The 144179-nt window shown below is 40.8% G+C and overlaps 5 protein-coding genes across 6 annotated transcripts; all 5 read left to right on the plus strand.

Annotated features, from left to right (window-relative positions):
• The first annotated feature begins 21211 nt into the window (after positions 1-21211).
• Mmp3 (matrix metallopeptidase 3) lies at positions 21212-34717 on the plus strand. The gene is given in 10 exon segments (NM_133523.4): positions 21212-21368; positions 22223-22467; positions 22559-22707; positions 22805-22930; positions 24608-24772; positions 24926-25070; positions 30520-30653; positions 31060-31219; positions 33081-33184; positions 34329-34717. Coding segments are annotated over 10 exon segments (1428 nt in total). The 5' UTR covers positions 21212-21269; the 3' UTR covers positions 34430-34717.
• A 4613-nt stretch (positions 34718-39330) lies between these two features.
• On the plus strand, positions 39331-59832 carry Mmp1 (matrix metallopeptidase 1). The gene is given in 10 exon segments (NM_001134530.2): positions 39331-39471; positions 40069-40310; positions 40404-40552; positions 40757-40882; positions 42188-42346; positions 42447-42564; positions 57066-57199; positions 58232-58394; positions 58896-58999; positions 59173-59832. Coding segments are annotated over 10 exon segments (1395 nt in total). The 5' UTR covers positions 39331-39372; the 3' UTR covers positions 59274-59832.
• Positions 59833-70610: 10778 nt separating this feature from the next.
• Mmp10 (matrix metallopeptidase 10) lies at positions 70611-78534 on the plus strand. Its single transcript, NM_133514.2, is given in 10 exon segments — positions 70611-70749; positions 71380-71624; positions 71716-71864; positions 72305-72430; positions 73565-73729; positions 74297-74438; positions 75240-75373; positions 76045-76204; positions 76877-76980; positions 78185-78534. Coding segments are annotated over 10 exon segments (1431 nt in total). The 5' UTR covers positions 70611-70644; the 3' UTR covers positions 78286-78534.
• Positions 78535-104786: 26252 nt separating this feature from the next.
• Mmp8 (matrix metallopeptidase 8) lies at positions 104787-114646 on the plus strand. 2 transcript variants are annotated; one of them, XR_015626943.1, is made up of 10 exons: positions 104787-104976; positions 106731-106969; positions 107638-107786; positions 107867-107992; positions 109385-109546; positions 111092-111209; positions 111746-111879; positions 112374-112534; positions 113397-113500; positions 113635-114646. XR_015626943.1 is itself a non-coding variant. In NM_022221.2 (10 exons), exons 1-10 carry the CDS (start codon positions 104866-104868, stop codon positions 113736-113738), a joined length of 1401 nt encoding a protein of 466 aa, NP_071557.2. In that variant the 5' UTR covers positions 104787-104865; the 3' UTR covers positions 113739-114646. The 2 variants fall into 2 exon arrangements, 1 of the variants encoding a protein (NP_071557.2); NM_022221.2 differs by having other exon boundaries at positions 112374-112527.
• A 12021-nt stretch (positions 114647-126667) lies between these two features.
• On the plus strand, positions 126668-136575 carry Mmp27 (matrix metallopeptidase 27). Its single transcript, NM_001106799.1, is given in 10 exon segments — positions 126668-126807; positions 127329-127567; positions 128721-128869; positions 128955-129086; positions 131658-131819; positions 131994-132114; positions 132989-133119; positions 133783-133942; positions 134698-134801; positions 136317-136575. Coding segments are annotated over 10 exon segments (1536 nt in total). The 5' UTR covers positions 126668-126705; the 3' UTR covers positions 136553-136575.
• Positions 136576-144179: the final 7604 nt, after the last annotated feature.

Consider the following 144179-nt stretch of genomic DNA (forward strand, 5'->3'; position numbering starts at 1 on the left):
GTATTACAGAGCAATAGTGATAAAAACCGTATGGTGTCAGTACAGAGACAGACAGATAGACCAGTGGAATAGAATTGAAGACCCAGAAATGAACCCACATAGGTGTATGGTCACTTGATTTTTGACAAAGGAGCCAAAACCATCCAATGGAAGAAAGATAGCATTTTCAGCAAATGGTGCTGGTTCAACTGGACGTCAGCATATAGAAGAATGCAGATTGATCCATGCTTATAACCCTGTACAAAGTTTACGTTCAAGTGGATTAAGGACCTCCACATCAAACCAGGTACACTCGAACTAATAGAAGAAAAAGTGGGGAAGAATCTCAAACACATGGGTACTGGAGAAAATTTCCTGAAAAAAACACCAATGGCTTTTGCTCTAAGATCAAGAATCGACAAATGAGATCTCATAAAACTGCAAAGCTTCTGTAAGGAAAGAAGACTGTTGTTAGGACAAAACGACAACCAACAGATTGGGAAAAGATCTTTACCAATCCTACAACTGATAGAGGGCTTATATCCAAAATATACAAAGAACTCAAGAAGTTAGACTGCAGGGAGACAAATAACCCTATTAAAAAATGGGGTTCAGAATTAAACAAAGAATTCACAGCTGAGGAATGCTGAATGGCTGAGAAAAACATAAAGAAATGTTCAACATCTTTAGACATAAGGGAAATGCAAATTAAAACAACCCTGAGAATCCACCTCACACCAGTCAGAATGGCTAAGATCAAAAACTCAGGTGACAGCAGATGCTGGCAAGGATGTGGAGAAAGAGGAACACTCCTCCATTGTTGGTGGGGTTGCAGACTGGTACAACCATTCTGAAAATCACTCTGGAGGTTCTTCAGAAAATTGGACATTGAACTACCTGAGGATCCAGCTATACCTCTCTTGGGCATATACCCCAAAGATGCCCCAACATGTAACAAAGACACATGTTCCATTATGTTCATAGCAGCCTTATTTATATTAGCCAGAAGCTAGAAAGAACCCAGATGCCCTTCAACAGAGGAATGAATACAGAAAATGTGGTCATCTCCACAATGGAATACTACTCAGCTATCAAAATAATGACTTCATGAAATTCATAGGCAAATGGATGGAACTGGAAAATATCATCCTGAGTGAGGTAACCCAATCACAGAAAAATACACATGGTATGCACTCATTGATAAGTGGATATTAGCCCAAATGCTCGAATTACCCTAGGTCCACAGAACACATGAAACTCAAGAAGGATGACCAAAATGTGAATGCTTCACTCCTTCTTTAAAAGGGGAACAAGAATACCCTTGGCAGGGAATAGGGAGGCAAAGTTTAGAACAGAGGCTGACACTACCTAAAGACTATACATGGACTGACCCTGGACTCTGTCCCCATAGGTAGCAATGAATATCCTAGTAAGAGCACCAGTGGAAGGGGAAGCCCTGGGTCCTGCTAAGACTGAACCCCCAGTGAACTAGACTATGCGGGGAGGGTGGCAATGGGGGGAGGTTTGGGAGGGGAACACCCACAAGGAAGGGGAGGGGGGAGGGTGATGTTTGTCCGGAAACCGGGAAAGGGAATAACACTTGAAATGTATATAAGAAATACTCAAGTTAATAAAAAAAAATAAAATAAAATAAAAAAAAATAAATAAACTCACCCACCAAAAAAAAAAAAAAAAAAAAAAAAGAACAGAGGCTGAAGGAACCCAGGTTCAGAGCCTGCCCCACATGTGGCCAATACATATACAGCCACCAAACTAGATAAGATGGATAAAGCAAAGAAGTGCAGGCTGACAGGAACTGGATGTAGATCTCTCCTGAGAAACACAGCCAGAATATGGCAAATACATAGGCGAATGCCAGCAGCAAACCGCTGAACTGAGAACAGGACCCCCGGTGAAGGAATCAGAGAAAGGACTGAAAGAGCTTGAAGGGGCTTGAGACCCCATATGAACAATAATGCCAACCAACCAGAGCTTCCAGGGACTAAGCCACTACCCAAAGACTATACATGGACTGACCGTGGACTCTGACCTCATAGGTAGCAATGAATAGCCTAGTTAGAGCACCAGTGGAAGGGGAAGCCCTTGGTCCTGTCAAAAGTGAACCCCCAGTGAACATGATTGTTGCGGGGAGGGCGGTAATGGGGGTAGGATGGGGAGGGGAACACCCATATAGAAGGGCAGGGGTAGAGGTTAGGGGGATGTTGACCTGGAAACCAGGAAAGGGAATAACAATTGAAATGTAAATAAGAAATACCCAAGTTAATAAGGATGGAGGGAAAAAAAAGAAAAGGCACTTAAGTTAGGGATTTAAACATCTACATTCTTCTGATTTTCACTTAGCTATCATCATCTTAATAAGTCACTTTTTGTATTTCACTTGTTGGATGTATAAAATGAGATTTTTTTCTTGATTCACAAAGCAGTGATCAAATTGAATATAATAAATGGATCATCTCTGGAAAATAAAAAAGTAGAAAAAGAAGAAGACTCAGATTCAGCTCTCACCTAAGAATTCACTTTTCCTTTAACTAACAGAAAAGCTTATTCAAAAAAGCACCCAAATTTGTTTTTAATTTTATGGTCATGAACAACAATTAAGTTATTGGATGATGAATGTTCAGGGTCCTGGTCCCTTCTTCACACAGTGTGGGTTAATGAGGAATCTGCTGGCACACAACACCAGCTCCCTGGAGTTTTGAAAGTGAGCTTTGCCTTGGGATACATCCAAGTGTAATTTTGGATGTTCCTACAACTCAAACTTCCATTCTGTCATTCTTATATAATACGATCCATTCAGAGGATGTGTCATAATTAACAAAATCATGACTCAAAAGAAGATGAGTTCCCTCAGAGCAATGATGAAGAAATCTGTAAGATTTGTCAATCAATGAACAGTACTGATTACAGGTATTTGAGAGAAGAAATAAAAAACAGGAAGAAAGCCAGTTCCTACAATAAGACAATTATGAATTACATTTAAAATGTTAACACTCAGCCAAGGGAGTATTCTAGACATTCTTGTAGGGTAGAAGTGAAAAGGGTGTGCAGTTAATACACACCTCTGCCAGTGAGAGACTGGATGTATACATAGACAATGTCCAGGTTGTATGTTGAAATTTGATCTCCAGCCTATAGTAAATTCCCAGGAAAGCAATTTCTTCATCTACAATAAAAGTCAGCAACTATATGTTCAGGCTTGCAGAAGGATGGACTGCTAACTGCCACGCATGTCAGGATTGTATGCCACAGTTACTTCTAACATTTGTCTCCAGGTGGCCAGGATTTTACTGATAGCTGAGAGGCCCCTATGTTTTGACTCACCTTTCAACCTAGGAAAAATAAATGAAAATCACTAAATATACACCCCAAACCACTAGCTAAAGTTTTCAGATGCCTAAGTAAACCACATACAGCTTTCCCTCAAGGCTCCCGTTGGAAGGGCCTCATGTCTACTATTTCTCTGCTACAAAGCCTTCTATTTGTCCAGTCATCTTGGTGTCTGTCAGAACCCGAGTGGCCACAGCTGGCACATCTGTCTGACAGCCTTTCCTCTTCTACCTTGCAGCAGCTTTGCTTATTTCCACACCAGGAAAAGTCTCTCAAGTTATAAAGAAAACAACCCAACATGGCTTTTTTATTCGTTTTTAAAATATTAAGTACATTTTAATTTGTTTTATGTGCATCTGTGTGGGAACATGAAAGATACAGTAAGCATATGGAGGTCAGAGGACAACTTGTAGGAGTCAGTTCTCCTCTTCCACCATGTGGGTCCTGGGGATCAAACTCAGGTTATCAAGTTAAAGAGTAGGTGCCTTTCCTCACTGAGCCATCTCCCTGGCTCCAAGGAGCCCAACCTTTATTGTGGATGGTTGCTTTCCTTCTTCTCCACATACAAGATATCATGCTTTGTCTTACCTGACTCACCTTGCCTTTCTCTCCATATAATTCCTTTTCTCTACCAATTCTTTTAACTTATATCTGCAATCTTTCAGATTGTGTGTATATGCATACTGTGTAGATGTGTATGCCTGCAACTTATGTACACACATAAAATGTATAACTTTTGAGAAGGCACCTTGTTATGTAGCCTGGAATGGCTGAGAACTCAAAATCCTCACTCTTCAGACCCCTCAGTGCTGTGATAAATGTGCATAAGCACCAAACAAGCGCAGGTGATATCTGACCAAAACAACAAACAGGAAACTTTTCAGTCTAAGAGGCAACTAGTTAATAGTTAGGGGAGGGGAAATTCCCCAAACTTGCAATAGAGCTTATAAAAGGAAAAGAGAAAATTACTGTAGAACTAAAAACAAGACTGCTTGCTTTATCAAATAAACTTTCTCACTAGCTAAAGGGAACAATGAAGTTGTATTGCTAAAGGGTTTAGGGGCCTTTTGCCTTAGATAAAAGCTCAGCAACTATTGGTTCCAGCAGATATAGACAATTCACTCCCTACTGGAGTTAAGACTCGATGTTCTCCATCAATTAGAAAACAGCAAATCTCTGACTTCATTGACACATTGCTCATAGAAGAGGAAATGTTGTTGCTCTAGTGTTTCTTACTCTAGCTGTTTTACATAGGAGTGGTCAACAGAAACAGAACACATTGGTCAGGCCACAAGAACTTTCCTAGAGTCTCCTATGTTCGGTGTCCTAGACAGACAGTTTTCTGCTTGAAAGCTTGTCAGGTAAGCTTTGAACCCCAGAGCTGAGTGTGGCCCTGATATTTCTCATGATCACTCCATCTCCTTCCACAGAAATCTGCAGATGAAAAGAAAGTTCTTTCTGCAAGCAATTCTCTCAGTGCATGATCAGACAAGACACACAATTTTTAAACTACTGCTGTAATCATTGATTTATTTTATTCCATTTTTTCCAATTGGAATATTTATGCCATGACTGTTACAAAATGTCCTTTTCCTTTCTCAGGGTCAGGTCCCTAAAACCACATGAAAACTACAGCTGGTGCCAAGGACATTGAATGACGGGATTCAACACTGTTTACCACTGAAAGGAGTCATCTGAATCATTATGCATTTTAAAATCAGAATAGTGATGTATTTTCATCTTCCATTGTCCTAAAATTACTAAAATGTACCTATTTCTCTAGCTTCTCTTCACACTTCCTTCATGAAGTGCAATGGCAGCAATTACTGACTGTTCTAAACAGGCTGCTCCAGTCTTCAAGTTAGATACATAGTTTTATACTCCTCATATTTTTCCATGATCCCAAGCAAGTAGTATCCCAAGACTCCCCACAAATATGGCACAGGACCAAAAGGAAAAGGATGAATCACATCTGCTTCCTAATCAATATCTCAAGTCATTTCAGAAACTAAAAGTTGACCTGCCTTTTTCATCACACAGACATCAGCAAATAAAACTGATTTATGGGTCTGAGACACTGCTGGAACCTGAAGGAAACAGACCAGATAAACAGTTCTCTGCACCCAAATCCCGTGGGAGGGAGAGCTAAACCTTCAGAGAGGCAGACACGCCTGGGAAACCAGAAGAGACTGCACTCTGCACACACATCTCAGACGCCAGAGGAAAACACCAAATGCCATCTGGAACCCTGGTGCACTGAAGCTCCCGGAAACGACGGCGCAGATCTTCCTGGTTGCTGCCGCCACAGAGAGCTAGTGGGCAGCACACCCCGAGCGAACTTGAGCCTCGGGACCACAGGTAAGACCAACTTTTCTGCTGCAAGAGACCTGCCTGGTGATCTCGGGACACACAGAGGCAGAATTCCTCTAGGACCGGGCACCTCCTGTGTTAACCGGGAGTCCCACACCCGCAGATCCCGCCCCACAGCAGCTCTCTGCTCCCAGACCCCGTGGGAGAGAGACCTCACCGCCTGGTCAGGTGGGCACTCCGGAGGCTGCAGAGCGGAAGAGACCACCAACACTGCCAACCCCTGCCCACATCCCTGGCCCAAGAGGAAACTGTATAAGGCCTCTGGGTTCCCGTGGGGGAGGGCCCAGGAGCGGCAGGACCGCTGCGTCTGAGACACCGCCAGAACCTGAAGGACAGTTCTCTGCACCCAAATCCCGTGGGAGGGAGAGATAAACCTTCAGAGAGGCAGACACGCTTGAGAAACCAGAAGAGACTGCACTCTGTACACACATCTCGGACGCCAGAGGAAAACACCAAATGCCATCTGGAACCCTGGTGCACTGAAGCTCCCGGAAACGACGGCTCAGATCTTCCTGGTTGCTGCCGCAGCAGAGAGCTAGTGGGCAGCACACCCTGAGCGAACGTGAGCCTCGGGACCACAGGTAAGACCAACTTTTCTGCTGCAAGAGACCTGCCTGGTGAACTCAAGACACAGGCCCACAGGAACAGCTGAAGACCTGTAGAGAGGAAAAACTACACGCCCGAAAGCAGAACACTCTGTCCCCATAACAGGCTGAAAGAAAACAGGAAAACAGGTCTACAGCACTCCTGACACACAGGCTTATAGGGCAGTCTAGCCACTGTCAGAAATAGCAGAACAAAGTAACACCAGAGATAATCTGATGGCGAGAGGCAAGCGCAGGAACCCAAGCAACAGAAACCAAGACTACATGGCACCATCGGAGCCCAATTCTCCCATCAAAACAAACATGGAATATCCAAACACACCAGAAAAGCAAGATCTAGTTTCAAAATCATATTTGATCATGATGCTGGAGGACTTCAAGAAAGACGTGAAGAACTCCCTTAGAGAAACACAGGAAAACATTAATAAACAAGTAGAAGACTACAGAGAAGAATCACAAAAATGCCTGAAAGAATTCCAGGAAAACATAAATAAACAAGTAGAAGACCATAGAGAGGAGACACAAAAATCCCTGAAAGAATTCCAGGAAAACACAATCAAACAGTTGAAGGAATTAAAAATGGAAATAGAAGCAATCAAGAAAGAACACATGGAAACAACCCTGGATATAGAAAACCAAAAGAAGAGACAAGGAGCCGTAGATACGAGCTTCACCAACAGAATACAAGAGATGGAAGAGAGAATCTCAGGAGCAGAAGATTCCATAGAAATCATTGACTCAACTGTCAAAGATAATGTAAAGCGGAAAAAGCTACTGGTCCAAAACATACAGGAAATCCAGGACACAATGAGAAGATCAAACCTAAGGATAATAGGTATAGAAGAGAGTGAAGACTCCCAGCTCAAAGGACCAGTAAATATCTTCAACAAAATCATAGACGAAAACTTCCCTAACCTAAAAAAAGAGATACCCATAGGCATACAAGAAGCCTACAGAACTCCAAATAGATTGGACCAGAAAAGAAACACCTCCCGTCACATAATAGTCAAAACACCAAACGCACAAAATAAAGAAAGAATATTAAAAGCAGTAAGGGAAAAAGGTCAAGTAACATATAAAGGCAGACCTATCAGAATCACACCAGACTTTTCGCCAGAAACTATGAAGGCCAGAAGATCCTGGACTGATGTCATACAGACCCTAAGAGAACACAAATGCCAGCCCAGGTTACTGTATCCTGCAAAACTCTCAATTAACATAGATGGAGAAACCAAGATATTCCATGACAAAACCAAATTTACACAATATCTTTCTACAAATCCAGCACTACAAAGGATAATAAATGGTAAAGCCCAACATAAGGAGGCAAGTTATACCCTAGAAGAAGCAAGAAACTAATCGTCTTGGCAACAAAACAAAGAGAAGAAAAGCACACAAACATAACCTCACATCCAAATATGAATATAACAGGAAGCAATAATCACTATTCCTTAATATCTCTCAACATCAATGGCCTAAACTCCCCAATAAAAAGACATAGATTAACAAACTGGATATGCAACGAGGACCCTGCATTCTGCTGCCTACAGGAAACACACCTCAGAGACAAAGACAGACACTACCTCAGAGTGAAAGGCTGGAAAACAACTTTCCAAGCAAATGGTCAGAAGAAGCAAGCTGGAGTTGCCATTCTAATATCAAATAAAATAAATTTTCAACTAAAAGTCGTCAAAAAAGATAAGGAAGGACACTTCATATTCATCAAAGGAAAAATCCACCAAGATGAACTCTCAATCCTAAATATCTATGCCCCAAATACATGGGCACCTACATACGTAAAAGAAACCTTACTAAAGCTCAAAACACACATTGCACCTCACACAATAATAGTAGGAGATTTCAATACCCCACTCTCATCAATGGACAGATCATGGAAACAGAAATTAAACAGAGACGTAGACAGATTGAGAGAAGTCATGAGCCAAATGGACTTAACAGATATTTATAGAACATTCTATCCTAAAGAAAAAGGATATACCTTCTTCTCAGCTCCTCATGGTACTTTCTCCAAAATTGACCATATAATTGGTCAAAAAACGGGCCTCAACAGGTACAGAAAGATAGAAATAATCCCATGCATGCTATCGGACCACCACGGCCTAAAACTGGTCTTCAATAACAATAAGGGAAGAATGCCCACATATACGTGGAAATTGAACAATGCTCTACTCAATGATAACCTGGTCACGGAAGAAATAAAGAAAGAAATTAAAAACTTTTTAGAATTTAATGAAAATGAAGATACAACATACCCAAACTTATGGGACACAAAATGAAAGCTGTGCTAAGAGGAAAATTCATAGCGCTGAGTGCCTGCAGAAAGAAACAGGAAAGAGCATATGTCAGCAGCTTGACAGCACACCTAAAAGCTCTAGAACAAAAAGAAGCAAATACACCCAGGAGGAGTAGAAGGCAGGAAATAATCAAACTCAGAGCTGAAATCAACCAAGTAGAAACAAAAAGGACCATAGAAAGAATCAACAGAACCAAAAGTTGGTTCTTTGAGAAAATCAACAAGATAGATAAACCCTTAGCCAGACTAATGAGAGGACACAGAGAGTGTGTCCAAATTAACAAAATCAGAAATGAAAAGGGAGACATAACTACAGATTCAGAAGAAATTCAAAAAATGATCAGATCTTACTATAAAAGCCTATATTCAACAAAACTTGAAAATCTGCAGGAAATGGACAATTTCCTAGACAGATACCAGGTACTGAAGTTAAATCAGGAACAGATAAACCAGTTAAACAACCCCATAACTCCTAAGGAAATAGAAGCAGTCATTAAAGATATCCCAACCAAAAAGAGCCCAGGTCAAGATGGGTTTAGTGCAGAATTCTATCAGACCTTCATAGAAGACCTCATACCAATATTATCCAAACTATTCCACAAAATTGAAACAGATGGATCACTCCCTAGTTCCTTCTATGAAGCCACAATTACTCTTATACCTAAACCACACAAAGACCCAACAAAGAAAGAGAACTTCAGACCAATTTCCCTTATGAATATCGACACAAAAATACTCAATAAAATTCTGGCAAACCGAATCCAAGAGCACATCAAAACAATCATCCACCATGATCAAGTAGGCTTCATCCCAGGCATGCAGGGATGGTTTAATATACGGAAAACCATCAACGTGATCCATTATATAAACCAACTGAAAGAACAAAACCACATGATCATTTCATTAGATGCTGAGAAAGCATTTGACAAAATTCAACACCCCTTCATGATAAAAGTCCTGGAAAGAATAGGAATTCAAGGCCCATACCTAAACATAGTAAAAGCCATATACAGCAAACCAGTTGCTAACATTAAACTAAATGGAAAGAAACTTGAAGCAATCCCACTAAAATCAGGGACTAGACAAGGCTGCCCACTCTCTCCCTACTTATTCAATATAGTTCTTGAAGTTCTAGCCAGAGCAATCAGACAACAAAAGGAGGTCAAGGGGATACAGATCGGAAAAGAAGAAGTCAAAATATCACTATTTGCAGATGATATGATAGTATATTTAAGTGATCCCAAAAGTTCCAACAGAGAACTACTAAAGCTGATAAACAACTCCAGCAAAGTGGCTGGGTATAAAATTAACTCAAATAAATCAGTAGCCTTCCTCTACACAAAAGAGAAACAAGCCGAGAAAGAAATTAGGGAAACGACACCCTTCATAATAGACCCAAATAACATAAAGTACCTCGGTGTGACTTTAACCAAGCAAGTAAAAGATCTGTACAATAAGAACTTCAAGACACTGAAGAAAGAAATTGAAGAAGACCTCAGAAGATGGAAAGATCTCCCATGCTCATGGATTGGCAGGATTAATATAGTAAAAATGGCCATTTTACCAAAAGTGATCTACAGATTCAATGCAATCCCCATCAAAATACCAATCCAATTCTTCAAAGAGTTAGACAGAACAATTTGCAAATTCATCTGGAATAACAAAAAACCCAGGATAGCTAAAACTATCCTCAACAATAAAAGGACTTCAGCGGGAATCACTATCCCTGAACTCAAGCAGTATTACAGAGCAATAGTGATAAAAACTGCCTGGTATTGGTACAGAGACAGACAGATAGACCAATGGAATAGAATTGAAGACCCAGAAATGAACCCACACACCTATGGTCACTTGATTTTTGACAAAGGAGCCAAAACCATCCAATGGAAAAAGATAGCATTTTCAGCAAATGGTGCTGGTTCAACTGGAGGTCAATATGTAGAAAAATGCAGATCGATCCATGCTTATCACCCTGTACAAAGCTTAAGTCCAAGTGGATCTAGGACCTCCACATCAAACCAGATACACTCAAACTAATAGAAGAAAAACTAGGGAAGCATCTGGAACACATGGGCACTGGAAAAAATTTCCTGAACAAAACACCAATGGCTTATGCTCTAAGATCAAGAATCAACAAATGGGATCTCATAAAACTGCAAAGCTTCTGTAAGGCAAAGGACACTGTGGTTAGGACAAAACAGCAACCAACAGATTGGGAAAAGATCTTTACCAATCCTACAACAGATAGAGGCCTTATATCCAAAATATACAAAGAACTCAATAAGTTAGACCCCAGGGAGACAAATAACCCTATTAAAAAATGGGGTTCAGAGCTAAACAAAGAATTCACAGCTGAGGAATGCCGAATGGCTGAGAAACACCTAAAGAAATGTCCAACATCTTTAGTCATAAGGGAAATGCAAATCAACACAACCCTGAGATTTCACCTCACACCAGTGAGAATGGCTAAGATCAAAAACTCAGGTGACAGCAGATGCTGGCGAGGATGTGGAGAAAGAGGAACACTCCTCCATTGTTGGTGGGATTGCAGACTGGTAAAACCATTCTGGAAATCAGTCTGGAGGTTCCTCAGAAAATTGGACATTGAACTGCCTGAGGATCCAGCTATACCTCTCTTGGGCATATACCCAAAAGATACCCCAACATATAAAAAAGACACGTGCTCCACTATGTTCATAGCAGCCTTATTTATAATAGCCAGAAGCTGGAAAGAACCCAGATGCCCTTCAACAGAGGAATGGATACAGAAAATGTGGTACATCTACACAATGGAATATTACTCAGCTATCAAAAACGACTTTATGAAATTCGTAGGCAAATGGTTGGAACTGGAAAATATCATCCTGAGTGAGCTAACCCAATCACAGAAAGACACACATGGTATGCACTCATTGATAAGTGGCTATTAGCCCAAATGCTTGAATTACCCTAGATGCCTAGAACAAATGAAACTCAAGACGGATGATCAAAATGTGAATGCTTCACTCCTTCTTTAAAAGGGGAACAAGAATACCCTTGGCAGGGAAGAGAGAGGCAAAGATTAAAACAGAGACTTAAGTAACACCCATTCAGAGCCTGCCCCACATGTGGCCCATACATATACAGCCACCCAATTAGACAAGATGGATGAAGCAAAGAAGTGCAGACCGACAGGAGCCGGATGTAGATCGCTCCTGAGAGACAAAGCCAGAATACAGCAAATACAGAGGCGAATGCCAGCAGCAAACCACTGAACTGAGAATAGGACCCCCGTTGAAGGAATCAGAGAAAGAACTGGAAGAGCTTGAAGGGGCTTGAGACCCCATATGTACAACAATGCCAAGCAACCAGAGCTTCCAGGGACTAAGCCACTACCTAAATACTATACATGGACTGACCCTGGACTCTGACCTCATAGGTAGTAATGAATATCCTAGTAAGAGCACCAGTGGAAGGGGAAGCCCTGGGTCCTGCTAAGACTGAACCCCCAGTGAACTAGACTGTTGGGGGGAGGGCGGCAATGGGGGGAGGGTGGGGAGGGGAACACCCATAAGGAAGGGGAGGGGGGAGGGGAATGTTTGCCCGGAAACCAGGAAAGGGAATAACACTCCAAATGTATATAAGAAATACTCAAGTTAATAAAAAAAAACTGATTTATGTGATGTGATGTATGTAACACAAACAGAGAAATATTGAAAACTCCCATCCATTAGGAGTAATATGTCTGCTATGAAATAATTCTTAAAATTGTGTTCTGAAGAGGCCTTCAGAGCGGGAATGGGTGAAAGGCACACTTTCATAACTTGAAGACCACTACTTAATGCTAAGGACAGCACACTGACCAGGTCAACTGCAAGTTTCTTTCCAATTCCTGTCTTCTAGATTCTGCTGTTAGATTCAAGGGCATTTCCAATTAGAGCAGTGGCAGTGGGCTTCAGCATCCTCCGAGAATTGTTCAAGAGGAGAAGACAGTGGCCAGGACTGCTGCTTAGCTTGCATGCACACATCCCTGGGCTCAGTTCCCAGTATGGCATCTACTGAGTATATGTCCAAACCTGCCATGTCATCACTGAGGTAGGGGTAATGGTGATCAAGTCAAGATAATTGTTGGTTACACATCAAGTTCAAGGCCAGCCTGTGCTACCTGAGGCGCTTTCTCAAAAGAACTGTTTCACAAGAGTATATTTTCCTGTGCTCTTAGAAATTTATGATCCCTAAATTCAAGTTACTGGGTTGTCATGTTACATTGTTATTGAAGAGACATGACTTTCACGGTGCTTCCTGTGTTTTTGTTTGTTTGTTCACTTGACACAAGATAGAGTCATTAGAGAAAATGAACCTTGATTTACAAAATGCCTCCACTAGGTTGGACTATAGAAAAAGTCTATGGGGAGCATCTTCTTGATTAATGACTGATGTAGAGGGCCTAACCCACTGTAGGCAGTGCCAGCCATGGGCAAATTGCTTAGAAGCTGCATAAGAAATGGCACAGCAAGCTATGGAACACTGTTCCTCCATGGCCTCTGTAACAGCTCCCGCATCTAGGAGCCTACCTTGAGTTCCCACCCTGACTTCTCTCAGTGATGGACTGTGATCCAGGGTCATGTTAGCCAAATTTCCTCCCCAGGTTATTTTTGGTTCTTATGTCTGTCACATCAACAGAAGGGAACTCAAACACCTCCCCACACTATAACTTTTGAAAAGAAATTCTCACATGGGGGAGGGTTATCCTGGTCATGCAGCTGATATTCTTTCAGAAACTGAGGACTCCTATTGGCCAAGAAGTAAAGGAGGCTTCATATGTCAGAGGTCAGGGAACTAAGTGGGGGAGACACAGACTACTTAACCTGAAAAGAATCCTCACAAAAGCTGCTTGCCATAGAAGCCTTCTGTCACATTCACAGCAGAGCCAGTAATAAAGAATTCTTCAGGAGAGGCAGGCTAAGATGGTCAACAGCTGTGGTACGGACAGGGTCAAAATCTCCTTTCTGCATCCAACTATAAATTCATATATGAAGAGAGTATTCCAGAAGAATCTTCTTTAATTTTGTTTGTTGCCATGTCCCAGAAGCAGAGTACTTGAGAAAGCTCACACATGACCAGGGATTTCTTCCATCATGGAATTCAAGTCTGATTTGGAAAGAAGATGCTGGTGCCTTCTTGCAACTGACAACTGTCTGGTAATTCTCCCTTAGAATCTAAGGATGTGATGGCTGGGTAGTGTTGGTAGAAATTCACATTTGCTGTTATCTTCAACTGAACTTTGAAGCCCAAGGCCCCTCACCACTCATGGGTGTTCATTATATTACAGGACAGATTTTTAACAAGAAAAATGCTTCTTTGTGGTTTTGGTTGTTCAACAATCTTCCAGAAAAGTTTCTGTTTTGAAAGGAAATTGTTTTATTCCTTCTATCTGAAGCAGAGCAATTTTGTAAAGATTTATTCTAGAGGCTAAAGAACATAGTGCCAGTATAAGTCAGCTCTGATGGGAGTCCTCTTGGGAGCACTGCATGGCAAATGGCATCACAGTGGAAGGTGAAGATCATGTAACAAAACAGGAAGTTTGAATGCTGCATGTGTGTGTGTGTGTGTGTGTGTGTGTGTGTGTGTGTGTGTGTGTGTGCTCATGTATGTATGCAGGTACACATGCATGTGTGTATATGTTCATACAAGAAAGCCAGAGGCCAATGTCAGGTGTCTTCCTTAATTGATCTCCACTTTATTTTCTGAGATAGTGTCTCTCACTGGACCTGAAGCTCACTGACCTGATAGTATTGGACTAGCTGACCAGAGAGCAAACATGATCAAAATACCTTTCATGAAATTCCCAAAGAAACAATAAAAAGATGAAGAAAAAGTCCCTTTGAATCTTCGTGTTTGTGTAACAAGGCAAACACTTTGACAACTGAACCACCTCATAGCCCCTTCTTAGAAAAATCTTAGAAACTTAAAATCTTAAAACTCCTGTTCTCCCTTAGAAAAACCCAACAAAGTCATCAAGTGCAGAAACTCTTTCCCCCTAAACTGAGGCTGAAATCCAGAGTCTAAAACAAGCTAGGTGATGTCTATCACTGAACCACAACCTAGACCTCATTTCCTCTCATTCTAGTTCATCTGCAAGTTAGAATATCTGAGGGTTTCTGTAATAAAGGCATAAAAGTCAGCATATATAATGCAATTTTAACTGAAAAATATAATCATATATACTAATCACATCTCCTCCAATTGAGATAGAGTTATATAAGTTTATCAAGACTTCTCTGGCTAGCAAGAATCAGAATTTTGAGAACTGATAACTGAATTTCCTAAGTTGCATAGCTAGCATGATGTGCAAACAACAAACAGGTATAAAAATACAAATTCAGGGCTGAAGAGATGGTGCAATGTCGGAGAGCCCTGGATGACTTTCCAGAGAACTCGAGTTCAATTCTCAGCACCCACATAGTAATCCAAAATCATCTGTAACTCCAGTCCCAGGGGAGCCAAAACCCTTTTATGACCTCTATGGGCACCAGGCTCTCACACATGTCTACATGCAAACACTCACCTATCCTCACAAGTAAAAATCTTAAAAAATACAAAGGCACAATTGATAGTCTTAAAAGATTTCTCCTTGTAACAGGACTATGATTTATTTCCTTGTATGTACTGTAAACCTGCCTAATAAATATTTAAACTTCCTTATGTTTTGCAGAAACAAGGCTTCCATCTATCATAGAATGAGTTTTAGACTCCTCACTGAGACTTATGATCTTCCATAGTCAGGCTCAAACTCACCTGCCCAGAATTTTATTATCATATTTCATTACTGTTCTTTACATTTCAATGAAAAGTAACTGCCATCTGGTTTTCAGGAAGAGTCTAAATTTTTTTTGTCTGGCATTAGGAATCATATCTAAGCTGCCTGTATTCTCAGCAAGTTCTCTGCCACTATTATTTCTCTAGATAAATCTTGACACCTGAATTTTCTCTATACCCAAATAAAATTACTCACATGCTAGAAGCTTTTGCTGTTTTATCTATGATTAAACACTTTCCACTTAACTCTTCTTTCTTAACTTATTTCTTACAGAACTGTTGTGTAAGAGCAACTCTTCTGGATTGTAGCCTCCTTTCCACCATTTTCCTTCCTTCCTTCCTTCCTTCCTTCCTTCCTTCCTTCCTTCCTTCCTATTTCCCATTTAAAACATTATTAGAGCTGGCCCTGCCCCTAGCTGAGGCAGTGTTGGAGAGTTAACCCTGATGGCATGGGTGCAAGGCATCTGATCCTGACAGTGAACCAGTTCCACCTCTTGCTGCTGCCATGAGCAGTAGAACTGACCCTGCCCTTCACCTGGACAAAGCAGGAGAGTTGGTTCCATTCTTTGCTTGGGCAAATCAGGAGAACTGGCCTGGTGGCATAGTTGAAGGAAAGCTGGCAGGCTGACCCACACAGCTACCACTCAGACCCAGATTCAGGGCTTTGAATTAGCCCACCCCAACATCTATCCCATCTATGAACTGCTGGAGTACTTAAAGTGGCTAGTCCTGCAGAACCAAAGTTGCAGGATCTCCATGACACAGGGAAATAACAGGATATCCAAAACCAGTCCCAATGAAGATCGAGTATTGATAGTGTATCATAACCCAAAGGCCTCAAACTACAATGGACTTACTGCAATGAACATTTGCAAGTAAAGATGTTAGGGCAAAAGGGTATACTGTGTGACACACAAGATAGGTTTTTTTTTTTTAGTGTTATTCTTTTGCCCATTTTTTGAGGGGTATTGCAAGAGTGAAGGACATATAGGGAGGGATGGGGAGATGAATGGGATTGGGGTTCAAGATGTAAAATTCAGAAAGAATAAATAAAAAGCTTTTCAAAATTAAACTATTATCTTTAATTAATTTTGTTACTCTCTCCCTTTCCTAAATTTCTTTTAAAATTTTATTTACCAATGCGAACTCTTAGTCTGGGTATTTTGAAGCACTTCAGATTCAGATACTTGATAAATTAGTATATAGCTAAGTGATTTTATCTACTGATTAAATCAAGGATTATGCACGCTTATGACTGATTAGTCAGTAAGGATTATGACCAACAGGAAGGGGAAGTGAAGATTTATCAGATCAGGTATTGCTTGGACCAACTGCACCTTCTGCAGAGATGTTTAGATTAGATCGAATTTAGCTTCAAGTCTCTGAGCCCTGAGAGGTCAGATTTATAAAACTAGCCACTACCAGATCCTTGCCTATATTAACCCATGCAATAAGAGATTGTTCTGTGGGGTCATCATTCCCATTTCTATGTGCGCAGTACAGGGTGTACATAAATTTCTCTGCATTTAAAATGGTGATTCTCTTCTTCCTTTCTTCTTCTCCTTCCCCTCACTTTCAATCCTGTTCTTCCTGTTCCTCCCTTCAGGATTTCCTTTCCACTTCCCCCTGTCACTTAGTTTTGTTATTTTATCTATTTCTTTTCTATAATGAAACATATTTTAAAATTCAGTCAACAGAGTACAATCTGACTGTCTCATCATGAGAAAAGTAACTAGTTCTATGATTTTAGTTTGAGAATTCAGAAGACATCCAAGCATATGCATTCAATTTGCTCTTTTAATAGAAGTTCTTGAGGTGATTGCTTAAACTTTTTCTGTGGAAATAAGGCTTTAAAATTTTAGTTGCTGGAAAGTTGGTGAGTGGCTTAGGGTGTAAAGATGGCTTGAGTTTAATCCCTGGGATCAACATGGTAAAAGGAAAGAACCCATGACAGTTGCCCTCTGACCTCTGCACATATGCTATGGTGCAAACTGCAGAAATATCTAAGGGAACACAAGGGAATGCACACAGTAAATAAATTAACTAAGTTTTAGGAAAATTTAAAAATCAGTTCTTTGAGTATTTAAAGGATTCAAGAATTCAGAATTATCTGCATGAATTATAAATGTTTTGCTATGTGACTTTCACTCCTGATTAATATAGTAATACAATATTCTAAGTGTGTACTATATGTCGGGAGTTACACTAAGTATGGGAAACACAGAATCAAGCGAGTAAAGAACCTTGGTATGAGTTACGGGAGATATGTTGCACACAGTTGATCTGAAGATGCAGTAACAGAAGTAGACAAAGGATGCCATTGACAAGTGGGAATGATAGCTGGGACTTAGAAAGATTTCTCAGAGAAGTCTAACATTGTTCATAAAGATAACACTGTTCTGTTAAATATTGCCAGGTTTGTTTTCATTTCAAGAACAACATGGCCATTTTGCCATGTGATTACATCTGAATAATTGGGAACATAAGCACATCTTTTAGGCCTCTCCCTAAACTTTAAATATACTAAAATATATCTTAGTGATAATTTTAGAAAAAAATATGGAGAAAGGATTCTTCACTTAGAAGGAACTGTGGCCACCAAGACTCTCCTGCTTTTTCTCTCTCACTTTCTCTGCTTGGTTCCACCCCTTCCTGAATTCTGTCTCCTAAGGACTGTCACCAACCCCAACCTTAATTTTCACACCAACATGAACAAATATTCCTGCTTTTTTTCAGTCAAGACAAAACACAGGTTTTGTTTCATCTAAGGAATAGACCTCTGGTTTTGAGTGGCCTTTAAAGAGAATTAGGAATGGAAATTGATGCCTTCATGTGATGTGATGTGTGGTCTCTCGCCGATTGACTCAGTCAGGCATCTCCAGAACTGGAGATGTATTCCACAAAACAGTAATCCCATCTGATCTTTCTACATATTCCCAACTGAAAACATAAATGGCACAGAAAGGAAATGTGAAAGAGGAGCAAAGGAAGGAAGAATGCAGATCCTATATGTGCACAGTATTCACCATTATGGAACTCATCTCCTGATTTTAGTTTGAGAATTCAGAAGACATCCAAGCATATGGATTCAACTTGTTCTTTTAATAAATGTTCTTGAGGTGATTGCTTAAACTTTTGCTATGGAAATAAAGCTTTAGTGTGCTCCTTAGGAAGCAAATGGCCGACAAGCAAATGAAAAGCAAGCAGTATGTGGTGATGGGAAGACTCGGAAGGGGGTTGGAAAGGGGCAAGAGTGGTTAAGTTTAGCAAAAACTTCTATAAAATGTTTAAGGATTGCAGTCATGCATTAAACACCAAGAATACAAGTGAGATTCTACTGGGAAGGAAAAGGAGAGAAGGGGAAGGGAAGAGAGGAAGGCGAGGAGAGGGGGAGGAGGAGGGGAGGGGGAAGAGAGGTTAGACAAATGGAGGAAAGGAGAGAATAGGGAAGGAGTGAAGAAGAGAGAAAAGAAGAAGCAAATTAAAGAAAAGTATAAGCAAAAAATCTTGGGTAATATATTTCAACTTCAGATCATCTGCTAATTTGATTCTAAGGATAAAAGAAAAATACTGACAAACTCAATTGAGGAATCTCAAACAGCCGAGAAGCTTCTTTAAAAAAAATGCTCAACATCCATGGTCATCAGGGAAATGCAAATCAAAATGACCCTGGGATTCTACCTCACACCATTCAGAATGGCTAAGATCAAAAACTCAGGTAACAGCAGATGCTGGCAAGGATGTGGAGAAAGAGGAACACTCCTCCATTGTTGGTGGGATTGCAAGCTGGTACAACCACTCTGGAAATCTCTCTGGAGGCTCCTCAGAAAATTGGACATTGAACTACCTAAGGACCCAGCTATACCACTCCTGGGCATATACCTAAAAGATGCTCCAACATGTAACAAAGACACATGCTCTACTATGTTCATAGCAGCCTTATTTATAATAGCCAGAAGCTGGAAAGAACCCAGAAATCCTTCAAAAGAGGAATGGATACAGAAAATGTGGTACATTTACACAATGGAGTACTACATAGCTATCAAAAACAATGACTTCATAAAATTCTTAGGCAAATGGATGGATCTAGAAAATATCATCCTGAGTGAGGTAACCCAGTCACAAAAGAACACACATGGTATGCACTCACTGATAAGTGGATATTAGACAAAAAGCTCGGAATACCCAGGATGCAATTCACAGACCACATGAAGGTTAAAAAGAAGGAAGAACAAAGTGCGGATTTTTCAGTCCTACTTAGAAGGGAGAACAAAATAATCCCAGGTGATAGAGGGAGGAAGGGATTTGGGAGGGAGAGAGAAGGCAGGGGGGTAAAAAGTGGGTGGCAGGATCAGGTATGGGAGGAGACTGGGAGATGTACAGAGGGTCAGGAAATTGAACAGTGCTATGTAGCAACGGAACTGGGGGTAGCCCCCAGAAAGTCCCAGATGCCAGAAAAACAAGAGGCTCCCAGGACCCAACGGGATGACATTAGCTAAAATACCCAACAAAGGGGAGAGAGAACCTATAGAGACCAAATCCAAAGGTTAGGCATGACCCCCAGTTAAACGATGGGGCCAGTCACCCATCTCAAAAATTTAACCCAGAATTGCTCCTGTCTAAAGGAAATACAGGGACAAAGAGTGAAGCAGAGCCTGAAGGAAAGGCCATCCAGACACTGCCCCTCTTGGGGATCCATCCCATATGTGGACACCAAATCCAGACACTGTTACTGATGCCAAGAAGTACTTGGTGACAGGAGCCTGATAGCTGTCTCCTGAGAGAATCTGCCAGAGCCTGACCAATACAGATCCGGATGCTCACAGCCAACCATCAGACTGAGCACAGGGACCCCAAAAGAGGAGTTAGAAGGAAGACTGAAGAGTTAAAGGGGTTTGCAACCCCATAGGAAGAACAACAATATCAACCAACCAGACCCCACTGAGATCCCAGGGACTAAATCACTAACCTAAGAGTACACATGTAGCAGAGGATGGCCTTATCTGGCATCAATGGGAAGGGAGGCCCTTGGTCCTATGAAGGCTCGATGCCCCAGTGTATGAGAATGTTAGGGGCATGAGGTAGGAGTGAGTTGGTGAGTGGGAGAGCATCCTCATAGAACCAGGGGAGGGAGGACTGGATAGGGGGTTTGCAAAGGGAAAACCACAAAAGCGGATAACATTTGAAATGTAAAAAAAAAAAAAAAATAACCAATAAAAAATATCATAAAATAAGAAAGACAAATCTGACAGAAAAGATATAAGATAAAACCAGGCCATTCTACTTCAGTAAATCATATCAATTATATGAGCCTTTATAGAAAAAACTATTATAGACCCATCTCCTTTTAATATATGGGGTACAGAATGTGGGTCGTAGTGACAGACAGCGTGGGCTGTGGCTACAGAGGCACACCTTGTCCTTACCTCATCTCACTGTATTCAGCTTTGACTTCTGGAAGTTCTTTGTACAATTTGGACTTTTTACCAAGTTAGGCCACTACTATCCAAGTCATAAACATTACAGCTTCTGAAGGATAGTTACATTTTCCAAAGTAGAAAAAAATGCCCCAGTTTTCTCTTTTGCTAAGGCAGGAAGCATTTCCTGGAGATTAATCACCATTCGCTTTGCAAAATTAAGAAGGTTTGAAGAACTGAGTAAAGAAGATTATATCACTCTTCTGATTTTTAATTTTTGGAAATGGTCCCATTTGGATGGAAGCAATTATGAGTCAGTTTGCGGGTGACTCTGCAAATACTGCCACTCTATAAAAGTTGGGCTCAGAAAGGTGGACCTCGAAGGAGGCAGCAAAGAACCCGCTGAGAGCAGTGCAGAACTGTGGGAAGCCAGTGGAAATGAAAGGGCTCCCAGTCCTGCTGTGGCTGTGTACGGCTGTGTGCTCATCCTACCCATTGCATGGCAGTGAAGAAGATGCTGGCATGGAGGTTCTGCAGGTAAGTGGTGAAAATGGCCTCGGGGTTTTTGGCAGGGTATAGCTAGCTTTGCATTCCACAGACCGGTTCTGACTGCCTCCGTAAATGTGCTTGGGCAATGGAAGAGAGTTAGAAGTTATTGGATCTCAATATCTCATGATTCTTCCTTTTATAGAAGAAGGAAGGCCATGAATATTGAGTGACTTTTCAAGGTCACACAACATGATGGCATTGGCAACATTGGTGCAGGAGGCACATGAGCTGTGCCTTGCTTTGGTCCACTGCAAGTTAGTGAAATATCTGTACTGTTAGTACAAGAGAAGCATGTCTAGTTTTTCCCCCCAGTAAACTAAATCCTTATAAACAGTGAAAAATTGAGGAAATTAAATAAAATTACCCCAAACAGATAAACATTTTCACAAATGCTTATTTGTTCTTTTGGTTTTCTCTGCACTAAATACTTGGGAATTTCGCTGTTGATATCATTGCTTTATTGGCAAACTAAGTCACAGAGACATCGTGTTCCAAAATAAAACATGGAAAGGGTTATGGCTGACAAATTAAATGAAGAATTATGCTTAGGATTTCAGCAAATTAGAGAAATAGGTCAAAGAGACTGAGAAAAGTAAGTGACTGTCAGGCAGGCTTGGTGGTCCAAGCCTGTAAACCCAGTGTTCAGAAGGCAGACACAGGAGGAGGGTGAATTTAAGATATTTCTTGGCTGGATAATGACATACTGTTTGGATGAATGAAGAAAAGAGAGAAGGAAGGAAAGAAGGAAAGGAGGAATGATGTGTGACTATAAAAGTTTTACTATAAATAACAATAGCTAAAAAAATCAGAATTTAACTTAAAAGTTATATTTATTCCATTAGAAATACCTAGAAAACTACTATGGTCTTGAAAAGGATGTGAAGCAGTTTACTAAGAAAAAGGACAGTAGCCCTGTTGTCAAAAAAATTCAAGAAATGCAGAAGTTCCTTGGGCTGAAGATGACAGGGAAGCTGGACTCGAACACTATGGAGCTGATGCACAAGCCCCGGTGTGGTGTTCCCGACGTCGGTGGCTTCAGTACCTTTCCAGGTTCACCCAAATGGAGGAAAAACCACATCTCCTACAGGTAACGGCTCCAGAATATTCACACAGCATTAAAAAATGTGTCGAAAGCCTCACAGAAACAAAGATTACCTTCTCTGATTTCTCTCATCCAGGATTGTGAATTATACACTGGATTTACCAAGAGAGAGTGTGGATTCTGCCATTGAGAGAGCTTTGAAGGTCTGGGAGGAGGTGACCCCACTCACATTCTCCAGGATCTCTGAAGGAGAGGCTGACATAATGATCTCCTTTGCAGTTGAAGGTAAAAGCCAAGAACTGACTGAAAAACACATGGCCAGGTGGTATTTTACTAAAAGTTACCAGTTATTAATATATATATATTATATATTTTTATTAAGAACATGGAGACTTTATCCCTTTTGATGGGCCTGGAATGGTCTTGGCTCATGCCTATGCCCCTGGACCAGGGATTAATGGAGATGCTCACTTTGATGATGATGAACGATGGACAGATGATGTCACAGGTAAGTGTTTTATTTCTTTTCACATTTAGGGAAGTCTTTGTAGTCAGCAGTACTAATGATAGTGTGTCCTGTATTCCCGTGAAATACTTTATTTAATCATTGCCACACGTGCTTTCAGATGCTTAGAAACCATTTATTTTCTGATACTAACAACATAAAATATCACTAAATTTTTGACCTGTCAAACTTCGATGAGGTGGTTTTTATTTTATTATATTTTTGTCGAGTTTTGTTGTTATCTCTTAGAAGCTTGTTTTTTCCTAGTGGGAGACAGAGATGGATTGGATCTGGATAGGAAGTGAGGTAAGAAGGAACTGGGAGGGATAGAGAGGAGGCAAAATATTCATAATATATTATAAGCAAACAACCTATTTTCAATAAAACAGAAAAAATAGAACAAAAGGGAAAAGTCATTAATTTTTAACATGTGTGAATCTTGTATGGTCTAAGGCCATGATTACTAAAATCTGCAGTGATATCAGATTGTAGATATTCAAGCAATATAGTAGGGAAGTGTTACCCATTGACTCTGGTAATTTTCAAATCAGGAGCCAAAATTACGTTTCCAAAACCAGAGGGGGTTTTTCATTTGGTTAGTTAGTTTTGTTGGTCTGATTGAGCTGATATTTTTGTGACTTCTATGTTAAGACAAATTTTTATCAGCATCTGAAAGAAAAGAACTAGCCCTGAAGTGCAAGGACCAACTATGTAAGTGGGGAGGGTTCTTAGCTCAGAACTTTGGGGATTGACTTTCAAATTTTTCAAAAACGTGACTGAAATAAATTGTATTATTTTGGGGACTGAACAGGGATTCATAAAGAAATAATAAATTGATATCCATACAAAATACAAACCTAACTTCTGCACTGAATAAAAGTTATGGTTTCATAGTATTAGCAATTTGAGGGCCCTTATTGCAGATACTCAAGTGAGAACACCCTCATGTCTACAATACTCACACATAACATTTGCAAAAATTATGTCAATCCTGACCATCTGACACCTCCTAATGTCAGCGCTGAGAGGTTTGTTTCAAGTGTTATCCTGAGGAGAATGTGCATACAGTCCGTGTCCAAGATCTCATTTGTAACACTTAGGCATGCCATGCTTTTACAAAACCTATGACATCTCTCTCATTAGTCATCTTTTTGGACCTGATAATGTAATAGGGTAATGAGGCAGGAAAATAATGTCGCAAGATCCAACAGAAAGCACAGAATTATGGTTACTTATGGTTAATTACGGTTTTTGAATTGAGATGAATACCCTGTGATTAGTTGACTGGTACTGAAATTGTCAAGTGCTAACTACATACTGGAGCAGTGTTAAGTTTTTCATAGACAATGGAAAAGAAAGTGCTCTAACATGCTAAACAATAAGTAATAGTCTTCATTCCATTTCTGACAATAAGCCAGAACAGGTATTCAGACTTTCTTGAAGCCAAAGAGAACTGTTGGCTGTGTCTGCATACTTTAGACTCATCTCAAGCATGAGTTGTTAAATACACTTGCTCCTCTGCTGCGTGTGTGGTCAGTCTACTGCTCAATGAAGCAGCAAACAAGGTGAGTAAGAACCTGTGCATTTCCAGGAAGTAAACAAATGGTATGCTCAGCTGGCCTAGATGATATACATGTAGGCAAGAAATAAGAAACTTATTATGTATGATTTCTTCAACAGGTACCAACCTATTCCTGGTTGCTGCTCATGAACTTGGCCACTCCCTGGGTCTCTTTCACTCAGCCAATGCTGAAGCTTTGATGTACCCAGTCTACAAGTCCTCCACAGACCTGGCCCGTTTCCATCTCTCTCAAGATGATGTAGATGGTATTCAATCCCTCTATGGTGAGAGAAACTGGAAAAAGGAGTCCTTGTGACTTTGCCCATATGAGTATCTGTGGTTGAATTCATAGTACTTGAGGGCTTTTGGGAAGCATGGAGTTGACAGGCAGGTCACGTTTTTTTCTAACGTTGCTTCTTTAAATCTGTTCCCTTTAGGACCTCCCACAGAATCCCCTGATGTCCTCGTGGTACCCACCAAATCTAACTCTCTGGACCCTGAGACCTTACCAATGTGTAGCTCTGCTTTGTCCTTCGATGCAGTCAGCACCCTGCGGGGAGAAGTCTTGTTCTTTAAAGACAGGTCAGACCAAAGAGCCATGCATCACTATCTAGTTTTGATGAAAAAAATTTTAGAAAGTTACAACAATCAGGAAATTGATAAATATATTTCAACCTTTTTTAAAACAAATTCTGGAGCTTGGCATCTTTGGTATCTGGTATTAGCTTCCCAGTGTGTTCCTAAAATGGGCAAGTTCTTTTTTTTTTTTTGAGGACCAGTATCATAATTTAATTCCTCTCTGTACATGAACAGTAAATATTCTGAGAGGCTGGGTCTTTCTAAGAAGCCCAGAATGGCCTAGAAATTGTCAGCTGGTACCTCTTCCCAAAACTTCCCACACCCAACTTCAAGACCTCTTGTGCATTCTTCTAGGTTTTCTTAAGTATACAGGAAAATATTTATTTTTATTGGATATTTTTTTTACATTTCAAATGTTATTCCCTATCCCTGTTTCCTGGCCATAAACCCCTTATCCCATCCCCCTCTCTGTTTTTGTATGAGTGTTCCCCCCTCCCAAACGACCCCCCCTTCCCACCACCCTGCCCTGACATTCCCCTACACTGGGTGGGGGGTCCAGCCTTGGCAGGAGCAAGGGCTTCTCCTCACACTGGTGCCCAACAAGGCCATCCTCTGCTACATATGCAGCTGGAGCCATGGGTATGTCCATGTGTACTCTTTGGGTAGTGGTTTAGTCCCTTGGAGCTCTGGTTAGTTGATATTGTTCCTTTGGGGTTGCAAGCCCCTTCAGCTCCTTCAATCCTTTCTCTACCTCCTGCAATGGGGACCCTGTTCTCAGTTCAATGGTTTGTTGCTAGCATTCACCTCTGTATTTGTCATGCTCTGGCAGAGCCTCTCAGGAGACAGCCATATCAGGCTCATGTCAGCATGTACTTCTTGGATTCATCAATATTGTTTAGTTTTGATGACTGTCTATATATGAGCTGGATCCCCAGGTGGGGCAGGCTCTGAATGGCCATTCCTTCAGTCTCTGCTCCAAACATTGTTTCCATATCTCCTCCTATGAATATTTTTGTTCCCCCTTTTAAGAAGAACTGAAGCATCCGCACTTTGATCATACTTCTTCTTGAGCTTCATGTGGTCTGTGAATTATTTTTTAAGTATTGCAAGTTTTTTGGACTAATATCCACTTATCAGTGAGTGCATACCATGTGTATTCTTTTGTGACTGGGTTACCTAACTCAGGATGGTATTTTTTAGATCCATCCATTTGCCTTAGAATTTCATGTAGTCATTGCTTTTTTAATAGCTGCTTAACAAATTGTGTAGCTGTACCACAATTTCTATATCCATTCCTCTGTTGAGGGACATCTGGGCTCTTTCCAGCTTCTTGTTATTATAAGTAAGGCTGCTATGAACATAGTGGAACATGTATTCTTGCTATAAGTTGGAGCATCTTTTGAGTAGATGCCCAGCAGTGGTATAGCTGGGTCCACAGGTAGTACTATGTCCAATTTTCTGAGGAACCACAAGATTGATTTCCAGAATGGTTGTACCAACTTGCAATCCCACCAAAAATGGAGGAATTTTCCTCTTTCTCCACATCCTTGCCAGGATCTACTGTCACATGAGTTTTGATCTTAGCCATTCTGACTGATGTGAGGTGGTATCTCAGGATTGTTTTGATTTTCAGTTCCTTAATGACTAAAGATGTTGAACATTTCTTTATGTACATCTCAGCCTTTCAATATTCCTCAGCTGAGAATTCTTTGTTTAGCTCTGTACCCCATTTTTAATCAGGTTATTTGGCTCTCTGGAGTCTCACTTCTCAAGTTCTTTGTATATTTTGGATATTAGCCCTCTGTCAGGTGTAAGATTGGTAAAGATCTTTTCCCAAGCTGTTGGTTGCCATTTTGTCCTAATGACAATATCCTTTGCCTTACAGAAGCTTGACAGTTTTATGAGGTCCCATTTGTCGTTTCTTGATCTTAGAACATAAACCATTGTTGTTTTGTTCAGGAACTTTTCCCCACTGCCCATGTGTTCAAGGTTCTTTCCCCCTTTTTCTTCTATTAGTATCAGTGTACATGGTTTTAGCTTGATCCATCCACTTGGACTTAAGCTTTGTACAGGGCAATAAGAATGGATTGATTTGCATTCTTCTACAGGTTGACCTCCAGTTAAACCAACAGCATATGTTGAAAATGCTATCTTTTATCCACTGGATGGTGTTAGCTCTTTTGTCAAAGATCAAGTGACCATAGGTTTTTGGGTTCATTTCTGGGTCTCTAATTCTATTTCATTGATCTATCTGCCTGTCTCTGTAACAAGAACATACAGTTTTTATCACTATTGATCTGTAATACACCTTGAAGTCAGGGATGGTGATTCCCACAGAAGTTCTTTCATTGTTGAGGATAGTTTTCACTATCTTGGGCTTTTGTCATTTCAAATGAATTTGCAAATTGTTCTTTCTAACTCTATGAAAAATTGAATTGGAAATTTGATGGTAATTTCTCTGAATCTGTAGATTGCTTTTGGCAAAATGGCCATTTTTGCTATATTAATTCTGCCAATACATGAGCATGGGAAGTCTTTACATCTTCTGAGATCTTCTTCGATTTCTTTCTTCAGAGACTTGTAGTTCTTGTCATACAGATCTTTCACTTGCTTGGTTAGAGTCACTCCGAGGTATTTTTTGTTATTTGTGACTATTATGAAGGTTGTCATTTCTCTAATTTCTTTCTCAGCCTGTTTATCCTTTGAGTAGAGGAAGTCTACTGATTTGTTTGAGTTACTTTTATATCCAGCCACTTTATTGAAGTTGTTTATCAGGCTTAGTAGTTCTCTGGTGGAACTTTTGGGACCACTTAAGTATACTGTCATATCATCTGCAAATAGTGATATTTTGACTGCTTCCTTTCAATTTGTATCCCTTTGACCTCCCAAAGTCCTGGCTAGGACTTTGAGTACTATATTGAATAAGTGGGGAGAGAGTGTGCAGCCTTGTCTAGTCCCTGACTTTAGTGGGATTGCTTCAAGTTTCTCTCCATTTAGTTTAATGTTAGCGACTGTTTTGCTGTATATGGCTTTTAGTATGTTTAGGTATGGTCCTTGAATTCCTGATCTTTCTAGGACTTTTAACATGAAAGGGTGTTGAATTTTGTCAAATGCTTTCTCAGCATCTAATGAGATGAGAATGTGATTTTTTCTGAGTTTGTTTACATAATGGATTATGTTGATGAATTTCCATATATTGAACAATCTCTGCATCCTTGGAATGAAGCCTACTTGATTGTGATGGATGATCGTTTTTGGATTTGGTTTGCAAGAATTTTATTGAGTATTTTTGCATTCATAAGGGAAATTGATCTGAAGTTCTCTTTCTTTGTTGGGTCTTTGTGTGGTTTAGGAATAAGCATAATTGTGGCTTCATAGAAGGAATTGGGTAGTGTTCCTTCTGTCTTTATTTTGTGGAATAGTTTGGACAATATTGGTATTAGGTCTTCTATGAAGGTCTCATAGAATTCCTCACTAAACTCATTTGGTCCTGTGCTTTTTTGGGCTGGGAGACTCTTAATAATGGCTTCTATTTCTTTAGGAGTTATGGGACTGTTTAGATGGTTTATCTGATCCTGATTTAACTTTGGTACCTGGTATCTGTCTATAAAATTGTCCATTTCATCCAGATTTTCCTGTTTTGTTGAATATAGGGTTTTGTAGCAGGATATGATGATTTTTTGAATTTCACCTGGCTTTGTTGTTATGTCTCCCCTTTCATTTCTGATTTTGTTAATCTAGTTACTGTCTCTGTGCCTTCTGGTTAGTCTGGCTAAGAGTTTATCTATGTTGTTGATTTTCTCAAAGAACCAGCTCCTTGTTTTGCTGATTCTTTGTATAGTTCTTCTTGTTTCTACTTAGTTGATTTTAGCCCTGAGTTTGATTATTTTCTGCCACTAAGAATGGAAAACTCCAACACATGAAGCAAAACTACACCCTAGAAAAAGCAAGAAATTAATCTCCTTGCAAGGAACCCAAAAGAAGAGAGACACACAAATATAATTCCACCTCTAACAACAAAAATAACGGGAAACAACAGTCACTATTACTTAATATCTCTTAACATCAATGGACTCAATTCCCCAATAAGAAAGACATAGACTAACAGACTGGATACATAAACAGGACCCAGCATTTTGCTGCATGCAAGAAATACAATTCAGTGACAAAGACTGACACTACCTCAGATTAAAAGGCTGGGAAAGAATTTTTCCAAGCTAAGAAACAAGCTGAAGAAGCCATTCTAATATAGAATTAAATTGACTTTCAACCAAAAGTTATAAAAAAATATGGAAGGACACTTCATATTCATCAAAGAAAATATTCACCAAGATGAACTCTCAAATCCTGAATATCTATGCTCCAAATGCAAGGGAACCTACATTCATAAAAGAAACCCTACTAAAGCTCAAAGCACACATTTCACCTCACACAATAATGGTGGGAGATTTCAACATCCCACTCTCATCAATGGACAGATCATGGAAACAGAAACTAAACAGAGACATAGAGAAACTAAGAGAAGTTATGAACCAAATGGATTTAACAGATATCTATAGAACATTACTTCCTAAAACAAAAGAATACCTCTTCTCAGCACCTCACGGTACCTTCTCCAAAATTGACCATATAATCGGTCACAAAACAGGCCTCAACAGATAAAAGAAAATAGAAATAATCCCATGTATCCTATCAGATCACCATGGACTAAGGCTGATCATCAATAACAACAAAAATAATAGAAAGCCCACATACACATTGAAGTTGAACAATGCTCTACTCAATGATCACTTGATTGGGGAAGAAATAAAGAAAGAGATTAAAGACTTTTTAGAATTTAATGAAAATGAAGGCACAACATACCCAAACTTATGGAACACAATGAAAGCAGTGCTAAGAGGAAAGCTCACAGCTCTAAGTGCCTCCAAAAAGAAACAGGAGAGAGCATACATTAGCAGCTTGACAGCACACCTAAAAGCTCTAGAACAAAAAGCAGCAAATACACACAAGAGGAGTAGACAGCAGGAAAATATTTATACATCACACTCCCGCATGCATGCACACAGGCGCATACACACACACACACACACACACATACTGTTTCATGTATAGCACATGTAGTTAAATCTTGTGCTGAATTAATTAATTGACACATGGGAAACATTGCTTTCACAGATATTCCTTTATAAATCTATGACAGGAGGTATGCTGCAATCTTCTTTAGGAGAGGGAAAGATTGTGAAGAGGGACGGGGGGCGGGGGGGGAGAGAGAGAGAGAGAGAGAGAGAGAGAGAGAGACTTTCCCAGTAACAACACTCCTATATTTTGCGCATCCAATCTAGAGGATAAGAAAATGAAGGGATTATGGGTAAATTTGGAATTTGGGCAGAAGATATAACATTTAAAGACAACAGTTGTTTTTCAATTGTCATTTTTTTAACATCTATTTTAGGCACTTTTGGCGAAAATCTCTCAGGACCCCTGAGCCTGGCTTTTATTTGATCTCTTCATTTTGGCCGTCTCTTCCATCCAACATGGATGCTGCATATGAAGTTACTAACAGAGACACTGTTTTCATTCTTAAAGGTAATCATTCCATAATATTGCTTTAACTTAGCAAAGCAAGCCTCTGGCATGAAAGTGAACAAGACTTGACTTTTCTCCACTGTGTCAAATTCTGTATAATTTAAAAGTAGCCAAATAGAATAAAGAAATACATAAAGCCAACATGTTTATAATTCCAGATTAAAAAAAAATAGCTTGGGGAGAGTCATTGCCTGAGTTGAAAATTCCTGCATTTGATCTTTGCTCCTTCTTTCCATGCAAACATTTTTGTTGTTTGCACACCACAGACCTAAGGCCTAAATTTAAAACTCAAACTCCCTCTTCACCACAAAAGCGAAGGTGCTAAGAATATATTTCCAGAACCACAAGTCATACTTCCTGGACTTTTTAACATGATTGGTGTTTCTGTTGTTTTGTTTTTGTGTAGGAAATCAGATCTGGGCTATCCGAGGTCATGAAGAGCTAGCAGGTTATCCTAAAAGCATTCACACTCTGGGCCTCCCTGAAACCGTCCAGAAGATCGATGCAGCCATTTCTTTAAAGGACCAAAAGAAGACGTACTTCTTTGTAGAGGACAAATTCTGGAGGTGGGTTACTGTGAGGATGCTTTAATTTAGAGACTGAGTGGAGAATTACTTTCTCCCTCTGAGGAAACACTTCTACCTCACCACGACCCCTACACGCCCACCCCTGGGGGTGGGGCTCATTGCCCTTCTCTCTGGGCAAGACAAGGGCTTTGGACAACTGTAGGAAGGGCTTTGAAACACAGCAGCGGCTTCCAAAAGGCAGTTAAGAGCTCCCGTTTAGAGCCCCACCTCCCCCACCCCTGCCCATCCCACCCCTTATACCCTAGCCCCATGCTGGACAGTAGTACTTACTTCCCCCCACCTGCTGAAAACCCCTCTTCTCTTCTTTACCTGTTCAATCCTGCACATATACTTCAAGCTCAGGCTTCAGTCCCTCTAATTTCAAGTCCAGCTGGCCTTTGCTTCCTCACTGAGAGGCCAAGTCTCAGTTAACTGGTCCTTTCCCAGAATCCCAGAGTTCTCATTGTCTCCCATCTATGGGTCTTACCTTCCTCCCAAGGACTTCAGCTGAGCTCACATTCTGTTTACCTCTGCCTGCATAGAGAGGAGACACTACCACATACCTGTTTCATGGCTCCCACTCAGAACTCCTTCCTTATAGGATTACTGACTCCTAGGCCATTAGTCAAGATGTTGAGACAGACCACCCAGTGAGTCAAAACCACACTTACAGTACTTTGCTTCTTGTTCAGTCTCTTTTGTTATGGGAACTTTTGTTTAAAAAAAATCAATGCACAGAATAGGGAAAGGAGATCTAGACAGTCACTTATGATGGTGAAGTGGAAAGTTTGTTTTTTAAATTTGTTTTTTATTATTTATGTATGAGTTGTGTGTGTGTGTGTGTGTGTGTGTGTGTGTGTGTGTGTGTGTGTGTGTGTGTGTGACATGCTCACAATGCCCTTAAGGTCAGAAATGTGCACAGAATTCCTCAGGAATAGGAGTTACAGATGGTTGGGAGCCACCATGTGGGTTCTGGAGACCTAACCTGGAAATTTCATAAAAGCAGCTAGTGCTCTTAACATCTGAGCCATTACTGCAGCCCCAAATATTCCATTCCTATTTATGGGGATATTTCTGTGTGAGAGTATCTTCATGCACATGCTGTGCCTACAGAAGCTAGAAGAGGGATCTATCAGTTCCTCTGACACTGGAGTTACAGGTAGCTATAAGCTACCTGAATTTATATGGAGAGATGAACTCCAGTTATGGGAAAACAACAGCAAGAGTGTTCTTAACCACTAAGACACCTCTAGCCATAGAAATTGTATTTCTGATCAGTAACTCAGTCCACACATATGTGTGCACTGATATGCATACGTAAAAGAATACTTATGGTTATATATTTATGTGATCATGCCCTTGTGGTTGAAAAAAGATGACAATTCCAGGCTTAAGAAAAAAGGAACAAGCAGCATTCCTGTGCTAAGCTGTTGTCCCTGTTCCTTCTGAAGCTCTTTTTTAAAAGATTCTATTAAAAGCAGGTTTATTTGGAAGCTGCTCTGGGGCTGGCCAGTTCACTGACTCCAAGGACAGAGGCCAGAGAAGTTGCCAAGGGGAAAGGCGGGGGGAGGGGAGAGAGAGAGAGAGAGAGAGAGAGAGAGAGAGAGAGAGAGAGAGAGAGAGAGAGAATGGGTGGACATGCAGGAAAAGTAGAAGTGCAGCTATGGTTTCAAGAGCTAAACTTTAACTTATTAAAAACACATGATGGCAAGTAAGCTTGACATTTGTGTACAGAACTTGGAAAGGCTACTAGAGGTGCACAGCCCATGCACACACACACACACACACACACACACACACACACACACACACACACCGCCCGCCATGGGCTGCTGAACTGGACTTCTTTCATTTTGTGCAGATTTGATGAGAAGAAACAATCCATGGATCCAGAATTTCCCAGGAAAATAGCTGAGAACTTTCCAGGCATTGGCACAAAGGTGGATGCTGTCTTTGAAGCATTTGGTAAGAGGACACTTACTCTGTTGGCAATGGGGCCCTTGTAATGCTCTGTGGTATGAGAGGACAGAAGAGAATCACATAATTTCTAATAACATAGTTTAAAACAAAAAAACCTCAGTATTGTCCTCCATTCCAAGAATTTCAACTTCTTCGTCTTTGTGGCAACTGCGGTTCTACTCCAGTGAGCTGCCTTGACTCATGAAACTGATAAACAAAACTCTTCTATTTTATGGACAAGTGGAAGAACAAAGTGCTGGCAAGTCACTGCCTCACTTTGTGAGACTTTCTTGATCCATGCTCTTCCAATGCTCCCATCAGTGATGGGACCATGGTAAGGCTGACGAGCCTTCTCTACCCAACCTGCTTTTATCATGCAGTCTCAGACTTCATCTTTCTTGATTCCATTAATTTCAGACAACATTGGTTCCTTGTAAACAGTCACATCTTCATTCACTAAAGCTTAAAAGAGGTGTTTCTTACAAAAGAGTAAGCGAATAAAAGTTGGTGATCTTTACTGACAGTGCAGGCTTCAAGTGCAGATCCGGAAAGGGTGTGGTGACTACATTTCCCTACGTCCAGGAATATCCCTGGGCTAGAACAAGACACAGGAAGGAGGAGGGGTTAGAAAGGAAGGAAATAGATCATAGCTTCAAACAAGAAGGATTTTTCTTCCTGAACAGAAAGCAGAAAGGCAGGATAAAAACCTTAAAGGCAATGAGGCCTCCCCTCCAGCCCTGCACAGCACAATGGGACAAGTATTTCCTCCTACCTAAACTTCAACTCCTTTATCAGAAAGATGTGGTTAGATTTATTTAACAGAGCTCTTGCCCAAACCAAATTGTTAAAATAGTAGTTTAGTTAAATGCTTGACGTTGTTCCTGGCACATAGCAAAACTACAGAGATACTCTACTGTTTGTTGCTGCTGCTGACTTCTTGGATGAGCAAGGGTTTGAACCCAGGATGTGGAGCACTCTAGTCAAGTGTCACTCCACTGACTCACACTTCTGATTCATTCTGCTTTCCACTTACCTTTCACTGACTTTTGTTGTTGTTGTTGTTGTTTTGTTTTGTTTTGTTTTGTTTTTACCTTCCCAAATTTCTACTTTGAAGAAAGTGACTCACGATCTCTCTCACCTTTTCACACAGGGTTTCTTTACTTCTTCAGCGGATCTTCACAGTTGGAGTTTGATCCAAATGCAGGGAAAGTGACCCACATATTGAAGAGCAACAGCTGGTTTAATTGTTAAGAAGATCCATGGAAGGCGTCGTGTGTTTCAGCTGACCCTGATAGCTCTTCCTCTGAAACTTGGCGCACTGAAGTGGTTTCCTTACTCTAGCATGTGCTATGGCAGAGCAAAATGGGAGCTACATATGGCACCAGTCAACCTCAAGTTGTCGAAGGACATTCAGAAGCACTGCTTGGCTTATACTGTGTCAAAGGGAGAGGAGAAAACACACTCCTGGGCTACAGACAAGTAACTGTCTCTGTGTAGATGGTTTGTTTTATTTAATAAAATGGTGTGTCATTTATTTAATCATGGTAGTTTGCTTTTTTATTTCCAGAACAAGTGCTCAGCACCTTGGGCACCGATAGGCTGAGCAATGCATCACTTGAGATGCTGCATATTAGAGGTAACACATTTGCTGTGTCCATGGTGAGTTTATTCATAAAGAAAATGGACCACCTGCTCACCTAATACACCACTAGAGGAAAATACAAAATGTGTATTCTCCCCACCTAGACTTCTTATGTCTTCTGTCATACCCAATAGAAAAAGCTAAGGGTGAGTCTGATATTATAGGGCTGGCTTTTAATAGCTACAATGAATCATATAGTCACAGCAAACTAATTTGAATGTCTGCAGTGTTTTAAATAGGGTACAGCCCCATGGAATCATGTGTTTAAATGTTTGGCCCACTCTGAATAGCACTATTAGGAGATGTGGTGCTTCTTGGAGAAAATGCAACACCCTGGGGCTAGGCTTTGAGGTCTCAATCTAGCTTAAGCTCTACCCAGTATTGAAAAGTCAACTGCCTATCTTGGCTGCCTTCAGATCAAGATGTAGAACTCTTGGTTCCTCCAGCACCATGTCTGGCTGCATGTTATCATGCTTCCCACAATGGTGATAATGGACTAAACCTCTGAAACTATAATCCAACCCCAATTAAATGTTTGCCTTTATAAGAATTGCCTTGGCCATGAAGTTCCTTCACAGCAATGAAACACTAACTACGACAGGGCCCAGTAGAAGTTCCAAAACAACTCAGGGTATGACCAATGTTATTGGTTGCTATCTAAAAACTGAGGTGAAGACCCTGTTGCTGAAGACAACATCTAAATAATTCACTGACCACAGAACAGTTCAACTGATTCTTTCCTAAGGCCTTGACTCCTATTGACTAGTGTTCATGGTACTAGAAGGTACTGAGCACACAATCAAAGTATAAAGTTAAACACTAACTCAGCTCCAAACCCTTTGATCTACAATGGTGACCTGTCTGCATGACATGCTGGTGTAATAGTGACACAAGTATCATGGGAGTAACCAACCACAATCTGATTGGATTTAATGTTCACTCCATGAGAGGAAACTCATGCCTGATACTTCAATTGGCCAAGCACTTGAGATTAGACAGACAATGGACATAGGGTTGAACCAAACACTACTATTCTGCTAAAGGAACATGGTAATAAAATGACACCTAATGACATTCTGCTATATCCATAGATCAGTGTCTCAGTCATCAACAGAGTAGTTCTTGTTCAGGAGATGGGAACTAATACAGAATACCATGGAGGAACAATGTGCAGAGAGTGAGGACTTTGAGACACTTAGATCTAACTGAGAGGTCTCCATCAAATCCCTCCCCTTAGGGATCAAGGAACTACGCATGTGGAAGAGGATGCAGAAGAGGACTGTGAACCAGAGAGGATGGATGACATCAAGGAAACAATGCCTTCTGGACACACAGAACAGACGCAGTAGGAACTCATCAAGACTGTAATAGAATACACAGTGCCTGCACAGGTCCAAATCAGATGGGGTCCCAGTGCTGAGATGGAAAAGTAGACACAAGACATATTACTCACTAAGAAAAGACCCACAAGGGAAATTAGTTGCTAATTGCTCACAAGGGAAAAGTAGTTTTTCCAAGGGAGCCACACTAGATATACGAATCACACTTAAAGGTGGGCCCAATGCTCATCTGTAGACAACCATTACAAGACGAATTTAATGATATTTTTAGAAATTTTTTGAGGGTCTCATATTACTTTGGCCCCTTTTTATAATATTATTGGTCTTTTGGTTTCTGATTTTATGTTTTTGTAATGTGATGTGATATGTGTGTGTGTGTGTGTGTGTGTGTGGTGTGTGTGATGCTTGTTTTTTTTCTGTTTGTTCATTTTCTCTTCTCATTGTTTGTCTTTTTGCTTGTCTGTTTTCTTAAGAGACATAAAGAAAGTGTGGAGTTAGAAGGAAGGGTGGTAAGGTGGGGAGAGTATGAGGGGAAACAACCTACATTCAGAATATATTCTATGAAAATAACATTATTTTAAATACAAAATAAAGTAACAAAAGCATTCTAGGTGCTATCCACCTTTAACTGACCCTGCCTGCTCCAGTGGCAATGTTTTCACTGTGTTCCTTGCCTAAGCTGAGGTTGAAAGACCCTCAGATTGAGGAGACTCTCGCTCCAATCCTGAGGACACCCACCACCCCACAAACAGGTAGGACTCAGTCTTGATGTAAAAACAAGAGGTTTACTTTGGGAAACCAATGCATTGGTGCTCAACATGGTTCTCATGCAGGAGGGATGTGAAGAGCCTCAAACACAGAAAAGTACAGCTTAAATAGTCATTTAAGATTACACAGTTTCATTAGCTCAGCTATGTCAGTGCCAAGGAAAACTAACTAGACAGACGTTTCTCATCCTGGAGTTCCTGGGACAAGGCCACAACCATATCAATGCAGCCATTTCAGTACCAAGGACGTTTGACTTGATATATGTTTTCTCGTCCTGGGGCACAATCTACAGTGGTCAGTCAGCTTCCCGGAGATGTTTCCTGCCTTGTAATTGCCCTGCAGTAAGTATGATCTATACCATCCATTCTTATGGTCGGGCAGCTTCCTAGAAAGTGGGTAGGAATGTGCTTTCTGTACTTTCTGGTCTATTGTCTAATGTCTAGGGGCTAAGCAAGGGCTAGCTTAAAAGATTCTCATTCTTAAGAAATGGCTGCACTAATACCAAATGGGGATCTTTCAAAGTCACCCCACTGAAGCCTTCACATGCCTACCTACCCTCCACCATGAAGAGAGGGTTTGTTTTTGGGAGCTCTTCTCCCAGTTTCCTCCTATGCTGATTGACTCGTGTATTACTCCTCTTACATGAGAAAGATGTGGTTAGATGAAGAGAGGAAATGAGAGCTTTAAAATCAATCCAACAGTCCAAATCTATCAAAGCATTGTTTATGAATAAGTTATTGTTGGCTTCTCCATGACAACAGACATCCACAAATGGAAATAGCCCTGGGAACACAGACCTCAGTACCATGGCAGAGATGGGAGTGACACCATGGGGAAATGACCTCGGGGAGGAGTCCAGTGCTGCTCAGTGCAGTATAGTGTTGAGCCCCTTTCAGGAGAGAAGGGGTAGAAGTAGACCAGCCTAGAGACAGACTGTCTTGTCTTACTAATAGGGATGCAGATGCATGCCATGAGTCAGCACCAGTGTGAAACATGAGTGCTCGAATGCACGTTTCAGTACAAAGTAATCCATGTAATTGCTATACAAGAGAGGCTCTGAGAGACCTACTGAATAAATGAACATATAAGCGCATTCATGAATGTGTGTGGATATCTGCCTGTGTGTATGTGAGTGTGTGTGTGCGCGTGCGTGCGTGCGTGCGTGCGTGTGTGTGTGTGTGTGTGTGTGTGTGTGTGGTATTAACACATGTAGCCTACTTCTAGTGAGCAATGATCCTAGAATCACACTTGGTCTCTTGCGAGCCTGTTTTACCTGCTACATTAGACAGATTTCAGAGATGGAGCCTTTTTGTCCTGGATGCTAATAAGGAGGGTCTAAGTATATCTTCATATTTCCTCTCCCAACTTGGATGAGAATTCTTCTTGGCCAGGTTCTCATAGTCTAAGCCTAGATAAAGATAAAGAAAGGCCATGGTACTGTTAAAATCTTGTGACCATAGTTCTTGAAAGGCAGAAGGAGACCTTGGAAACCCGGTAATACTGCATCACCTAGATTTCCAGAAGTGTGGGCAGTGAACATTGGCTGTCCCTTGGGGTCAGTGATCCCATCCTCTGTCCTGGGAGCAAGGTGTATACAGATAGCTGGAAAACTGCGTAGTAAAACCTGCTTAGAATAAGGGCCACAGAGAACTGTAGCGATGGTGCAACTGGAGAAGGGCTGGCTGTGCAAGGGAAGAGGAGGTTGAGTTTGATCCCAGAACTCATGTGAAACAGTGAGATGTGATAGTATGTGCTTGTAATCCCAGCCCTGTGGATGTGTGACCTGCTGGGTGAACTCAGAACAATGGGAGACCCTTTCCAAAGCTAAAACGGGTAACTACTGAAGAAGACTAACCAAAACTACTGTCTTCTGTCTTCAGGTACGAACACAGACACATGCTTTACTTGTGAACATACATTAGATCAAATATACACACACACACACACACCAATACACACATTCAAACACACCGCACTCACACACACACACACACACACACCAATACACACATTCAAACACACCGCACACTCACACACACACAAACATACACACACTACATACATACCACAAACACAGACAAATATAGATAACACACACCCTTGAACTATGCTGCATCTATGGATTTAATAGGCCAGAACCTTTTTCAAATAAAATGGACATGAATCAGAGAAAACAAGTTTAGTTTCTGAAGGCCATGCGTTTCACACATGTGCTGCGGATATTAACCTGGGATTGCTGCACCAAACCAACCTAAATCATGTGCTAGGGTCAAAGTGTCTGATTTCTTCCCCGCTACTGAAGAGGATGTTGTCATCCATGAGTCACGTAGCCTCTGGTTTTGTAGAAGTAGAAATCTCTATATAAAGGTGGAGGTTCTTGGACAGGATGTTGGAGCAGGCAGGAAGAAGGCCACTGGTGATCTTGCGCAGAGAGAAGCTTCAGCATGCTTAGCCTTCCTTTGCTGTTGCTTCTCTTGGCTACCAGCTCATACAGTTTCCCCGTGTTTCAGGACGGAGCCCGGCAGAATGTGGAAACAGTCTGGGTAAATGAATACTACATGACACATGTGGTCTTCAGTTTGCATCCTTCTACTATAGCATGATGGCATGTATGGATGGATTGGTGGCTAAGAGAAATGGTGTTTGCCAGAAATGTAACCTTCTCAAAAATGTATATAGCCACATCTAGATACCTCTTTCTGGATGGGGGAGTGGGGACCCAAACGAGGAGGGGCAACAACTCCCTCTATAAATGTGGATTTGCAACAGAGTGCGAACCTCTCCTACAAATCTTGTTCTAGCACAAACTTCACACTTTTCAGTAGTTAATGCTGGGAGAACTCTGCTCTAAAATAATTAGGGTAGCGAGGGAGGGAAAGCCTAATCAAAGCTTGAAAAGTAATTCTCTATTTTGGCTAAAATGTCAGGAAGTCATTTTTTAAACCGTGAAAACCATTTCTCCTTTGAGTGTTTCAGTAACTTTGAATATTTTTCTATTCCTATGTTTATGAATGTGTGTGCCACATGTACATCCACCCCAGGATCTTCAGATCACCTGAGTCTGTGATCTCTGCCAGCTGCTTAACTGCTGAACCATCTCTCCAGCCCCATAGTGGTTCATTCATGTTATATTTTCTCAGAAATACCTGGAAAACTACTACAACTTGGGTGAAGACGTCCAAGCTAAAAACGTGGATGCCAAGGAGGTGATGGCTGAAAAGCTGAGGCAAATGCAGCAGTTATTTGGGCTGAAAGTGACAGGAAATTCAAATTCTGAAACCCTGAGTGCTATGAGGAAACCTAGGTGTGGGGTGCCTGATGTGGCCCCATATGCCATTACTCACAACAATCCTCGTTGGACCAAAACACATCTGACTTACAGGTAACTAGATGGGTCATCAAAATTGGGGCAAATCTAACTCACTGGAACAGAAGAAAACAAGGTCCACTCTATCTACATCTTATTTTTTCTTAGCATTTTAAACTACACACCATATTTGCCAAAAGAAGTTATAGAAAACGCCATCGAGAGAGCCTTTAAAGTCTGGAGTGATGTGACACCACTAACATTCGAAAGGGTCTTTGAGGAGGAAGGTGATATTGTGTTCGCCTTCTACAGAGGAGGTAAACTCTTCAACCTCCCCTTGCCTTTCAATCTCCTCTGATTTGCAGGAAGACTTCCTTGTTGAAGAACATTATTGATTTTTCTGGAGCTGAGGAGGAATATAATATCACACTGGGGGGAAGTACCTTGACTGCTCAACAAAACTCTGAGCTAACTAACGTGAAAACTAAATGAGCTTTTTGTGGAATTTTCGTTTCTTGCAGACCATAGTGACAATAACCCATTTGATGGACCTGAATATGGACTTGCTCACACATTCCCACCAGGCCCACGTTTGGGGGGCGATGTTCATTATGATCTGGATGAGACGTGGACCGACAACAGTGACAGTAAGTTCACTGATTTCACTTCCTGCAGTTCACCTGGCCCTTCCTAGTTCATGGCAGTGCTGGTTTATTGAATGGACAAAATGCATTTATGGAAGCAGACAGTCTATCACCACTCAGAGAATCAGGAGTACATTGAAAAACATGTGTCAGGAGTGTTTTCTGATGGTATATCATCTTCCTGGTGGCAAACGGGTCACTCTAAAACTTCTCTTATCTGCGCTAGGCCCTCGGCATAAGCGACAAGGTTCTTTAGCTTGAGATGTTCATGGGGCTCCTACCAGTGGGACTGTGGGTGTCTCTGACTTCTGCCTGTGCTCAGGAACCTTTTGATTCTACTGGGTTTCCTCATCAAGCCATGACCTGGGTTTGTGCCTAGTCTTAGGGCATCTTGTTGTGCTGTGATATCAATGGGAAGCCTGCTCTTTTCTAAAGGGAAACAGAAAAGGTATGGGAGAGACAGGAAGTCAAGCAATGGGTGGAAGGAGTGAAGGGCAGAAAGGCTGCCATACAGTCAAGATACATTATATGAGAGAAGAATAAAAAATAAATAAGAAAGAAAGATTCAGAGGGATGGTGAGATACCACATCTGAAATCCTCATTTTGGTTCTCAGAACCCATTTGGTGGAAGGAAATGGAGTCCTTTAAGCTGTTGTCTGCCTTCTTCTACACAGTCACCCCATGTACACGTTGTGCTTACATGCATACATGTGGCCATACATACATGCTTATATGTGCATTGTGCACATGCTCACATGAACAAACACAGATACAGTAAATAAAAACATACAACAACTTTTATTTTCAGAAGAAAGAAAATGCTGAATGTCAATGTCCTACTTACGGACCCAGAATTTTCCTTACAGGAATGATACAATGAAACTTAACAAATTTGTATTTAAACTTGGAAAACTGAATGAAAAAGTGTTTTTTGGAACACGTTGTTGTACTTTGCAAATTTCACAGCACTGTATATTCATCAGCTCTGTAAATGAGAAGTATGAAGTGTTAGCAGAGTTCATTGCTCCTCTGAGAAGGAACTTGTCCCAGCTCAGGGTTAGCACGGATCATCTGAGCTGGAGCTTAAGTCAGTGAGAGTTCTATTGTACAATGTAATCCTAGAGTGTAGGTGTGGCTGTGCTTCTTTATTATAAATGCAGACTTCCACCATCAGGAAAACACTGTATATGCATATGTGTAGTTCGAAAGGTGACTAAGAAGATGTGAACATTCACCCTGGAAGATTATTTCCTTAAAATGCCTCAAAACCATTTTTAATACTTAGTTGGCTCTCTTTGTCTTTCCAGATTTCAATTTGTTCTATGTTACGGCTCATGAACTGGGCCACTCCCTTGGACTCACTCATTCTAGAGATGTAGGAGCACTAATGTTCCCCAGCTACACATGGTACACTGAAGACTTTGTGCTAAACCAGGAGGATATTAATCGCATCCAGGCTTTATATGGTACGTGAACCAGGCTTAGCTGCATAGTGAAGGCATTTTCATCCTCCAGGTGGCCTTTCAGAACCATGAAATCTAACTCTAGCTCTCTACTCTTCTTCAGGGCCTTCCCCAAATCCCATCCAGCCAACAGGTGCAACAACACCACATCCATGTGATGGTGATCTAACCTTCGACGCTATAACTACGTTTAGGGGAGAGGTGATGTTCTTTAAAGGCAGGTAAGACCTTTGTTGTTTCATGGGCTCTTCATTCAGTATTGTAGGCCACCAATATGGCTCCTGTGTTAGCCTTACACTACAAGGTACAATGTAGCAATTGCTTACATTTCTCTCTCTCTCTCTCTCTCTCTCTCTCTCTCTCTCTCACACACACACACACACACACACACACACACACACACACCTCTTTTTCTTCATTTTTAAACTTATAATCACTGGTTTTCTGCATGCATTAGGTCAACTGGTTCAGAGATACCCTCATTATAGGGAAAACCTGAAAAGATAATATCACTTTATGGATCTGTAAATTGGGGCAGGGGAAAAAAGAGAGTTCTTCTGGGCACATAGAGCTCATGGGTGACATATATATATTAGTCTCCTGGCCCCCAATGTGGACTTCTTTTAGGTGTGTTAACCTGTGAATTGATGGTACTTTACAAGGAGAAGTCCTTTCAAGATTCACTTTCCCATATTACAAAGCTTAAGTTCGGAATTTAGTTTGTTTTCAGACTACTGGAGCATGGTATAACTGCTTTGGGGACTATCTGCCTTTAGACTTGCGAGTTCAGGGACATTTGTTTTCCACACTTTAGCTTTGTAGTATGGGGACAGTGTAAAGCTCGTGCAGGAGAGACCTGGTTTCTTTTCCTCCTCCTTGGAGAGAGCCTGAACAGTGATGAACAGCCCCTCACATAGCTTCTCTGCCATCAGAAGAGTCTGTTTGCCTTCCTAATCTGTTGGACTATTCATTCACTAAGAGTCATTACTTGGGAAAAAATGGCAGGGCATCAGTCAGCAAGTACCAGTGACCAAGGCAGGGTGGGGACTGAATTGAGGGAGCTTTAATGGCCAAAACTTCACAAAGCTTCCCTACAAAAACAGCTGGAGTCTAGGCATCCCGATTTTCATTTGTAGCAACTAGGGGGTGCGTTGGGGTAGGGGGAGTTAAGCCTGAGTCAGCTTTATGTCCCAAGTTCTGCATGGAGAAATGAGTAGTTAGCATTGGGAATTTAAGTGCTCAGAGAGTGTTCACATTTGTAAAATGCTGTGCCCTTGTTCATTTGAGTCAGAATTAAAATTTCAGTGGCTTCCACAAGATCCTGTACACCTGGCTGCAGAACTCTGTGAATGTCTTATTCTACTTATTCTGAAGCCCCTTCCAGGAACCTCAATACTCTCCTTGGCTCAACCCCATTTCTGTTTTTCAAATGTCCTTTTCTTATCACCTTGACCTCTTGCCTGTTTAGCATAGTCTTCCCAGATCTGCGGCACACACACCCCAACCAGCTGTGCATAGCTTGGGTTGTTCCCTCCTTACAAAGAAAATTGAAAATTGTGGCAGAATCTAGAAAAGATGTACAGTCTATCTAAAAGTTGTGGGATAAAGCAGATGATTTTTTTTTCCATCTAAGCAACAGGCCAAAGCTCTAAAAAAAAAAAAAAAAAAAAAAAGCGACTAATACCCTTTGGAGATAGGGCAGTTGAAATGGATGTGATGCCACAGCGGGGGACTACGTGGAGAATGCCTGGAGCTTCTTGTCTTCTGTTCTCGGTGTTCCCCCTTTCCTTTCCCACACCCTTGCAAGACAAAGAAAGCACACCTGCTTCCCTGAAGCCAACTTTTTCTAGCCAGCCCACGGGGGAGAGAACATGGTTTCCTCTGCTTTGCATATCTGTAAGGATTACAAGAAATGAAACGAAAAGCCTTGGGGTAGCTCAGCAAACTCTGCACTGCCAGCTTGGTGGAGCTGAGAGGACTGGGGAGTGGTTTCAGGTCCAGGGCCACGCCTTTGGCCACACCCACTCACCTCTGTAAGCATCAGGAAGCTTCACAGATTAGAGGGTGAGGATTTAGATAGTCTAAAGAAACCGGGCCTCAATGACTCCAATGGCCAGACATTAGGAAGGTTTGCTTTTATTTTTTCTTTTAATTTAACTTTATATTATTTCCCTCCTCGCATTTTGAAGCTGTCAAAGTTGGATGAAAATCATCTTTCTTGGTGCTTTATTGTTTTATTCTCGCGATCCTTTTGTCATAATTTCCTGTGATTGTTACCAGTGACCAAGGCCTGTGTGTGTGTGTGTGTGTGTGTGTGTGTGTGTGTGTGTGTGTGTCTGTCTGTCTGTCTGTCTGTCTGTCTGTCTGTGTACATGCCTTGTGTGTACTTCATTTGTGCACATGTACAAGCTTAAATAATGTGCTGATGGCACTGGTTCTAAGTTGGTATTTATTAGGCTGCTCCCTCCTGGGCCAGGGCAGCACTAATCTTGATACCGGCTGCCAGGAGAAAACATCATGGATCATACACTGAACCTTAACAACAGCATCCATGACCTGCACCGGAGAGCATAGAATGGGAACCCCAGAGTTAGGAAGCACAGTTGTATATTTTAATGAACTGCTACCCCTGCTAAGGAAGCTGTACAGAAAGACCAAGGAGCGATGTGTGTGTGTGTGGGGGGGGAGCTTTGAGTGAGTGCTTTCTAACACTGGCAAACAAGACTAAGCACATCGTGAATCTAGGCAGGTGTGCGGTACAGTGGCTAAGAATTGCCTGCTGCCTCTCTGTGCCCTTTCTTGTCTCCAAAGTCCGATCAGGTGATCCCAGGAAAGAAACAGCCTGGCTTGGGGAGGAAAGCTCAGAGAGAAAACCTAATGAGACATTAAAGAAGGGTGAAGGGCTGGGACAATGTCACTAACCTGTTTCAGACTCTCAGAGCCTTCTGATAGCCTGGTGACAAGTGCAGGATTTATTTCATCCAGGATAATGCCTGTCTGTGGTAAATCATTTTTAGAGAATATTAATTCAAGCTATGTATAGTATGTATGTCTTGTGGTGTTTTGAGAGAGAGGATTTAGTGACTTTTGGTATGGGTTGGTGCAGGTGAATTTATTACTCAGCCAGTTGAGGCCCATGTGGAGTCTGTAGCTGGAGTCCAGGGCATTCGGTGCTGTGCATGGCTTGCATACTTGTGTAGTGCCCAGTAAGGATCATCGCTGTCATGCCAGATCCAGCACTCACAACTCAGAGGCACAATAGTTTATTTGTGGACAATCAGCTTGAATCTATAGATTGTGACTGGCAAAAGGGAACCCAAAGTATCTTGAAGAGACATTTGGTTTGGTTTGGTTTTGTGCCTGGGAGTCAGGTACAACAGCAATTTTATGTGGTTATGTTAGTCCCAAAATCCTTAACTTTTTGACATTATTTTGGAATTTTTTTGTATTATATTTGTGGGAAGGCAAAATAATGGTTTAATATTTTTATCAAGTATGGAAATTAGTTATTTATGAAAAACTAATGTCTATTTTTGTTTCTTTGTTTTCAATTAGTACAGATAAGTTTTTAAAATTTCATTAAAGCAATGGTGAAAAAAAGATACATTTTCCCAACAATATGTGTGTATGTATGTATGTATGTATGTATGTATGTATATATGTATATATGTATGTATTATGTATATGTTCCTCTAAGTGCTTTATCAGCTTGGCTCTGCTCCTGAAGGTTCTCTCAGTCTTTAGAGTCTCAGGGAAGAGCAGGGAAGAAGCCATTCCTGGAAGCGTTCTGAGTCCATAGCTCCTTCCCCCAGGCAGAGAAGGGCAGCCAGGATGCTGTGCATCCCTCCTCAGAGGAGGGCAGTAAAATTCCCTCAGTGTATGGACCTGAAAGCCTGCTGGTCCCCTTCCACAGAAGGACCACACTTGCGTCCACAGCACAGTAATTTCCTAATGGACAGGAAACATAATAACATAACTGATGCTCCCACGGAAAAGGGAGCATGGCATAGGAAATCCACAGCCCCGGGTCCCTCCAGCTTCTATTCTCAGCTATGTTGTGGCCGCATCCACATCAACGTTCAGATGTTGGTCCAAGTGCTTTCTAGGATCTTCTTTACTACCAATGAGAATGGAAGATAAGGTTGGATCCTGTGTGACAGGAAGTTTGGAAACATAGCCTTAAAGGAAATCTCAAGAGCTGGGAATGCAGTTTAGTAGTTAGGCAATGCACAAAGGACTGGGTTGGATCTGAAGCATCAAATAAAGTTTCATGATAGGAACCAGCTGTAAACACAGCACATGAAAGGTAGAGCAAGGAGCTGGAGAGACAGCTAAGCAGTTAAAAGCACTTATTGCTCCCACAGAGGACCTGGATTTGGACTCCAGAACGAGCTTCATGGCTCATAACCTCTGTGGCTGTTGGATAAGCAAATGGTGCACAAACATTCATGTAGACAAAACACTCATACACATAAAATAAAATGAATACATAAAATCTTTTAAGATATTCAAGGTTGATATTCTGGCAGCTAGCCTGGGTTACTGCCTTGAGAATTCCTTTTCTTTCTTTTTTTTTTAATCTTTATTAACTTGAGTATTTCTTATTTACATTTCTCCATCTATGTTAATTGAGTTTTGCAGGATACAGTAACCTGGGCTGGCATTTGTGTTCTCTTAGGGTCTGTATGACATCTGTCCAGGATCTTCTGGCTTTCATAGTCTCTGACGAAAAGTCTGGTGTGATTCTGATAGGTCTGCCTTTATATGTTACTTGACCCTTTTCCCTTACTGCTTTTAATATTCTTTCTTTATTTTGTGCATTTGGTGTTTTGACTATTATGTGACAGGAGGAGTTTCTTTTCTGGTCCAATCTATTTGGAGTTCTGTAGGCTTCTTGTATGCTTATGGATATCTCTTTCTTTAGGTTAGGGAAGTTTTCTTCTATGATTTTGTTGAAGATATTTACTGGTCCTTTGAGCTGGGGGTCTTCACTCTCTTCTATACCTATTATCCTTAGGTTTGATCTTCTCATTGAGTCCTGGATTTCCTGTATGTTTTGGACCAGTAGCTTTTTCTGCTTTACATTATCTTTGACAGTTGAGTCAATGATTTCTATGGAATCTTCTGCTCCTGAGATTCTCTCTTCCATCTCTTGTATTCTGTTGGTGATGCTTGTATCTACGGCTCCTTGTCTCTTCCTTTGGTTTTCTATATCCAGGGTTGTTTCCATGTGTTCTTTCTTGATTGCTTCTATTTCCATTTTTAATTCCTTCAACTGTTTGATTGTGTTTTCCTGGAATTCTTTCAGGGATTTTTGTGATTCCTCTCTGTAGGCTTCTACTTGTTTATTTATGTTTTCCTGGAATTCTTTCAGGGATTTTTGTGATTCCTCTCTATAGGCTTCTACTTGTTAATTTCTGTTTTCCTGCGTTTCTCTAAGGGAGTTCTTCATGTCTTTCTTGAAGTCCTCCAGCATCATGATCAAATATGATTTTAAATCTAGATCTTGCTTTTCTGGTGTGTTTGGATATTCAGTGTTTGCTTTGGTGGGAGAATTGGGCTCCGATGATGCCATGTAGTCTTGGTTTCTGTTGCTTGGGTTCCTGTGCTTGTCCCTCGCCATCAGATTATCTCTAGTGTTACTTTGTTCTGCTATTTCTGATAGTGGCTAGACTGTCCGATAAGCCTGTGTGACAGGAGTGTTGTAGACCTGTTTTCCTGTTTTCTTTCAGCCAGTTATGGGAACAGAGTGTTCTGCTTTCAGGCGTGTAGTTTTTCCTGTCTACAGGTCTTCAGCTGTTCCTGTGGGCCTGAAGAGTTCCTATGTGTTCCTGTGAGTCAGAAATGTGGGCCAAGTGTAGTCTCTTCTGGCTTCCCAGGCTTGTCTGCCTCTCTAAAGGTTTAGCTCTCCCTCCCAAGGGATTTGGGTGCAGAGAGCTGTTAATCCAGTCCTTTTAGGTTCTGGGGGTGTCTCAGGCGCAGGGGGTCTGCAGCTCCAGTGCACCTATCTACCGTTTCCCAGAGGCCGTATACAGTTTCCTCTTGGGCCAGGGATGTGGGCAGGGTTGGGCAGTGTTGGTGGTCTCTCCAGCTCTGCAGTCTCAGGAGTGCCCACCTGTCCGGGAGGTGAGCTCTCTCTCCCATGGGGTTCAGGAGCAGTGAGCTGCAGGCAGGGCTCAGCGAAGTTTGGAATCCAGCTAGAAACCGGAAGTGTCTGGTCTTAGAGGAATTTTGCCTTTGTGTGTCCTGAGACCACCAGTCAGGTCGTTTGGAGCAGAAAAGTTGGTCTTACCTGTGGTCTCGAGTTTCAAGTTTGCTCGTGGGGTGTTGCTTATGAGCTCTCCACTAGGGCAGCAGCCAGGAAGATCTGCGCCGCCCTTTCCGTGAGCCCCCCGTGCACCGAGGTCCCAGATGGCGTTTGGTGTTTTCCTCTGGCGTCAGAGATGTGTGCAGAGTGCAGTCTCTTCTGGTTTCCCAGGCGTGTCTGCCCCTCTGAAGGTTTAGCTCTCCCTCCCACGGGATTTGGGTGCAGAGAACTGTTGATCCAGTCCCTTCAGGTTCTGGCGGTGTCTGGAGCACAGGGGACCTGCTGCTTAAGTGCCCCAAAATAATATTTTATGATAACAAAATAAACAGCATTATAAATGCCCATAGATGATTTGAAGTAGAGCAATATGTTCATAGATTATACAGACATGTTATTTATAATATTTGGGATTATAATGTCACTACATCATAGATTATACAGACATATTATCTATAATATTTGGGATTATAATGTCACTACATCATTTCTCCAATCCTTTCCTCTCTCCAACCCCTTCCGTACACCCCTCCTTGCTCTCTTTCAAATGCATGGATTTTTATCATTGTTTTTATATGCATCTATGCATATGCACATGCAAATCCCTAAATATAAGCTCACTCTACCCTGTTATTTGTATGTACATTTTTAGGGCTGACCATTTGATATTAGTTAACCAATTGGTGTGCTTTTCCCTGGAAAAGGCTATCTCACATGCTCACAGAATCTCTTAGTTGCCTTTAGTTTATGTGTAGGGCTGACCTTGTGGGCCTCACCAGTGTACTGTGGCAATCTGTCATTGCTCTTGTTCAGCTATGTTTATGTAGTCATGTTGGTGAGGCTTTACAGGTGTAGCAGCTGGCATTTCAAGGACACACAATCTCCCAGCAAACTTCCTGGTCTTCTAGCCCTTATACTCTCTCCAGTGCCTCAGTGATCCCTAGGCCTTGAATATGGGAGTGCTTTTTAGATATCTACTGAGACTGAGCTCTACAACCCTACATTTGGATCTGTTGTGGTTTTCTGTAGAGTTTTATGCCTGCTGTAGAGAGAAGTTTCCTTGTTGAGGAGTGAAGACTACATTTATTTGTGGATATAACAACAAATATTTTGAATGTACTTAAGGACAATGCTAGTTTAGTCCAGTGGTCAAGATCCACCACACCACAGGCTCTGGTTATCTCTTATTAGCATGTCTGAAGTACAATTAGAGAGTTGTTGGTTACCTTCAAGGAATGCATGCCACCACTGCAGCCTTAGGGTACCAGCCTTAGGGTACCAGGCTGGTGGTTGGGGAAGTTCATAGTTGCCATACATGGGTAGGAGTGTTGCTTGCCTCACTTCTTTGGAAGCTTGCATGCCACCTTCTAATATCGCGATAGCTAATCCTTAGGAAGAAGGCTTTCAGGTTAATTTCAGCTCAAGAATCTCTTGGCCTTGTGCCTGAGGTCTATGATGTCTTTAACAATGGGGCAGTTATCTTCCATCTCTAGAGAGCAACCAAGGACATCAGCTATAGTCCATAATGTTTTAGGAGTCTCTTGGACAACTCTGAGCAAGAACTCTGAAGAGGGCTTCTCATGCACAATGTTGGGGTTTTGTTGGGTGGTCTTTGGCTCTTGGAGAGATTATTGTTAGCCCAGATGGAAAAATCTTACTTAAAACTATACATGCCTATTTATATTTATTTATTTATGTATATTTATTTATATTTATTTTGTGTACTATAGGATTTTTCTTAGGAAGATAGCTAGTAGTATGACTTCTTTTTCAGATATCTCCTCCCTCCTTCTGTTTTTATCTCGATCCCCCTTCCTAGTTAGAGCTACCCCTTTCCCTTTTTTCTGAATAAATCACTTGTGCCATACCATTCTCCTCTCTATTGCTTCCAACCTTCCTACTCTGGTGACGGCCCCTTTTACTTTCCTAATTACTGTAGTTACTCCAGGGTATGTCTTCAATCTAACTATTTTGGGCTAGGAGCCTCCAACAACTTAGAACATGTGCTGTTTGTCTTTCTGGGTTACATCACTCAATATGATCTTTTCTAGTTCCATCCATTTCTCTGCATTGTTCGTAATTTCCTTCTTCTCTTTGCAGCTGAATAATATTTCATAGTGTATGTCAGCCACACTTTCATTTCCCATTCATCTGTTGAAGGACATTTAGGTTACTTCCGTTTTCTAGCTATTGTGACGAGAGCAGCAATGAACATGGATGAGCAAGAATCTAGGTGCCTATGCCAAAGAGTGATATGTCTGGGTCCGCACTGGTTTTCATAGTGACTGAACTGGTTTGTAGTTCTACCAACAGTGAATGAGGTTCCTTTTCTTCCCTTTCCCAGCCCCCATGCAGCATTCATTGTACTTTGTTTGCTTGATTATTGCCATTTTGATTGGGTTGTGATAAACTCTTAAAGGTATTTTGACTTGAATTTGCCTAATTGCTAGAAACAATGGATGTTTTTGATACATTTCTTAGTCATCTCTTTTCTTCTTTTTCTTCTTCTGTTCAGGTCCCAAGCCCAGTTTTTAATATGTCATTTGGGTTTTGTAGGTGTTTTGAATTTTTGTTTGTTTTGGTTATTAATCCTGTGACATATATAGAAGTGACATAGATTCTCTCCCATCTACATCCACTCCCTTTCCAGCTCTTATTAGAAAGCAATGGGCTTTTAAGGAACAGTAATAAAATACAGTAACATCAGAGTTGGACCACATAAGCAAACAAGAGCCTAAGAGAAAACACAATAGTCAGAGACTCTGTCATGTGAGACACTCAGAAAACACAAATTAACACTAAACTGGGAGCTAGAGTATATTCATAGAAAACTTCATACCAATCTACACAGCCCTCGTGTATGTTGCTCAGTCTCTGAGAATTCTTACGATTAATCATATGATCATAAATCACAAATTAATCATAAATACTGACTTAGAGGGCCTTGTTTTCTTGGAGTTCTCCATCCTCTCTGGCTCCTGTACTCTTTCTGCCTCCTCTTCCACAGGGTTCCCTGAGCCCTGAAGAGAGGGATTTGATGGCAACATCCATTTACAGCTGAGTTTTCTAAGGTCTCTCACTCTTAGCATATTGTCTGGCTATGAGTCTCTGCATTTGTTTCCATTTGCTGCAGGAGGAAGCTTCATTTTATTGATTGCTACACACACACACACACACACACACACAGAGAGAGACAGACAGACAGACAGACAGACAGACACAGAGAAAGAAACAGAGAGACAGAGAGACTTTTGTTTTACTTTAGATCTTTGTGTTATCTAGTCTTTGGTTCTTGATCAACCATGCAGCACTGGGTATGGGTATAATCTGGTAGAGTAGGCCTTAAGTCAGATACTGTTGGGTTGCTCTCACACCTTTGTGTCATCATTGCACCTGCATATCTTGCAAGCAGGAGTACACCATTGTAGTTCAAAGGATTTGTAGCTAGGTTGGCATTACATTTCTCTCTGGGTAGCATACAGATTCCTTCCTGTACCAAAGATACTGTGGATGAAGGCTTCAGAGTAGTCACCATCTTGATTTTTTCATGTTCAATGAGCTGGATAGGGATTAACTTCAGCAATGAGGACTTGCATCTAGTTTGTGGAAGCTAAAGAGGTTTGAAGTTTTCATTTTATAGGTCCTTCACTTCCTTGGTTAGGTTTATTCCTAGACATTTTATTTTCTTTGAGACTATTGTGAATGGGAGTGTATCCTTCTCTGTATGTTTGCTTTTGATATAAAGCTAAGCTATTGATATGTGTGAGCTGATTCAGTATCCTGCAATGTTCTGAATTTGTTTAACGTTTCTATAAGTTTTCTGGTTGAATTTTAAGGGATCTCTAAGGTATAATATCAACTCATCAACAAATAGGGAGAGTTTGACTTCTTCCCTCTCTGCATCCTTTTAATTTCCTTCTCGTGATTTATTGCTCAACTGAGTACTATAAGCATGATGTTGAAAAAGAGTAGGTGGGATGGTGGACCTTCCTGGTTTTGGTCCCAACTTCAGTGAGACCACTTCAAACTTTCATCTATATATAATGATGTATAGGCTTTGTTATATATACATTTTGTTGTATTTAGGTGTATTCCCTGTTGTCCTACATACTCTAGGACATTTATCATGAGGGAATGTTGAATTTTGTCAAACATTTTTGTGTGGCCATTCAGATGATCATGTGATTTTTGTTAAGTCCACTTATGTGCTTTATTGAATTTATTGACTTACATGTATTGAACCACTCTCCATTTCAGAGACAAAGTCAAATTGATTAGGGTGTATAACTTTTTTATGTATGTCTGTATTCGGTTTTCTGCATTCTGAAGCATATATTCATCAGGAGTATTGGTGTGTAATCTCTCTCTCTCTCTCTCTCTGTGTCTGTGTGTGCATGTGTATGTATGTGTGTGTGAACTGTGGTCATGCTGTGTGTGGTTGTTTCTGTTCTCAACGATATAATGTATTTTAATAATTATGGCTTCATATTTTTCTAACATCTCTTTTCAGCTCTTCAGCTTTAAATATTATTTCCTGTAGATTTGGGTTTTTGATAGAATTTTTTTAGGTTAATAAGGAATATTTTCCTTTTTTCTGCTTCTTCTTTGCTTTTATTGAAAACTAATTTTTTCTTCCAATGTATTCTGATCACAATCTCCCCTCTGCCAATTCCTCTGAGATTCTGTCCTCTTCCCTCCCATTAGAATCCATCCCCATCAGTCTCTCCAAAGAAAACCAAAAGACATCTAAAGAATTATAATAAAATAAAATAAAAGGATAATACAAACAATTTGAAATAGGATAAAACAAACAAATAGATGAAAAAGAGCCAAAGAAAAATTGCAAGATATTCATGTAGATGCAGACACACACACATACCTACACATAAGAATCCCCTAACCACACAAAACCAAGAAATTATAATGTATATGCTAAGGACCTATAAGATTAAAAGATAAAACTCCCTGTCAAACACTGTAAACCACAGAATGTCAGAGTTGCCATTGAGTTCATTTTGTGTTGGCCTTTTATTGCTCAGCTTGCTTTGTATCCCCAAAGGGACTCCTTTGGAAATAACTCATTTTTCATTTGCAAATGCTCATCAATTGGACAGACCTGCTGTGTTAGGGATGGAGGATGGTTCAATATACTGAAATCCATCAACGTAATCCACTATATAAACAAACTCAAAGAACAAAACCACATGATTGTTTCATTAGATGATGAGAAAGCATTTGACAAAATTCAACACCCCTTCATGGTAAAAGTCCTGGTAAGAACAGGAATTCAAGGCCCATACCTAAACATAATAAAAGCCATATACAGTAAACCAGTAGCTAACATTAAACTAAATGGAGAGAGGCTTAAAACAATCTCACTAAAAATCAGGAACTAGACAAGGCTACCAACTTTCTCCTTACCTACTCAATATAGTACTTGAGGTCAGTCCTAACCACAGCAATTAGACAACAAAAGGAGGTCAAAGGGATCCAAATTAAAAAAGAAGAAGTCAAAATATCACTATTTGCAGATGATATGATAGTGACCCCAAAAAATCCACCAGAGAACTCCTAAACCTGATAAACAACTTCAGCAAAGTGGCTGGATATAAAATTAACACAAACAAATCACTAGCCTTTCTCTACTCAAAGAGGCTGGGAGGCTGAGAAAGAAATTAGGGAAACAACATCCTTCAAAATAATCACAAAAAATATTAATACCTTGGAGTGACTTTAACCAAGAAAGTGAAAGATCTGAATGACAAGAACTTCAAATCTCTGAAGAAAGAAATCGAAGAAGACTTCAGAAGATGGGAAGATCTCCCATGCTCATGGATTGGCAGAATTAATATAGTGAAAATAACAAAAATCTGTAGAAAGCAATCTACATATTCAAGGCAATCCCCAACAAAATTCCAACTCAATCATTCAAAGAGTTAGAAAGAACAATTTGCAAATTCATTTGGAATAACAGAAAAAGCAGGATAGCAAAAACTATTCTTAACAATAAAAGAACCTCTGGGGGACTCATCATCCCTGACCTCAAGCTGTATTACAAAGCAATTGTGATTAAAAACTGCATGGTATTGGTACAGAGACAGGCAGAAAGATCAATGAAATAGAATTGAAGACTCAGAAGTGAACCCACACACCTATGCTCAGTTGATCTTTGACAAAGGAGCTAATACCAGCCAGTAGAAAAAAGACAGCATTTTCAACAAATGGTGCTAGTTCAACTTGAGGTCAGCATGTAGAAGAATGCAAATCGATCCATTCTTATCTCCTTTTACAAAGCTCAAGTGGATCAAGGACCTCCACATAAAACCAGACACACTGAAACTAATAGAAGAGAAAGTGGGGAAAAGCTTCGAACACATGGGCACAGGAGAAAATTTCCTGAATAGAACACCAATAGCTTATGCTCTAAGATCAAGAATTGACAAATTGGACCTCATAAAATTGCAAAGATTCTGTAAGGCAAAGGACACTGTCAATAGGACAAAATGGCAACCAACATATTGGGAAAAGATCTTTACCAATCTTACATCTGATAGAGGGCTAATATCCAATATATACAAAGAACTCAAGAAGTTAGACTCCAGAGACCCAAATAACCCTATTAAAAATGGGGGACAGAGCTAAACAAAGAATTCTCAGCTGAGAAATACCAAATGGCTGAGAAGCATCTAAAGAAATGTTCAACATCCTTAGTCACAGGGAACTGCAAATCAAAACAACCCTGAGATTCTACCTCATACCAGTCAGAAAGGCTAAGATCAAAACTCAGGTGACAGCAGATGCTGGCAAGGATGTGGAGAAAGAGGAACAGTTTGTGGGATTGCAAGCTGGTACAACCACTCTGGAAATTAGTCAGGAGGTTTCTCAGAAAATTGCACCTGAGGACCCAGCTATATTATTCATGGGCATGCATCCAACATATAACAAGGACACATGCTCCACTGTGTTCATAGCATCCTTATTTATAGTAGCCAGAAGTGGGAGATAACCCAGATGTCCTTCAACAGTGGAATGGATAAAGAAAATGTAGTACATCTATATAATAGAATACTACTCAGCTATTAGAAACAATGACTACATGAAATTCTTAGGCAAATGGATGGAACTAGAAAATATCATCTTGAGTGAGGCAACTCAGTCACAAAAGAATACACATGGTATGCACTCACTGATAAGTGGATATTAGCCCAAAAGCTCAGAATACCCAAGGAACCTTTCTCCTTTAAGTGGATAGTTTTGCTTGCTGTATTAACCTAGACTATCTACAATAGTTTATTTAGAACTTAAAATACATTGGTGTGGGCTATTATGGCTTTTAAAGTTTCCACTAGGAGATATATTATTAATGTGTATTCCTTCATAATTACCTTATGCTTTTGCTCTTGCATGTTTCGGTACACTTTCTTTGATATGTATATTTAGCAATTTAACTGTAATGTCCTATGCCTCTTGCTCTAAGCCTGGATGGAGTATAAAACATGTCTGGTTTGGTGGAAAAGTTGGATGTAGTGTTGATGGGGCCTGTGGGCTGTGGGAACAAAGTAGAATTGTAGCAAAAGTCTAAATTTTTGGTTCAGGTAGACTAATCTGGGGTGCTGGGTGTGAGACCCAGGCTAGATCTGAGAGGTTGGAGAGGTTCAAGGGAGACTTACTGGCTAGCCTCTTGTGAGGATGTGGAAGATATGACTGGGTGCAGAGGTTTGATGTGGCATAGACGGGCCTGTTGTGGTAGTCTCATAAATTACATCTTGAAAATTATACCCCCTATAATGAGTTTAATCTTCCCTGGGTTTGGATGCCCACAGGAGTATCCATGCATGCTCACAGATGCAGAGATAATGACATTCTCTAAATACAGGATACTAAATACAGGATGTTGGTCACATGCTACAGCCTGCTCCTCATGGCTCACTAAAGCTGACCATATATTTGGAAGGTTTGTGAAAATTGGTTGTGAATCATGGCCAATACAACAGTTAAATTAAATTATCCTAGAATCACCAGTAACAGAAATAAAGCATTGCTTTATGATCACCTTCACTGAAGGCTGTCGATAGGACTGAGGCTTAAATGCAGAGTTTCACGTGTGCCAGGCCACCACTCCACCACTCTGCTCCAGGCCTCTCCTATTCACAATACATATTACTCCTTATATTCTTGAGTTTGGTTATGCCATTTATGTGTCCAAATGGTGGGGATCCCATGTGATGTGTTACTGTCAGTCTCAAAATTTGCCACAGAATGAGTATTTCCATCAAGAAACAAGCAGGTCAAGCAGAAATCATGCCTGACCTGTCTTCAGGGAGACAGTAGACATTTGCTCACAGGAGCACTGCAGTGAGAAGAGACTGGAGATTGCTGGGAGACCCACTGACCCACTTTCTTTTCTTTTTGAATCAGGTTCTACATTCGTGTAAATAAGTTCATGCCAGAAGCTGAGCTCAATTTGATAGGTATTATCTGGCCAAATCTGCCAGGTAAACTTGATGCTGCTTATGAAGTTAGTATGATAGATCAAGTCCGCTATTTCAAAGGTAATGTTTCTAATTCTTTCTCTTTGTTTTTATAAACTAATTTTTCATTCAGTTTTAGAATGAGGTAAAAGGGTATTTCAAGCTTCTCCAAGTAAGTTCATGGGAGCCCATCAGCTTAGTTAAAAGTTATATTGTTTATTCAGCATTATTTTTCTTAAGACGTAAATGACTAGAGTTCTAATTCTTTAGACGTGTTCAAGACCTTGCAAGAATACTGTGCTTTAAACTTCCTCCATATGCTTGGGAGTGCTCAGAAATGAAATTGAGAGTCATGACCAAACTCTACAAAATATGATATCAAAAGATTTTGTGTACGCAATTTCTTCGACCCCCTTTGTGAGGTGAAGCACCCTCTTGAGAAGGGAAAGCCATCAGCAGGTGGGCAAACCAGGCACTGCTGACTGATTTCTCCTAGTAAAGCGGTAACATGTTCCTGTGGTAACATGTTCCCCTGCCTGTCATTCCAGAACTTTTTCATTGATATCATTATGTATGACAGTCTTGAATCTGCATAAATTTACACATCTACCTTGTAGGATGCTGTTGAAATTTGAAACTACAGAAATGGACTAGAAATCATAGTTGTTTGAGGGTCTGGCTTTGGAAAGGAACTTCAACTGCAATGACAGAGGGGAACAGGGCATAATTTTCAAGGCATGTTACAGATTAGAATGGCCTGGAAAGAAAAGGAAAATCACATATAAACCAGGCTTTAATGCCTTTAATCCTAATAGTGAAGAGGTTAAAGCAGGAGGATTGCTGCAAATCGGAGGCCAGGCCTGGTTATGCAGAGGATTCTAGAACCAACTAGGTTGCAGTGTTTCTTGTCTCAAAAACACAGCAATCAAACAAACAAAAGTCAAACTCATTCAATTGCTTTTAGTTTGGATCTTGATATCAACATTCAGCAGAGAATTAGACACCAAGCCCTTCCTGGCACGGTTGCAGTCTGTGGCTAGGACACTGTTCTAGCTTGTGAGGCTTAGATGGAAATGTAGACAAGGAGGTTCATCTGTGCCTTTTGATTGGCAGGCAATAAAGTCTGGGTTGTTCGAGAGCATACTGTACTGAGAGGATTCCCCACAGACATCCATAGCTTCTTTGGCTTCCCTAGCAGTGTGACACACATTGACGCTGCCGTTTGTGAGGAAGAGACTGGAAAAACATACTTCTTCGTTGACAACATGTACTGGAGGTAAAGACTAAAATATGAGGAATGTTAGGGCTCCAGTTCTCTCTATACGGAAAGATCCTTAAACACATTTCAAATGACATTGTCAAACTGGCTTTTAACCATGAGAATGTCTGTAACCATTGAGAATCCATTAGTCGGTGGACCAACAGGCATTGCAAGGTGCTCCTACAGGGAATCCAATGAGCGTGTTGTGTTGTTCTGTGCTATGAAACAGTGGGGGAGTAAGGGCAATCAACTTCTTGAGCTTTTTTGGCCTAAATCTCCCATTCACAAAACATTTTACCTTAAGAGAATATCTGTGTAGTTCATTGGATTTTTAGAAGGACCTGATGCATATTTTGATATATCCAACATTCTATATTTCCTCACCCAATTCATTCTTTTCTACTTTCAAGAACTAAAAATTTTATGCCATCCATGCTCTTGTGTTTTCTGTAAATATCTTGAGCAATCTTCATGTTTAGTCAAAGGTCCTGATACGTTTAACTACTTTTTGACCAGGTATGATGAAAATACACAGTCCATGGATCCAGGTTATCCTAGATTAACAGCAGAAGATTTCCCTGGAATTGACGATAAAGTTGATGATGTTTTCCAAAAAGGCGGTAAGAGTATAAATATATTTTTCCATTTTGTTATTTATTAAAAGTAATAGCATTGCTATTTAGACAACAGATGTAAAAAAAACATGCATACTGATGACAGCATGCAGCACTCAGGAGTGAGTCAAAATCTGGAAATCTCCCGTATTACATAATAATTTTTTTTTTATTTCCAGAAAATTTCTACTTCTTTCACCAATCAGTTCAACGCAGATTTAGCCTCCGAATAAGAAGAGTTGATGACTCCCGTGATTCTAGTACCTGGTTCAACTGCTAAAAATATTGGCAACCCATTACCAAGTCAATGGAAATACATATTCTGAGATCTTAAAGAAGATATTTTTCTGAAGATCTAGATCTTGTGTTTTATTTACCTTCCAGAAGTGCTGATACACAGAGCTACTAAGTACAAATTAATTTTATTTCATAGACTTTCACAATTTATAGTACAATATTTTATGAACTGAAACAGTTTAGTACCACAGTTATTAGGCTAAGAGTCCATGTTCATGGTGGATGAGTCACTGAAGAAAGGCATCTGTACACTGGATGACTCTCACTGTGGTCCTGGGCATCTCCTTTTGAGAGAGGAGGGTCAACAGAGGAGCTCTTCCCAAAGTAAAAGTGACTCTGAACTCAGGAACAGATACGAAGAGGAAACACATTGCTGCTTTGGTTTTGGGGTTTACAACAAGATCTTACAGTTCGGTAGATTCTGATCTCTTCTACCTCTGATTCCCACATGCTGGTATTCTATAATGTCTAGCATACCCAACTAAGAGATATTCCTTGTACAAAAGTATTTGATACCTAAATAAAGACATTCTTGTCTCTAAAGTTTTATAAGTTCTATATTTCATTATGTTATTTCCTGATTGTAATTCTAATTTATAAGTGTTTTTCTTGTTTATAATGGAAAACAAACATTATGAAAATTCTCATGAGAAAATGAGTCTATCCAAAATTTTGAATTTTCTTCAATTCTTTAGAGTTTGTTCTATGTAGAGATGAGTGGGTTCTCGATTTCCCTTGTCCCAGACAAGAAATCTAAACATAGCTTAAAGGCAAAGTAAGCAAAAACACAAAAGATTTTTCTAAGTTGATTCTGCTTCATCACTTAGGCAAATGGGAGACTGAGGTTTTCCCAAAGTTGTACTTCTGGACACTGCTGGGGTTGGGGGTGATGGGCAGCCAGAGGGTTCTGTGCAGAAGTGAGAAATCCCAAGTCTCCAGGTCAAGACCCAAGTGAGAGCTGAGAGATGGTAACTGTCAGAATCGATTCAGGAGACAGCTGCAAGGCTGCACACTGCCCAGCCGAATAGTGAGTAGACAAACCTGAGAAGCTCAAAGTCCACCAAGTCAGTGAGAGGAACACAGCCTGCTCTGACCCCAAGAGAACTTGTCCGTGATCGCACCTCCCAGAAAGTGCTGACTACTTCTGAGTTCAGAAAATAAACACGTCACTTCTGGTATAGGCTAAATTATGTCTACAGCAACATATGTCTCCCAAAGCAAAGGCATCACAGCATTTGATCCTTGTTAACTATCATCAATTGCCAAGGCAACATGCTCTGAGTGCATCTTTAGAGCACTGGACAATGATATGTGTGGCCAGGATTCAAGGCTGGACAGTAAAGAAAGGACTGGATTAGGTACCTGTACATTGGGATTGGTATTTCAAAAAGAAATCCAGGAGTTTTTCCAATGTCTTGTTTCCCTGGCAGTTCACACCGTGGACACAACAGTAATTGATAGTATATGACCGAGATCAAAACTGCTGTCTCACAGTATAGAGTGAGCAGCCAGAAGGCGCAACGAAACTCGACTTATTACATGGAACTGAAGCACCCTGCACTAGACTGCCATCTTGGGAAGGCCCTAAGGACAGTTTTCACTAAGAGTATAAAATATATGTTAAAAAGGATGTGTACTGGTGTCTGAGGTACATAGGCCTGTGGTCCCAAGTACACAGGGCTATGGGGATCAGACAGCAAATCAGTTCTCATCTTCGTGTGCCTTCTTGCTTTCCTGTCTGTCTGTCTTTTTTTTTTAATTTATTTAATACTTAATAATAATTCTTTGGTTTCCGGGCAAACATCCCCCTCCCCTTCCTTATGGGTGTTCCCCTCCCAACCCTCCCCCATTGCCGCCCTCCCCCCAATAGTCTAGTTCACTGGGGGTTCAGTCTTAGCAGGACCCAGGGCTTCCCCTTCCACTGGTGCTCTTACTAGGATATTCATTGCTACCTATGAGGTCAGAGTCCAGGGTCAGTCCATGTATAGTCTTTAGGTAGTGGCTTAGTCCCTGGAAGCTCTGGTTGCTTGGCATTGTTGTACATATGGGGTCTCGAGCCCCTTCAAGCTCTTCCAGTTCTTTCTCTGATTCCTTCAACGGGGGTCCTATTCTCAGTTCAGTGGTTTGCTACTGGCATTCGCCTCTGTATTTGCTGTATTCTGGCTGTGTCTCTCAGGAGCGATCTACATCCGGCTCCTGTCGGTCTGCACTTCTTTGCTTCATCCATCTTGTCTAATTGGGTGGCTGTATATGTATGGGCCACATGTGGGGCAGGCTCTGAATGGGTGTTCCTTCAGTCTCTGTTTTAATCTTTGCCTCTCTCTTCCCTGCCAAGGGTATTCTTGTTCCCCTTTTAGAGAAGGAGTGAAGCATTCACATTTTGATCATCCGTCTTCAAGTTTCATTTGTTCTAGGCATCTAGGGTAATTCAAGCATTTAGGCTAAAAGCCACTTATCAGTGAGTGCATACCATGTATGTCTTTCTGTGATTGGGTTAGCTCACTCAGGATGATATTTTCCAGTTCCAACCATTTGCCTACGAATTTCATAAAGCCGTTGTTTTTGATAGCTGAGTAATATTCCATTGTGTAGATGTACCACATTTTCTGTATCCATTCCTCTGTTGAAGGGCATCTGGGTTCTTTCCAGCTTCTGGCTATTATAAATAAGGCTGCTATGAACATAGTGGAGCACGTGTCTTTTTTATATGTTGGGGCATCTTTTGGGTATATGCCCAAGAGAGGTATAGCAGGATCCTCAGGCAGTTCAATGTCCAATTTTCTGAGGATCCTCCAGACTGATTTCCAGAATGGTTGTACCAGTTTGCAATCCCACCAACAATGGAGGAGTGTTCCTCTTTCTCCACATCCTCGCCAGCATCTGTTGTCCCCTGAGTTTTTGATCATAGCCATTCTCACTGGTGTGAGGTGAAATCTCAGGGTTGTTTTGATTTGCATTTCCCTTATGACTAAAGATGTTGAACATTTCTTTAGGTGTTTCTCAGCCATTCGGCATTCCTCAGCTGTGAATTCTTTGTTTAGCTCTGAACCCCATTTTTTAATAGGGTTATTTGTTTCCCTGCGGTCTAACTTCTTGAGTTCTTTGTATATTTTGGATATAAGGCCTCTATCTGTTGTAGGATTGGTAAAGATCTTTTCCCAATCTGTTGGTTGCCGTTTTGTCCTAACCACAGTGTCCTTTGCCTTACAGAAGCTTTGCAGTTTTATGAGATCCCATTTGTCGATTCTTGATCTTAGAGCATAAGCCATTGGTGTTTTGTTCAGGAAATTTTTTCCAGTGCCCATGTGTTCCAGATGCTTCCCTAGTTTTTCTTCTATTAGTTTGAGTGTGTCTGGTTTGATGTGGAGGTCCTTGATCCACTTGGACTTAAGCTTTGTGCAGGGTGATAAGCATGGATCAATCTGCATTCTTCTACATGTTGACATCCAGTTGAACCAGCACCATTTGCTGAAAATGCTATCTTTTTTCCATTGGATGGTTTTGGCACCTTTGTCAAAAATCAAGTGACCATAGGTTGTGGGTTCATTTCTGGGTCTTCAATTCTATTCCATTGGTCTATCTGTCTGTCTCTGTACCAATACCATGCAGTTTTTATCACTATTGCTCTGTAATACTGCTTGAGTTCAGGGATAGTGATTCCCCCTGAAGTCCTTTTATTGTTGAGGATAGTTTTAGCTATCCTGGGTTTTTTGTTATTCCAGATGAATTTGCAAATTGTTCTGTCTAACTCTTTGAAGAATTGGATTAGTATTTTGATGGGGATTGCATTGAATCTGTAGATCGCTTTGGTAAAATGGCCATTTTTACTATATTAATCCTGCCAATCCATGAGCATGGGAGATCTTTCCATCTTCTGAGGTCTTCTTCAATTTCTTTCTTCAGTGTCTTGAAGTTCTTATTGTACAGATCTTTTACTTGCTTGGTTAAAGTCACACCGAGGTACTTTATATTATTTGGTTCTATTATGAAGGGTGTCTTTTCCCTAATTTCTTTCTCGGCTTGTTTCTCTTTTGTGTAGAGGAAGGCTACTGATTTATTTGAGTTAATTTTATACCCAGCCACTTTGCTGAAGTTGTTTATCAGCTTTAGTAGTTCTCTGGTGGAACTTTTGGGATTACTTAAATATACTATCATATCATCTGCAAATATTGATATTTTGACTTCTTCTTTTCCGATCTGTATCCCCTTGACCTCCTTTTGTTGTCTGATTGCTCTGGCTAGAACTTCAAGAACTATATTGAATAAGTAGGGAGAGAGTGGGTAGCCTTGTCTAGTCCCTGATTTTAGTGGGATTGCTTCAAGTTTCTCTCCATTTAGTTTAATGTTAGCTACTGGTTTGCTGTATATGGCTTTTACTATGTTTAGGTATGGGCCTTGAATTCCTATTCTTTCCAGGACTTTTATCATGAAGGGGTGTTGAATTTTGTCAAATGCTTTCTCAGCATCTAATGAAATGATCATGTGGTTTTGTTCTTTCAGTTTGTTTATATAATGGATCACGTTGATGGTTTTCCGTATATTAAACCATCCCTGCATGCCTGGGATGAAGCCTACTTGATCATGGTGGATGATTGTTTTGATGTGCTCTTGGATTCGGTTTGCCAGAATTTTATTGAGTATTTTTGCGTCGATATTCATAAGGGAAATTGGTCTGAAGTTCTCTTTCTTTGTTGGGTCTTTGTGTGGTTTAGGTATAAGAGTAATTGTGGCTTCATAGAAGGAATTCGGGATGATCCATCTGTTTCAATTTTGTGGAATAGTTTGGATAATATTGGTATGAGGTCTTCTATGAAGGTTTGATAGAATTCTGCACTAAACCCGTCTGGACCTGGGCTCTTTTTGGTTGGGAGACCTTTAATGACTGCTTCTATTTCCTTAGGAGTTATGGGGTTGTTTAACTGGTTTATCTGTTCCTGATTTAACTTCAGTACCTGGTATTTGTCTAGGAAATTGTCCATTTCCTGTAGATTTTCAAGTTTTGTTGAATATAGGCTTTTATAGTAAGATCTGATGATTTTTTGAATTTCTTCTGAATCTGTAGTTATGTCTCCCTTTTCATTTCTGATTTTGTTAATTTGGACACACTCTCTGTGTCCTCTCGTTAGTCTGGCTAAGGGTTTATCTATCTTGTTGATTTTCTCAAAGAACCAACTTTTGGTTCTGTTGATTCTTTCTATGGTCCTTTTTGTTTCTACTTGGTTGATTTCAGCTCTGAGTTTGATTATTTCCTGCCTTCTACTCCTCCTGGGTGTATTTGCTTCTTTTTGTTCTAGAGCTTTTAGGTGTGCTGTCAAGCTGCTGACATATGCTCTTTCCTGTTTCTTTCTGCAGGCACTCAGCGCTTTGAGTTTTCCTCTTAGCACAGCTTTCATTGTGTCCCATAAGTTTGGGTATGTTGTACCTTCATTTTCATTAAATTCTAAAAAGTTTTTAATTTCTTTCTTTATTTCTTCTTTGACTAGGTTATCATTAAGTAGAGCATTGTTCAATTTCCACGTATATGTGGGCATTCTTCCCTTATTGCTATTGAAGACCAGTTTTAGGCCGTGGTGGTCCGATAGCACGCATGGGATTATTTCTATCTTTCTGCACCTGTTGAGGCCCATATTTTGACCAACTATATGGTCAATTTTGGAGAAAGTACCATGAGGAGCTGAGAAGAAGGTATATCCTTTTGCTTTAGGATAGAATGTTCTATAAATATCTCTTAAGTCCATTTGGCTCATGACTTCTCTTAGTCTGTCTACGTCTCTGTTTAATTTCTGTTTCCATGATCTGTCCATTGATGAGAGCGGGGTGTTGAAATCTCCCACTATTATTGTGTGAGGTGCAATGTGTGTTTTGAGCTTTAGTAAGGTTTCTTTCACGTATGTAGGTGCCCTTGTATTTGGGGCATAGATATTTAGGATTGAGAGTTCTTCTTGGTGGATTTTTCCTTTGATGAATATGAAGTGTCCTTCCTTATCTTTTTTGATGACTTTTAGTTGAAAATTGATTTTATTTGATATTAGAATGGCTACTCCAGCTTGCTTCTTCTGACCATTTACTTGGAAAGTTGTTTTCCAGCCTTTCACTCTGAGGTAGTGTCTGTCTTTGTCTCTGAGGTGTGTTTCCTGTAGGCAGCAGAATGCAGGGTCCTCGTTGCATATCCAGTTTGTTAATCTATGTCTTTTTATTGGGGAGTTGAGGCCATTGATGTTGAGAGATATTAAGGAATAGTGATTATTGCTTCCTGTTATATTCATATTTGGATGTGAGGTTATGTTTGTGTGCTTTTCTTCTCTTTGTTTTGTTGCCAAGACGATTAGTTTCTTGCTTCTTCTGGGGTATAGCTTGCCTCCTTATGTTGGGCTTTACGCTTTATTATCTTTTGTAGTGCTGGATTTGTAGAAAGATATTGTGTAAATTTGTTTTTGTCATGGAATATCTTGGTTTCTCCATCTATGTTAATTGAGAGTTTTGCAGGATACAGTAACCTGGGCTGGCATTTGTGTTCTCTTAGGGTCTGTATGACATCTGTCCAGGATCTTCTGGCCTTCATAGTTTCTGGCGAAAAGCCTGGTGTGATTCTGATAGGTCTGCCTTTATATGTTACTTGACCTTTTTCCCTTACTGTTTTTAATATTCTTCCTTTATTTTGTGTGTTTGGTGTTTTGACTATTATGTGATGGGAGGTGTTTCTTTTCTGGTCCAATCTATTTGGAGTTCTGTAGGCTTCTTGTATGCCTATGGGTATCTCTTTTTTTAGGTTAGGGAAGTTTTCTTCTATGATTTTGTTGAAGATATTTACTGGTCCTTTGAGCTGGGAGTCTTCACTCTCTTCTATACCTATTATCCTTAGGTTTGATCTTCTCATTGAGTCCTGGATTTCCTGTATGTTTTGGACCAGTAGCTTTTTCTGCTTTACATTATCTTTGACAGTTGGATCAATGATTTCTATGGCATCTTCTGCTCCCGAGATTCTCTCTTCCATCTCTTGTATTCTGTTGGTGAAGCTTGTATCTACAGCTCCTTGTCTCTTCTTTTGATTTTCTATATCCAGGGTTGTTTCCATGTGTTCTTTCTTGATTGCTTCTATTTCCATTTTTAATTCCTTCAACTGTTCGATTGTGTTTTCCTGGAATTCTTTCAGGGATTTTTGTGTCTCCTCTCTATGGGTTTCTACTTGTTTATTTATGTTTTCCTGGAATTCTTTCAGGCATTTTTGTGATTCCTCTCTGTAGGCTTCTACTTGTTCTCTAAGGGAGTTCTTTACGTCTTTCTTGAAGTCCTCCAGCATCATGATCAAATATGATTTTGAAACTAGATCTTGCTTTTCTGGTGTGTTTGGATATTCCATGTTTATTTTGGTGGAGAATTGGGCTCCGATGATGCCATGTAGTCTTGGTTTCTGTTGCTTGGGTTCCTGCGCTTGCCTCTCGCCATCAGATTATCTCTAGTGTTACTTTGTTCTGCTATTTCTGACAGTGGCAAGACTGTCCTATAAGCCTGTGTGTCAGGAGTGCTGTAGACCTGTTTTCCTGTTTTCTTTCAGCCAGTTATGGGGACAGAGTGTTCTGCTTTCGGGCGTGTAGTTTTTCCTCTCTACAGGTCTTCAGCTGTTCCTGTGGGCCTGTGTCTTGAGTTCACCAGGCAGGTCACTTGCAGCAGAAAAGTTGGTCTTACCTGTGGTCCCGAGGCTCAAGTTTGGTCGTGGGGTGCTGCCCACGAGCTCTCTGCGGCAGCGGCAACCAGGAAGATCTGCGCCGCCCTTTTCGGGAGCTTCCGTGCACTAGGGTTCCAGATGGCCTTTGGTGTTTTCCTCTGGCGTCCGAGATGTGTGTGCAGAGTGCAGTCTCTTCTGGTTTCCCAGGCGTGTCTGCCTCTCTGAAGGTTTAGCTCTCCCTCCCACGGGATTTGGGTGCAGAGAACTGTTTATCCGGTCTGTTTCCTTCAGGTTCTGGCAGTGTCTCCCTGTCTGTCTTTTTATCTCTCATTCTTTCGACAGTATCTTTCAGTGGCCTGGAACTCATGTGATTGTCTGGACCAACTGGCCAATGAACCTCCAAGATTCTCCCCTACTTTCCCACTGCTGTAGTTACAGTCACTGTGTTTTACATAGCAACTGAAGATTGCAAGAAAACTGGGCTACCTCCCCCGCCACCACCACTCCCAAGTCGCCTTAAGGTTTTTATTTTTATTCCTTTCATTCATTACATCCTAACTAAAGATTCCCCTCCCTGACCTCTTCCTGTCTCTCCCTCACCTCTATTCTCCCTCAGATCCACCCCTTATCCTGCCTCCCCTCAGACAAAACAGTCCTCCCAGGGACATCAACCAAACTCTGCTACAATAAAACCAGGCATATACCATCATCACATCAAGACTCAGTACAAGGAAAAGGGTCCCACAAGTAGGCAAAAGAGTCAGGGACACCTCCACCCTTTCCCATTGTTAGGATTCCCACAAGAACACCAAGTTCCACCCATAACATATATTCAAAGGACCCAGGTCAGACCCTCACAGGCTCCCTGGTTTCTGCATGCCACCCTGAGTCCCAGTCAGTTGATTTTGTGGACCATGTTCTCCTGGTGTGTCCCTGACCCCTCTGGTTCCTCTGATTCTTCCTACTCCTCCTCAGCAGGACTCCCAGAGCTCCACCTAATGTCTGTCTGTATACCTCTGCGTCTGCTCCCATCAGTTGTTCGATGAACTCTCTGTGGTGCTAGGCTCTGGTTCCAGAACATTCTGCAGGCAGGACAAACTGTAAGTGGAAGTTCTGTGACTGGATTGGTGCCCCAGTCCCTCTTTGACGCCTTGCCTGGTTACAAAAGATGGCTGATTCAGGCTCCATGTCTCTGTCACTGGCGGTCTTTGTTAGGGTTACTCTTGGAGTTTCCACTGCGCTAGGTTTCTACGTTGCCCCCAAAACGCCTCCCAAATCCAGTCTTTTCTTCCAGTATTTTCCCCTCCCTCACTACTCGAACCCTTTGTTCCCACCCATCCAGTTCATCAGCTGAATCTATTCTCTTTACCCTTCCCAGGGAGGTCCTTGTGTCCCTCCTTAACCCACTGAGCATGTAAGTGTGATTAGCTAGCCTTCTGTGAGATCATTCTCTAGTTTTTATGATTCTAATCTCAACCTTCTCGGGTTGCTCCTCAGTTTACAAACAACACATAGTTAAAAATCTCACATAATAGGAACTCTGTTCTAGAATTGCACCTTGCCTTAATGAACTGCATATGCCTGCTTGCTTTACACTATAAATATTCAGTACCTTTTATAAATAATAACTTACTTAAAAATAAACAGGACTCCTTAGCCCCAAGCTATTAATCTCCTGCAGGTGTGGTGGCCTAAAGTAGAGTTCATTTATCCACCAAAAACAATCCTGGGAGGCACACCCTTTCATGGTTAGTCAACCATAGTCACAACCATGGCCTCTGATCCACAAGAACCATCAGCAGGATGTGCCATCACCAATAAAGGAATGACTCAAACAAACATGAGGCATCTCGTAACAAGTTGACTCAGCACCTCAGGCACAGTTAGGAATCTGCCCGGCTAACAAGCTCTATCAGTTAACAACTCGGGAATAAAATAAAAAGAAGCTTACTGCCCGCATGAAGTACACATAAAAACTGAGACCTGGTACAGGGTTATCCACATCACACGGAAAGCAATCATGGGGTGAAATTACACACTTGCTCAGGTCTATCTAGCTGACTTGGTCTCAGTCTGTCGACCTCTTTGTCTCTCGAATTTTCAGGTTGGCATATTCTCTGTGTAGTACCTACACTAAGCCACAAATTGATTTAGCTGGCCAAGGGCACACATCCCTCACCCAAGCTGTGGCTCAAAGGCCTCAGAGCCTCCCAGTTAAAGAGGTTTCTTTTGCCATGCTTACCTCCCCAGTAGGGTGTAGATGGTACTGAAAAAGTCACCACTACATTTTTTGACTTAACTACAGGCTTTCTGTATTTGAAGAACACTCTGCTTGGTCAAGGGAGGAAACTGCTTATTAGCAATGATATGTGAAGAGAAAGGGCTTGAAATGCACTATAAACCTCAGTCTAGCTCATTTGTATTTTGGGAGAAAGGAAAAGAATAAAAATTAAAAAGCAAAAAGGAAGACAGAGGTAGAAGGAGTATTTTCATTTAATATGCAATTAACTGATTTCCGTTTGACAAGTCTTTACTACAGAGCCAGTATATGCTGATAGTGATCATTCTGAAATGGAGAGTGTCTGTGTTGACTGCTTTCTCAGTACCCAAGGACTCGAGCAATGAAGACTCTGCCATTACAGCTTCCTAGGCAGCAGTCCTCAGTCACATTGGAATCTCTTTCCATTAAACTGTTCACTCCTTGCCTGCCAAAGGCACATTTTAAAAAATTACGCTGCTTTCAAAATATCTAATTTTGTTGTTGTTGTTGTTGTTGTTGTTCTTGTTGTTGTTGTTGTTGTTCTTGTTCTTGTTCTTGTTGTTCTTGTTGTTGTTGTAGCTGTTGACGGGAGGAATTTCTTTTCTGATCCAGTTTACTTGGAGTTCTGTAGGCTTCTTGTCTGTTTATGGGCATCTCTTTCTTTAGTTTAGGGAAGCTTTCTTCCATAATTTTGTTGAAAACATTTACTAGCCCTTCAGGTTAGGAGTCTTCATTCTCTTCTATACCTAATATCCTTAGGTTTGATCTTTTCATTGTGTCCTGGATTTCCAGATGTTTTGGGATAGCAGCTTTTTGGATTTTACATTCTCTTTGATGGTTGTGTCAATGTTTTCTATGGTACCTTCTGCCCCTGAGATCCTCTCTTCTATCTCTTGTGTTCTGTTGGTGATGCTTGCATCTATGACTCCTGATCTCTTCCCTAGGTTTTCTATCTCCAGGGTTCTCTCCCTTTGTGCTTTCTTTATTGTTTCTGTTTTCATTTTTAAATCCTGGACATTCATTTTTAAATTGTTCAATTCCTTCACCCGTTTGGTTATGTTTTCCTATAATTCTTTAAGGGATTTTTTTGTTTCCTCTTTAAGAGCTTCTACTTGTTTACTTGTGTTGTCCTGCTTTTTTTTCCAAATATCTAAATATTTTACAAACATTAATTACCCACTCAGTTCCTTTTCCTCTTTATAAACACAGAAGCCACATCCTTGAGATTAGGCATTCTTTCAAGTTTAGTAGGTTGAGAGATTCACTGATGTAAGATATCCTCTTCATCCTATGAATGCACTTGCAGTCATTCAGATTAAAATTAGCACCCACATGAGTCATGCTTAGTGACCTAAACACCCTATAAAAGAGTAGCCGCTAAAGGGAAGATATGGAAGTTAGGTGCTACAGAAGGTAAAGGCTGTCTCTATGGAGCCACTGGCCATCCTGGTGCTGCTGTGCTTTCCGATCTGCTCAGCATATCCTCTGCATGGGGCAGTGAGACAAGACCACTCAACCATGGATCTTGCTCAGGTAATCAGTCAGTGGCGGGGATCCACTTTAGCCAAATGGAGGCACACCCAAACCCCTTAGTCTTCCTACAGGAGCAGTTAAGTCAATTAGAAGTTGTGTTGGAAAATATCAAAGTGTAAGAGGTAGAAACTCCATCTTAACAGAAAAGAGGCAATAAGGAAGCATAGTTACTCAGGGTAAATAACAGCAGCATATGTGAGGACACTAGGAAATGGATGAGGTCGCTCCTGTGTTAGAATTATGTAACTTAAAATACTTTAGGAGAGAGGACATGATATTATTTATCTCCTACAATTTCAAGAAACAAAGTATACTCTAATTTTTCATTTGTGAAAAAATGAATTTATCCAACATACTCAACATTGACAGGTTTGTGTTAATGATGGAAATAAAAAACTTAGATATATATAGATTACTATTTAATGCACTCATATACTCATGCCAACATATTTACTTTGGTAGCAAATTAAATTGCAATGAAATAATAAAATGAGGCATCTTAGCAGGAAGAAATCAAATGAAGAACTATGTCTTCTTTCACTAAACTGGGGAAATCGATCTTGAGATTTGTTGTATAAGTGTTTATATTTCATAGCAATCATTCTAAAACTATGGTTGTTTTTCCACTAGCAATACCTAGAAAAATACTACAACTTTAGAAAAAATGAGAAACAATTTTTCAAAAGAAAGGACAGTAGTCCTGTTGTCAAAAAAATTGAAGAAATGCAGAAGTTCCTTGGGCTGGAGATGACAGGGAAGCTGGACTCGAACACTGTGGAGATGATGCACAAGCCCCGGTGTGGTGTTCCCGACGTTGGTGGCTTCAGTACCTTTCCAGGTTCACCCAAATGGAGGAAAAACCACATCTCCTACAGGTAACGGCTCCAGAATATTCACACAGCATTAAAAAATGTGTTGGAAGCCTCACAGAAACAAAGATTACCTTCTCTGATTTCTCTCATCCAGGATTGTGAATTATACACTGGATTTACCAAGAGAGAGTGTGGATTCTGCCATTGAGAGAGCTTTGAAGGTCTGGGAGGAGGTGACCCCACTCACATTCTCCAGGATCTCTGAAGGAGAGGCTGACATAATGATCTCCTTTGCAGTTGGAGGTAATGCAGATGTATAGTCATTCATCTGATATTTGGGTTGTTCAGGCCACTCAAACAAAATACCTCACATTGGGAAATCTGTAAACAACACAAATGTATCGTTCAGACTTCCAGAACCTGAGAAAATAAAATAACGGGGTGGTCAGACTCCGGCTGGTGTGTTCTTAGGTGGCACCTATATTACCTCCTGTGGCAAAAGCAGACGAGGGCCCCCCTCCAACTTCTTTCCCCTAGGCACTGAGCATCCACAGAGACTCACACCCTGGCCATCTTCTAAAGACCATGGTTGCCTAGCATTCCTGTCATACAGAAGATTACATTTAGACATCTGGAGTTTGAGAGAAATCAATAGTCAAGCCACACAGCCCCTCTGCTCTCTTTCTGAAAAGGGGCTAGAGGAAATTCTAATACTTACATTTCTGTACATTTTTTTCCATCAGAACATGGAGACTTTTACCCTTTTGATGGAGTGGGACAGAGCTTGGCTCATGCCTACCCACCTGGCCCTGGATTTTATGGAGATGCTCACTTCGATGATGATGAGAAATGGTCACTGGGACCCTCAGGTAGGATGGGGTCATATATGAGTTTTCTAAAAATAGCTTGATTGTCTAGAGCAAGTCTCAAATGGAATGTTCTGCTAGCTGCACTTTCTGATTAGCTGTGTGGCAAACTGACGCACTATTCATCTAACCATCACTAATGAACCATGTAAGCTGACTCTTTCCTTGCCCCCAAGTACAATATAGTGGGTGCCATCCGACAGGGTTTAAGTAGAAGCTATTCACCACTGTTGACCACCCCTATAATAGAGCAGTAGTGATTAATGAATGAATGCCATTGAGTAAGTTGAGACCCTCCATGTTGCCCTGAGCTCTCAGAGAAGCAAACATTAACTGAAGTTTGTCCTTACTAACTGGGCAGCCCTGCAGCATGTGCCATGTGATATGATCTGCTTTTGTTTGAACAACATTTCTTCTCTTTAACTGCATGAACCCCTGCTTGATACTGAGTGCCAACAGAGCCCTTTCAGGTCTGAGTCCAGCTGTGCTCATGGCAGAAACCAGTAATAGATGTTTCTGTTCATACTGAGTTGTGGGGTCTTCCAATGGCACTTCCAATTACCACACAGCTAATTTTCTCTAAAATTTAGTTTTGGGAAGTTTCATAAATGTGATGCACTGTGAATTTATCTGTTCCATTAACTTAGGGAGATTTTTATAATAATCAGATGTTCATGATGGTGATGAAATTCTCCATGGTTTTGTTACTTCAGAAGTTGAAGAATATATAAACAACTTGTGATTGATTTAAACTGTGGTTAAACGCAGCTCATTACTAAATCTTAACAATAGCTTCTGGTTTCTAGACAGTAAAGATTGCTTTTTCTTGCATGTGAATCATTTTGGTCCAGCCAAAGAAATCTCTTTGCAAACAAGGCTTAACACTGTAGATACAGGAAGAGCTATCTTAAGCGAGAGGACAACTACAGAGCAGTTAGTGAAACACTGTCTTATACACTGACTTCAAGTCAACTGTGAACATCTGACTAGTAGGCAGCATGCCATCGAGTGAGCCCACAAAGAAGGAAAAATCAGTGTGGAATCCCAAGGACGCCCTGTATGGTTGGCATGAGCAATAAGTGCTTGTTTGTGGAATAGTAACTGCTAAACTCTGAACATTTGTGGTTTCTCAAACAGGGACCAATTTATTCCTGGTTGCTGCGCATGAACTTGGTCACTCCCTGGGTCTCTTTCACTCAAACAACAAAGAATCTCTGATGTACCCAGTCTACAGGTTCTCCACGAGCCAAGCCAACATTCGCCTTTCTCAGGATGATATAGAGGGCATTCAATCCCTGTATGGTGAGCATGAAGAAAAAGAGGCCTGGGGTGGGCTTGCTTTAGTCAGTGCTCTTTAAGAATGTGATTCAGTAAGTCTCAGGAAAGCTTTGTTTTTGTGTGTGTGTGTGTGTGTGTGTGTGTGTGTGTGTGTGTGTGTGTGTGTGTGTGTGTGTGGTGTGTGTGTGTGTGTGTGTGGTGTGTGTGTGTGTGTGTGTGTGTGTGTGTGAGAGAGAGAGAGAGAGAGAGAGAAAGAGAAAGAGAAAGAGAAAGAGAAAGAGGGAGAGAGAGCTAGCGCTATGCATGCCTGTGTGTGTATACTATGGCATACATGTGAAGGTCAACCTGTGGGAGTGGGTTATCTCCTTTGATCATATGTGTCTTGTGTGGTGATGACATGAGACATCCCAAGTTGTCAGGCCTCCAGCAGGTTCCTTTACTACCAGCTGAGCCTTCTCTCTGGCCCCAGGATCAAATATCTACACACTGCTTCATCTCAAAACACCATGAAGAAGTTTGGATAGTTTGTAAATTGTTTCATGCTTCCCTGACCTACTAATACTTGCTTTTTCTAAACTTCTCTCCCTTCAGGAGCCCGCCCCTCCTCTGATGCCACAGTGGTTCCTGTGCCCTCTGTCTCTCCAAAACCTGAGACCCCAGTCAAATGTGATCCTGCTTTGTCCTTTGATGCAGTCACCATGCTGAGAGGGGAATTCCTATTCTTTAAAGACAGGTTAGACAAAAACATTTTCCTAGCTACTCTCCTGGTATTCAATGCTCAAAAAGAAAAATAAACTTGAAATTAGATATAATGAATGTATAGAATAAATGTAATATAATAAACAATACATTTCAGGCATGTTTCAAAATCATTCAGCTCTGGTTTAAAGAGTATTTTTAAAGACCCCCTTGGCATTGTCCAGAATATTTTTTTTAGACTCCCAGAAGATGATTATTTTTGGAAAGTAGAATGTAAGATCCATACAATCAGGGAAGTCTGTCCCTTATTTTTATTTTTCATTTCTTATATATCATAACTCATAGAACTTCTAAAAGCACCAGCCATCTTTAGAACCAGACAAGTATCTTTATTCTTGTTAGGAAGTGCTATTATTTCAATTAATTCATTTTAGAAAATATGATTCATGTGCATGCAGAATTCTCAAGTAGTATCAAAAGATGTAAGAACAATCCCTTCCATTTATGCTGTCCCTGAGCCCTACCTATGTGTACCTCCTGCCACCAATTTTTTTGTACTGACTTCCAAGGTCCTCACATTTTAAAAGATAAATGTCATTTTAAAAATTCTTAAAATATATAATATTTTACATACTCTTGAGTGGAATCGAGCTGAGGAATTTTATTGGAACAGGGTGAATGTTCCTGTTAACCTGGGCTGTATCCACTGCCTGGAATCTCATGTAGAACTCCAGCGCACACTGCTGCTGCAGATGAAGCAGCATCAAGCAGAAGGCTGTTCCCCAGGCTTAGTGTTTTTAAAGAGAAAGACTATTGTGGTTTTCATATATTACAGGCACTTCTGGCGTAGAACCCAGTGGAATCCCGAGCCTGAATTCCATTTGATTTCAGCATTTTGGCCCTCTCTTCCTTCAGGCTTAGATGCTGCCTATGAGGCAAATAACAAGGACAGAGTTCTGATTTTTAAAGGTAAGAACTGTACAAAAGTTTGTTGAAAGAAATCTTATTACAACGCCTTTGCACTATGAAGTCTCTTCATTGTATTAAATTTGAGATGTTTTATTGGAATGAGAACAGATCAAAATTGGTGATTGTGAACGAGCATTTTAAACAAATCTGAGCTTCAACAAGTTTGCCTTATAAGGTGAATCTTTTAAGGGAAGTCTTAGAAGTGTAGACTAAGTGGTCATTATAAGAAATGGTTATGATAACTCATAGGGAATAAGTAATTGATATAAATACAGAGTAAATACATAAAAATGAACTCAGAAAAGACAGTGAACATGTTCATCTATTTTTTCATTTACTATTTACTCATTCAGAAAGTATCATTTTTAAGGCAAGGTCTTAATATGTACCCCCAGATGATCTCAAACTCACTACTGTGTAGGTAAGGCTGGCCTCAAACCCCTAGAAATCCACCTGCCTCTGACTCCCCAGTGTCAGGCTTAAAGGTCTGTGCCAACATACTCAACCAGGAACTATTGTTTTAAATACCTGCGATGTCCTAAGCACAGAGTTGGCAGTTATGAAAAAACAAGACTTTGGCTTTCATCTTTATCGCAACAATTCACTATTCTCATTTCTAAAACCAATTAGCTTCATTCGAACAAATTTTCTTGGGTGTGGTTATTCAACAGGAAGTCAGTTCTGGGCAGTCCGAGGAAATGAAGTCCAAGCAGGTTACCCAAAGAGGATCCACACTCTTGGCTTTCCTCCCACCGTGAAGAAGATTGATGCAGCTGTTTTTGAAAAGGAGAAGAAGAAGACGTATTTCTTTGTAGGTGACAAATACTGGAGGTGAGTTACATTGGGCAACTCTGCTTAGAGCACAATTCCGGAGGTTAGTTCTCTCTTTTGAAGGATTCCTGCATGCCCTCTAATGTTCCCAAAATTCAAATTTTCTGATTAAGTAAAAGACAATGATTCAACTTGACAAACAGGGCTTTTCCAGTGTGCATCACTGGCCATGAGGAATAGTGAACTGGAGGGCCACAGGCATACTGCCTTCCCCTGCCACTGTCCCTCATCTTAAGGCTGCTCTCAAAGCTTGGTGCAGCAGACTGGAGGCTCTACCAGGATGATCCTAGTGTGGTACAAACCAAGAGTCTATTTTTAGCCAAGTGTCATAACTTAGCTTTCATCTTCTGTTTATATAGATTGTATGCATTATGACAGGTAGATCCATGAGGTCTGTGTCCAGCCTTAGAAAATTGACCTTAGGTACATACGTGGAATCTGTATAAACTTTAGCATGATGTCCCTGTTTCAGGAGCTCATTCATTACTCTATGAGAGATGCTTGCAAGCCCAGGAAGTGTGAATGTTACCATACCCTCCTACACAAAAACTATTTAGCACTGCACAATTAGAAAAGTTATCATAGGATCCCATGCAGGATTGTTAGCACCACATCACACTGAGTCAATGGGACTTGTCACAGTATGGATCTGTATTTTTTCATTTGCTGTAGATTTGATGAGACAAGACAGCTTATGGATAAAGGCTTCCCGAGACTGATAACAGATGACTTCCCAGGAATTGAGCCACAAGTTGATGCTGTGTTACATGCATTTGGTAAGAAGCACTTCATATCATTGACAACAAGGGTATTTTGGGTATTTTATGGTATCACAGTTAAATATATGCTGGGCTGTTTGAAATATTCTTAGACTTTTATATAAAACTGTTACAATAAATATTTGCCCACAAAATTTTAATATTTCCTAAAACTTACCAAAGTATACATAAAATTGACTGATCAAAACTTGATGCGGTTATTAATGTCAATAATTAAGTGAGAAATTGAAAAGCTTTCAAATCATTTGCTTTGTATCTTTTTATCTCAAATCCTTAAAATTGTTAACTTTGTAATTGATGCAAATTTCGTCTAAAGTTTTCATTTCTTTTTAACAATTTCCAAGATTCTGTTCTATAACACTAAGACATTCTCAAAGTGAAGTCATTGTCTTTCTGACCACTATGTCAATATGAGATACAACCAACTGTGAGACAGGGTCCTACTGTCCTGGCTGGTGGCTGGTAGCATTCTCCACCAAGTTTTCTTGCCTTTTCCTCAACTGTGTCTGGGATTCTGCTGCAATCTAAAATTATTCACATTCTTCACTAGGAAATAGATAATAGGTTCATTTCATGTGCTCAAAGGAAAAAATTTGATTGCTGGTAATGATTTATGGGAAAACAAAACATTCACTCAATCCCTCTGAGGGTATACCTGGAGGGGTCTGTTAAGCTTCAGTTATGACACTGACAGTAATATTAAAGTAACTTTCATAATATATATAAAAAGGAAATGAACCTTGGATAAATTTCATCATTGTCTCGTTCTCTTAGGTCCATTGCCTCCCACACTGTGATTTAAGAACTACTTGGTGCAAGGGAGGCTGGAAAGAAAGGAGGAAACTCTTCACTATTAAAATCCCTTGGATTCTATCTGTTTAGAAATAGTATATTCTGGTGTTTTAGCACACTGTCTTCATAGGCAGAGAAATGAAATGAAATCCTCACTCGGCCATTTATTGGGGCTACTGGCTTGGGGAAATGTTTAAAGTTTCCTAATTTTCAGTTTGTCCTCATTCACTTTGGGCAAACATTTTGGATAAGAAACCGTCAGTGGGTTAAGTCATGCAAATCATGCTGCTCAGTGTCAGGCAGAGTCACTGGTACACACCCTCCTGCCTCAGCCCATATCCTTTCTTAGTCATGTCATAACCATGATTGATTAAGAAAGTGTCATCATCGTTCTCATGTGTGTTTACAGGGTTTTTTTATTTCTTCTGTGGATCATCACAGTTCGAGTTTGACCCCAATGCCAGGACGGTGACACACACACTGAAGAGCAACAGCTGGCTGTTGTGCTGATTATCATGATGACAAGACATATACAACACTGTAAAATAGTATTTCTCGCCTAATTTATTATGTGTCATAATGATGAATTGTTCCTGCATGTGCTGTGGCTCGAGATGAGCCCAGCAGATAGATGTCTTTCTTAATGAACCACAGAGCATCACCTGAGCACAGAAGTGAAAGCTTCTCGGTACACTAGGTGAGAGGATGCATCCCCATGGGTACTTTATTGTTTAATAAAGAACTTTATTTTTGAACCATTCCTTGCTTCCTAGAGTAATTACTGCTGAGAACATTAATCACACTGTGTGCTGAACATCTGAAAGGTGATCTGTTAGTAGGTATAATGGAGTCAGGTTCTCCATGAATGGGACCGTGCAGCTGTCACATACCTCCCTAATCCTCTGTACTAACAAGGACTTTACTTTTTCTTTTATATATTGTGTTCTTTATGTATCTGAAGAAGAATGAGATATATCAGGAGTTGTCCTGTAAGACTGGAATAGGAGCATTCTAGCACACTGAAACCAGTAAACTGAGGATATGAGCTAGTCTACTTCATGGCTTTACATGCAGAAAAACAAAGTTAATTTGGGGGTTTAGCCATCTCTTCATTTCTTCATTGGTTTTTCTGCTGGTTACAAAGACTGGATTTCTCATAACAACTTCATTCCTTCATCAGAACTTCTCGATCTTCTGTACCCAGAAGTGTGTGCGTCAGATGGCTTTACATGCATGTTTCAGTTGTATGGCAGCTTTGTCAACACTAACATGTATTATTTCCCATACCACCTACATTAATATTGATTCACATAAATGCATGTTGCTGTCATAGAAGCAGAGCACAGAACTGAGTTGAGAATACATTTAACCCAACCTCCGTAATTTTCGTTTGGGGCAGCTGGGCATAAATCAAGCAAACACATACAAATTGCTATATAACCACAAACACTGGATGTTATTAAAGAACTGGCATATTGGAGGAAGAATAACATTGAGAAGCACCTTCTCTTTTAGTTTAGTTGTTTAAAAATCTTTCTCTAGTACTACAGTGGAAAACCTCGCCTAACCACGGAAAGGTACTGACAAGCTGTTTAACAAAGAAACAGCTCAAAGAGGGTGAAACGGAGATTTAGGGGCATCAGCTCAGCCCACTGACTAGTCAGTTACATTGATTGATTGGAGAGAAAAAGGTGATGATTCAGGATGAAACCTCGTCATGTGAAATGGCCAGAGGTCAGGACACACTTGGTACTGAGCAGACCTTGAATTTCAGTAGCCCATCACCAAAGGTGCATCAAAACATCCCACTGCGCTGTCTGCTCTGAGTATCCTAATGTAAGACCTCATCATTTTGGCCTTGCCCTTCCCTATGGAAGTGTTAGACTGCCTCCCAAAGCTCCTTCCTGGTGTAACAATAATTACTCACATGTTATGGACCAAAAGTTTCATATCTTCTATGAAGCCACAATTACTCTTATACCAAAACCACACAAAGACCCAACAAAGAAAGAGAACTTCAGACCAATTTCCCTTATGAATATTGACGCAAAAATACTCAATAAAATTCTTGGAAACCGAATCCAAGAACATATCAAAGAGATCATCCATGATCAAGTAGGCTTCATCCCAGGGATGCAGGGATGGTTTAATATACGGAAATCCATCAATGTAATCCACTATATAAACAAACTCAAAGATAAGAACCACACGGTCATTCCATTAGATGCTAAGAAAGCATTTGACAAAATTCAACACCCCTTCATGATAAAAGTGCTGGAAGGATCAGAAATTCAAGGCCCATATCTAAACATAGTAAAAGCCATATACAGCAAACCAGTTGCTAACATTAAACTAAATGGAGAGAAACTTGAAGCAATCCCACTAAAATCAGGGACTAGACAAGGGCCCTTCAACTAAACAAGGTTGCTTTGGGGTTGCTTATGTATACTATCATATCATATCAGATATCAGCTCTGTGGATTGTACCCTGGGTATTCTATACTTTTTTTGGCTAATATCCACTTATTCGTGAATATATACCTAGTATGTTCCTTTGGGCCTGAGTTACCTCACTCAGGATGATATTTTCTAGTTCCACCATTTGCCTGCAAAGCTCAGGATGTCCTCATTATTAATACGGGAGTAGCACTCCATTGTGTAAATGAACTACATTTTCCATATCCATTCTTCCCTGGTGAGGCATCAGGGTTATTTTCAGCTTCCGGCTATCACATATAAGGCTGATATGAACACAATGGAACACATGCCCCTGTGACACACTGAACCATCGTTTGGGTATATGCCCAAGAGTGTTATAGCTGGGTCTTCAGGTAGATCTATTTCCAATTTCATGAGGAACTACCAGATTGATTTCCAGAGTGGTTGTATCAGTTTGCAATCCCACCAACAGTGGAGGAGTGTTCCTCTTTCTCCACATCCTCATCGACATGTGCTGTCCCCTGCGTTTTAATCTCAGCCACTCTGATTTGGGTAAGATGGCATCTAAGGGTCATTTTGAGTTGCATGCACCTGGTCACTAAGGACTGTAAACATTCTTTTAAATGTTTCTCAGTCATTCCAGAGTCCTCTGTTGTGAATTCTCGGTTTAGTTCTCTACCCCATTTTTTTTTTATTGAATTGTTTGGGGTTTTGGTGGTAAGTTTCTGAGTTCTTTATATATTCTGGATATTAACCCTCTATTGGATATGGGGTTAGTGAGATTTTTTTTATCCCAATCTGTAGGTTGCCAATTTGCCCTATTGACTATCTCCCTTGCCTTACAGAAACTTGCCAGTTTCATGAGGTCCCATTTATCAATTCTTGACCTTAGAGCATGGGCCATTGGAGTTCTGTTTAGTAAATGTTTCCCTGTGCCAATGGGTTCAAGGCTCTTTCCCACTTTCTCTTCTATTAGATTCAGTGTATCTGGTTTTATGCTGAGGTCCTGGATCCACTTGGATTTGAGCTTTGTGCAAGCTGACAAATATGGATCTATTTTCAGTTTTCTACATACAGTCAGTTAGACCAGCGCCATTGATTGAAGATGCTTTCTTTTTTCCATTGTATATTTTTGGCTTCTTTGTCAAAGATAAAGTGTCCATAAGTGTGTGTGTGTGTGTGTGTGTGTGTGTGTGTATGTATGTATGTAAGTATGTATATGTGTGTGTGTTTATTTCTGGGTCTTCAATTCTATTCCACTGATCTACCTGCCTGTCTCTGTACCAATGCTCTGTATTATAGCTTGAGGTCATGGATGGGGATTCCCTCAGAAGTACTTATATTGGTAAAAATTGTTTTCCCTATTCTGTTTTTTTTGTTTATTTTGGGGGGGTTGTTTTTGTTTTCCACATGAATGTGAGAATGGCTCTTTCTGTGTTTTTGATTGTGTTGGGATTTTGATGGGGATTGCTTGAGAGACTTGAAGTTCCTACTATACAGCTCTTTCACTTATTTGTTTTGAATTACCCCAAGATATTTCATATTATTGTGACTATTTTGAAGGGAGTTGTTTCTCTAATTTCTTTCTCAGCACATTTATCATTTGTATAAAGGAAGGCTACTGATTTCTTTGAGTTAATTTTATATCCAGACACTTTGCTGAAGTTGTTTATCAACTGTAGAAGTTCTCTGGTAGAATTTTTGGGGTTGCTTATGTATACTATTATATCATCTCCAAACAGTGATACCTTGACTTCTGCTTTGCCAATTTGTATCCCTTTGATCTCCTTTTGCTGTCTTATTGCTCTAGAACTTCTAGTACTGTATTGAATAGATATGGAGAGAGTGGGTATCCTTGTCTTGTCCTTGATTTAGTGGGATTACTTCAAGTATCTCTCCATTTAATTTGATATTAGCTGTTTACTGTAATCGTTTTTATTGGGTTTAGGTATGGATCATGAACTCCTGATCTCTCCAAAATGTTTCTGAATATTTTATTTATTTACATTTCAAATGTTATCACCTTTCTTGGTTTCCCATCTGCAAACCCCCTATCCTATCCACCTTACACTGCTTCTATAGGGGTGCTCCCTCACTAGCCCACCCACTTTCACCTCACCCCCCTAGCATTCCTCTACACTGCAGCATCAAGCCTTCACAGGACCAAGGGCTCCCATGACATTGACACCAGATAAGGTCCCTTCAGCTCCAAGAACCAAATAACCCTACTAAAAAGTGGGGGACAGAGCTAAACAAAGAATTCTCAACTGAGGAATACAAATTGACTGAGAAGCACTTTAAGAAATGTTCAACATCCTTAGACATTAGGGAAATGCAAATAAAAACAACCCTGAGATTGACCTCATACCAGTCAGAATGGCTAAGATCAAAAACTCAGGTGACAGTAGATCCTGACAAGAATTTGGGGAAAGAGGCACACTCCTCCATTACTAGTGGGATAGAAAGCTGGTACAACCACTGTGGAAATCAGTCTGGCAGCTCCTCAGAAAATTGGACATAGTGCTACCTCAGGACCCACCTATACCACTCCTGGGCATAAACCCAAATTATGCTGCAACATGTAATAAGTGCACATACTCTACTAGGTTCATAGTAGCTATATTTTTAATTGCCAGAAATTGGAAACAACCCAGATGTCCCTCAACAGAGGAATGGATACAGAAAACGTGGTACATTTACACAGTGGAATACTACTCAGCTATTAAAAGCTATGACTTTATGAAATTACCAGGCAAATGGATGGATCTAGAAAATATCATCCTGAGTGAGGTAACCGAATCACAAAAGAACACACATGATATGCACTCACTGATAAGTGAATATTAGCCCAAAAGCTTGCAATACCCAAGATACAATTTATAGACCCTATGAAGCTCAAGAAGAAAGACCAAAGCATGGATGCTTCAGTACTTCTTAGAAGCAGGAACAAAATACTCACAGGAGGAAATACAGAGACAAGTGTAGAGCAGAAACTGAAAGAAAGGCCATCCAGAGACTGCCATACACAGGGATCCATCCTACATGCAGTCACCAAACCCAGTCACTACTGGGGATGCCAAACGGTGCATGCTGACAGAAGCCTGATATAGCTGTCTCTTGAGTGGCTCTGCCAAAGCATGGCAAATACAGAGTTGGGTGCTCACAGCCAACCATTGGACTGAGAATGGGGACCCAAAGGAGGACTTAGACAAAGGACTGGGGTAACCAATGGGGTTTGCAATCCTATAGGAAGAACCAAAATGTCACCAACCAGACTCCCTAGATTTCCCAGGGAGTAAGCCACCAACCAAAGAGTAGACCTGGAGCAACCCATGGCTTCAGCTGCATATGTAGCAGAGGATGGGCTTTGTCGGGTACCAATAGGAGGTCTTGGTCTTGAGTCCTTGGTCCTGGGAAGACTCAATGCCCCAGTGTAGGGGAATGCCAGGGCAGGGAGGTGGGAGAGAGTAGGTGGGTGGGGGAACACCCTGATGGAGGCAGAGGATGGGGAGATGGGATGGGGGTTTCTGGAGGAGAAACCAGGAAAGGGGATAACATTTGAAATGTAAATTAAAAAATATCCAATAACAGGAAAAAAAAGAAGAAATTCTTTGCCCTAATTTAAAAGGAAGCAATTATAAGAAGACGCTTAAGTTGGGGTGGATGGTTTTGGTCACTATATGAGTTATAGATATTTTTTCATATGAGGGGGTGGTTACAAATAACTATGGTTTTAGATGGGGAAAAACAAAATAGAGAGGCTAGATTCAGGGATTTCTTTCCTTTCTTTTCTTTCTTCCTTAGGTAAATGAAATGGGGTAGAAAAGAAAAAAGGAATATACAAATATTATAAGAAATTAAACAGATTATTGAATCTGCTCTTAAATATTTAATTACCCTAATCTTACAGTGGTAGAGATCTCTTTATTTTGGTGGAAATTTGAAGTTTTGTTACATTGATACAGAATTTTGTATATTGATGCAGGTTTAAGGTTTTCATTGGTATAAATCTTTGAGTACTGATACAAATTTTAAGATTATTTTTTGTTGCAACATAATAGATATATGTTTCAATTCTAGTATAGGTATTATACAACTCATTTAAAATACAAGGTTTAGTTCAGTTCTTTTAATATCTATTACTGCAAATTGTTTAGGATAATTGAGTAATGCAAATTAACATTCAGTTAACTTGGTCATGCTAGATACTCATCTGAAGTATACATTCTAGAATGTACAGATAATAGGTAGCTGGAGACAGAAGACATTCGCTTGTTCAGATATGCTATGAATAGATAGATGGTCTTCAAAAGAACCTCAGAAATTCACAGAATATGGCACTTAATGATGTTTTTATTAAATCAAAACATTTTTGACATTGAGACTTATCAGTTCCTGGCTGACTTGGAAGAAGATGATGAGCATTGAAGGACCTCCATTTGGAGATGGCTTCATTTGCAGCAAGCTAGTAGCTGAAGAAAGAAAACGCCCTAACTTCATCTGCAGGCAGAATGCTGTCCAGAAAGGACAAATGAACACATGGAAGAAACTCTGCCAAGACAGAGTAAGTAAGTACTTTACAAAAGGCCTGTCAGATACTTTGTCCCAAGAGGCTAAGAATAGATGCTCCAGTGTTATATAAAATAGTGGGGACTGTCCAGGTGATCATTTGTATAATTTCCTTCATTCCTTCATTTCCTTCATACTCAGGTAATATTTATTCCTTCTCAGGTATCTAACAGGTTTTAAAACTAAATCATCATAGTCTTACTATAAGCTTAAGTTGTTCAGGATTTAAGAAGCATTCTAGGTCTAAGAAGATGTTTTTAGGTGATAATGCAAATTGAGTTAAGTACACACCAAAATACGATAGATAATAGAATATTTTCTAAGATTGTCAAATACTATGTCCTGGACATTGTAAATATATATATCATACCTTGTAGTTTTCATAATTGTTATATTGTATTGAATTTATCTTTGAAGGAAAAGGACTTTTATTAGACTAAAAATGGGGATTGCAGAGAGAATATCTTACTGTATGGATGCATCGCCTGTCAATTAAAAAGCCTATGGCCTATGGCTTAGGCAGAAAATAGAAGGTGGAACATCTGGAAGGAGAAAGAATTCTGGGATAGAGTCAGGCATGGGAAAGTCTACCCAGAAAGATATGAGGAGATAGTCACATGGTGCCTGAACACAGGTAACCAGGCATGTAGCAAAATAAATGGCTTATCTTAAGTTATTGTTTTAGTCAGAGAAGAACGGGGCTGTATAGCCAAAGTATTTGTACTATAGTGCAATACCATAGTACTAGGAAGAAGAACTGCCCTTTAACTTCAACAAATGCTCATCAGTTTGTCATGAATACTAGTCTAGTCCTGTTATGAGGTTCCATGAAATAGTAAGAAATACACACACCATGCTATGGCCATATTGGGGATTCTCACAGAGCCATGGACCCACACAGTAAGGACTTCATCCTCATATCGCACATGGACAAGCCACCGGAGTTCTCCAAGGAAAGCAGACACAAAAGTGGAAAAGCAAAAGACAACAGCTTAGTGAATGTAAATGAGGTCATAACAACTCCTCTGTTTGATTGAGGAGAGGGGTTTACTGTAGACATGCAGGAGAGTACAGCCAGAAGAATTTGAAAAAGTCCAGACTGAACATTGCTAGTAGAATAGAATGGGTCACGAGAGGAAGGGAGCTCAAGAGAGGAAGAAAAGGGAGGTGAGAGTCAAAAGGACCAAGAGACAAAGAGACCAAGAGCTGAGGGCAGAGAGACCAAAAGAAATGAGAGAGAGAGGGGGGGGGGGGAGAGAGAGAGAGAGAGAGAGAGAGAGAGAGAGAGAATATGAGAATGAGAACCAAAATGGATGAGGTAATATAGGACTCAGAAGCTAGAAGAAGGGGAGGGGAAGGGAAAGGAGGGGCAAGGAAGGGAGGGGAGGGGAGAGGAAGGACAGGAAAGGGGAGGGGAAGGGAGGGAAATCCATCCAGCCTTGGGCTGGAGTGGTTTGCAGAAGGCAAAGAGGTACTGGAACCTGACACTTTGGAGGGAAGAGGAAGGACAGAAGGAAGTGAGAGCAATGGGGAAAGTCCAGGTCTTTTGTCTCTTTTGTCTACCAGCACTTTTCAAACCATCTTTGGTGAAATACTAAAATCTTTACATTTCCAATAAGTCTCAGAATAACAAAGATGCTATACTGAAAAATAATAAAGATGAGAAAATCATAATAAAATGAAAATATAATGATATTAAGAATCCTACCGAGATTTTGTTTTGCACTGATTTTCATGTACCCCAAGCTGGCCTTGAACTCACTATGTAGCTGAGGATGACTTTGAAGTTATGATTTTTCTACTTCCATTCCCTGAGTACTGGGATTACAGGTGTATACCATGACAATTGGCTTATGTCTCACTGGAGAGAGGCCCTGGGACTTTGTGCATGCTAGACAAGTACTCTACCACCTGAGCTAGGGCCCTCAGCCCTGCTTTTAAATAATTATATTTAGTAGAAATACATCACACTGCCAGACTACTATAAGTACTTATTTTTAAGTACTTGTTCTCTAGTTTTGTATAAATCCCATTATAGGATAGTAGCAAGTAATTCCTGTTCCAGCAAAGACTATATGTTGTTTAATATTAATCTATAGTCCATAAAGATTTGCATTTCAAAAAGGAAAGGCATTAGAGCCCTCCACTGTAGAAACTTGTTCTATATGCATTTGCTACTTAGGCTACTGAAAGCCAGGTCTAGAAGCCAATTATGTTCCTGGGTGATTGGTACAGCAGAATCTACACCATGTCTTCTACTAGAAAAAGAAATAGTTCTAACAGGGACATGGGATTTCAGCAACTGGAGCCAGGACGGTTGGGAGTACTGGGTGAGGAATTGTGATAAGATGCTGACCTTTCCTCACAACACTGGAAATCTTTATTACTGGAAATCTTCAACTCAATACAAGAGCCCCTCTTCCTTCAATTGTAACAACTCCATAATCACTAAGATTTCTTCTTTATACTCCTGGCTTTGAAGAAACTTTTGCCCAAATATTGACCATGTTCCACTATAATCATTGTTTAAATGTATTTATCCATCCAAGGGCTACTTCTTTAAGTTGCTTGCTATGATCTGTCAAGAGGTCCATGATGTATGTGCACAATTGGTGGTTGTTGTATGGGTGGGTGGATTGTATGTGATCCTAGGGAGGAAGTGATATTTAACATGAAGAATGAATGGGGGTTGTCAGGCCATAGTCCGGAGAGGAAGAATGTCCCTGTATGAGCCATGGCTTGGAAATTCTGGATGACAGACTATATCTGGGAAATTCCAAAGAGATGTTCAGTAGTGTCTAGAAAGGGGGGGGGTCGTTTCTAACATACATTTTTGAAAAAAAAATGATGCAGTCAACTTTTCAATTAATAGCTAAGAGTATGAAATTTTTATCTAATACACAAAACAAATGCACTGAAGGTCTCTAAGTGCTTAATGATTTACTTAGCATATTCAATCAGTGATCATTAGATCTCAACACCAAATCTGTTTTGAAGCTATCAGGTTATAAGTTGAAAATAAAGGACCAGATCTGGCAGAACATGCCGGTTATCCCAGCACTCACAGTGGGCAGGAGGATTGAAGAGTTCAAGGTCAGCCTGAGGTACAGTACAGAGCAAGACTCACACTCAGAGCAACAAATAATGTCTGGGGAAGTGACTGGCAGCAGACTGCTTCCTACCTTAGAGGGAGGACCTGAGCTCAGATCTCAAGAATCCATGTAAAACTGGACACAATTGTGTGAGTTCACAATCTAGAGCTTCTAGGACAAGGCAGGAGGCACACAGGGGAATCCTTGGAAGCTTGAGGACCAGACACCCTGATGAGAATCAGACATGGCTGAACAAGAGACCTTGTCTCAAAGTAGATAGAAAATGGGGCCCAAGACCTGAAGTTGTCCTCCGACTTCCAAATGCATGCCCCACACACATGTACACACATACATCATACACTCAAAGATTACAAAAGAGTTGCGATATTCAAAAAATGAAAATAAGAGCATAACTCACAGGCTAGCAAGTGCCCCAAAGCTCCTCTACTCTTAGCCCACTGCATCCCCTCCACAGCTCAATAGGTAAACAGAGCTGCACTAGGTACAGAGAAGGACTAACCCAGCTTACCAATGCTCAAGTCAGGCTCTTACTACATAACAATGAAATAGTAACAATGAGATGCCTCTCCAAACCCATAGCCGCAAACTCATCACTTCTGTTTATGTGGCTTATGCTTTCCAGCTGTGGGTTCTGGCTCACGTGATCACAGTCATACGGTTAGCACAAACACACTCATCTCTGGCTTCTTCGCTCACATGTCTGACAACCTAGCAGGAAAGGCTGCCTCATTCCTCACAGCTTGATTTCTTCACGGTGTGTGATTTCAATAAAGTCTGCCTTCTCCCAAGGACAGGGAGCACTTCAAAACTAACTACTCAAAGGCTACTGACCTTGGGCACTACTTTGCTTTTGCTTATTCTTGTAGTCAAAATTTTACAGATTCCACCCAAATTTAAGAGGAAAGGATATAGACCTAATCTCTCAAACAGAATATAAAATAGAATGCCCAGGATTTTTAATCCATTATAAATTATTTTTACTACAGCTATCTAAGAACAAATGCAAACTCAACCCTGGGAAAATCAGTAGAAAGCTGATCTGTATGGAGCATCCTGTCACAGCCATACACACACACTGAGTACCCAGAAGTTCACTTGTAGGTGAATGGTGTGGCTTTCACAATAAGATTTGGATGGAGGAGAATCACGCCAGGCTTGCCAAAAGCTCAGCTGTAGATGTCTAGGATGGGGGATGGGTGGTGGAAAGTATTTGTCTTGAAACCATGACATTTTGCCACTTATTCTTAACTTACTCAATACTCAGCTCATGGCAATGATGATGGTGTGGGAATTTCTGATCATGTGGCTCTCTCTGTAAACAAGGCTCCAAATTTACACAGGACATGATGTACTATGTGGTTCATAATGTGGATTCAGCTAAAAGATATTTCTATTTAAATTCTCAAGAAACTGTTTCCTCAGGAAATTTACTTTATGAGGTTGAAACCCATTTCCAATGACTTCATCCAGCTCTTCAGATCACTTCTTTCTGTCTACTTGTCTAAGAAATGGACATTTCTGAATTTCGTTTCTACCATCTCATACATGAGGGAATTCAGCTGATTTTTTTAAAGATAGTTTTCTGGTGGAAAAAGAGATTTGTCCACTTTAAGATAAATCCATATTCATTGAATATTGTTCCTTAATATGGCAATGTAATTCACTCTCCTTCATCTAGCCCTCCAAAAAAATCATTTTGAAAGTTTCGTTTTATTTTCTAGACAGGAAAACAAACCATATACAGGTAGGGAGATTTAACTCTAACTTAAACTTCACAATTCTCTCTGCCTCTCACAGAGCTAAGATGACTTCAGCTTTCTGTTGCTAACCCACTAGCCTGTGGCTGGGAAGTTATCTAGCAATTGATGTCAACCACGTGGACCTTGCACACTCTTGTCCTGTGCATCTGCTGATGTAGCTCTTCTTTTATCATGCAGAAAGAGAATGTATGAGCTAGATTTTGTGGTGGTTTAAATAAAAACAGTCCCCACAGGTCCATGGGAAGTGGCACTATTAGGAAGTTGAAGTATGCATGGGTTTTTTTTAAGGAAATACATTACTCAGAGTGGGCTTTGATGTCTCAGAAGCACAAGCCATGTCCAGTGTGACATTCTTTTCAAGTCACCTACAGATGAAGAAGTAGTACTCTCAGCTCCTTCTCCATCACCATATCTGCCTGTGGACCACCATACTTTCCACCATGATGATAATGGACTGAACCTCTGAACTGTATGCCAGCCCCAATTAAATGTTTTCCTTTATAAGAATGGCAGTCATGGTGCCTCTTCAGAGCAATGGAACCCTAACTAAGACATTGGTGCCGGAAGGAAACCATGTGCGCTAGACTTTATATGGTTTAATAACATGAAAATATTTAACATCAGCAGATAATTGCTAAAATTTTAATAGTGCAATTCACAAAGGACTTACTATACACTTACACTTTTAATAACAAGTAGATAAAGCTTTATTTCCCTTTATGATATTAAGAAATAATTTCACTTTGCAGAGTTTGTAGGCAGTGAAGCTTGGGCTCAGATATTCATTCTAGAGTCATCATGGTCATCAGTGCTGTGTATGCTGGGTTTAAGGACCAAGCAAACAAGTGGGCTAGGTCACTAACAGTCACAGTGGCAGTCAGAAATGAAGGGGATACATTGTGCATTCCAGTTTCATCCTGTTGCTGCAGAAAAAAACTTCATGACCAAGACATCTTTGGGAAGAAGGCGTTTATTTGGATTATATTCCTAGGTAACAGCCCATCACTGAGGGATATAGGAAAAAAAAACTCAAGGTAGGAACCATGGAGAAATGCTGCTTTCTGGCTGTCTCTTGCTTACTAAAACCCCCTTTTCAAGTGATTCTAAGCTGTATTGTATTGATAGTTAATGCTAACTGAGACAGAATGATTTCAAGTAACTAATGTCAGTCCTGAAATTGATATAAATGCAGAAATCACATTAAACAAAATTATTACATCATATAATCTGGCCTCTTTTTTTATTTTTTCTTGAGTTAAGTGCCCAAAGAGCATCTTTCTTTCTTTTTAACTTTTGGTGTCCTTGAATCACCTAAACCATTTTTTCTAATGTTGGGTAGCATATGTATTCCTGAGATTGCTGGGTATGTGTATAGTCACTGGCATATTCACTTGTCCTTTTATTTAGGCATCTGTTTCATATGTTCTCATTTAATCATATAGTTTTATATGACCACATATCTGAGCTGGGAGTTAGACAAGTGGATTGTCTTTAAATATGCATGTTGTCACCCTTCTACACTGAGTAAATTCCTCACCAAAATTCTAACTTTGTGGTGAATTATGTGCTCCAAATGAGATTTGGTCTGTCAAGTGGAGTAAAACAAAAATAAAGATGGTTAGTTCTCAATACTGGCACTATACCACAAGGCTCCCTTCTAAGTCTGTACCAGGACTTGTTTGTACCAGTTCCTTAACTTGTTTGGACCATCTTCAAATCAATGTTTAATGAAGGCTCATCTACCTTCTCTCAGAAATGCAGTTAAAATCCTAGATGATCTGTGTTCACTGTTCTAGGATTAGCTAATTGGTTTGTGACTTGAGGGGGCTGAGTCAAGAGTTCATGTACTTGTGTGGCATGAAAAGTTTGAAAAGTCATTTATCTTTTGTGAGGGGCTCAATATCTCAATGGGGACTGATAGTCTGCCCCAATTTCTCTATAAGACTGCTACAAAATCTTTCTGCCCAGTCCTTTCTACTGGGACAGACTGCTAGTTAGTCTGCTTCTCAGAAGACACCATACCCAGAGACATGGCAGATCTGCTGCACTCAGAGCATTGATACCACATCCTGAGGCATCACAGGAGATGCACAGCACTCAGGACACCACAGCTTGAGAGCATCCCCAAAGTTCCCCTGTACGCAGGGCAACTGGGCAACTGACACCACAATCTGAAGACCTCCCCGGGGCTCTGTGGCATGCAGGGCAACTGATCCAAAAGACTGAAAGCCTCCCTGGAGTTCTGCTGCACACAGGGGAACAGAAACCACAGTCAATGAATAGGCTCCCATGGAGAACAGCTTCACAAAGAACAATAGCTTGACTGCTCCTCTGAAGACCTCCCAGAAAATCTACTGCAGCTAGCCCAACAGATCTGCAGCTCCTCTGAATACCCTCCAGTTGGAAGACCCCACAGGTGGTCTGCTACAGCCAGGGCTGCAGGCCTACCAGGAGACTTGCAGCAACCCAGGGACATAAAAGGCAGGGTACAGGCAGAGTTACCCAGACTTGCAAACAGCAGGAGATGGAGAGAGGCAAGTGCAAGACCATAAGCAACAGAAGCCAATGTACTTTGGCAGCATAAGAACTCAGTTCTCCCACCACAGCCCTGAATACACCAACATACCTAAAAATCAGGAAGCTAGCCTAAAATCCTATCTCCTGAAGATAATAAAATCCTTTAAGGAGGATTATAAATAACTCACTGAAAGAAATACAGGAAAAGACAGGTAAACAGGTAGAAGCCCTTAAAGAGGAAACAAATAAATCCCTAAAAGAAATAGAAGAAAACATAATCAAACAGATGAAGGAATAGAACAAAGAGGTCCAAAACACAAGTGGAGGCAACCCTTGAAATGGAGAACCTACAAAAGAGGTCAAGAATTACAGATGTATCATCAACAGAATATAAGAGATAGAAGAGAGAATCTCAGGTATAGAAGATACTATAGAAGATATTGATGCAACTGCCAAAGAAAATTCAAAACATAAGAAACTCCTAACCCAAAACATCCAGGAAATTCAGGACACAGTGAAAAGACCAAAATTAAGAATAATTGGAATAGAGGAGAAGGAAGATTCCCAGCTCAAAGGACCTGAAAATGTCAACAAAATCATAGAAAAACTTCCCCAATCTAAAGAAAGAGATGGCCATAAAAGTACAAAAAGCCTATAGAACCAGATTGGACCAGAAAAGAAAATCCTCTTGATACACAATAATCAAAACACTAAACCAACAGAAAAAAGAAAGAATATTAAAAGCTGCAAGGGCAAAAGGCCAAGTAACATGTAAAAGCAGACCTATCAGAATTATACCAGACTTCTCAACGGAGACCCTAAAAGCCAGAAAAGTCTGGACAGAGGTCAAGCAGACCCTAAGAGAACACAAATGCCAGTCAGGCTACTATAACCTGCAAAACTCTCAATCAACATAGATGAAGATATCAAAATATTCCAGAACAAAACCAAATTCAAACTATATCTATCCACCAATCCAGCCCTACAGAGGATCCTAGAAGGAAAACTCCACCACAAGGAAGGTACCTACACCAAAGAAAAGACAAGATATTAAGCATTTCACTACAAAGCCAAAAGGCGAGGACCACAAGAACATAAAACTACCTACAAAAGCAAATATTACAGGAACCAACAGTCATCTGTCTTTAATACCTCTCAATATTAATGGAATCAACTCACCTATAAAAAGATATAAGCTGATTGGATACACAAATAAGATCCAGCATTTTGCTGCATATATGAAACATACTTCAATAACAAAGATAGACACTATCTCAGAGTAAAAGGATGGAAAAAGGACTTCCAAGCAAATGGTCCCAAGAAACAAGCAACAAACCAAGAAACAAGAAACAAGCTGGAGAAACAAACATCCTAACATGCAATAAAATAGACTTTCAACCAAAAGTTATCAAGTGTGATGAGGAAGGACACTTCATATTCATCAAAGGGAAAATCCACCAAGTGTCAATTCTGAACATCTATGCCCCAAATAAAAGGGCACCCACATTCATAAAAGAAACTTTACTAAAGCTCAAACCCCACACAATGATAGTGGGAGACTTCAACACTCCACTCTCACCAGTGGACAGGTCTTGAAACAGAAACTAAACAGAGACACAGTGAAACTAATAGAGGTTATGAAGCAAATGGGTTTAACAGATATCTACAGAATATTTCACCCCAAAACAAAAGAATACAACGTCTTCTCACCTCCTGGTACCTTCTTCAAAACTGACCATGTAAATGGTCACAAAACAACGCTCAACTGATACAAGAAGATTAAAATAATCCCATGCATCCGATCAGACTTCCATGGCTTCAATAACACCAAAAACAACAGAAAGTCCACATACATGTGGAAACTGAGCAACTCTCTACTTGATGATAATTTGGTCAGGGAAGAAAGAAAGAAAGAAATTAAAGACTTTCTGGAATTTAATGAGAATGTTGACATATCATACCCAAACATATGAGACACAATGAAAACAGTGCTAAGAGGAAAATTCATAGCACTAAGTGCCCTGGTAAAGAAACAGGAGAGATCTTACAATAGCAACTTAACACAAATGTGAGAACTCTAGAACAAAAAGAAGCAAACTTACCCAAGAGGAGTAGACAGCAGGAAATAATCAAACTCAGGACTGAAATCAACCAAATAGAAACAAACAGTACAATACAAAGAATCAACAAAACCAAAAGATGGTACTTTGAAAGAATCAACAAGGTAGATAAACCCCTAGCCAAACTAACTAAAGGGCTCAGAGGCAGTATCCAAATTAACAAAATCAGACATGAAAAGGGAGACATAACAACATAAATGGAGGAAACAAAAAAAATCATCCAATCCTACTACAAAAGACTATACTCAACAAAACTGAAAAATCTAGATGAAATGGATGGTTTTCTAGACTATACCACATACCAAAGTTAATCAAGAGCAGGCAAACTATCTAAGCAGGACCATATCCCATAAAAAATTGAAGAAGTCATTAAAAACCTCCCAACCAAAAATAGCCCAGTGGCAGATGGATTTAGTGCAGAATTCTACCAGACCTTCAAAGAAGACCTGATACCAGTATTCCTCAAACAATATTGTAAAATAAAAACAGAAGGAACAGTAACTAATTCATTCTAAGAAGCCACAATTTCTCTGATACCTAAACCACACAAGGACCCAACCAAAATAGTAAACTTCAGACCAATCTTGTTTATGAATACCGATGCAAAAATACTCAATAAAATTCTTGCAAACTGAATCAAAACACACATCAAAACCATCATTCACCAAGAATAAATAGGCCTCATCCCAGGGATGCAAGGTTGTCTTAGTATATGAAAATCTCTTAATGTAGTACACTATATAAACAATCTCAAAGAAAAAAATCACCTGATCATCTCTTTAGGTGCAGAAAAGTATTTGACAGATTACAACACCCCTTCATGATAAAAGTATTGGAGAAATCAGGAACTCAAGGTCCGTACCTAAACACAATAAAAGCAATTTACTGCAAACCAACAGCCAATATCAAGTTAAATGGAGAGACACTTGAAGCAATCCCACTAAAATTGGGGGCAAGAAAGGATGCCCACTCTCCTCATATCTATTCAATATAGCACTAAAAGAGCTAGCTAGAACAATAAGACAACAAGAAGAGATCAAGGTATACAAATTGGCAAAGAAGAATTAAAGGTATCATTATTTGCAGATGATAAGATAGCATACATAAGCAACCCCAAAAATTCTACCAGAGAACTTTTCCAGCTGATAAATAACTTCAACAAAGTGGTTGGATATAAAATTAACTCAAATAAATCAGTGGTCTTGTTTATACAAATAATAAACAGGCTGAGAAAGAAATTAGGGAAACAACTCCCTTCATAATAGCCACAAATAATATAAAATATCCTGGGGTAACTGTAAACAAACAAGGGAAAGATCTATACACCAAGAACTTCAAGTCTCTCAAGAAAGAAATCAAAGAAGATCCCAGAAAATGGAGAGATCTCCCATGCTCATGGATTGACAAAATTAACATAGTAAAAATGGCCATTCTACCAAATGCAACCTAGATTCAATGCAATCCCCATCAAAATTCCAACACAATTCTTCAAAGACATGTAAAAAAGCAATTCTCAAATTCATCTGGCAAGGCAAAAAATCTGCATGGTATTGGTACAGAGACAGACAGGTTGATCAATGGAATAGAATTGAAGACCCAGAAATAAAACCATACATTTATGCACATTTGATCTTTGACATAGAAGCCAAAAAATATACAATGAAAAAAAGAAAGCATCTTCAATCAATGGCGCTGGTCTAACTGACTGTCTGTAGAAAAGTGAAAATAGATCCATATCTGTCATCTTGCATAAAGTTCAAGTCCAAGTGGATCCAGGACCTCAACATAAAACAAGATACATGGAATCTAATAGAAGAGAAAGTGGGAAAAAGGCTTGAACTCATTGGCACAGGGAAAAAATTTCTAAACGGAACTCCAATGTCCCATACTCTAAGGTCAAGAATTGATAAATGGGACCTCATGAAACTGGTAAGTTTCTGTAAGGCAAAGTGCCACAGACCACCGCAGCTGGGTGTGGGGGTCTCTGGAATGAGGGTCTTCGAAAACTAGGTGGATAAGGATTTGGTGGTGACAAACAGAAACAAACACAGAGGCAGTTTGAATCTGAGAGTATTCTACAGCTCTCAAGCAATGATTTTAATGCTTAAAGAAACAAGTATTACAGCTCTGAAAAGATGTGTTCAGTGAAGCAGTCCAATAGAACAATTATCATATTCATTTGCCATGAGAAAATGCAAAATCATTCAAGTATTACAAGTTCTATAAAGTATGCTCAATGAAGCAATCATGGATGGAACAGGTAACATCATTATTACTTGGCACAATTAAGCACAAAAATTATTTGATATTGATGGCATCCATCCAAGGACAGGTTCATAAGCTCTTCTTGGGCACTTGTTAGTAACATCTAATTCCTAAACAAGCTAATAAATTTTTATGGGCAATTATTGTCTAACATCTAGTTCCTACCTTTTATAAATCTTCAAAGTATAATTTAAAACTATTTTTAATTCTTCTCTTAAAATAATGCTTTCTTTACCAAAATGCCAAAGCCAACAACACACACATAGCCATACAAAGTCATTTATTGTTGGAAAAGTTTTTATTTGTCTTACCACTATTATGTGATTTTGTAAATGATCTGTGAAGTAAAACACCTACTTCTCTGGAAATAAGGTTATAAAGTTCCAGTCTAGGCTGTCAGGAACATCATGTGAATAAGAAAGAAAAATAGAAAAAGATAGAACAGACAAATTGCCATGAAAACTATGGATCAATATTTTTCTCTGGCCAAGAGTTCCACAACTGGTTCCAGGAGGCCTCCTTCTTTTGAAGTTTTCACCTGAGTCTGTGGAACTTGTCACACAGAATCTACTGAGTTTGGTGTGGCAGCAAAGGACATAGTCAATAAGACAAATCAGCAACCTACAGATTGAGAAAAAAACTTCACTAATCCCACATCCAATAGAGAACTAATATCCAAAATATATAAAGAACTCAAAAAGCTAACCACCAAAATACCAAACAACCCAACCAAAGTATGGGATATAGAACTAAACTGAAAATTTACAACAGACGAGTCTCGAATGACTGAGAAACACCTAAAAAAAAAATGTTCAAAGTTCTTAATGGTCAGAAAAATGCACATCAAAATGACCCTGAGATTAGAATGGCTAGGATCAAAAACTCAGGTGACAACACATGTTGTCGAAGATGTGGAGAAAGAAGAACATTCCTTCATTGCTGGCAGGATTGCAAACTGGTACAACCACTCTGGAAATCAATTTGGAGGTTCCTCAGAAAATTGAAAATAGATCTACCTAAAGACCCAGAAATACCACTCTTGGGAATATACCCAAAAGATGCCCCATCATGCCACAGGGGCACATGTTCCACTATGTTCTTAGTGGCCTTATTTGTGATAGCCAGAAACTGAAAACAACCCAGATGTCTCACAAGGGAAGAATGGATATAGAAAATGTGGTCCATTTACACAATGGAGTACTACTCAGTTATTAAGAACGAGGAAATCCTGGGTTTTGCAGGCAAATGCTTGGAACTAGAAAATATCATCCTGAGTGACATAACTCAGACCTAAAATGACATCCACAGTATGTATTCACTAATAGGTAGATATCCCCACCCCTTAAAAACAGTACATAATGCTCAAGATACAGCCCACAGAACTCAGAGAGTTCAACAAGCTCAAGGGCCCAAGTAAGGATGCCTCAGTCTCACTTGGGAGAGAGAAGAAAGCAACCACAAGAGGGAGAGAGGGAGGAACCTGGGAGGGAAAGAAGACCAGGGCTGGGGGCGGGGCTGGGGGGGAAAGGGGAACATGATCTGGTATTGAGTGGGGGAACTGGACTGAAGGAGGGAGCATAAAGAATGGAAACAGGCGATCTCTGGAGGCAGGAGGTTGGGAGGACCCTCCAGAATATACCAGAGACCTGAAAGGTAAGAGTCCCTCGTGACTCAAAGTGGGGGACCCTATGTGAACTGCCCTACAGTGGGAGAGGGAACTTGTTGAGCCCACCTCCAGCAGAAACATGGCATCGAGTGAGGGATGGGGTTGCTATCCCACAGTCAAAACTCTGACCATAATTCTTCCTGTCTAAAAGAAGTGCATGGATGGAAATAGAGAAGATCCTGGGGAATAGAAGGTCCAGCGACAGGCCCAAAGGAGCATCCAGCTCAAGGGGAGGCCCCAAGGCCTGACACCATTACTAAGGCCATTGGAGCGCTCACAAAAAGGGACCTATCATGACTGCCCTCTGAAAGTCCCAACAAGCAGCTGAAAGAGTCAGATGCAGATATTTGCACGGGAACAGAAGCTGCTGACCCCTGTGGTTGAATTAGGGGAAAGCTGGAAAGGGCTGAGGAGGAAGGCAGCCCTGTAAGAGGACCAGCAGTCTCAATTAACCTGACCTCTGAGACCTCTCAGACACTGGATCACCAACCAGGCAGCACACACCAGCTGATATGTGGTCCCAACACATATACAGCAGGGACTGATGGCTGTGGGTTCAGTCAGAGGAGATGCACCCAACCCTCCAGAGACTGGAGGCCCCGGGAGTGGGGAGGTCTGCTGGGCTGTGTGGGGTGGAGACATCCTCATGGAGACAGGGGGCTGGGGAGGAGGTATGGGATGTGGAACAGTTGGAGGGTGGACTGGGAGGGGAATAAAATCTGGAGTGTAAAAAAAGAAAATAATAATAATAATAATAATAATAATAATAATAATAATAATAATGACTGACAAAAAGACTGCTACAGACAAAATATAATCACTGTGAAAAGTGTCACTTGCTGAACATTTTGAATGTCACTTTGGGGGGGTGTCAGATCCCCTGGAACAGGAGTTACAGACGTTGTGAAACTGATCCCAGGTCCTCTGAAGGAGCGGCCAGTGCTCTTAACCACTGTGCCAGCCATCTCACTGGCCCCTCTGAATGTTCTTTTTTATTCGGCATAAATTTTAGGGAGAGCTGAGTAATAAGGTACAAACAACAGATCAGAACAGTTGGTGTGACAATAGCTTAGAGGTGGAGGCATGAGTAGCCTAGGAACAGACATAGGATGTTTAAAAAGATGACAGACTTTGTGTCATGTATATTTCCTTTGTTAAGAACAGAGTCAAATTCATCCAACTGAACATAATGTGATTTGTAAGGTGAGCCTGATTCCCATCAACAGGTTCTCAAGTCAAAAGTTTACATGAGAAACACAGGAATTATGCACAAAATCTTGTCGAGACCTGGACAACTCGGGCAAATCAAATCTTTCTGCACAGAGTTGGAGGCTGGAAAGGCAGGACCTGACTAACTTCATCTGCAGGATATTACAAGTTCCTTTGGGTTGGACTTCTCAGAAAGAGAATGTAATAGTTGAGGGGCTGGAGAGATGGCTCAGCAGTTAAGAGTACCAGCTGCTTTTTCAGAGAACCTGGGTTCAATTCCCAGTACCCACATGGCAACTGCAACTGTGTGTAATTACAGTTTGAGGAGATTTAACACCCTCACACAGACATGGATGCAGACGAAACACTAATGCTCACAAAATAAATTTCTAAAAAAGAGAACATAGTAGTTTGAACCAGAATGGCCATCATAGGCTCATATGTTTTAATACTTCCCAAATTGAACAAATACATCACCAATTGATGGGACTGTTTGGGAAAGACTGGGAGGTATGGCCTTGTTGGGGAGGTTTATCTCTGGAGAGAGGCTTGAAAGTTTCAAAAGACCACATTGTCCCAGTTAGTTCTCTGTGTATGTGTGTCTCTGTCTCTATTACTCTGTTTCTCTCTGTCTCTCTGTCTCTGTCTCTCTCCCCACCACCCCTGTCTCTCTCTGACACAACTGTTGTCCCAAGATGTGAGCTCTCAGCTACTGTCCCAGCACCAGCCTGCCTGCTGCCTGCTGCCATGCTCCCCAGAGGGTGCCAAGGACTCACCCTCTGGGACTCTAAGCCCCCAATAAACTCTTTCTTCTATAAATTGTTTTGGTCATGGTATCTCTCCAGAACAATAGAAAAGTAACTACACAAAGAGACACACTGACCTGTGAAGGTCATGTCCCCTGTGTCAGCATGTGCTGTGAACTGCTTCATCAATTAAGAAAGGACATGCTAGTGGTATGTGAACAGAACAAAGCTAAGATGTTTAACAAGCAGACCTAAATTATCCCCAATTACAAATCTTTCCCTTAAAATGTCCACTCACTTTTTACCTGCATCCTCAACTATCGTAATTTAAAACTGATCATGCCACATTAGATCTGAACATCATATGCTCATCTCTTTGTCTGCCCCTTCACTCTGTCAGCAGTTAAGACTTATCTCCTAAGTGCCATGTGGGAGAAAGGAAGGGCTAATATAAATCCTTCCTAAAACACACACACTAGAAATGAAGGCCTGTGGTCCTGTAAAGTGTCTTTCAGAGATCATCGGGGTTGGACAGAGAGCGACACCCCACTGAAAACAGACTAACACGTAGTGAAGAATAAAATTACCAGATAGGCGGTCAGTCTTCACTGTCAATTATACGGTGTTTAGAATCACCTTGGAAACAAAGCTCGATGAGGAATTATTAGGTCGGGTGATATGAAGTGGGAAAATTCACTCTTAGTGTGGACAATATTAACGCGCTGGCTGGAATCTGGGACTGAATACAGAGACTGGGCACACCAGCTTCTAGCTCTCTCTTCCTGGCTGCGGAGGCAGTGCGGCCAGCCACCTGCTGCTCCTACTGTCATAATGAATATACTCCTGGAACTGACTGTCAAAATAAACACTTCCTCCCTGCACGGCCTTTGTCTGGTATTTCATCACAACTTAGCACACAACTGGAGAACAGCACCCAAGCCAGAGAAACAACAATAAGGCCATCTGTCACGTGACCTATTTTAGCCAATGCCAAGCATCGCAACTCCTAGCTGTCATATGAGCAGCCTAAGCCGGAACACAAATGCGAAGGACAAAGGTTCTATTCTAGATGAATTCTCAAGGAAAATCCCCTGGCAATAGAAAGAGAGAGAAGAATGGAGGTTCCACTATGGCTTGAAAGTGGGGGTGACACAGAGGAAGGCAGTCCTTTGGGTCTATCTAGTCTGGTTGTGACACTTTACACCAGTGGGAACTCTTCAGCATGAACAGTCATAGGATTCTGGGATTCTAGAAGCAAACAGCCTACCATCTCCACCACCCTATGGATTACCGGGCTTTGGCAGGAACCACCTTGAGGGCCACCATCATGTGGTAGCACTCCTTTGTTAAAGAGAACCAGAGGAGGACCAGGGACAAGGATATAAAATCATAATGAAACCCAACATGTGTATCAACTAAAAATGAGAGAGGGGGGAGAGGGGAGGAGATGGAGAGGGAGAGAGAGGGAGGGAAGGAGGGAAGGAGGGAAGGAGGGAGGGAGGGAGGGAGGGAGGGAGGGAGGGAGAGAGAGAGAGAGAGAGAGAGAGAGAGAGAGAGAGAGAGAGAGAGAATGAATCACAGTTCCTGGCTCATTTCTGCCAGGCAGTTTATGGAAACTAGAATGTCTCTTCCCAAACATATGTTATAGAAACTGTGCATCTCCCACTTTCCCCTTGGAGCTGGCCATAGAGAAATTCTCTGGTAAGACCTTCTTATTCCAAGGAAGTCCTGCCCCATAGCCCACAGACAGGTAGTGCACAGCAGGACAAGAGGAGCCTGGACTGAGCTTGATCTGTTAGCATTCCTGCCTATGCAAAAAGTACCCATTAGATTTTTAGAATATCTCATTTTATAAACATTAAAAAATATGTGAGATATATATATATTTTTTAAAGACACAAAGCGGGGGGAAGAAGACGGGTGCCTGTGCGAGTATAGAGTCGCGTGCCTTGCTCCACTCCCCTCTCTGTCTGTCCCTTCACCTGGTAATATCCTTCATGACAACTCAGTAAAGGAGAGAGGGAGAGGAGGAGAGGAGAGGACAGCAGGTAAAGAGAAGAGAGCACCAGAGAAGGGAAGGAATGAGGGGAAATGGGAAGGGTAGTGATAACCCCTGTGGCCAGCAGGGGTCAGCACCCAATAGCCAGAAAACAAGATGCTTGCAAGGACTCCTCATAGAAATAAAACTGCATTTGCCCCCAGTGTAGGGGATTGTTGGGGGTGGGAGTGGTAATGGGGGGTAGATGGGGAGAGGAACACCCATATAGAAGGGGAAGGGGAGGGGTGAGGTGGCTAATGGACAGGAAACCAGGAAAGGGAATAACATTTTAAATGTAAATAAATACCCAATTTAATAAAAATAGGGGAAAAAGAAATAAAAACGCATTTTCCTTCATCTCCCATCAAATAATACTAGTGTCTGTGCCTGCTCTCAGCCACTTCTCTGTGCAAGCCTCCACCTCTGACACCTTTATCATCATGCCTTAGCTTTTCCATTCAACCTACAATCATGTCTCCTTAATTCGACAATTTAAAAAAACTGAAGCTTCTCTTCCCTGACATCCACCCAATGGATGCCTTACTGTAAGCTTTCACTCCTGTTTCTTTCCATTCTGCACCCTGTGGATTTAGTCCAAATAGTTGTGATCCCCCAGGTTGTTCTTTAACTGAGGTATTTGCTGATCTTCCTGGATTTGCTATTTATTTGTTACAGCTAGATCATAAAATTTTTGTAAATAACTACTGTGCATACATGGTTTTCCAGAAGTAATTTGCAAATTCTACTGCTCCAGAGTCAATGTGGCATAAATGATTGACCACAATAGTGTTGGTTTCAGAAAGAGCTGAAGTTCTCTCATTTCCATGTACAACTTTGTTAATTTCTACAAAAGAAGGAAGGAAGGAAGGAAGGAAGGAAGGAAGGAAGGAAGGAAGGAAGGAAGGAAGGTTCTCCTGGAGACACCTGGGAACCCTGTGGAGACACTCAGATAATGAACTTTGACCTCAGGCCCAACTCTAGAATTCTGCCATGTCTCGAGGAGTAAGGCAAACAGTGGAGTCCATTTGGAATGGGATGGAAGACGGTAGAAGGAACGCATGGTCAGGTGCTTCCTTTTAAGCTCAGACCTCCAAATGCAGCCTCTGCTTCTCCTTTGCTGTGTTCATCACAAATTGAAAATATTCTTGACCTCATATGTTCTAAACACTTTTGTAAAATACAGTTTTTAAAAAATCCCTTTTTTAAAGTTGATTTTAGGGGCTGAGAGTAAAACATAGTCTGTGAACTACTTCATGTCATTCAAGGATGAAGACAGGAGTTAGATCCTCAGAGCCCGTGTGAAGACAGGCAGGCAGGAAGAGAGATGGTGCCCTGTGTCACCACATTGTCTGGAAGTCCTCACATATCCACTAGCACTCTGGGAATGTGTGAGACATCTATATCGTTCTCTCCCTTGTCCTCTTGTCCCTGAATCTAGGACGTTTTCCACTTGCTGTGAGCCTACAGCTACTGATGGTCCTGTCTGGATTCAAATAGCAGGTTGATGAACTAGACCCTGGTATAGGATGGGCTCTGTCGCTCTCACCATACCCATAGGCTCAAGTCCTCTACAAAGTGAGCATGTGCCTCTCTCTCCTGGGTCTTCCAGCTTCTGTTTTTCCTGCAAAATGATAGCAATAGCATGTTGCTCCAAAGGCTGTGTGAGAATGAGGGATTTAGTTGACAATAAAATGTTTGAAACATTGTAAATACAACAGTTTTTGTCTTAAATATTCCTATCATTGTCCTTTCTCTGGAAAAATACACCTTACAGATAGTGAATGTTTTAATACATCTATGGCAAAGTCATGTCCTACAGAAGCTGCTGTTTATGTACGTATATGCACATATGCAGTTAAAAGTGAATGTTCATGGTTTTGTGGGGGGGGTAGGTCAAAGGACAATCTTGGGCACCATTCCTTAAGTGCTATAATGTGGGATTTGTTTGTTTGTTTTGTGACAGGGTCTCTAACCAGCCTGGAACTTACCAAATAGACTAGGCTGTCTGGTCAACAAGCCACAGATATCTCCTGTCTGTCTCAGACCAGTACTGAGATTACACTTATGTACCAACCACTAAGTTCAGTTTTTTACCTGCATGCTGAGAGTCAAATGCAGGCCTCATGCTGGTGTGGTAAGCACTTTTCTGACCAAGTCACCATCTACAGATGCTCCTTTTGGTGCCTGCTTTGTGACAAGACACTTTGGAACACACGGTCAGGCAGCAGTAGTGGATTAGAAGCAGAGGTCTTACAGGTGTGCAATTTGTCCCCAAGGTGATCAATGACTAGTCTTAAAATATTTCCCTGGTTAACTAGTACAACTTCCTTATTCCAAACACACAGAAATTGGAAGCCTGTAACCCCAGCACCAGGCACCTCACCCTGTAGGTTTGCAAGAGTAGCGACCCATTCTCTTGTTTCGCTGAATGACTCCCCCACTCCTAGGTTCCAAATCACATTCTAACATTGCAGAAGTGTCCAGTGCGGTTAACTACGTTGCTTCACACCGCTGAGGCAGCAGTTGCTCAAGATGCAGCTTTATAAGGGACCAGATAAGAGCAGTGATTGGCAGGGAATTCGGTGAGCTTCAGGGCACTCGACAGAGGAGCAAAGGAAGGCACGAGAGGTTGTCTTGGAAGATAGATCATGCTTCACCTGAAGACACTTCCATTTCTGTTCTTCTTCCACACACAGCTTGCCACAGCCCTCCCAGTGCCTCCAGAACACCTGGAAGAGAAAAATATGAAAACTGCTGAGGTAAATGAGCTGTCAATCGCAGGTGACTTTCTGATGGCTACAGAATTCAGAGGGTGGCTTTCCCTTTTAAGTCTGGAAGGCCAGAAAGAGATTCTCTGGATGGCTTTGCTGAGCTCAGCATTACCTTCTGGGACTTGGAAGACTGCGTGTGGGCAAGGCCTGTCTCTGGAAAATGTAGACATGAATACAGCTGGGTGCTTTAAAGCCTGAGGGACACTATAGTCAGGCCGGCTGTAGCTAGGGCCCTTTCAGGGAGAATATTTTAATTATAAAGTGAACTGAGTTTCTTAGCTAATGTTTTTCTCTTTCAGTAACCCTGTAACCCAGTTGTTCCATGCTCTACGGGTCAGTGCTAGACTGATAGAATGCTTGCTGGTATCCCAACACTAAAAAAGGGGAGGTCCAATTATGACCTGCCAACTGCTTTCTGTATGGAAATTTTCTGCAGTCAAAAATACTACTATATATAGAAATAGAATGGAAATGGGGATTATAATTAATTAAAATTAATGCATTGTATAATCAGATTTTCCCAGAACTGTTTATTAAATTTTGGAAGCATCATAAAGGCAGAGCTGATCGCAACTCTCTTGTTTTATTGTATTAAAAAAGGCCAGGCTTTTTATGCAGGAGAATGGGATCACCAACTCTTTGTTCATAATTTTCTTAGTACTGAAATTTCCAGAAGCATCATTCTTGCTCTTTTTTCTCATGGTCATTTTTGTGACAGGCACAGAAGCCCCTAAATTCACACTGAGGGTAGGCTGGGTTTACTCTGCAGACATCACTCTTCCAAGCATCACAGTATCTATGAGGCAAAGCTCGGTTTCTCCATGTTGGAGACAAAGGGCTGTGCTGGGATTTGCCCTAAGCTGTAGCATCCAAAAGTGCAAGCTTTGCTCCCTGTCACCTCCAAAGAACTGGGAAGTCACATCCGGTGCACAGTATGCACACATAGGCTACATATGGCAAGGTAAAGAGAACTTACCCTTGATTAGCAAGTCAACACTTGTGAATGGCAGTGGCTTCCAAGATCTTATCTTGGTGAGTGAGATGCTGCTGTTGCCCCAAGCATTTTTAAGTGACCAGCTCTCATTTGAGACCCATTGCAATAAGCCAGGACCTGAGCTGTCACTTTCCCTTGCTTCTTGGTCCCTCCATTTCCCTGTGAGGGTGATTAAACCCTCTCTCCATTTAGTGAATGAGGATTTTTAAGCAAAGAAGTCCTCATTTTTACACCTTAGCAGATGCAAAAACAATAATAACCCAAAGTCAATGCTAATTAAAAAATAATAATAAGTCATAGATGGTGCTGACTGTATAGTAGTGGATTCTATAGTATATAGAATCCACATGACTTGGATTCATTCTTCCCCTTTTGTAAGACTTCTGCTTTTTATGCAAAAGTCATTAGATCTCACTGAATGCAGAGAACATTCTATAAGCATTGCTCTTTCAAAGTCAATCTGCAAGTTATTTAATTAAATGCATTTATTTTCATGAGTGTGGGAGGGTATTGCATGCCACAGTGCACATGTGGTGGTCAGAAAACAACTTGTACGAGTCATCTCTCACCTCTACCATGTGGGTGGTGAGGATCAATCTTGGCTTGTCAGGTTTGACCCACTGAGCCATCACACTGTCCCAAACCACAATTTCTGTTATTGTCCCTTGTCTGTCAGGTCGTGGTTTATACTCTATGGCATCTTAGAAAGAATGCACAGCAAGTACTCTGATGTGTTTGTTTTTATCAGAATTACCTACGAAAATTCTACCACTTACCAAGCAATCAGTTCCGGTCTGCAAGGAATGCCACTATGATTGCCGAGAAGCTTAAGGAGATGCAGCGCTTCTTCGGCTTGCCCGAGACAGGGAAGCCAGATGCAGCTACAATAGAGATAATGGAAAAGCCTCGCTGTGGAGTGCCCGACTCTGGTGATTTCTTGCTAACTCCGGGAAGCCCCAAGTGGACACACACTAACCTGACCTACAGGTGACATTCCTAGAGTCTGAGGATTCATCCACCCAGCTAGTGACTGACAGTCTGTGAGACCTCAGACATTGTTGCAGAACTTGAAAGTCCCTAGAGGCAATGGACAAATAAACACCCTGCCCTCACTGAATGTGACTAAGTAGAATGTGAGCTGGAAGTTAGCTCAAGACTGAGAAAGCAGAGAGCCCCAGGTTCTTTCAACCCTAAAACTTACCACATTGTTTCTGTTCAGCAATCTAAAAAGACTATGGCACCATGAGACTGTCTCTTCTGGTCAGTCACCTTTAAGTCCAAGAGGCTTAACCATTGCTGAAGAGAATCTAGCTCTCTTCTGTATATCTTGGTAACAGCAGTAATATCATTCAGTTTCTCTGTTGTCTAATGTCTAACCCACTAACTACCTGCCTCCAGTGTATTTAATTTCCTCAGCCACTTATGAGGGAGATCGTACTGCGTCATCATCTTATGAACAGAGACACTGAGGCTTAAAGACAAGTAGTTATTTGTACAGACTCCAGTCTGTCTTCAGCCCTGAGATGTTCGCTCCTCTGATGCTCTGTCCTAGTGGTAGTGCATTGCATAAGTGACTTACTCCAAAATGGAGAGACTGAGTAGTTCAAAAAGGTTGATAATAAGCAAACTGTTCTTGCTCCTTCTCACCTCCAAAGGATTATAAACCATACCCCACAGATGTCAAAGGCTGAAGTGAAAACAGAAATCGAGAAAGCTTTTAAAATCTGGAGTGTGCCATCAACCCTGACCTTCACTGAGACCTTAGAGGGAGAAGCAGACATCAACATTGCTTTCGTCTCAAGAGGTGGGCTCAAAGCAATTTGGCTTTCTCTAGCTAACCTGAGGTCTTAGACAAAGACCTAACCACAAACCATCTCGTTTCAGACCATGGTGACAATTCTCCATTTGATGGACCCAATGGAATCCTTGCCCATGCCTTTCAACCAGGCCGGGGTATTGGAGGAGATGCACATTTTGATTCAGAAGAAACGTGGACTCAAGACTCCAACAGTAAGTGGGTCACTGTTAGAGTCACATGAAGTTTCTAAATTCGTCTTCTCCGTCTTAGAGTCAGCATGTGTATTTATGAATTCACATCCACTCACATGACTGTGGAATTTAAACTCACAAATCAATCATTTATACTTTTTGCGACTTAAAGATAAATCACCTTAAGAGTTTGTTGCTGTTGTTGTTGCTGCTGTTGTCGCTGCTGTTGCTGTTATTGTTGTTGTTTGTTGTTGTTGTTGTTGTTGTTGTTTTAATCAGAAGCTAATGTTGGCCTTATTTCCCACCACAGTGCCTAAATCCATGTGCACTACTGTCATGGAAGAAATGAAACAAAATAGCTGGTGAACTAAAGAAACCCACTTCCTTAGCTGTTTAAGGGGCTGGAAAGACAGAAGCTAAAGTTCTTAATGCATCTTCACATGGCAGAAGGATGACGGAAACCAAAATAAATGACACTGAAACCCCTTGACCTTCTCACCTCAGTGTCTACCCAGACCATTCACCTCCCAGTATTTTTTCACTCAAGATTAACTTTCTAACACATGATTTCTAAGAGAAGCATTTAAATTTTAGCAGATAAGGAGGTGAACATTGAAGACCACAGCCAAACCCTGCCTGGGTCCTGGTTGTTCAGACAAGGCTGGGTTGAGGAGGACCACACTCATTTAGTAACATATGTTCTTTGACAGCTTGCACTCCCAATGGCTATCCTTTAGTTCCTCCACCCCTGAGTTTAATGTTTGACATGGTCTGATCTTCATATCTTTCACAAAAGTTGAAGTACTAGGGTTCATTAGAAAAGGTAGACTGTTCAAAGAGCAGCCTCGTTCTTGCTTCTAGCAGCCTAACTTCCCTGGCCTCCTTCTCAGCAGTGTGTGTCTGTGCAACAAGACATCCTTGCAGGAGTCTCCTGACAAGAAGGACTGGGCTGCCTGAGGAGAAGAGAGGAGGCAAGGGCAGTGTATTTAGATCCATGCTCAGTCAGCCTTTTGTCTGAGCCGCTGCACTGAGAGTCAGGCTCTTCTCTGACTCTTCCATTGAGACTCTGCCAATGAGCCAAAGGGCCAGTCAGGATGTGAGCACAAGAGAAACAGAATTCTTCCGTCCTGAGATCCACAGCTCTGCCACCATTTCACTAACCCATCACATTCTTAAAATAGAGTTGGAATAAAGACAGATTTTATTAGTCTCTGAGATTTGAGAAGCTTGTATCTCCTACCTTGATGCCTCCTAATTGCTGTCCTTTAGGTGCCTGAAGAGAAAAGGAAAAAGATGAATATATGAATGTTTTCTTCCTGGTCAGTTTTGGCCTCAAGGTCACATCCTTTGAGATCATATTTTTACCACCTGTGAAGCCAGATAGAGCATCCATCATCTATTCTTTCCTTTCAGATTACAACCTGTTTCTCGTGGCTGCTCATGAATTTGGACATTCCTTGGGACTCTCTCACTCCACTGATCCTGGTGCCTTGATGTACCCAAACTATGCTTACAGAGAACCCAGCACCTATTCACTACCTCAAGATGATATCAATGGAATTCAGACAATCTATGGTAAGGGAGGTCATGTGGACAACATGGTAGAGCATAATAGGACTTGAGAATTGGCCACAAGCATCTCTCCTTTGGAGTCTCTGTGTTTTATCCTCAAAGGAAGCTCAAATTAATTTCTTAAAGTTGCCAGTAATGCCTACAGTGTTGGCAAGAGAGAGCCTGAGCTGCTAATGTGATTTTGCTACATCTTGGTTTTTAGTTATTAGATATCTATTTCTGCCCTAAAGTAAACATTAGAGGACAGGCCTGTGGACTCATATCTGTAATATTAGCATTCAGGAGTCTGAGGCAGGAGAACCAGAAATCTGAGTGAAGCTTAAACTACATGGTGAGATTTGGTCTCAAGAAAAGAAAGAGGAAAAGGAAAAAGAGATGGAGAGAAGGATAGGAGAGAGAAAGGAGGGAAGGAAGGAAGGAAGGAAGGAAGGAAGGAAGGAAGGAGAGAGAAAGAGGAAGAAAAAGGAGAGAGAGAGAGAGAGAGAAAGAAAGAAAGAAAGAAAGAAAGAAAGAAAGAAAGAAAGAAAGAAAGAAAGGAAGAAAGGAAGGAAGGAAGGAAAAGAAAGAGGAAGGGGAAGAAGGGATGGAGGAAAGGAAGGAGAGAGGAAGGGAGGAAGGAGAGAAGACAAGAGGCAAGAGGTAAGACTTAGGAAAATGGATATAGGTACTTCCCCACCATTGTCTCTAAATGATGGGGACATTTTCCTCCTCCATTTTTAAGCTTTCCAATTTTGTGTATTCTGAAAAGACATGATTATCCATTTTCATAGAGCAACTCTCCTTCCAGAATTGTTTGTGAAAGAATTCTTCACATAGATCCCTAAGCAGGCATGTGTAAGGCCTGTCAAGAATGTCCACTGAAGTATAAGAATAAGGAACCTCACTCAAATCCCCAACTCCCCAACACATGCCAGCAACCATTTCCTTTGTTGTCCAATGTTCCCGTTCCATTGATGCTCCAGCATTCCTAAGTGACAAGTACAATCCTTAATTCCATGATAAGAAAATGCATAAAAATGTAAATTATTGTGTATTTATTTAATATTTTGAAACATTTTCTCACTCTGTGTCCAGACTAGTCTCAAACCTACAATCCTCCTGTCTTACTATCCAGTGCTGAGATTACAAAGCCTGTGCTGCCATGTCCAGCTAAAAATGTAAATTTTTATAGAAAAGAAACTGAGGTAGATTTATGCTATTGGGTAAAAGACTAATGTGAGCTCTATCATTGCATTTGGATGTTAGTGAGGAACAAGGAAGTGGATTCTCAATGACCAAAAGGCAGAAAGAAGAAACAAGAAATAGAAGAGTGACTTAGAAGTTAAAGGAAGCATCAGATTCAAATGATTTTTCAGCTTAAGTAAAAGCCATCACTACTCTCGTGAACAGGCCAAGCCTTTAAAAGCATCATATGCACAGAGTCTGCTGTGTCTTGTGGAATCAGCTAGTCACTTTTTCTTCATGAAAAGACCCTCTGCCTTCCTACGTATTTGAAGCACATCAAAAGCATCATAGTAATTCTACTTATTAAATAATTTCATTTCCCAGGACCTTCAGACAACCCTGTCCAACCTACTGGACCCAGCACGCCCACAGCCTGTGACCCCCACCTGAGATTTGATGCTGCCACCACACTCCGTGGGGAGATTTACTTCTTTAAAGACAAGTATAAAAATGAGCTGTCCTTCCTTTGTACATGTCTGTGTGTCGGACCTTAAAACTGGCTTCTAATGAAACACATCACATCACTGGCTTTTCTTTGACCCAATACATAGGCATCTCCTTGGAATTCTTAGTGTTCTCTGGATGTCATGAACTATCCAGAGTGTGGGGGACTAAAGCATCAAACATCCACCAGCATCTCTGTTGTGGTCAGAGTCTTTCAGCATTGGTCCTATTAATTGTTGAAAGACCTAACCTTCTTAGGTTTGTCAGGGTAAAGAGAGGGCAAGATGCCAACTGGGATCTAAACCGTCAAGGGCTCACCAAATGGACACCACTACCAGAAACTAGGGTCCTACAAGAATCCTGCATGTTACACATTTATAGACTGCAGGAATCATGCAAGGGTCATTTCTAGCCAAGAATCACAAAAACATAACAGCTCTCTGTCTCTACCTATCCCTGTCCCTGTCCCTGTCCTTCTCCATCTCCCCACTCCCCTCTGTCTGTCTCTGCATGTGTGTTCTTGTGTCCCTTTAGGTACTTCTGGAGACGGCATCCCCAGCTGAGAACAGTTGACCTCAATTTCATATCTCTGTTCTGGCCCTTCCTACCTAATGGTCTTCAGGCTGCTTATGAAGACTTTGATAGAGACCTAGTTTTCTTATTTAAAGGTAACACCCTACTATCTCCTCCTCCTCCTTCTGTTCTTCCTGAAGGGCGGGGCAGGACTTCTCTTTGTCCCACAGCACTTTCAGAAGGGACAAGTCAGGAAGAGCATGGTGCTAGTGAGGCTTGGGCCCCACCATGGTCACCAACAACTGAGTGAAATTTGCACAGTCTGAACCCTCATTTAGGTCTTAATATTGTCCTCAACAAATGAACTGCATGAGACAATCTTCAACATTTCTCTGCCCTCATCCTAGATATGATCTTCTAAAATACCTCAAGGCTGTGATTTAATTTTTGTACAGAAGTCACATCAGGCAAGACCTCTAGTTTGGGATCTAGTTTTGAATATCAAGCTGTAACATTTGACGTTTTCAGGTTCAGGGAGGAACTATTAGTACTATTATCACTGCACTCAGAACTCCACTGTGACACCTTTGTCTTTCTCAGATTAACAAAGGAAGAGCTTTGTTAAGGATTTTCTCTTAATTGTTGGCAGGCAGACAGTACTGGGCTCTAAGTGCCTATGACTTGCAGCAAGGTTACCCCAGAGATATATCCAACTATGGATTCCCAAGGAGTGTCCAAGCCATTGATGCAGCTGTTTCCTATAACGGGAAGACATACTTCTTCGTAAACAACCAATGCTGGAGGTGATATGTATGAATGAGTTTTTTTCCATTAAAATTGAAATGTGTATTTCTCTGCTCTATGTACAAAACATCAATGTAGATATCTGAAGGCTTAAATCTACACAATCTTTTGACCTCTTAGTAAGAATGTAGTCTTTATCATAGAGTGTTGTTGCCATGAGTTTTAAATTTTTGTTTTTATCACATAAGACACCAACACAAATGTGCTGAGGATTCCACATTATGAGCTCTTTCACACCCTCATAACGCTCTAGGGTGAGATATGGGAAAGAAGTAAGTTGATTCTTACTATGAGTTGAAATCTGATATCCCCCAAATGAATGTTTCCCACATCGTTTACAGAATTTGGTGCACAAGAGAAATTTATTAAAACATGAAAACAAGAGAGGAATTAATTATCTGTAGGGAGGAAGAGGACAGGTGGGTGGACTAAAAGGGAGGACAATGGAGACATGAATATAAATAAACAATGTATCTATGTGGGAAAGTGTAATAATGAAGCCCATTACTTTATATGCTAAGAAAAATATTAATAAATGCATTTTTTCATTATATACACATGCACATAAACATAATTATGCTCATTTTACCAGTTAAGTAAACTATTTAGAAAATATAGGCTCTAGTTTTGGGAAATAACTCCTTCATCAGCAATCAGAACGCTGTTTTAAAATCAATGGCATTTCTCTGTTTTCTAAACAAAATACCCTTAGGTAGAGAGGTTAAGAGCTCCAAATCTCAGCCAATTGGACACAGTGAAGATTTAATGTGAACATGTGTAAGAAAGTACTTCATGACTTATACAAATTAAAAGAAAATTATCATAGTGTATATTGTTTTTAAATCATGTGATATTTTGTTCCCCTTAGATACGACAATCAAAGAAGATCCATGGATCCAGGTTACCCCACTAGCATAGCAAGCGTGTTCCCAGGAATAAACTGTAGAATTGATGCAGTTTTCCAGCAGGATTGTAAGTTGGTGGGGGGGAGTTTACAAAATTCTTTAAAACTTTAAAATAATACACTTGCTTTTCTATATCCCATTTGGTTTATTTGGTAAGAGCTGAGATCCATAAGCTAACTTGTATATTTCTCTTTCTTACAGCCTTCTTCCTCTTCTTCAGTGGACCACAATATTTTGCATTTAATCTTGTCAGTCGCAGAGTCACTAGAGTTGCAAGAAGCAATTTATGGCTTAACTGTCCATAGAGTGGAGCAAAGTCAAATGTCCTTATATCGACCCTATGAATACAAAAGGGAAGCTCCGTCTATATATTCATCCAATGTGTCCTGTTCAGACTTCCCTCAGTTGTAACTAATGCTGCAGCCCTCCTCGAAGAACCAGCGTTTGTAATCTTTCATTCCCAGCTGTGGCTGACTCCTCCTGCACATTCCATCCCTGGTTAGTGAACGCATCACAAAGAGAACAAGCCATTCATCACTTTAATCTTTGCTATTTCATTATCTGCTCTTATGCCTTCTAAACCTCCTGTTTTATTACTTGCTTGTTTAGCTTCAAATGTTCCTACATCTCTTCAAACATGGAACCTAGCCTTGGATTTTCATTATGCATGAGGATTATAAACACACAAAGATTATCCCCTCATCTGTACAGAAAAATGTGCTGTTACTTCCTCCCTTGGAAATATATGAAAAATATTTATTGTGGATTGAATCATGCCCTTCCACATGCCAGGAGAAAAAATGTATTAACTCCAGCTATTTATCTAGAACCAGAGTCATGAAGATATAATAAATTAGGTATAAATGACAAGATAGCTTTAAACAGGATTAGGATGAACCTTAAGCCCATACATCTGTTCTTATAAAATGGGGCGAGAGATGTGGATGTCACTCAGAGATAAATCATTTGATTAACATATTTTATTCTGAGGCGATTGGGGAGAGTCAGCAGAGGCATAGGCACATGGTAGAGAGACAAAGCAAAGAGAACCAGAGTGTAGTGATGCATCTCTTAGGCTATTTGCCTATAATTTCCCAGCCAGAAGCAGGTAGGAAGGGGTTAAAAAAATCTGCAAGCAGATTCCAGAACTGAGACACTTGCTGATGTGGGTTTTCTGGCTTTTGTGAAAAAATAAAGTTGTTACTCTACTCTATTGAAGATGTGTTGTTTGTTAGAGAAGCAATAGAAAGCTGTCTCGGGAGAGCCCTTAAGACCACTGAGTGGTGTTGCTGCGAAGAAGAGTACTTAACTACCATGTGTGAGGTCCTGGGTTCAATTCCTGGTAGTGGGATTTAAAAGAAAACACACAAAACTCAACAGTAACCAAAATTAAAAAAAATGCCACCATCAAGTTCAGGATGCATTGATACCTCGCCCAGGTAATTATGTAACAGAGGGCTGCCTTGTCTGGCCTCAGAGGGAAAAGATGAGCCTAATTCTCTAAAGACTTGATGCTCAGGGTAGAGGGATAATACCTGGGTGGTAGGAACCCTCTCAGGGTGAAGGGAAGGGAGACAAGAAGGGAGCAACATTTGAGATGTAAATAAGTAAAATAATTAATAATTAAAAAGAATAAAAGAGGAAAAAGCCAGCCCCAAGGAGAGACTTCAGGCCCAAGACCAGAGGTAAGACCAACTATTCTGCTCCAAGTGATCTGCCTGGTAGACTCAGGGCACACAAAGGCAAAATTCCCCTGGGACAAGACACTTTTTTTTTTTTGGATGTAATAAGCAAAGGCGAGGTTTATTACGGAGATCTATTACGGGGATCTCCGGGTCGACACGTATCCTGCGTAGGAGACAGAGGTGTCGACCCCGAAGCTCAAAAGTCAGGGGTTTATATAGGGAAGGCTAGGGGGTTTGGCGCGGTTACACACAATTGGCTAATTTCTGGCGCGGCTATAGGTGATTGGCTCATTTAAACATGGCACAGTGAGATTATAGCACAGCAGGGGAGTACGTATTGACTGGAGCATACAGGATCTTAGGAGCTAGGGGCGTATCAGGGTTTGAAGGACATCTGGTTAAGGTGTGACTCTGAGTAAGCTGGGGGAGGTGCCTTTCTGCCAGATGGTTTGGGTCAGTCCTGATAACTCGGGCTGGTTCCTGAATTCCTTTTCTTTATCTTTATGGTCTGTTAGTCCTAGTGGCAGGGCAGGGCTGCCTGGACTTGCTTTTCACAGTGTTTAGCCCTGAGTTTGTGAATTTTGAAACTTACTCTTTTAACTTCATATTTTTAAATCTTAAATCTGTATAATTTTCCTTTCATTCCCCTCTTCTTCTACTAAGTAATTCTAATATTAGAATTTTGATATCAAGTCTCGTATTTGGTCTCACCAGTTGTCCTAACGGACTGGTACTGTTGTCTCAGAACCATCAACTGCACAGCACCCACTCGATTTTTAACAAAAGCAATTAACCTGTTTGTCACACAGGGTCCAAAAACTAAAACCAAGAAAATTATTAGTAATGGCCCAGCCATATAGCAGAGAGTAGGGTAGTCATCCAGGGAGACCGAGTGAACCAAGACTCAAACCAACCTTGTTGAGCGTCTCTACCTTTTTGTAGGAGTCAAACCTATTAAAACTAGTTTCTTTAACACACATGGACCTATAATCAGAAGCAGAAGCAAAACTAAGAAGGGTCCCATAAGGGAAGATATCAGAGTAGTCATCCAAGGAGATCTACTAAACCAGCTCTCGAACCATCCCTGATGCGCTTCTCTGTCTGTCTTTTGTCTAACCTTTCTCTAAGTTTATTCATGGAGTCTTTAATTACTCCTGAATGGTCTGCATAGAAGCAACATTCTTCTTTCAGTGTAGCACTCAGACTCCTTCTTTAAGGAATATCAAGTCTAATCTTCTTCTATTCTGAAGGACTACCTCTGAGAGGGAGGTTAGGTATTCTTGGAGGTCAGCTAAAAAGTCTTTCACTCTTTTTATATCTGAGTCAATGGCAGTTCTGAATTCTCTATAAGGCTTGCATTGCAGGGCAACGGCAGATGTCCTTGTGCTGCCCTTGCAGCACCTAGATAGCCTTAAGTAATTCTCAACTCTTTTTTTTTTTTTGTCTTACTAAGTCTTTAGCATCAGGATTCCAATCTGGACACTATCTAAACCTACACACCAAGGTCATGACTAGCTTTTAGAACTTCTAAACTTATACAGATTGTGATCCCTGAGGCACAGTCCCAAGAAATGTTAGGAGTACTAACATATGCAATGTTACATCATTTGTAATAGAAATCAAGCCTATCTCTATACCTATCTTGATGGAACCCAGGGCAAACATGCTGAGTGTCCCTCTAGGTCCCAGCTCTCAGCCCCAACAGCTAGTACACGGCCGGTGAGGGCTGAGAATTGATGGCTGTCAGGGTGGTCAGCAGCACCAGGTACAGTCCTTTCCAGTGAGGCTCGAGTATCTGGGTTGGGTGCCATCGTATGTAGCCGAGTCTCTGACCTGGAACTGATGAGATGTCTTGGGGGTCCCCGGGGCATAGGCTGCTGCCAGCTGTGACCAGACTTCCTTCTGTATCACCTCTAGGTCTGTTAACCTGGCATACAAATCATTATTACTATGACATGTTGGTTTAGTAACATCATCTAATACAGTCAGAGGAGCTGAGGCCCCGTATAAGATCTCAAAGGGGGTAAGGCTGTATCTGGAAGGGGTATTTCTTGCTCTAAAGAGAGCAAGAGGGAAGGAGTGCCACCCAGTCTGTGCCAGTCTCCATGGTCAATTTGGTCAGGGTCTCTTTTAGAGCTTTATTTATTTATTCTATCTGTCCTGAACTTTGAGGTCTGTAAATACAACGTAATTTTTAATTGACCTCTAAATATTTGGCCACACCCTGGCTTACCTTGGCAACGAAAGTAGGGCCATTGTCTGACCAGATTACCTTGGGCACTCCAGACCAGGGAAGATTTCTTCCAGTATCAGTATCTTCTTGATGACTACGGAGGCGTCTCTTGCTTGGTGAGGAAAGCTTTTATCTATTCTTGAAAAGGTATCTATAAGCACTAGGAGATACTTGTAACCATATTTTTTTAGTGAAGTTTACTTCGACTTCTCATTAAACTCTCTAGGTCTCTTTGTCCTGTTTGTTTATTAAGCATTTACTTAGTGACATATCTTATACTTTTTTTATTGTCTCTCTGGCTAGAATCTTAAAGTCTATTATATATACCTTAACTGCTTGGACAAACTTTTTATCTCTTAAATGAATCCATTTCTTTATTTGGCAAAGTGAGTCTTTTGTTTGTTCTCTGGGGAGTATAGCTTTCTCCCCAAGTGTGTCATTGTTCTTTTATCTTTTAAGCAACTTGGGCCTTTTCTAAGTGAGGCCATCCCTTAGTCCAATCCTAGTTCTCAGTGGCTGTCTCTTGTAGGCCTGTAACCAGGATAGGCTCTTGTATAGCCATTTCTCGAGCCACTTTATCTGCTTTGTTACTGCCCCATGTCACTGAATCTCTTCCCTCCTGTTTTCTTGGGCAATGAATAGTACTCACAGTTGCTGGCTTCATCAGGGCATCCAAGAGATGGCAAAGACATCTGTGGCGCTGATGTGTTGGGGGGTTGGGGTTCAGCTATCCAGATGATATGTCCACCACGGCAGCACCCACTTATCTCTGACCTTCATGAAGAGAACTATTCCCATCTGTGGACAAGGTAGCCTCCACTTTCAGCAGGGGTCAATCAGTCAGTCGCAGAGGTCTTTCTTCCACCCATGGGCTTCTGTCAGTGCTTGACACTCATGTTGTGGTGGCTCCAGGGGACCAGAAACTTCTTGTTTCTACCTGGTGCTCAGACCTCGCTGATCCCGGCCCACAGTTCCCTGCTCCCAAACCCCGTGGGAGAGAGAGCTCATCACCCAGAAGTGTGGGCAATCCAGAGACTGCAGGGCAGGAGAGACTGCTACTTCTGCCCACCTTTGCCCACATCCTTGGCCCAAGAGGAAACTGTATAGGGCCTCTGGGCAGGAGAAGATTGTAGCAGTCAAGCTGCAAGAGCCCTGCGGTCCAGACACTGCCCAGATCTGAAAGGACCCGGTCAAACAACTCCCTGCACCCAAATCCCGTGGGAGGGAGAGTTAGAACTTCAGACATGCCTAGGAAACCAGGGAGACTACTCTCTGCCCACATTTCTGACTCTAGAGGAAAACACCTAGTGCCATATAGGCTCCCTACGTACAGGGACCTAGCAGAAGTAGGGGCAGGCCCTCCTGGTTCCCGCACACAGGGACAGCTGAAAGCCAGTGGACAGGAATGACTACACGTCTGAGAGCAAAACACTCTGTTCCCATAACTGGCTGAAAGAAAATGGAAAGACAGGTCTACAGCACTCCTGACACACAGGCCTATAGGAAGGTTAAGCCACTGTCAGAAATAGCAAAACAAGTAACACCAGAGACAACCTGATTGTGAGAGACAAATGCAGGAACCCAAGCAACAGAAACCAGAACTATATGGCCCAATTCTCCCACCAAAGCAAGCACTGAATATCCAAACACACCAGAAAAGCTAGATCTAGATTTAATATCACATTTGATCATGATGATGGAGGACTTTAAGAAAGACATAAAGAACTACCTCAGAGAAATGCAGGAAAACACAAGTAAAAAACTAGAAGCCCTTAGAAAGGAAACACAAAAATCCCTGAAAGAATTACAGGAAAACACAATCAAACAGGGGAAGGAATTGAAAATGGAAATTTAAACAATTAAGAAAGCACAAAAGGAGACAACTCTGGATATAGAAAACCAAAGGAAGAGACAAGGAGTCATAGATACAAGTATCACCAACAGAATACAAGACATAGAAGAGAGAATCTCAGGAGCAGAAGATTCCACAGAAATCATCGACATAACTGTCAAAGATAACGTGAAACAGAAAAAGCTACTGGCCCAAAACATACAGGAAATCCAGGACACAATGAGAAGATCAAACCTAAGGATAATAGGTATAGAAGAAAGTGAAGACTCCCAACTCAAAGGACCAGTAACTATCTTCAACAAAATCATAGAAGAAAACTTCCCTAACCTAAAGAAAGAGATGCCCATAAACATACAAGAAGTCTACAGGACTCCAAATAGATTGGACCAGAAAAGAAACCCCTTCCGTCACATAATAGTCAAAACACCAAATTCACAAAATAAAGAAAGAATATTAAAAACAGTAAGGGAAAAAGGTCAAGTAACATATAAAGGTAGACCTATCAGAATTACACCAGACTTCTCACCAGAGACTATGAAAACCAAAAGATCCTGAACAGATATCATACAGACCCTAAGAGAACACAAATGCCAGCCCAGGTTACTGTATCCAGCAAAACTCTCAAGTAACATAGATGGAAAAACCAAGATATTCAATGACAAAACCAAATTTACACAATATCTTTCTCCGAATCCAGTCCTACAAAGGATAATAAATGGTAAAGCCCAACACAAGGAGGCAAGCTATACCCTAGAAAAAGCAAGAAACTAATTGTTTTGCAAGAAAACAAAGAGAAGATAAGCACACAAACATAATCTAACCTCCAAATACCAAGATAACATGAAGCAACAATCACTATTCCTTAATCTCTCTAAACATCAATAAAAGACACAGACTAACAAACTGGATATGTAATGAGGACCCAGCATTTTGCTGCCTACAGGAAACACACCTCACAGACAAAGACAGACACTATCTCAGAGTAAAAGGCTGAAAAATAACTTTCCAAGCAAATGGAGTAGCCATTCTAATATCGAATAAAATCGATTTTCAACAAAAAGTCATCAAAAAAGATAAGGAAGGGCACTTCATATTCATCAAAGGAAAAATCCATCAAGATGAACTCTCAATCCTAAATATCTGTGCTCTAAATACAAGGGCACCTACATACATAAAAGAAACCTTACTAAAGCTCAAAGCACACATTGCACCACACACAATAATAGTAGGAGATTTCAACACCCCACTCTCATCAATGGACAGATCATGGAAACAGAAATTAAACAGAGACATAGAAAGACTAAGAGAAGTCATGAACCAAATGGATTTAACAGATATTTATAGAACATTCTATCCTAAAACAAAAGGATATACCTTCTTCTCACCACCTCATGATACTTTCTCCAAAATTGACCATATAATAGGTCATAAAACAGGCCTCAACAGATACAGAAAGATAGAAATAATACCATGGGTCCTATCAGACCACGACAGTCTAAAATTGATCTTCAATAACAATAAGGGAAGAACGCCCACATATACATGGAAGTTGAACAATGCTCTACTCACTGATAACCTGGTCAAGGAAGAAATAAAGAAAGAAATTAAAGACTTCTTAGAATTTAATGAAAATGAAGGTACAACATACCCAAACTTATGGGATACAGTGAAAGCTGTGCTAAGAGGAAAACTCATAGCTCTGAGTGCCTGCAGAAAGAAACAGGAGAGAGCATATATCAGCATCTTGACAGCACACCTAAAAGCTCTAGAATAAAAAGAAGCAAATACATCCAGGAGGAGTAGAAGGAAGGAAATAATCAAACCCAGAGCTGAAATCAACCAAGTAGAAACAAAAAGGACCATAGAAAGAATCAACAGAACCAAAAGTTGGTTCTTTGAGAAAATCAACAAGATAGATAAACCCTTAGCCAGACTAATGAGAGAACACAGAGAGTGTCCAAATTAACAAAATCAAAAATGAAAAAGGAGACATAACTACAGAATCAGAGGAATTAAAAAAACATCAGATCCTACTACAAAAGCCTATATGCAACAAAACTTGAAAATCTGCAGGAAATGGACAATTTCCTAGACAGATACCAGGTACCGAAGTTAAATCAGGAACAGATAAACCATTTAAACAACCCCATAACTCCTAAGGAAATAGAAGCAGTCATTAAAGGTCTCCCAACCAAAGAGAGCCCAGGTCCAGATGGGTTCAGTGCAGAATTCTATCAGACCTTCATAGAAGAACTCATACCAATACTATCCAAACTATTCCACAAAATTGAAACAGATGGAGCACTACCGAACTCCGTCTATGAAGCCACAATTACTCTTATACCTAAACCATACAAAGACCCAACAAAGAAAGAGAACTTCAGACCAATTTCCCTTATGAATATCAATGCAAAAATACTCAATAAAATTCTGGCAAACCGAATCCAAGAGCACATCAAAACAATCATCCACCATGATCAAGTAGGCTTCATCCCAGGCATGCAGGTATGGTTTAATATACAGAAAACCATCAACGTGATCCATTATATAAACAAACTGAAAGAACAAAACCACATGATCATTTCATTAGATGCTGAGAAAGCATTTGACAAAATTCAACACCCCTTCATGATAAAAGTCCTGGAAAGAATAGGAATTCAAGGTCCATATCTAAACATAGTAAAAGCCATATACAGCAAACCAGTAGCTAACATTAAACTAAATTGAGAGGAACTTGAAGCAATCCCACTAAAATCAGGGACTAGACAAGGCTGCCCACTCTCTCCTTACTTATTCAATCAGAGCAATCAGACAACAAAAGGGGATACAGATTGGAAAGGAAGAAGTCAAAATATCACTATTTGCAGATGATATGATAGTATATTTAAGTGATCCCAAAAGTTCTACCAGAGAACTACTAAACCTGATAAACACCTTCAGAGAAGTGGCTGGGTATCAAATAAATCAGTAGCCTTCCTCTACACAAAAGAGAAACAAGCTGAGAAAGAAATTAGGGAAATGACACCCTTCATAATAGACCCAAACAATATAAAGTACCTCGGTGTGACTTTAACCAAGCAAGTAAAAGATCTGTACAATAAGAACTTCAAGACTCTGAAGAAAGAAATTGAAGAAGACCTCAGAAGATGGAAAGATCTCCCATGCTCATGGATTGGCAGGATTAATATAGTAAAAATGGCCATTTTACCAAAAGCGATCTACAGATTCAATGCAATCCCCATCAAAATACCAATCCAATTCTTCAGAGAGTTAGACAAAACAATTTACAAATTCATATGGAATAACAAAAAACCCAGGATAGCTAAAACTATCCTCAACAACAAAAGGACTTCCAGGGGAATCACTATCCCTGAACTCAAGCAGTATTACAGAACAATAGTGATAAAACACTGTAGATGTTGGTACAGAGACAGGCAGATAGACCAGTGGAAGAAAATTGAAGACTCAGAAATGAACCCACACACTTATAGCCACAAAGGAGCTAAAACTATCCAATGGGGAAAAAATAGCATTTTCAGCAAATGGTGCTGGTTCAACTGGAGGTCAGCATGTAGAAGATTGAAGATGGATCCATTTTTATCACCCTCTACATAGCTTAAGTCCAAGTGGATCAAGGACCTCCACATCAAACCAGATACACTCAAACTAATAGAAGAAAAAGTGGGGAAGAATCTCAAACACATGGGCATTGGAGAAAATTTCCTGAACAAAAACCCCAATGGCTCATTCTCTAAGATCAAGAATCGACAAATGGGATCTCACAAAGCTACAAAGCTTCTGTAAGGCGAAGGACACTGTCATCAGGATAAAACGGCAACCAACAGATTGGGAAAAGATCTTTACCAATCCTACAACAGATAGAGGCCTTATATCCAAAATACACAAAGATCTCAAGAAGTTAGACCCCAGGGAGACAAATAACCCTATTTAAAAATGGGGTTCAGAGCTAAACAAAGAATTCACAGCTGAGGAATATCAAATGGCTGAGAAGCACCTAAAGAAATGTTCAACATCTTTAGTCATAAGGGAAATGCAAATCAAAACAACCCTAAGATTCCACCTCACACCAGTCAGAATGGCTGAAATCAAAAACTCTGGCTACAGCAGTTGCTGACAAGGATGTGGAGAAAGAGGAACACTCCTCCATTGTTGGTGGGATTGCAGACTGGTACAACTATTCTGGAAATCAGTCTAGAGGTTCCTCAGAAAATTGGACATTGCACTACTTGAGGACCCAGCTAGTCCTCTCTTGGGCATATACCCAAAAGATGTCCCAACATATAACAAAAACACATGCTCCACTATGTTCATAGCAGCCTTATTTATAATAGCCAGAAGCTAGAAAGAACCCAGATGCCCTTCAACAGAGGAATGGATACAGAAAATGTGGTACATCTACACAATCGAGTACTAGTCAGCTATCAAAAACAATGACTTTATGAAATTCATAGGCAAATGGATGGAACTGGAAAATACCATCCCGAGTGAGGTACCCCAATCACAGAAAAACACACATGGTATGCACTCATGATAAGTGGATACATGAAACGCAAGAAGGATGACCAAAGTGCGAATGCTTCACTCCTTCTTTAAAAGGGGAACAAGAATAACCTTAGGAGGGGATGGGGAGGCAAAGTTTAGAACAGAGACTGAAGGAACGCCCATTCAGAGCCTGCCCCACATGTGGCCCATACATATACAGCCACCAAACTAGATAAGATGGATGAAGCAAAAAGGTGCAGGCTGACAGGAATCAGATGTAGATCTTTCCTGAGAGACACAGCCAGAATACACCAAATACATAGGCGAATGCCATCATTAAACCACTGAACTGAGAACTGGACCCCCATTGAGGGAATTAGAGAAAGGACTGAAAGAGCTTGAAGGGGCCCGAGACTCCATAGGAACAACAATGCCAACCAACCAGAGCTTTCAGGGACTAAGCCACTACCCAAAGACTATACATGGACTGACCCTGGGCTCCAACTGCATACGTAGCAATGAATAGACTAACTAGTAAGAGCACCAGTGGAAGGGGAAGCCCTTGGCCCTGCCAAGGCTGGACCCCCAGTGAACGGGATTGTTGGGGGGAGGGTGGTAATGGGGGGAGGATGGAGAAGGGAACACCCACATAGAAGGGGAAGGGGGTTTAGGGGGATGTTGGCCTGGAAACCAGGAAAGGGAATAACATTTGAAATGTAAATAAGAAATACCCAATTTAATAAAGATGGGGAAAAGAAGAAGAAGAAGAAGAAAAGAAACCAAAACAAAGCCAAATCAAAGGCCTTCTGGGGACTATGAGGCACTTCCTAGCACAGTAACAGGAGAGGCCACGTCCTCACTGCCCTCCCTGATCTCTCCTTTGAGATGCCATACCAGTAAGTGCAGGAAACATGAACTACCTATTTCACTGTCAGTCACAATCAACTTCTAAAACTTCCTGGTATGACAGTTTTTAACGATATAAATGCAAGATTCTTCTGTGAGCTGCTCATGTGAGATTGCTGACCCAAACATCATCTTTACAGTTTGAGGTGAGAGCTTAGTTCCTACTGTTTTCTTAGCCATACTTCGGAGTCACAGGTATTTTCTAGCTATCATATGTATGTGAGCATAGAGATACAAGATGCTAAGCTTATATTTTAAAGGACAAGATTTCTCTGCACTTATTTTGAGTTTATTTGAAAGTAAACCCTAAATAAAGACCCTGATGAAATTATTCAAGAGGGAAGCATGATTCCAGGTGCTTTCTACGCAGGGAGAAGGAAAAGGAGGGAGATCTGCTATAGTTCAGTGGGTGTCACCAAGGTTTCTGCTATGGGTACCTGGCCTGTGATTCTACCTCCTGAGAATTGACAAGGTACTTTGTACTGGAGGTGGGAAAATTCTTCACCATTTCACAGGCCCTAATGGGAGATAATTATTTCTGGGGTCTTTAATTCCTAAACTTCTAAGCTATAACTACATGCAATTCCAAGTGCAGAAACATTCATAATTTCTCAAAAGAAGGCAAGGTGCACAAATCAGAGGGGTTGAGGGAAGTAGCTTGAGGCATCAAAAATGTCTTCTACCAGACTTGCATCTAGGAGGAGGCATATAGGAACCTGGGGTCTCTGCTCTGGAGAAACGTAGCCAGCTGGGACAGCAGGTCTATACACGGTGACCCTGCAGAAGCCTCTGTGTAGCTGCCCTGACATTCTCTGCTTCTTTTGCAATCCAGTTTCAGTGTTATCATTGTGCACAACCAAGACTTTACAGCCTTCCTACAGACAGGTCTTGCATGTAGCTAATTCTCACCCAATATTTATAAGTTAACTATTGGGTGGGGTTCCTCAAAAGATATTAGGAATTGTATTTCTCTTCCTTCCTTGTTTTGTGCTGCCTGCAATGTAGGTGCAATGGCCATCTCTTGAGAAACCACACAGCCTCTGATGATGTGAGGTGATTCATTCTAGAAGCCACAGACCAAACCCCAGCCACTCTTACATAATGAGAACATCAGTGTTCGTTTTATTAACTATCTGCTATTGTGCATCTTCTTATTGTGTTCATTAAATCTCATCGCAGCCCACAGAACACTGGGACACACCCTGCCTCCTGTAACGAAGGTCTCCAATCCCCAGACCCATCTTGGGATTAACAGCTTCCAGACACTTTTCTTTCCCAGAAGTTCCAAACAGATTGCACAACACAGAGTCACCAAACATTTGAAAGTTGGCAATGTGATAAACAGAGACCAAACAATAAAGTCTGAGAAACCAGAGACAATTCTGATAGGAAAACAAAGGCAGTCAGTATACGTTTCACATTATGGGAGAGAGAGAAGTAGAAGAAGGATTGAAGGAGAGAAGGGAAGGGAAACTGGTCAAGACATAAAAAACAAACAAATAAATATTTTTTTAAAAGAATGTTTAACCTCACCACCATAGAAAAGGCATTACAAAAAACATTCAAATAAATAAAGCTATAATAAATAATAATAACCAACAACTACTCCGATTTAATTAGACAGTACTCCTAACAGTTAAAGATACACATGCTGGGAGGTGACTCAGAGAGTAGAACGCTCACCATGCAAGGATGGGACTTGAGTTAGGATCTCCAGAACTCATATAGAAGCCAGGCAATGAGCACAGTGCAGTACTTAACTGGCACACCCAAGATATGCCAGTGTTTCCTGCCAGAGAAAATTATATCAAAATTCATAACACCATATGTTAAAAACTACCAGTTTGGAGAAGAGAAGAGTAACTTGGGGCCTTGCTATCGTGAGCACTGGAAAGCGAGCAATATGCTAGATAAATAATCACAGACTCTGGTTGCAAAATTCAAGTTTATCTAAGGGGAAAAAGAAGTCATGAGACACTTCATGGCAAGTGTGCTTTGCTGTTATTAATTAAATGATTACTTCATGCCACGTCTCACTGTCAGCTTTCTAAAGGCCATGCAAACAGGGACAGGCTCTAACTGAAGAGACAGGAATGAAGTGCCTTCTGCCTCTGATGGTTAATTTTATAACACTTTCCTCTGCATTTCTTCCAGACAGAAAGGACAAAAATGAGGAGAACAATCAACTGGCCCAGGTAGGCTCTCAATGCATGCTAACAGCAACAAGCAATAAAATGCGCCTTTTATAGCCTCTTTCGGGACCTTCCAAGACAGCACATTCCTGCAAAGTCCCAGAGCTTCTCAGAGGAATCAGACCCTTTCCATGTGTCTAACTTGCATAAGGGTTAAATTGCTTAAGTCTGCAAAATAGATAATCATCTCTGATGTCTCCTAGAATTTCAAGAACATATCAAGATGAAAGGAACAGTAAGAATATATAGACCTTGTGTGCACCTGACAAGCCAAGCGGCTGCCCTTAGTTGTTATATGGATGTGTAGTTTGGCTGATTCTAGTCATTCATAAATCAACTGATTCCTGGCATCAAAGAACAGATGAGGGGACTCCTTCCTTGCCCTTGGCATCTTGCCTTTCTCATCCCCTTGCAATTCATTTCCTTCTTATCCTTCCTGCTGCCAAAGAGACTTCAGGCCACTTTGCTTAATTTGAGGGAATTTGCTCTCCTGTAGCCTGTGTCCTTCTTGTCTTTCCTGTCAGGCATATCTCAACCAGTTCTACTCGCTTGAAATAGAAGGGAGTCATCTTGTCCAAAGCAAGAACAGGAGTCTCTTAGATGGAAAACTTCAGGAAATGCAGGCCTTTTTTGGATTGACAGTGACGGGAAAGCTGGATTCAGACACTCTGGAGATCATGAAGGTGCCCAGGTGTGGGGTGCCGGACGTGGGGCAATATGGTTACACCCTCCCTGGGTGGAGAAAATACAACCTTACATACAGGTAATGTTTCTACCAATGTACACGAACAAATCCAAGTAACTAATCTCCAAGAAACAACCACAATGATGGCTTTATCTAACCTGTACATTCAAGGCATGTGCCGCTTTGTGGGTTCTATGTAACCCGTCCCCACATTAGACCTATGCTGTGGGCACTATTACAGCTGCCATCTCAACCCCAGGGGAACTAAATTAAAAGGCTGCTACTTGCGGCTGGGGCTGCAGAGGACACTGGCTCCAGCAAAGAGGTTCCAAACTCTAGGCTGTCTTCTCCCATGTGAGCTCAGAACAGGAAGCACTGGCATCTGCTACAATGCTCTGGAGGCATGATGAGGTGTGCAGACAGATGGGAAGAGTATGAGTGTGCGGGATGAGGAATGTGTGTGTGTGTGCATGTGTGCATGTGTAGGGGAGTGTTTGAGGTGTGGTGGGGTGTGTGTGTGTGTGTGTGTGCATGTGTGCATGTGTAGGGAAGTGTTTGAGGTGTAGTGGTGTGTGTGTGTGCGTGCGTGCGTGTGTGTGTGTGTGTGTGTGTGTGTGTGTGTGTTTTAGACCTATCAAATCTCATATCTTAGTTGGGTCCCAGTATAACGATGTATACTCAGTTATTTAAGGATAAGGAGCTACAAGAAATGTAATGAAAAAGTAAAAAGCTAGCTAGGGGGTTAAGGAAATGACTCATCAGTTAAGAACGTGTACACTCTTGCTGAGGACCCAGGTTTGATTCCCAGTACTCACATGACAGCTTGCAACCACATGGCACTCCTGTTCAAAGGGATTGCGTGCCCTCTTCTGACTTCTGCAGGTCCCTACACAGTTAGTACACATACAAACACTCAGGGGCACAGACATGGGTGTGTCTTAGCTAGGCATAAGCCTGAGAATGAGACAACCAGTAGTGTTCTTCCACCATGCTTCAGGCTCCTGCCCAAGCCCCTCAGTAATGAACTGTGACCCGGAAGTGTAAACCAAACAAACCCTTTCCTCCTGTAAGTTACATTGTGTTATTGCAGCACAAGAAACTCTGAGTTGGGTTACATAAAACTGTGTCATTTAAACAAAGCTGGAGAACCACACAATGCTACAAGTCACTGCAGCCCATGACTAGTAAACTACCACTTCCACAGTTCCTGCAATGTTGCCCATTTTTTCAGGATAATGAATTACACTCCTGATATGACACACGCTGATGTGGATGAGGCTATTCAGAAAGCTCTACAAGTTTGGAGCAAGGTCACTCCACTGATGTTCACCAGGATATCCAAGGGGGTTGCAGATATAATGATAGCATTCAGGACAAGAGGTAAGGCTTAGAGTGGGGAAGTGGGGGAGTGACTTCTTCTAAGATCACAGGGAACTGACCTCTCTCCCCTTCAACTGTCTCTCAGTCCATGGCTGGTGTCCTCGTCACTTTGATGGTCCTCTGGGAGTCCTTGGCCATGCCTTTCCTCCTGGTCTGGGTCTTGGTGGTGATACCCACTTTGACGAAGATGAAACATGGACAACCGGGGATGGGGAAGGTGAGGCTAATTTTCACTGTGAGAAAATTGCATTAATCTAAAAAATATATATCATCTAGAAAGAATCACTGTATAGTTATCCAAATTCCCAAATTTCTCACATTATATTCTCAGATCACACTACTGGGGTGATGAACAAACATTAGCCATGGCTACACTCCAGTAGTCTTCACACAGAGCTCTCACGTGTTAGTAGTCCTGGTCTGAGAATGGTGTTTGCCATTTGCCCATGAGCTCATTAACATAGGGCCGTGAATTTCCACAGTGCCTGCCAGTCCACTATGTATACAAAGCTATGCAAGCCCTGTTGTGTGAACCCCAGTGGTGTGCTCAAAAGTTCTAGCCTTGCAGCATCTGCAATCCTGTGTGGTGCTTAACTCCTATATTCAGCACAAGGCTGCACACTGAATCAATGGCTGTAGTCATCCGTAGCTTGAAGCCTGAAAGACTTAAGAGGGCTGGTGGTTCTAAGCCTGGGAGTTAAGGAATACTTTGTAGGTTTGTGGCCCATAAGGATCAATTTGAAAGCATAGACTTTCTCTACTAACCACCTCCTCCCATCTGCAAATTATTAGACCCTAGTTCTTATATTTGATTTAGTTCTTTAAGGGAACTAAATTGATGTTCTATCTTTGATGGCCTGAACAGCACCAAACATGTTTTGTTTGAGTTTATATAAAGATGGGTATTTTGCTTGCATGTTTGCCTTTGTACCACATGTATGCTTGATTTCAGAGGCAATCAGATACCCTGGAATAAGAATTTGCGAGTCCTGGGAAATTAATTCAAATCCTCTGGAACAGAAGCAGGTGCTCTTAAGTGCTAACCAATCTCTTCAGCTTCAGTGTACTGTTACTTTTTCAACAAAACACCCCAACTTCACTGTAGTGATGCTGTGTTTATTAAGCAAAGGAGAAGGTTCAGTAACCTTTACCTCTCACTATCCTTTGCCCCTGTCAGTAACTCAACAATTTGGGGTGGAAATCTGGCCTCCAAGATCCCAGGGAAGTAAAGGTCATGGCCTTCCTGATGGGCAGCACGCAAGGCTGCAGATCATTCCTGACTCCAGAGTCCAAATACTCTGCTTGCATCACTTTTAGTTTCTATAGACACACCCTCATCTCTCTATCCACAAGAGCACAAGAAGTTCTTTTTCTCCCAAGTGCTACTGAGACAGATCAAGAGGTCAGTATTGGCTGAGTCTCAGGCAAGCAGTGAGAATCTGGGATGAGCTGTGGCCAGTGCCACATGACTTAGCATTACAGACAGGGGCGAAGGAGGAGCATTGCCCTCAGAAAACTGAGAAGTGGGGTGAACGATTCTCTATGTGTATCTTCTACTGAAGAATAACCACGATTTCCATGGTTTCCATCTTGGTCCAAAGCCAGCATATGTGTGCTCAACCAGTTGTAAGGAGCAGCCTAAGCACTGCCAAACTCAGGAGTGCCAAGCTTTCTTCAAGAGGCTCCACTTTCATATCCAGAAGCAGAAGTGGAAGATGTCTCCATCTGACTATCCTTAGTCAATCAATGTTAATGCTCCTCCATGCATTGCTTCAGGCCTTCTCCTGAAGAGAAGTGTGTACATTGAAATCTTAAAGATGCCAGAGTTGTAATCCAAGTTTATCAAGGCTGACTTTTCCAAGGAATAAGTTCAATATAGCCTTCGACTAAGCTCTGCACAAGCCAGCAGTTCAAAAGGAGTTGCCGTCTGTCCCTGTTGTTATCTGTCCGTTGTATTATATCGCTTTGGTGTGGTAAGAGCTGTAGAGAGCATACCATGACTGAGCAAGAAAAATTAATCCACTGAGCTGGAGATGAGCTCAGTTGAGTTTTTCCTGGTGTGTACAAGGCTCTGGGTTCAATCTCCAATATGGAATAAACTGGGTGTGGTAGTGACCCCTGAATCCCACTACCTTGGAGGTCAAAGCTGAAGGATCAGGAGGTAAAGATCATCCTCACTATACAGGGGATTTGAGGCCAACCAGAGATACATGAGACCCTGTCTCAAAGGGAAAAATAAAAGGAAAGGAAGTCTAAAGACAGGTATAGAAAGAACTTAGTACAGATAAGAAATGAACGTGTTATGGAGTGACTGTCTCAGGGCACATGAGAGAAAGCACAAGGCTTGGAAGAAAGGCCAGAGGGCTGTACAAAGGTATCTATGGCTGAAAAAAGGTAAGATTGCTTAGGGCTGGGGGAAGAAACTAGGGCTTTATTGTCCAGTTGGTGAAGGACCACAGAAGAGCATAAGGATCATCGTATATGGTCAAGCATCCCCCAAACAGGTGGCTCCATTTCTTAAAAGAATACTATCCATTTCTTTTGTTTGTCTATTTGTTTTGTTTCTAAGACAGGGTCACACCATGTAAACTTGGCTGGCCTGGAACACATGTAGACCAGGCTGGCCTTGAATTCAAAGAGCTCTGCCTCCTCTGCCTGGGAATAAAAGTGTGTACTGCCATGCCAGCTAAATAATACTATTCATTTCTGAGTAAGTAGTCTCAAGTCATCTGCCTCCTGGGTTAAATTTTTTCATCAACTCACAATCATGTTTTCTGCTTTTATCAAGGGTTCAACTTGTTTCTCGTGGCTGCTCATGAATTTGGTCACTCTCTGGGGCTCTCCCACTCCAGTGATCAAACAGCCTTGATGTTTCCTAATTATGTCTCCCTGGATCCTAACAAATACCCACTTTCTCAGGATGATATTAATGGGATCCAGTCCATCTATGGTGAGTAGCATTGCAGAGTTGTATGTATGGTAACTAAACAGAAAGTTTTTCAGAGAGGAAATTGAGGGGGTTGCTTCCGGAAATATTATTGTGAAGCAAACATGTACTTGGGTAAGACCCTAGTGAGGACATAGTTCCTGTACCTTCTGAATAATCTTCCTTTTCTCCCTGAAGGAAGTCCGTCTAAGGTACCCACCAAGCCAAATGGAAACCCTGTCCCCTGCGCTTGTGAGCCCAACTTGACTTTTGATGCTGTCACTACCTTCCGCAGGGAAATCATGTTCCTTAAAGGCAGGTAAACCTGTTCCCTTGAGAGCCCAACTTCTTAAGATTTTTCTTTTCAAAGGAACTGGGGTAAAGAGGGGTCCTGGTCTCTGTGAGAACACATGTCGTTCACATTTTACAATGCACATGCTATTTAAATGTTTTAAATGTTTTACTAGATGCACACATCTCATACTTGTTTGGTAAATTAGTTTTAAATATTTAAAGCAAATTTAGCTGGGTGGTGGTGGTGTTGTATGCCTTTATTCCCTGCACTTGGGATGGATGCAGAGGCAGGCAGATCTCTGAGTCTGAGGACAGCCTGGTCTAGAGAGTGAGTTCCAAGACAGCCAGGGCTACACAGAGAAACCCTGTCTCCAAAAACAAAAAAACAAAACAAAACAAAAACAAAAAACAAAAGCAAATTTAAATTACCAGAGAGTTTGATATAAAGTCTATTTTCAATGGCTTCTTGGTCAAATGAGCACTATTCCAAAAGTTTGTTAAAGTCAATTTATAGCAGATTTCAGGATCCCATTGTTAAACTTTGAGGAATGTCTCACATCAGTTCACATCTTGTTGGAACTATCCATGTTGGGAGTATCTATACCCTGGAAATCTCCACATACTAAAATTCAGGTCTTCTACCCACCTAGAAAGCCGGCTGCTGAGCCTGTGTCAGTACATCAGCAAGAGACTTCCTCAAGAAACAAAGTGGAGACCAATAAAAGAAGACACCCAAGGGCAACCTGCAGCCTCCACATACAGGCACACACATGCATTCACATATGTGCCTCTACATATGTGAACATGTGTGCACCACACACCACAATCCTAAAACTGAAACATGCTGGTAGACACAGACACCAGGACAGCATTTACGAAGTGTTTTGTGTTTAACGCAGGCACCTATGGAGGGTCTACTCTGATATTACTGGTGCTGAGTTTGAGTTTATTGATTCCTTCTGGCCATCTCTGCCAGCTGATCTTCAAGCTGCCTATGAAAGCCCCAGAGATGAGGTCCTTGTTTTTAAAGGTAAATTTGCCAGTCATGTTTTCTATTCTTCTTCTTTTCTAAAAGGGCAGTGTGTATTTCTGTAAAATACAATCTTAATCATGAGTTTTGTGATAAGATCCCTCCTCTAATTTAGGTTCACCTCATAAACGATAATCAGATAGGTTTCTCTCTATGGCTGTAACAATTTCTATCCCCCAAATGTACTAAAAGGAATTTTTGTGATTAAAAACTATAAAAACTGAGAGCTGGTCAGCAGTCAAATGAACTGGATGCTCTTCCTGGGGAGCTAGGTTCAATTCCCAGCAGCCACATGGAGGATGACAATGGTGCTGAGGAATCCGATGCTGTCAGCCTCCATGGGCACCAGTCATGTACACGGTATACAGACACACATGCAAACGAACATCCATTCACAAAAATGAACAGTTTCTTAAAATTATAGCAGTCCATTTTTTTCCAAAACAAGCTATCTCACTTTTATGTTCCCTTTTATAGGAGTATTGTATACTTAGCAAATAAAAGAAATAGAACAAGAAAAGGGCACCACAGAGGCATGAGATTACTGGGCTGGGAGATGAGAGGAACTGGGTATCCAGTTACCCTCAAACTTTCCAAGTCATCTCTTCCTCCCTATCAGATGCAGAGCAGAAGACATCTGACGATATCATTCTCTCTCTCTAGATGAGAATTTCTGGGTGATCAGGGGGAATTCTGTCTTGCCTGGTTACCCCAAATCTATCCACACACTCGGGTTTCCAAGACGTGTGAAGAAAATTGATGCAGCCGTCTGTGATCATGACACAAAGAAAACCTTCTTTTTTGTTGGCATCTGGTGCTGGAGGTAACTCTGTTGTTTGATCAGGGGTGGGGGGAGTCATCCATGGCAGCATTACCCCAACACAGACAAAAACAAAATGAATCTGCAGTCTCCCAGTAGACTGTGTTGAAGGCAATCTCTAGCATATGACACTTATTAAACTTAGATGTTTGAATGAGTCTAATAAATTGTCCAACTTAAATAAAAACAATAAAAAATAATAAAGATGTTGATACCAACAAAATTCCCAATAGCAGAAGCATAGCTAGTCAGAATCTAGAAGAGGTACAAGGTGAGCCTTCACTTGATTTAACAGTTCTTCAGGAAGAACTACTCTGACAGATGCTGTGGCCTTCTTGATTATTTTGTTGGTGGTGATGGTGGTCATAGGTTACCATCCTTGTCCAAAAAGCAACAACTTTTCCCCCTGTGATTTTTCTTATTGTTTTTAGGAGATGCAAAGTAGAGGCTGGGGAGTGGCTCAGTTAACAAACCATGTACCTTACAACTGTAAGAACCTAAATTCATTCCCAGAACTATGTCAAAAGCTGGGTACAGTGGCATCTGAGTGTACACACACACACACACACACACACACACACACACACACACACTACAGAAACATAATCTCTACTGTGTTTTTGTCATTGGCTCTGTTAGATGTTTCTCCCTACCAGGCCTGCTTGGTTCCCATAATGACTCTAAACTGGGCAGCAGAAAGATTAAGCTCACCAAACAGACACCAAGCAGAGTGAGGCCTTTGAAATCTTTGCACACAGGTATGATGAGATGGCGCAAGCAATGGACAGAGGATTCCCACAGAGGATAATGAAGCGCTTCCCAGGAATTCGCCTCCGTGTAGATGCTGTCTTCCAACGTAACGGTGAGTGCCAATGCCTCCACTGTGTGGGTGCTTGGGAGACTATTAAAAAGGACAGCACAAAACGCAAATGTTTGATTTTAGCATAGTGTTATCATTCTCAAGTACATACACTGGTTGATAGACATTACCCCGTAGACATTATCAAGCTGAGCCAAGAGGTGCTGAACTGAACTCTGAGATGCTATTTCAAATCTATGTAGAAAGTACTAAAATTAATTTTAGTCACCCTTGTCTAAGTTCTAAAAGAGACCCTAATGTGTGAAAGATAACTAATCTCACAAGATGAATGATTCCCAAACATAAGTAGACACATACATACATATGTGTATATTATATACATTCATAATAGATACATATATAGTTTTAGATACATCAAGTTCATTTATGAAAAAACTATGCTTCAAGTATCTGAGGCAGTGGGATTATGGTGAGACTCAGGAGATTTTAAAAGATTGTTTAGCAATTGGCTTTTTGGTTGGTTGGTTGGTTGGTTGGTTGGTTGGTTGGTAGGAGTTTTGCTTAGTTTGGAGTTTTTAGCTGTACTGAGAGTTCTTCTTGTACTAGGCAAATGTTCTGCCTCTGAGCTATATCCTCAGCCCAGAATCTTAGGCAATTTAATACACAAAGTCCAGATACAAGATTTTCAAACGCAGTGGCCTGGGCCATCAGATAACTCATAGTCTGAAACAATTGTTTGAGGCCTAGTGAGATGGTTCACTGGGTAAAGGTACCAGCAGTACATGCTGATGATCCACATTTACACAGTTCTTATGTAAAGCAAATGGAGAAAAACCAAATCCACAAAGTTGTTCTCTAACTACCACACGCATATGCCATGGCATGGCATGCATGTGTACACGCACGCGCACACACACACACACACACACACACACACACACACACACACACACACTAATAATGATATATTTTTTTAAATATTTGAGAGCTGGAGAGATGGCTCAGCAGCTAAGAGCACCAACTGCTCTTCCAGAGGTCCTGAGTTCAATTTCCAGCAACCACATGGTGGCTCACAACCATCTGTAATGGGATCTGGTGTGTCTGAAGACAGCTACAACGTGCTCAAAACATAAAATAAATAAACACATCTTTTAAAAAAAGAAAGAAAGAAAGAAAGAAAGAAAGGAAGAAAGAAAACATTTGAGTACCACATCGATTATCTCCATGATATCGAAACAGAACCCTGAAATGTGAAATAGATAAATGAGGGTGGTGAGTCCAAGGACAGACCCAAAGGGCCCTTCTTTTCCCCTCACTGAGATGCCTTTTGAAATCTAGCTTGAGAGCCAGGGACTGCCTTCTACATTCAGAGACCCTTTGACACTGTGCTTGAGTTTTTGCTAAGTGATTCCCAGGGAGTGTGATGAAGGAAACTACATCTCTGTAATTCTACAGTATCTTTTTTGTCTTTACAATGGTATTGATTCTACATTTATAAAGTTAAGATGCAGGGGAGAAGTTTATACAAGGTAACTAACCACACCTCTCTGCTTCTAGGATTCTTCTATTTCTTCCGTGGGTCGAGGCAATTTGAGTACGACATGAAGGCAAAAAATATCACCCAAGTGATGAAAACCAACACTTGGTTCCTGTGCAATGAACCATTAAACTCATCATCCAATGTCAGTGTCGAAGGAAAAGCACATTCAATTGGCACAGTGATATTCCATCATAAAAGTGCAAGCTTGCTCAGTTTCAGCATTGTTCATGTGCTGACAAAAGCATATAGTTAACAATAAATGCCACGAATAATGAAAACAAATCTCTTAACCTGAACTCTGTCTCAGAAAGACTCAAGAATGGGAGAGATGACCCAGTGGTTAAGAGCACTGGCCGTTCTTCCGGAGGACCCAGGTTTTATTCTCAATACCCATATGGCAGTCCACAACTATCTGTAACTCCAGGCACAGGGAAATCTGGCCTCTGTGGGCACTGCACACACATGGTGCAAAGACATATCTGCAAGCAAACAGCTGTATAGTTAAAATGAAAAAAGTAAAATAATTGAGCCACATTCTTTAATATCATATTCCTAATCCTACTTTTATCAGCTGGGTAACCAGTAACCAGTTAGAGTATCTGATTCTTCTAACACTGGGGTTTTAAATAGGACAAAAATCTCTCACTTATTTTAAGTCTGACTAGTGCTTTGCAAACTTGGAAAGGTAAAACATGTCTTAAAACTAAACACTAAAGACAGTTCTTAATCTAATCATTAGCAGTCCATTTTGTTTGGTCCTCTGGTGCCCAGTTGAGAAACCCAGTAAACTGCATCCCTCATACCTATGAGCATTTTGGACTCACCCATCAAATAAGCCATTTTAGCCTCCCAGAAGTCGGCTGAGAGCCTTGGAGTAAAATAGGAAGTATGTTACACTTAAGGCAAGTCCCTAACAATTAAAGGACTGGAGTAGGAAATAAATGCCCCTTAGATGTCCATACATTGCCCAATGTATTTAACTAACCTTACAGGATTTGAAATTGACCTTTGTACACATTGATCTCATATATAAGAAATATAGATCTGATGATGCTCAAGACATGTGAGCATCATCTAAGCCTGCAGATAAAAAATTCATCTCTTGGTCCCACTGAGTTAGTAAACTCATGCAATTGGGCTTTGTCTGTCTGTCCTCAAGGTAACATACTTAGCAAAGCTCTGAGGAAATTTTCTCACCTAGAACTTGGAAGATTATCCGTCAAAGTTGTTTCTGTTGGGCTGATATACTGAGAATGTGTCAAATGAGAAAAAATAAGTATAGAGAACCCAACACTGTCTTTGTCACCTATGAGTGAATATGGAAAGAAACAGCTTTTGAAGCAAGCATGAAGAAGGCTATGCTGACAGTGGTTGTTTTCTTGGCAGATCTGAGCAAGTCAAACAGAACAAATATTAATTCATAAAGACGTGTTTGAATTTTCTCCACCTTAAAAGCAAAGGGAGAAGCTTATCATACCCTTCCCACTGTTTAGCATGAGTAAACTCTTCAGATATTGGCTGTGGATAGAAGAGGCTGGGGAAATGCTAAAAATTATCTTTAGCTTGCTGGTCAAAACATCTTAAACTTTAGTTCTCCATCTACTTATATGCTAATCTATTCAAAGTCATAGTGAAATAAGAATTCACTTGTTACTGATTCAAATGACTTTGAATCTAACCTATTGAAAATGAAGAAAAGTAAAAGAAAAGAAAAAAGAAACACCACAAACAAGATAGATACAACAACGAGCCTTAGCGTTTGAGGAGAACAGTGTCAAGTGCAGAGAAGTATTCTATTTGATCCTAATTTGTGATTCTCTCAGGTTTTATTGCTTCATTAAACCTTCAGATCTGTTCATTGTGGGCTCACTTCTTCTGGCTTACAGTGTTAAATTTAATCAACAAAGTAGGGAATGCATTTATTTTCAAGATTATCTTGCACTTTTCATTTCTGGCAAAAAGAAAAGAAAAGAAAAGACCACATGTCTAAACCTACAATCCAATCATTCTAAACCACAATGCACAATCATCAACACCAAGATAATATATGTCTCCATCAGAGCACAACAACCCTACTACAGACGGCCCTGAAAACTATAATACAGTCAAAGCAGAAGACGAGGACTTCAAAATAGCTAGTATATGTCTAAGAACCCTGAAAATATATATGAATAAATTGCTTAATGAGGTCTGTGAAAACACATAATAGAATAAAAAAAACACAGACAATTAATGACAGAAAGTAGAAATAGGTCACTTAAGAAAAACTGATGTAGGGGGCTGGAGAGATGGCTCAGCGGTTAAGAGCACCCGACTGCTCTTCCAGAGGTCCTGAGTTCAATTCCCAGCAACCACATGGTGGCTCACAACCATCTGTAAAGAGATTCAATGCCCTCTTCTGGTGTATCTGAAGACAGCTACAGTGTACTTATATATAATAAATGAATAAATAAATCTTTAAAAAAAAAAGAAAAACTGATGTAAAACTTGAAATGAAAGAAGACAAGAGAGACTCTCAGGTAATAAAGACAATGTAGAAAAAACGGACACCTCAGTTAAATACATATTTTAAAAATTCAGGCACAAAGCAACCAGGAGACCTAAGACATTATGAAAATACCAAATCTATGATAATGGAAATAGAGAAAGAAGAAAAAAACCTAGGTCAAAGGCACAGAAAATAATTTCAACAAAATCACAGAAGAAAATTTCCATAGCCTAAAGGATGAAATATCGACCAGAGTACAAGAAGCTTATAGAACACTCTGGATCAGAAAGTACCCTGACCACATAAGAGTCAAAACTCTAAATGTACAGAGCAAAGAAAGAATATTAAAGGTTTGAGTGAAAAAGACCAAGTAACATATAAAGGCAGACCTATTAGAATTGCACCTGGCTTCTTAATGGAAACTGTAAAAGCCAGAAGGCCTGGACAGATGATCTATAAACTCTAAGATCACAGATGCCAGCCTAGATTACTATACTCAGAAAAACTTTGAATCACAATAAATAAAGAAACAAAACCACTCCAAAATAAAACAAAACTTAATCAGTGCCTATCCATGAATCCAGCTCTACAGAAGGGACATAGAAAAACATCAATCTAATCAGATTGACCACATCCTAGAAAGCAAAAGGAATAAGTTGTCTGAGACCATCAAATCAAATGAACGGGAGAAACTTGCACCATTATAAGAAAATAAAAGAAATCAATAAATACTGCTCCTTGATAACTTTCAGTATCAATGGCCTTGATTCCTCAATAAAAAGACACAGACTAACATACTGAATTCAAACAACTCTATCCTCCTACTGCCTCCAAGAAACACACCTTAATATCAAGGATAGACATCATCTCTTGGTAAAAGGATGGGAAAAGATATTCCAAGCAAATTGACCTAAGAAGAAAGCTGGTACAGCCATTTCAATAGTTGACAAAATAGACTTCAAACCAAAGCTAAACAGATGAGATAGGGAAGGACACTACATATTCATCAAAGGAAAATTCCACCAAGAGGACATTTCAATTCTTAACATCTATGCACCAAGCATAAGGGCACCAATGTTCATAAAGGAAACTCAACTACAGCTTAAATCACATACTGACCTCACACACTGATAGTGAAGGACTACAATACCAGACTGTCACTAATAGACATGTGTAATGCTGGTGTAACTGATGTTATGAATCAAATGGACCTAAAAGATATTCACAAAATATCACCCAAACATAAAAGAATATACTTTCTTCTCAGCAGCTCATGGAACTTTCTCCAAAACTGACCACATATTTGGTTGCACACAAAGCAAGTCTCTACCAATACAATAAAATTGAAATAACAGCCTGTATTAAAGTTGGATATCAACAATAACAGAAATCTTACAAATTCAAGAAAACTGAACTCTCTACTGAATGAAAAATCGATTTAGACAGAAATTAAGAAATTTAAAACTTTTAGAATTGTATGAAATTGAAAATACGACATGTCCAAGCGTATGGGACACAATGAAAGCAGTTCTGAGAGGAAAGTTCATAGCACATAGTGTCTACACACATACACACACACACACACACACACACACACACACACACACACACACACAGAGGTAGAGCAATCTCATACTAGTAACTTAACAGCAATGAAGTATTCAGAACAAAAAGAATAGGAAGAGAAATCATACCCCAAAGGAGTAGATGGCAAGAAATAATTACACTTGGGGCTAAAAATCAATAAAATAGAAACAAGCAAACAAAATACAATAAAAAGAATCAATGAAACAAAGAATTGGTTCTTGAGAAAAATCAATAAGATTGACCAACCCTTGATCAAATTAACTAAAAAGTGCAAATAGAGCATCCAAATTAACAAATTAGAAATAAAAAGGACATAACAACAGACACCAAAGAAATCCATAGACCATAAAGACACACTTTGAAAATCAGCACACTGACAAATTGAAAAGTCTAAAGTAAATGGATAGTTTCTTGATTTATTCCACCTACCAAAGTTAAACCAGGATAAGATAAGCAATTTAAACAGACCAATAACCCTTAGTGTAATAGAAGTAGTAATTAAATGTCTCCAAACCAAAAAAAGGCCAGATGGATTCAGCCCAGAATTCTACCAGACCAGAGAAGAACTTAAAGCTGATACTTCTCAAATGATTCTGCAAAATGGAGACAGAAAGAACATTGCCTAATTCTTTTTAAGAGGCCACAATTATCCTGATCACTAAACCAAAATAAACTCAATGACATATTCTTGGAGGATCTTTTGTCATATTACTTTGTTGGGCTTGCTTTTTTATTTTAACTTTACAGGTCTTTTGCTTATATATTATGGTTTCCAATTTTCTATTTTTTATAGGATTTTTTGTTTGTTGAAAGATGTGTTTCTTATGCTTTTTCATTATTAGCATGTTGTTTGTTTAGTCATTCTTGTTTGTTTGTTTTTATGTTTTTAGATACCTGGCATTTTTAATAAGAGAGAAAAAGAGAGTGTGTGGATTTGGGAGGGTGCAGAGGTGGGGGGATCTGGAAGGAGTTTGGGGAACAGAAACCATGAAAAGACTATATTATATAAAAAACTATATTCTCAGAGAAAGAATTAAAATTATAAATAAAAACTAGAGGGAGGGGTGACAAAGCTGGCTAAGTGATTATGAGCATCCGTTGCTTTCTTCACCTCTCTCATTGTCCCAGGAGCTACCTTCCTTGAATTTCCCAGCTCTGTGTCACCATACCTGGATTTGAGGTTGTGGGGATCAAACTGAAGACAGTCATTTTACTGACTGTTCTCCCCCAGCCATGTAGTTATGTTTTAAAGGGAAGTTATGATGTTTAGAGAACTTATTTTCTCACTTAAAGTGAAACATGATGTTAGAATCCAAATCTTGTGTCATGTATTTTCATCTGCAGTCTTCTGGAACATGAAGGCTCTCCCAGAACAGCACTCACCACCTTCCCAGGAATAACAAGAGCCCACCACTCACCAAGCTACTTTCTACAAAACAACTGACTTTCCTGTTCACCTGTGAACTTGCAGCAGAACCCAGCAGGCTCCGTTGCGATGAGTTTCCTGGCTCTTCTGCAACATGTTTCACAGTGTGCTGATTTCATTATTGCTGTGGTTTCTTTTCTCAATGTGTAAAGAAAAGAGAAGCACGAGGTATTTCCTATTAAGCAATCCTGGTAACCCAGATGATGCTGACCCTGACACCAAGGTCCACTCATGAAGACATTCCTGCAGAAGACAATCAACAAAGAGGTTCTGGAGAACCCACGAGCTGTGGAACTCACTCAGCTCTCCAGCTGTGACAAGCCATTGCTACCTTACAGTCAATACCGCTATGTTTGCCCACATTCACAGTGCCTCACAAGACCCTCCTACGCCAGTGTTTTCAGCAGCTACACATAACCTGGCCCTAGCTGCACATGGCTTCTGGAAGTCGTGGAGTACACAGGGGACGGAAAGCTAAGAGGACAGGAGCAGGCTCCACTAGCACCATTCAGGAGATCTTCTTCATCCATGCTCTGGTAGAACTTCTCAGTGATGCCTATGTTTAGGGTCATCTATACACCTATAAGTAATTCCTCATCCATGCTCCTGTAAGTCTTACTAACTGGTTTGCCATGCTGGAAAGGAACAGAGTTATTTCTTTACTCTACCAGATCTCAGCCTGTGAGCAACAGCCAATTTGGGCCTAGCATATCAGATATTTAAATTATGGTTCATAACATTAGCAAAATTACAGTTATAAAGTAGCAACAAACTAATGTTATGGTTGGGGTCATCACAACATGAGAAACTGTATTAAAGGGTCCCAGCATTAGGAAGGTTGGGAGCCACTGCTTTAATCTAACTTTGACTCTATCTGGGGTGGACAAACATTTCTTCACATCTCAGAAAAGCTAATACAACACTGTGGAAACTTCACCCTCCTCTCATGGTACAAGCAGTGTGCTGTGGGGTTATTCAACTGTGGTTTATAGATTGTATTTACTAATTTTTTGCATGTCTTGGATCTTGTGTGGTTTTTAACCTTTCAAAGAAAGGAAGGAAGCACAGGTGCTCTCCACCCAACAGGTGACAGAGGAGAAAACTAAGCCACATGTTCACCAAAGGCAAAGACGAGGCTTATATTTACATGCTTTGTTTGGTGGGTCATCTTCTTTTGACCACGATTCCTTTCTATGTAACAGTCTCTGCCTTCAATTTGTACTTTTGTTGCTGTTGCTGTTGCAGGTTGTTTGTTTTAGCTTCTATTGCGCTCGTGCACACACACACACACACACACACACACACACACGCACACACCTTGAATGTAGGGGATGTGTCTTTGACTTCTCTGTAGTCAGTACAGTATCTGTCCTAGTTAGCTCTGTTATCAACATGACACAGCTTAGAGTCATCTGAGAAGAAAACCTCCATTGAGAATTGGCCCACAGGCATGTCTGTGAGACATGGCCTGGATTAGTCCACTGTGGGTGGTGCCATCCTTAGGCAGGCCATGCATAAGAAAGCTAGCTGAGTCTGTGAGTGATTGGGTCAGAGAGGAAGCCAGCAGGCAGTATTCTCCCATCATTTTGCTTCAATGTCCTGTTTTCCCCTGAATTCCCTCAATGATGAACCATGACCTGGAAGTGTAAGCCAAATAAACCCTCCCTTCCCCAACTTGCCTCTGGCCAGAGTGTTTATCCCAGCAAGAGAGAGTACACAACTCTGACCAAGACTAAGGAGGCCTGAGGAGTGTATGTAATGAGGCGAGCATGTGTTGGAGCGAAACAAGGAAATAAATCAGGGCCTTGCTTGTGTCTTCTGTGTTCCGTGTTTGTTCTGATATGCACAAGCATCCCATCGATGCTGATTGGGAATTTTAAAATAACAGATAACAGCCTTATGTAGTCCAAAAATGAGGATACTCCGCACATGTAAATTTTAACACCTAAGGCATAAGTGCCTGGCAGGGCATTCTAAGGACTATGAAACATCGAAAGCTAGGAGTTGGCATCAGACAGCAGAGCCTGGCTATACAGGTTTCCGGTGTTTCCTGTAGAAGCTGAAGTCTAGTGGTGCCATCTAGTGATCAGAGCAGAAGTAAGACTCTCCCGCCCTGACCTGCAGCCGGGTCTAAGCAGAGCCTAGCATGTCTGCCAACATCTGTAAGCTGAGACAAACACAGCTGAAGTTGTTGACCCCAGGCTGTGCACGGGGTTGACCTGAGGTTGCCTGTCCCTCTTCTCAATCAACAGTTCAGCTGCTGGTGGCTTTCACCTCACAAAAGTGACTAGGGTGTATCTTTCTCTCCACATTTAACTGTTTTAAAACTGAGATTCTGAATCACTGATGCAGTGAGAATCAACAGAAATGACTTAATTG

Source organism: Rattus norvegicus, chromosome 8 (assembly GCF_021556685.1).
Source record: "Rattus norvegicus strain SHRSP/BbbUtx chromosome 8, alternate assembly SHRSP_T2T, whole genome shotgun sequence".
Lineage (NCBI taxonomy): Eukaryota > Metazoa > Chordata > Mammalia > Rodentia > Muridae > Rattus > Rattus norvegicus.

Bases quoted from the DNA above. Each gene is read 5' to 3' on its own strand.
- Mmp8 (NM_022221.2), top strand. From the start codon at position 104,866: ATGCTTCACCTGAAGACACTTCCATTTCTGTTCTTCTTCCACACACAG. The intron at 109,547-111,091 runs GTAAGGGAGGTC...TTCATTTCCCAG, and splicing joins TGGAATTCAGACAATCTATG to GACCTTCAGACAACCCTGTC. The intron at 112,528-113,396 runs GTGATATGTATG...TGTTCCCCTTAG, and splicing joins GTAAACAACCAATGCTGGAG to ATACGACAATCAAAGAAGAT.